Genomic DNA, 112,433 nt, shown 5'->3' with positions numbered 1-112,433 from the left:
AAAAAAAACCTCATACTACTCCATCATATGTAAAAATACACAAAATGCCTTTAAGAATAAGGGGGGGGGGATAAAATTTTCATAATATCTCTTAGGGGGTTGTCCACTACTAGGACGACCCCTTCTTGAACTAAATGTTTGACCCCGATAAAATAAAAAACCTATACTCCCCGCCCATGCCGGTGCCGTTACAGCGGTGTCTGCGCTCGTGGTCCCGAGGCTTTCCTGCGGTGCTGACACGTGACCCCAGAGCCCAATCAGTGCTGACATCACTCTCTCCACCTTCCAACATATTGAACATGAAGAGGAAGTCAGGGATCGGCTGCAGCCAGGACTTCTTCAGGTTCAATCCGTATGAAGACGGGGACAGTGTCGCCAGTGCTGACTGGGCACTGGGTTTGTGTGTCTTTAATGAATGGAATTGTGCTGTTCAGCGCCGCTCATTACTTACATGCGACTGTCAATGGAGCTAATAACAGTTGGTCAATGGGAGTGCCAATGTTGGATCCTCACCACTTTGATAAAGAATAGCAATACCCGTTAGATTCACATCGGCCGAACCGGCCATTTTCAGTGCGATCACTCAACTGTCCAGGTGTTAAATGGATTATCTAGGAGTCGGACTATTTCATTTTTTTTCCTAAGCAGATGTCTGCCATCCAGAGTGGTCACAGATCGCTACTGCAGGTGATTTAGCAGCTTGCGTTGACATGATGTCGACAGGGCAGCGGCTTCTCTTCCGCGCTGCTCTGTCGGTGGGATCTGGCTGCTGATGTCTTGCTGATTGATAGTTGAACTGCTGGCAGGAGCAGTCGGAGACAGTTCTGAGCCGTCTCTTGGTAGAACAGGTAGTTAGTTGCCTCTGTTAGCAACTACCTGCCTGTTAATTTTTAGGCCCCTTGTAAATAAAAAAATATCAATAGACCTAGACAAACCCTTTAAGTGAAATAGAACTCAGATAGATGGATCACAAGGTTGCCCAGTCATTGTGTTTTCATGGCACGTAAATTCCTGCCAAAGTTGTCTTGCAGTGACTTACTCCCTTTAATCCAAGGAAAAGAAGTTTATGCTCAACTGAGTGTGCATGTATATGAGGAAGCTGGAAAGATCGAAAGTATGAGCATCAGACCCCTCTTACTGTCTGCCAGAACAAAGCACCTTGCATGTTGGATTTCATCATCTGCCATTGTGGGATTGTTAGGAGCTTCTCTAAGGGCAGTTTCACATTGGCGGTTGTGTCCGCAGCGTTTTGTCCGCATCCATCCGCATGCGTCATGTGTACCTATCTTTAACATGGTGTACGCATGGACATGCGTTTGCATGCATTCGTCTGCAGATGCATACGCATGCATCGTTTCCAGGGGTGCGACATGGCGCGGAAAACGCAACATGTTGCAATTTTGGGGGCGTCAAATATCCACGGCCATACACATGCGGACGCTTGCAGACTGAGTGCATCAAAACAACTCTTTACAGTCTATGGGAACGCAGGTGTACGCAAGCACATGCGTAAGCTTTGCATTTGCATACACAAGAATTTGTATAGGCACGCCCATTGGGCGTGGCTTGTGTACATTCAAAAATTCACCTGGAAAATAGCACTTGCCAATCGTCCGCATGCGTTTGCGGACGAAACGCTGCGGATTCAACCGCAAATGTGAAACTAGCCTTACACATTCGATCATTTGCCAGTCTTGATGAAACATGGGTGTGCTGACTACTTTCATGTAATGTTTGGCCATCTTTAGAGCAGATATGGACAGTGATGAGGAAGAGAATTTGGATTTCTCCTGCACATCCCCCTTACTCTGGAACTCTCTACCCCCCAACATATCAGACTCTCACCTACCATGGGAACCTTCAAAAGGAACCTGAAGACCTACCTCTTCCGACAAGCCTACAACCTGCAGTAACCACCGATCCACCAAACTGCTGCACGACCAGCTCTACCCTCACCTACTGTATTCTCCCCCATCCCTTGTAGATTGTGAGCCCTCGTGGGCAGGGTCCTTTCTACTCCTGTACCAGTCGGTCATTTGTAGTGTTTGAGTATTGTGCTTGTTTTTTATTATATATACTTCTCGCATGTAAAGCGCCACATAATAAATTGCTCCATAACAATAAATAATAATCCTTCCAATATTCCTATGGAAAGACTGAACTGTTACAATACAGATAGGTAGTATTGTCAATTCCAGCTTAGAAGCTCCAGTCTTTCGACTTGTAGCATCAATTATGACCCTACACATATGAATATGGTGATTAAAGTGTGCCTTATTATAGTGACATGTTAGAAGGTTTGATCGGAGGAGATCAGGACACTGAGATCCCATCTGATCACTGAGCCGAAGAGGCAGAAGTGCTCCACAGAGTGCTCTGGCTCTTGGCACAGTCGAGAGCTATGTACGTGCACCGCTCTCCGAGAGCTGGAGAAGCACCATTCACAGTTAACCACTTCTGTCTCTTTGCTTCAACGATTGATGGGGTTGTTAGCACCCGGGCCCACGTAGCACAACGTTTTACATGTCATAAGTGTTTTTGATTTGTACACTTTATTGTGTAGTACTGAAACGTTTCTAAAATACTTTTCTTAGTCTTGGGTTGTTGATCAGTCATTGAGCGTTTGGTGTTGGGTAGACTTTGATGACCCTTCAACAGTCTTATCACCACTTCAAGGGTCTTTTTGCATAAAGTCTGTGGATTTACACTTGTAAAGTGCCAGGAATTTTTGTGTAGAACGTGACGATTAACCATCTCTACTATTATACCTCAAGGAGATTGCTGAAACTTGTCCTGTCATTAAGTCATTGTGTCATTGTCCCAACTTGCATCTATTTACATGATGTCATCAAACAAGCAGCCATTGATCGCTCTAATTCCTGGTATTCTACGTCTTGATCACATAAGGCCGTCACTAATTCAAACAGGATTCCACCACTTGAAACTAACGTAGATGACCTGAAATTATAGGTGGTTCCTCATAAAAGGACTGACTGCACCTGCTGACCTTTATGTGGGATTCCTCTCATCAAACAGGTGATGGCTGACATTAATGGGCTGAGATGACAGTAGGTGACTGGGACCTTAAAGCACAGAAACAACTTTGAACATTTATTGTTTTGACTTGAAATTATTATCTTTTTTCGCCATATGATGATCTGCGGTAATCCTGTAATCCAGAATAATTAATTATCCAAAATCCACAACTGCTTCTTCCACCCCACCACCCGTCTAACTAGCAGAAACTGGCCGAGTTATACACATCATCAATATTGATACTGACTGTTATATCATGTACATAATTGGGTGTTGTCCATCTTTTTTAAGCGATTTTCCCCTTGGAGACTCTTTGTGTTTACTAGTTTATGAATTATTTCATGACAACCATTGAGATCAACTTTGTAGGTGGCTACCAAGGATCCATAAGTGCACGAGCCCACTTTTCTCTGCAACTTTCTGCTCTGGTTAATACATAGTGGGTCCTCATCCCGAATGTGTGATTGGACGTACTGTGGTCCCATCTGATGACCGAGCATCTCGACATCTCGCACAATAAACCTTCTGGAAGTCTCGATATAACGCACAATAAACCTTCTGGAAGTCTCGTTATCACGCACAATAAATCTTCTGGAATTCTCGATATCACACAAACTTTCTGGAAGTCTCGATATCACCCACATTAAACCTTCTGGAAGTCTTAATATCACACACAATAAACCTGGAAGTCTCAATATCACGCACAATAAACCTGTAAGTCTTGATATCACGCACAATAAACCTTCTGGAAGTCTCGTTATCACGCACAATAAACCTTCGAGAAGTCTCGATATCACGCACAATACACCTTCTGGAAATCTTGATATCACACAATAAACCTGGAATTCTCGATATCACGCACAATAAACCTTCTGGAATTCTCAATATCACACACAATAAACCTTCTGGAAGTCTTGATAACACGCACATTAAACCTTCTGGAATTCTCGATATCACACAATAAACTTTCTGGAAGTCTCGATATCACGCACATTAAACCTTCTGGAAGTCTTAATATCACACACAATAAACCTGGAAGTCTCAATATCACGCACAATAACCCAGTAAGTCTTGATATCACACACAATAAACCTTCTGGAAGTCTCGATATCACGCGCAATAAACCTGGCAGTCTCGATATCATGCACAATAAACCTGAAAGTCTCAATATCACACACAAACCTTCTGGAAGTCTCGATATCACGCACAATAAACCTTCTGGAAGTTTTAATATCGCACAATAAACCTGTAAGTCTCGATATCACACACAATAAACCTGGAAGTCTCTATATCACGCACAATAAACCTTCTGGAAGTCTCAATATCACACACAATAAACATTCTGGAAGTCTCGATAACATGCACATTAAACCTTCTGGAAGTCTCAATATCACGCACATTAAACCTGGAATTCTCGATATCACACAAACTTTTTGGAAGTCTCGATATAACGCACATTAAACCTTCTGGAAGTCTCAATATCACGCACAATAAACCTGTAAGTCTCGATATCACACACAATAAACCTTCTGGAAGTCTCGATATCACGCACAATAAACCTGGAAGACTTGATATCACGCGCAATAAACCTGGAAGTCTCGATATCATGCACAATAAACCTGAAAGTCTCAATATCACACACAAACCTTCTGGAAGTCTCGATATCACGCACAATAAACCTTCTGGAAGTCTCAATATCGCACAATAAACCTGTAAGTCTTGATATCACACACAATAAACCTGGAAGTCTCTATATCACGCACAATAAACCTTCTGGAAGTCTCAATATCATACACAATAAACCTTCTGGAAGTCTCGATAACATGCACATTAAACCTTCTGGAAGTCTCAATATCACGCACATTAAACCTGGAATTCTCGATATCACACAATAAACTTTCTGGAAGTCTCGATATAACGCACATTAAACCTTCTGGAAGTCTTATTATCACACACAATAAACCTGGAAGTCTCAATATCATGCACAATAAACCTGTAAGTCTCGATATCACACACAATAAACCTTCTGGAAGTCTCGATATCACGCACAATAAACCTGTAAGACTTGATATCATGCACAACAAACCTGGAAGTGTCGATATCACGCACAATAAACCTGGAAGTGTCGATATCACACACAAACCTTCTGGAAGTCTCGATATCATGCACAATAAACCTGGAAGTCTCGATATCACGCACAATAAACCTTCTGGAAGTCTCAATATCACGCACAATAAACCTGTAAGTTTCGATATCACGCACAATAAACCTTCTGGAAATCTTGATATCACACAATAAACCTGGAATTCTCGATATCACGCACAATAAACCTTCTGGAAGTCTCGATATCACATACATTAAACCTTCTGGAATTCTCGATATCACGCACAATAAACCTTCTGGAAATCTCAATATCACACAATAAACCTGTAAGTCTCGATATCACACACGATAAACCTGGAGGTCTCTATATCGCACACAATAAAACCTTCTGGAAGTCTCGATATCACACAATAAACCTGGAATTCTCGATATCACGCACAATAAACCTTCTGGAATTCTTGATATCACACAATAAACCTGGAATTCTCGATATCACGCACAATAAACCTTCTGGAAGTCTCGATATCACGCACAATAAGCCTGTAAGTCTCGAAATCACACACAATAAACCTTCTGGAAGTCTCGATATCACGCACAATAAACCTGGAAGTCTCGATATCACGCACAAACCTTATGGAAGTCTCGATATCGCACACAATAAACCTGGAAGTCTCGATATCACGCACAATAAACCTGGAAGTCTCGATATCACGCACAATAAACCTTCTGGAATTCTCGATACCACGCAAAATAAACCTGGAAGTCTTGATATCACGCACAATAAACCTTCTGGAAGTCTCAATATCACGCACAATAGACCTGTAAGTTTCGATATCACGCACAATAAACCTTCTGGAAGTCTCAATATCACGCACAGTAAACCTGAAAGTCTTGATATCACGCACAATAAACCTGGAAGTCTCAATATCACACAATAACCCTTCTGGAATTCTCTATATCATGTACAATAAACCTTCTGGAAATCTCAATATCACATACAATAAAAAACCTGAATGTCTCGATATCATGCACAATAAACCTTTTGGAAGTCTCGATATCACACAATAAACCTTCTGGAATTCTCTATATCATGCACAATAAACCTTCTGGAAGTTTCAATATCACGTACAATAAACCTTCTGGAAGTCTCTATATCACACACAATAGACTTTCTGGAAGTCTCAATATCATGCACAATAAACCTGGAAGTCTCTATATCGCGCAAAATAAAACCTTCTGGAAGTCTCGATATCACACAATAAACCTGGAATTCTCAATATCATGCACAATAAACCTTCTGGAAATCTTGATATCACACAATAAACCTGGAATTCTCGATATCACGCACAATAAACCTTCTGGAAGTCTCGATATCACGCACAATAAGCCTGTAAGTCTCGAAATCACACACAATAAACCTTCTGGAAGTCTCGATATCACGCACAATAAACCTGGAAGTCTCGATATCACGCACAAACCTTCTGGAAGTCTCGATATCACACACAATAAACCTGGAAGTCTCGATATCGCGCACAATAAACCTGGAAGTCTCGATATCACGCACAATAAACCTTCTGGAATTCTCGATACCACGCAAAATAAATCTGGAAGTCTTGATATCACACACAATAAACCTTCTGGAAGTCTCAATATCACGCACAATAGACCTGTAAGTTTCGATATCACGCACAATAAACCTTCTGGAAGTCTCAATATCACACACAGTAAACCTGAAAGTCTTGATATCACGCACAATAAACCTGGAAGTCTCCATATCACACAATAAACCTTCTGGAATTCTCTATATCATGTACAATAAACCTTCTGGAAATCTCAATATCACATACAATAAAGAACCTGAAAGTCTCGATATCATGCACAATAAACCTTCTGGAAGTCTCGATTTCACACAATAAACCTTCTGGAATTCTCTATATCATGCACAACAAACCTTCTGGAAGTTTCAATATCACGTACAATAAACCTTCTGGAAGTCTCGATATCACACACAATAGACTTTCTGGAAGTCTCAATATCATGCACAATAAACCTGGAAGTCTCGATATCGCACACAATAAACCTTCTGGAAGTCTCAATATCACGCACAATAAACCTGTAAGTTTTGATATTACGCACAATAAACCTTCTGGAAGTCTCGATATCACACAATAAACCTTCTGGAATTCTCTATGTCATGTACAATAAACCTTCTGGAAGTCTCAATATCGTATACATTAAACCTTCTGGAAGTCTCGATATCACGCACAATAAACCTTCTGGAAGTCTCAATATCACACAATAAACCTGTAAGTCTCGATATCACACACAATAGACCTGGAGGTCTCTATATCACGCACAATAAAACCTTCTGGAAGTCTCGATATCACGCACAATAAACCTTCTGGAAATCTTGATATCACACAATAAACCTGGAATTCTCGATATCACGCACAATAAACCTTCTGGAAGTCTCGATATCACGCATAATAAGCCTGTAAGTCTCGATATCACACACAATAAACCTTCTGGAAGTCTCGATATCACGCACAATAAACCTGGAAGTCTCCATATCACACACAAACCTTCTGGAAGTCTCGATATCACACACAATAAACCTGGAAGTCTCGATAACACGCAAAATAAACCTGGAAGTCTCTATATCACGCACAATAAACCTTCTGGAAGTCTCAATATCACGCACAATAGACCTGAAAGTCTGAATATCACACAATAAACCTTCTGGAATTCTCTATATCATGTACAATAAACCTTCTGGAAATCTCAATATCACATACAATAAAAAACCTGAAAGTCTCGATATCATGCACAATAAACCTTCTGGAAGTCTCGATATCACACAATAAACCTTCTGGAATTCTCTATATCATGCACAATAAACCTTCTGGAAGTTTCAATATCACATACAATAAACCTTCTGGAAGTCTCAATATCACACACAATAGACTTTCTGGAAGTCTCAATATCATGCACAATAAACCTGGAAGTCTCGATATTGCACACAATAAACCTTCTGGAAGTCTCGATATCATGCACAATAAACCTTCTGGAAGTCTCGTTATCACACACAATAAACCTGAAAGTCTCGATATCACACAATAAACCTTCTGGGAGTCTCGATATCACGTACAATAAACCTTCTGGAAGTCTTGATATCACACACAATAGACTTTCTGGAAGTCTCAATATCATGCACAATAAACCTGGAAGTCTCGATATCACACAATAAACCTTCTGGAAGTCTCGATATCACACACGATAAACCTTCCGGAAGTCTCGTTGTCACGCACAATAAACCTGGAAGTACTTGTTTTGCCGCTGCTGGGGAAATTTGCCATCTTTCAGGAGGTCTTCCCTTTTTTCCAGAATTCCCTAAATCATGGCTATTATTAGCCTCATACATTATTAATTATCTCTACCATTATGTTCATGTCCATTAGTTCTATGACATCACTGCTTTCTTTATAGATGTTCTGTGACATCACTGTGTGTACCTTTGTTTTAATCAGAATATCATTGAGATAATTCAAATGATCCAGGTCCTGTGATACTAAATTACTGAGACTTCCCCGATTCTTGTGTTCTTCGTTGGTCTGGACACACTTATCAAGCTCGATCACATGAATCCCGATGAACCAAACCAGATTAGAAAAATACGGCACAGCGGTTTTATCTCTAATGTAAACGTATACACAAAAATGTTTTTGCTAAGTTGTAAAACAGCTGTTTGCATGAGACCTCATGTCTTTGTACCAGGTGCATGATCCTTTAGGACAAGATTATATATTTTCATTAAAAGAAGAACGGTATTTATAAAAAAATTAGATTTTAATGTTTTTAAAAATACAGCTATATACACAAAAACATACAATATAACAATATAATACATTTATGGAGGGAATAGAAGTGCCCATTACCCTCAATGGCAGCATACACAATATACATAACTTGCCGTATCACTGTTGTAATATTTGTATACTCCCTGGTGACAGCAGTATATGTCTTAGTCATGAGATTCACTGATTTCCAAAAATTGTTTCTTTTTGCTAAAAAAAAACTTTAAGGTGTGGTCACCTTCAAAGGGCTCACAACCAATTTCCCTGCCAGAGGTAATAATACTGTGTGCCGTGAGGCTTTTTAGTGTCACCAGGACTTAAATGTTTCATGCTCAGCATGTTATAGGAATATTTGAGTTCTGTGCAATCTTATTTGAAGATATTACCCTCTTCCATAGATCCTTTATTCCACAAACTGAATGAAGCATTACATAAGGTCAAGATGCTTAAACATATTCTTTCTGATGATGGCACAGATGAGAACCCCATGGCGGTTCCCAATTTATTTCTGCAGAATGCCTAAATCATCTAGTCTTACGGTAGCAATCTTGTGTATGGCCTCTTTTCTTTGTTTTTCTCTAGGTCTTCTCTTGACCTTCTCCAACTCCATTTTCTTATAACCAATGACTGGTCAGTTTTAAAACATAACTTCTTCACAGCTACCATAGTCACTTTCTGCCAGATCTGGAGCCCGGAAAGTTGAATTGGTCATTGGTGGGACACTACAGTCAGCATAAGAGGGCTGTGCCACGCTCAGTCGTACGTTAAGACGTTGGACTCCATTCTCGGTAGGGTAAGTTAAGCCTTTAGGCTGCATGAGTTGTGAGGGATAATAGCTGATGGCAGTGTATTGGTCATTACAAGTAGATGGTTGTGGAAGAAAGTCATCCAGGTTGCGGTTGCTATAACAGGGAGAAATTGGGGCTCTCCTGTTGCTTGTTTCCAAAGGAAATGGGAACCCACCAAATAAGGGCTCCTGCTCTGGTTGTCTTGGAAGAGGTGGGATAGGAGGTGCGGTTGAGGGTTTTGATTGTGGATATCTCTGTATTTCCACAGGGTTATAGCCGGACTGCCAAAATGATGATTCTCCTGCATACACTGGAACATAAGAAGAAAAACAGTATAAGAAGGGGGATAATGTCCAAGTTGTTTTCTTATATCAACTGAGTAAAAATTATATTTAGTCACTTCTTAGATATATTGTGCAAAAACGAAGTGAAAACCAATATGATCGGAATTATGGTTTTAACGGGTTTTGTCACCCAGCTTTAGAAATGGCAGATTTGCCCAGTTGTGCAGTTTTACATCCTCCATTAACATATCGGGCATATCTGGAAAAGATCGTATGCTATATCAAATAACAGACCTAGTTCTTCTTACTGAATGGGGAAAAAAAAATCGCATTCATTAGACTACTTGTCACAAAGGGTAAAGCTAGAACGTGTGATAATGTCATAGCCTTCCACTCCCAGAGCCGACAAACAAAGGTAGCGAAATTACTCCGGCATTCCTGGAGCTTACAGAGTGTAAGGGCTGTCAATCAAAAACATGTAGGTACACTGCAGGGAATTCCAGGCCTCTGACTGAAGCGAGTGACAGCAAGTAGCATCTTTGCTGCTGTCACTCACACCGGCCACAAGGGGTCAGTAACATCACAAGTCTCCGACTCGCAGTACTGCCTTCTAGCAGAATGGCATTTCTTTAAAGGGACTCTTTATGAAAGTTTAGAAAAAGTGTAATGTCTGGGGAAAACCAGCTTCTATCCAGAGATAAAGGGGTTTTCTAGGATGTAAAAAATGGATTACTAATTTTTAGGATAGTTCATCAATATTAAATTGGTGGGGGTCTGACTTCTGGCACCCCTAAGGATCAGCAGCTTCAATAATGTGTGGTGCTCCTCCAGAGTGTCCATTTATAGCTCCATACTGTTACTAGTGGCTGTGTCTGGTATTACAGCACAGCACTATTCACTGTAATACAAAGTACAGACACAGCTTTGCCTGCTAATCAAGTATAGATAGTCGATTACTGATGGACTCGCACTGATTCAGTATTGTTAAGCCTTTAATATTGTAGTCCATGAAATCCCCTTGATGAGCTAAGTTTGATTCTTTAAAGGGAACCTGTCATCAAATTTTCCTTATAAAAGCCATTGGCACCATGTTTTTCAGCCTTTGAAAATGAATCTGACACTAGGATTTTGCTATCCCATCTAAGAACAGCATGATGAAGGAGCAGAGACCTTGATTCCAGTGATGTGTCACTCATATGGCTGCATACAGTTTTGATTAAAATCACTGTTACAGATCTAGCAGTTCTCAGAATGCTGAGCTCTGTATAACTCCGCCCACACCACTGATTGGCTGCTTTCTGTGTACACTGTACATAGGTGGGGGTGGGTTGTACAGCTCTCATGAATATGGAAGACTACATGGCAGCAGGTTTGCTAATCCTCTGGTGATAATCTCCTGCTGATGACAGTGGTTATATCAAAACTACAGCAAGCAGCCCAGTAAGTGACACATAATTGGAATCAGGGTATCTGTCACTACATTATGATGCTCTCAGAATGTGGCACAAATCTGGTGACAGTGTCCCTTTAACACATCTCTAAAATGCCCACTATATCCCCCAGGTAGCGTCATTTCCCTTTGAAAGTGCTGTATCCTAATGTACACCAAGCGTTCTGACGGGAATTTCAGGACCATGCTTGGTGCCCACTCTTGTAACACTGCTCCTCCATCTATGATTGATGGCTTTGCCGGCTTTGTGGGTGAAGTAGAAGACATCCTCCACGTTATTCATGGGTGGAAGGGTGGCATTAAAAGGCAGAGAAGGCACTGAGCATGGTCAGAAGAGGCCCATTGGACCTCTCGGTGCTCGCTGGACATTTCCAAACTTTTTTTTAAGGTATACGCCGCTGTCTTTGGGTATACTGAGCTTATTAGGAATATATTAAGAGGCTGAAAAACGTGGTGGCAACGGCTTTAATAGGTACAGTATATTCTTGACTAACTTGCATGTCTACGATCTGGGTCTTTGCCCCAAGAAAGCCAATCTACAGCTCTGTCTCATGTATTGGTTCCTTCTAGCTGCAACATTAGACAACATGGATATTATAGACTGGGGTTCCCAATTTAGGACCCCCTTTTTACCCCTTTTTATCCATTCATTATACAGATTACACATTGATGTTCTCGGTGACCCTATCTTTAGGTCAGTGTGAATGGACCTTAGCTTGAGCTACTGCCTACTCTTTTTTCTACTATCTGGTGGAGCTTGGCGTCTGAGAAGATAGAAGAAACACTTACTGCTCTCTTCACAATCCCAGTTGTTCTTGGCAATGGACTCATTGTCGGAACTGGACGGAGGTGCTGGAGGTAGATTAGGTGCCACACTGCAGATGGCCGGACCCCGGGTCCCCGGCGGTTTACAGAAGATAAGTAGCTCTGGAACATTGTTTCTCCTTGACTGACCTTCAGCATCCAACTGATTCCGAGGTACAGAATTGAGAAGGTTAAGCTCCATGGGTGCCCCTTGGGTGCCCACTCCGATGTCTCTGGATATATATTGCTTCATGTCTGGATCTTCTTGTGGAGCAGCTTTATGGCTACTGGCTCGTCTGCAAATACGTTTTCTGAAAATGACGAAAAGCCCAACTAGGAACAGGACTGCAAGGACCCCTCCTAGGATCTCAACGATCTCCTGAGCTCCAGAGATAAGAGATCTTTTATCTTTTCCGGGCATATCCTCCTCGGCACACAGCTGCCCACCATTAACGTCACTGCAGTTGCACATGCTGCTGGGTGTGCAGAGGTCAGCCGGTCCACAGGAACCATCTTGACAGCTTCTCACCGCAACGTGACATCTGCAAGAAGAAAGGATAATTATAATTGCTGAATTCAAAATGGCTAGCAAAGGGAACCACTTCTGGGATTGGTTCCATCACAACCTTAACCACCTAAGACCAGAGTACTTGACATAACGCTTGTTAGCCCTCTACTTTCAAGAATTCTTGAGTTGACATCCACACCCAAAGTGAAAAATCTGGATGAAGCCACCTTTGATAGCCAAACCTTAGTCCCAATTCTCCAGGGCATCACCCTACTGATAAAAGCTACCTAATCTAGTATAAAATAGTGCTGGATACTCACCTCTCACCCTCATATCCCGGAGGACACCTGCAGGTGAAGCCATTGGACATGGGTGTGCACGTTCTACCTTGCATGCAGGTAGATGTGGAACATGGGTCTACATCCACATCGCATTTTGGACCCATAAATGGAGAATGACAAAGGCATGAATATCCTGGAGGAATAAGGGGCATATAAGTATATATATTTGCATACCAAGCCACTGATCAGGCAAGTTTTCGTAGCCGTTCAGTTAAGGACTTACCACCATTGACCAAGTCTACGCACATCCTGCCACTGGCACACGGCTCTTGGCTACAGGCATGGGCTTGTTCACAGCAGGGCATTATGCCTTTCTGATGAAGAGTTGGTCCCAGGCTTGCCGTTGTTTGCCCATTAATGATTATGTCGTCCATACAGCCCTGAAATCCCTGAGAGACGCGGTCTTCTAGAATGAGGCCACCAACGATCAGGTGAGATGTCTGCCCAGTGCATGGTGGTAGCGGTTGCTCCATGTCCACACCATCCACATGCAGTTTGACTTTGGCACTTGTTACCTCTAGCATAATGGTATGAAAAGCCCCATCATTTACTTGTGACTTCAGTGGCAGATTGCGGGTGATAGTTCCTTGGCAGAGATGCTTATAATGTAGATAACCATTATCAAGCTGTGAAAGGGTAAAAGAAAAAAAAAATAGAACCGATTACATAGCAATAGGTCATATACTCATATGTGACAAGACGATACTGCCCAACTGTATTTTCATTATTTAAGACCGAAAAATCCTTCTTTAATGTGAAACACAACCCAATGAAACCATTTTATTGTTTTAGTCTAAATGGATCTAGTTGTACTAATGAGCGTTAAAGGGGCAGTATCATCAGAGATGGGAATGCAGGACACAGCCCCTGGGGTGATCAGCTGATCGCCAGGGGGAGGGTTGCTCTCTTGACATCCCTGGCAAACAGCTCTCCGATCTGACTCAAGGAAGGGCCTCCTAACGGGGGGGACCTTATTATGACTCCCATGTGATCTACTATAGCACTTGGACAGGTGTTTTTTTCATGAGACAACCCCTTTAAAGAGGACCGGCCATTTGCCATACACATGCTATTTTTATACCTGGTGTAAATGCCGCTGTTCTTCTGAATCCGGCGTTGTCTTTCTTTTGCTCCTGCTCCTCTCCATTCCTGAGATACGGCCCTTTCATCATTGTGTATAAATCTGGTCTTGTTAGCCAAGTGGGCTGATCCTCGATTCTTTTCTGGGGGGGAGTCTTCTTGAGGACCACACCCCATTGGCTTAAATTACTAGATTTATACACAGGCTTGAAGGGCCATATCTCAGGAACGGAGAGGCGCAGGAACAAAAGAAAGACATCGTCGGATTCAGGAGAACAGCGGCGTTTACACCAGGTAAAGAAATAACATATTTATGGCAAGTGATAGATCTTCAGTAATTGACAATATTTTGGTTTTCTTGCAGCCACCACTAGGAGGAGCTTACGAGCCTAATGCATACGGCTTCTACAATGAACTCAGCAATAAAACAAGGCGGACATTCACTTTAAAGGGGTATTCTGATTAGGTGGTGGCATATTGCTGGGATCAGTAATGGTCTGAACTCTATCTGGTCTGAACTCGATCCTTATCGACCGTAAGAGTAAAGCGGCAGCAGGATTAATTTTTGCAGTTCGTTTTTTCTGACTATTGACTCTCTTGGCTTTGTTGGGAACTGCAGCGGCTTCATTTTACTTGCATGGGGCTGCGCTGCCCGTACCCTGCACACCAGGTGAAAGACAGTACAGGTCTAAGAAGTCTCATCTCCACCAATCATAAGGTGATGAGATATCCCAGTAATGTGCCATCACATAATGAATCACAGATAATCTTAGGGCAAATGCAGCTCGGAAATAGTAAAAAGAAAAAAAAATCTTGCCAAGACAAAAAACGTGTCTGGCTTTCAGGTCTGAACGCAATGGCAGTGCCGGCGGCATTGGCACCCTGTCATACAGTAAAACAATCTCTTAATTATATTAATTGAAGCTAAGTGTCTACTCATAGCAAATGCCGCTATTTAATTAACGAGCAGTACCCAGAGTGACCAGCAGGGGGCAGTCATAAACCCTTTGCGCCACTTCCAGCGTGGCGATTGGCTTTGATAACTGAAGTGATTGTGTAACTGAATAATGACTTCTTCAAGGACACGCACAGATTCTGGGAGTAAGTGAGCCGTCTTAATTACTACTCAGACCAGGTGCCAAATCTTCAAGCACTTAGCAAGCAGAGACCAGAACAGCGAGTCCGGCGGCGGCGCACACGTTTACGGACAAATTTTGAAACTAATTTTATTTTATCAGTTACAAAATGTCAAAAACACCCAGAACTTGTTTTCTCTTGTAGCGATCAGAGACGATGCCAGCCCCCGCTGCTGCCGCCTGAGGTGCATGAACTCGGGAGTCTCCTACTCGTTGGTTTGGCAGCAGATCAGGGACTGGTTGCAGATGTAATAATGATTGACAGTTCTGATATGGCCGCCACCATCGTACGAGATTCTGCAGGGATAAGTCTCGTCTCCTGCAAAATCATGAAGTCTTCACTTTCCCATGTTTCAAAAAAAAGGACAAGAATTCTAGCTAAGAAGACATCTGGGCAAGTGGAGACGCGTCGGGATCAGGATGCCTCTGGGCAAAGCTGCCTGCTCATCCATACATCCTTCCTGGTCACATTATGTCTTGTGTCGTAACTATAAAAACGTCAACAGCGGGCAGGATGAATTGTAATGCTTGTACCTAAGCCGTAGTATGGTGGATATGTATATTAAATAGGAAAAAAACTAAGAAGGACTTGTGTGTTCTGGTTCCAAGAAAGCTCAGCAGCAGCGCTCAATGTCAAGCAGCAGCGCTCAATGTCAAGCAGCAGCGCTCAATGTCAAGCAGCAGCTGCAAAAGCAAAAAAACATTTTAGGGTATGTAAAAAAAGTTAAATGTATTCTCAATGTAATATGACCCGTTTATAAATCCCTTTCAGGAGCATATCTCGAATATGGAGTCCAATGTTGAGATCTACCTAGTAAAAAAACAGCGTTTGAGAGGGTTCAAAGGCGAGCAACAGGAATGGGGTAGAAGCTATCTCTTAGAGTACGTGAATACAAATAGCCACTTTTCCAAGATGAAGACAGTTCACGAAAATGCTGGGCATTATGTTCATTGTTTCAACATTTTTTTTAGCGCTTTTTTTTAGATGGAATCCACCTGAAAAAGAGGTTGTGTGCACATACCCTTAGTACGTGTTCAGACGGAGGCTTCTTTTTCAGGAGTTTTTGGAGCAGAAACTGTGCGGAAACTCTCCAAATCCTCCTGAGAAACTTGGAAGGTTTCCACTCAGTTTCTGCTCCGAAAACTCAGTAAAAAAGTCTTAGGTGTGCACGTAGCCTTAAGTTTTCTCATGGAAACTCGTTTAAGAAAACCTCCTTTGTGGGGGAGTTTTTGGAGGAGTTTTTTTTATTTGCTGATGCAGTTTTGAAGATTTTTTTAAAGCATTTTGGAAAGACTCAGACATGTTTTTCAAGCACGCCGAAGACACCCGATCAGCATCCGAGCATACTCAGATAACACCTTATCCGAGCCCGTTCACTCATCACTAACTGCAATACCAGACACAACCTGTTAACAAGTGTGGCACTGTTTCTAGAAAAAAAAACACTTTTTTTTTCTATTCCTGGAAAAAACCCCTTTAAAGAAGGTGTAAAAGATTAGTGGGGTTCTGTTTTGGAGAAGCTTCTCTGCAGCTGCACAATGGACGCTGAAAGATTGGTATTGAAAACTTGGCATCCTGTTATAGCAGGAATTTGGCACGTGTAACGTCGGCTACTATAACAGCGGAGGAGGACTGGGCATGAGATTACAGGGGCCTGAAAAACCCCAACTATCCTCTGCCACCTGCGCAAGAGATTAATGACCTGGCCCCGACAGGGCTCACATGTCTATGAATGCCCTAACTGGAGTAAATAAAAGATCTAATAATCTTCCATCATGAAGCTGATGTCTGCTAAGGCTCTGTTCACACATTATTTCCCTTTTTTGGATCCGTTTTGATCATAAAAACAGAAATAAAACCATCCAGTACAGGACACATTTATCTGAAGGGGGACAAAAAAAGTCATATTATTTTTTATATTTGCTTCCTTTCTAGCCGCTATAAAAAAAATCATTATCAGCGCAACTTTTTTTGTTTCTCTGTCCGGTCACAAAAATGGATAGGAACTGGGAAACGGATCATATCCGATGTTCATCCATTGTGTCATCTGTTAACGGATCTGTAGGAAAACCGGATCTGTTAAAAACAGATCGAAAACAGATTTTAAACTTATACATTTTTTTTCAGGGTGCTTACATCCACTTTTTGGGACAATTTTTACTTTTACTTAAAGGCATGTTTTTTGGGCTCAATATAATTTTTTGCAATTGGGTTTCATTGCAAATTTTGCACCATTTGCCTTTTATGGTCTCTGCGTTACACTGTCTATTGCCGGCTGCAGAAAGAGTTTACCCGGGATCCCATCAGTGAGCCTGCTTATGATGGTCTGATGGAGAAATAGTTATCGTTTTATGTGCTGATTTATCACCACATTAATGCTGAATGTGCAGGGGAAACAAAAAACACGTAAAAACCTATTAGCGAATTTTTTTTTTTTTAAGAAACTCAATTTATTATTTATATTATTATTATTATCATTATTATTATTGCCTAAAAGATTTTTAGCCCCAAATACATACGTTTAAGTAAAAAAAAAAAAGCACACCAAAAGATGGACAACCCTAAGGACATACCCATCCAAAAATTTAAACTTTGGTTTCCATTTTGCATTCGTTTTTGCTTCTTTAATAAGGCATCCTTTTTTTAAATATTACAGACAGATGATGACTGGATGTGTGAACGGAGCCTTAACCTGTATATACTACATAATCTTATAGATAGTGATACTAAATGGTTTCACAAATGTCGGTAAAAATGTTATTATATTACATATTAATAGGAGTAAGATAAATACGGTACATACAAGAAAAATACCACCAAAAAACCTCCTATCAACTGGATTTGTATGAACTGGGGATAGAGCATGCCCACTACTTCTCTGTACAACTCTATGGGAGTCATGAAAGAACTTGGATGACAGCTCTTGGTGGACAGGAGGTGAAGAGCATGGTCTACTAGCACTTGTCTCTTGGCTGGTTCCTTAACTATCATGGAGCTGCATGGAGCGGTGATGGGCATGCTTGAGCGCCAATATTTAAGTTACTAAGGAATGGAAAGGTTCCCAGGGGTTAGGTTCTGAAATGTTCTACCATTTCTTTCCTTTCTAGACTTAAACTCAGTTGGATGAAGTCGGGTGGCCTCACTCTAGAGGTCTCCGACATGTCTGATTTCCCATGGACCTGTTGTAAACGTCGAAGATAGAGATAAGTGCTCCATAACTAGTTAACCTTACGATAAAAAAAAGTTTATTTCGTAATACTTTTCGACATACATCCATGAATCTTTTCCACTTTTGTAGCTTACCTCCAGCAGAGAAGAGGCAGAACCATTAATATGCAACACAACAAATTGGGGTTGATGGGTCTTAAGCCGTAGCTTGATCTTCCATTCTCTGGAGATGTCTTGACGATAATGGAAAAAGCTTTGCCCATCAAATCTTGAGGCTGTACCTAATGATAAAAGATTTGGATGATTAGATGTTTAGAACTTTAGATGTTATCAGATAGTCGAACATGTAGGCTGAAGACTTTGACATTTTTCTAGTCCTTCTTGACAAAGAGAAACCAAAATAATTTCATAGGAATGAAGAAAGCCCTCTCACGTAAAGACACACCTACAATAAGGGACTTACTGTTGCACGTGCAGACTTGTTGTAGACTGTGCTGTGGTGTAATAACGCTGAGACGGGCAGTGCTGTAAGAAGATAATACTGACTGGTCCAGTTTTATCACTTCATGGCAGGTACGACTTTTGCATTGAGCTCCATGACAGGGCAGGTAAAATATGTTGTCCATGTGCAGCCCCACAGTCTGGTCCAGCTCACGCCTGGCAGCATTGATTTTCTCAGAAAGAATTTGAGGACTTCTAATTGAGCTGGAACCCGTCCCAGTCACCAATACAAGGTCCAAAGAAGAAGACTCCTCGTTCTTCTGTAGACTGGCCATCTGAATCTGTTGGCGGTCCATAGTTAGAAGGTTCCCAAGAAATCTTTGGAAACTTCTCCAGTGGTCACCTATGAAGTCCTCCGGGGATAGTTTTCTGAAACGTAGAACCAATGCTTGCTGGAGAGCTTCGTCACTAAAGCACCATACGTAGATATGTACCGAAGCTGTGGTTGAAAATGTCCCATCGCTGACTGTGACGTTGAAGAAGTAATGTCCTTGTTGAAGACTTTCAAGCGCTATCACTTTGCCATCTGTTATTCCTACAGAGAAGAGGCCTTTTCTCATTTCCTCTTCGGCCAACCTGTACATCAATGTGTCATGAGGATCCTGGTCTGTGGCATGAAGCTTGCCCAAAACACTGCCATGGAAAGACACCTCACTACTGGTGATGAAGATCTCTAATGGCAGCACCGTTGGCGAGTGTCGGCTCTGGTCAATGACTTGAATACTGATAAATGTGGATGAGGAGAGGTGCGGAGTGCCACTGTCCGTAACCTACAAAATAATAATTAGAAATAAGTGGGGGCTAGCGCTATTTTAGAGAACCCAAGCCGTCGATACATTTTTATTTCCAAGTTGACAGGTAGCAAGATCACATGATTTTATATACCTTTATACCCCTATTGGCATTTCATAGTCAATATAGACCATGAGGGATGGACACATTACTTGTTTTCTATTAGAATGAGATTCAAGAAAAAGAAGTCTTGGGATTTGATTCAGTTGATCCTGGTCACCTACTAAGCCTTAGTTTGGACTCCTAAACCTAAAGTGAATCTTTTACTACAAAATATATTTCAATCTTCTCAGCTCATTTTGCTCTAAAACATGGTGTCTCCAGGTCCTTTTAAGCAATTGGGCACTATGTTTGGATTCCAGGCTTGTATATTTTATTATTGTCTGATACTTCTAGTTTTTCCACTTGAAGGACATTGTGGTTAATCATATTTTCTAATATGAAGCACCCATTCTTACCTGGATCTTTAGCACATACTTTTCCCTCACACTTTTGGTGAGAATAGACGTTGTAGACAGGAGCCCATCTTGGCTAATATGAAATACATTGTCCTCATTTCCTTTAAGGATTCGGAAATTGAAGGGTGGTCCATGCTTAGGAGAATCCTTATCGATGACTATAAGTGTCATAACACTAGTACCGGCTGGAGATCCATTCTGAGGAAATGACGTGAAAAGTCGATTAAGAGAAATATTGAAGCGTTGATGAAGAAGCTCACACATAGAGATGAGCAAATTTGTTCAGATTCGGTTCCAAATACGATCGGAATCGAATATTTTGCAATATTCGTCGAACACAGTCGAACGTCATTAGAGTCAATGGGAGTAGAAATTACCAAATATATTCAGAACCGATCATAAGACATACATTCAGCACGAATAGTGTTCGAATATGGCTTGAATATGTCAAAATCAGATTCGGGGCCAAAATCCAAACAAATTCGCTCATCTCTACTCACACATACTCAATCGTGACCCGTACCTGAAGCACCAGACTATAGTTGGACTGTAAAAACATGGGAGGGTTGTCATTCACATCCAGTACGTGGACATGGACGAGTCCTTCACTGAAGAGAGATGGGACACCGTTGTCTGTGGCTCGCACCGCAAGGGAATATTTGGATTTCTGGTAAAGATGAGGAACATAGAAACATGTGTCATGGAAAGGAACAGATTTACATATTCAGTGGTCTCCCGGAGAAGAAGACATTTAGAGATCATCAAATCTTTCGAGCTTGGTAGTCTTAGTCATTTTTTTTCCTAAAACTAATTACTCCAATTGCCCTGAGAAGACATTTGAACACTTTGAAGACTCCAAATACTGTGTTCAACTCATTTTACTCTCACAAACACAGGGTTAATAATGGCAAAGTGACCCCAAACGTTATGGCTTTGGCTAAAAATGGTAATGGTTTTTCTTTCTTGACTTGTCACTCACAATATCTGTACAGTTTATTTAGAGATTTTTTATTTTTTTCACCCTATCTCTATTGCTAGATGTGCTGTCACTAAAAAGATTCACCCCAAAATTGTTGCAGCGCTTCATTCCCTGCTTTGGTTTTTATATAGAATATGATAGGCTGTGCTATACTATGTAATGGGATAGCTGCCTGGCATTAAAGGGCACCCGATCGCGCCCACGGTCATGTGAGCCTTCTATGGCTAATGCAATCTTGTTAATTGTAGTAGTCAGAATATTTGGCGATTCGCGCAAAATATCAGATTGTTCGAATTTGCCAGGTCTAATTTCCAATAATTCAATATGATGTATGGAAGAGCCATCTCTCAAAAATGAAGCGCAAGGTGCCTTATACTGACACAGATTAGTACGTGGAACAAGATGCTTCAATGTGATAAGACGTACATTATACAGGCAGCATAGCATGTGAAGAGTAAATTAACCAGAACAGGACACACATCAAAGTTAAAACCTCACATAACATTTTGAATCAAACCCTAAAAATAGCCGGAAGAACAGAATCAGACATGTCCTGAATGTTTCGGTGCATTTTACTCAAGATGTGGGACTTTCAAAGTCTGCGAGACAAGCTCAACCACCTTGTACAGAAGATCTCACCTTCTCTCTATCTAGTCGACTTAAAACCCTTAGGTCTCCTCGCTCGGGGTGTATTGAAAAGTGGCCCATAGGGTCCCCTCTCACAATTTGGAAGGTGACCTTATTGTTGCTTGGTCCATCCAAATCGGCAGCCGATACCTATAGGAGGTAAGAAAATTTAACCAATGGGAAAAAAACACATACATAGCATTACTCTTACTGACATGAAAAGAACATGTCAGGTCACTGTCTCCTGCAATATCAACATACCCATCTCGTGCTGTAATCATTCTAGCGATAAGGCCACCACACACAATAGATAAAGGTGGACCAATGAATGACCTCATGTTGGTTAATTGTCAGTGGTGAAAAAAGCATTTCAGGCCTCCTCAACCTTGTTAGATGATGCAGCCAGCTCTGATCTTCAGATGAAAAAAGTCCAACATGCTCGACTAGTTTTTTGAACAATAATGATCACTTGTTGGACAACCATAATCATAAGGTCTCCATGCACATTAGATAAAGGTGGACCGATGATGACGTTTCATCGGTCAGAAGAACGGTTGTTCAATGGTGGTAATAAAAAGTCTCTCAGACCTCGTCAACGGTGTCAGATTTTTTTCAGTCAATGACTCAGTCAGTGCTGATCATCGGCCAAAAAGTGATGTAACCGTAGACATAAGGTCTCCATACACATTAGATAAAGGTGGACCAATGAATTACATTTCATCAGTCAGAAGAATGGTTGTTCGTTGGTGGTAATAAAAAGTCTCTAAGACCTCGTCAACAGTATAAGATCACCGCGTCCTGCCCGATGTTCTCAACCACTGATCACCAATGCCTCATATGGGCCTGTTATATAGGCACACAGACCAAACGCAACAGGGAGCTGGACAGCATACTTTCTAATCCCAGTAAAACAGGAGCCTACATAACGCTCTACTCTTTACCCTTCCACCATAATTTCTAGCAGTAGGACTGATGAAGGCCTTGTTAGGCCGCAACATTTTTGCAGACTGCATAAATAAAACTTCATTTGTTTAAGAACGTTATAAGTTGAGTGGGAAGTTATTTTTATTATACCACAAAATTGTAAGTCCTTGTAAAGAACCATAGCTGAGAACCCAAGAGGAATAACATCTTGACGGCCCGCAGCTATTTAATAGTGCATAGTAAAATTGAAGAATGATCTTATTCACCATCACAATTAGATCGCCCACAACAGCATCCTCTCGGATTTCGGTCTCATACTCCTCCAGGCTGAAGATGGGCTTGTTGTCATTTACATCGGTGATGTTGACCACAAGGACCGTGACGTCACTCAGGGGTGGAGAACTCGCCCTTGTGCCTTCGACTGACAGGTAGAACTGATGCTGAGATTCATAATCCAACTTTTTGTTCAGATATAACTTGCCTGCGATCAAAATCAAAAGTTTTTGAAACCCAACAATAAGTTACACGTATCTGAATGAAACCTGAAGCAAATGGAAAAAGTAAATAATGTCTCCACAAATTGGGATCCAGGATGGATCATCTAGGTCAAGAAGAATTGGGAACGCTAGGTTAGATATTATTAATTTAGCAGTAAAAAAAAGTTTATGAAATCAGATTAAAATCACTGCTTTCTTTTAGAAACTGCGCCACTATTGTAAGTGGGTGGTGTGTGATATTACACCTTACCTCCAGTCCAGTGATTACACTTATAGCTGCATGCACACAGCTCATGAAAACACGTGGTGGTAATAATGGGAAAAAAACAGCCACTAGCCCCTTTAAAGGGAATCTGTCACCAAGTTATATTATGTAATCTTGGCGCAGCACGAAGTAGGGACAGAGACCATGATTAAAGTGATGTATCACTTGCTGGGCTGCTTGCTGCAGTTTTGATAAAATCACTGCTTTCTCTACTACAGATCTAGTTCTCTGAATGCTGAGCTCTATATAACCCCGCCAGCACCACTGATTGCCAGCTTTCTGTCTATGCACAATCAGTGATGGGGGCGGGGTTACATAGCGCAGGAGGACTACATGGCATGACACATCTAGTTCCCTAGTGATAAACTCCTGCTCAAATAGTGATTTTATCGAAACAACAACAAGCAACCCCCAGTAAGTGATACATTGCTGGAATCAGGGTATTGTCCCCTTCATCGTGCTGCTCTCAGATTACATAGCAAAAACCTAAGACAGATTCCCTTTAAGTACAAGTATGTTTTGTCTTCCCTTAGGTTATTATGCACAGAATTGTTTTCTAAGTAGACAAAGAATTCAAAGCTTTTCATGACTGATTGTTCCTAGTTTTACCAGAAATAAGACGAGACTAAAGCATAAACTACTGGTTTTCCTAGTTTGCAACAAGGAAATTATGCCTGTAGGGATTGAAGAATTTTCCAACGTTGGTGCCCGGGGTGCCAAAGCAACTTGTCTTCCCACTAATTTGACCTAATTTTCTGTAGTCATGTAAATCTAAACTTCTAAAAATAGAGACCAGTACCTGTATCATGCAGAAGGAATATCCCATTTTCATTCCCACTCAAGATTTCATAAGTGATCTTTGATTTGCCATCCAAGTCTTGAGTCAACTCTGACAGATTCAAGAGCTCTGATCCTATAACCTCGTTTTCCGGCACCAATATAATTTTTTCAGGGTTTCCGAAAACCGACCGGTAATAACTCAAAGACACTACAGATACTGAAATGGGTTGACATGTTGAAAGTGGACGGGGCAAACCACGGTCTGTGGCACAGATGATCAACTCAATCACTTGGTCTTCCATGTTTTCTAGAGGCTTTTCAAGATGGATCACTCCGGTGTTTTCGTCTACTGCGAATAGTCCATTGGCAGAGTTTTTGAGGGAATATTGAACTTCAGAATTGAAACCTAAAGTACAAAACCAACAGAACAATTTTATTCTCGCTATGAAGAATGCCCAAAGGATGCCCTTCCCATGATGATGCCCTCACACAAAGACAAAGAAAAATTATTCAATCAAATTCCTTTTGGTAAGTCAACCAGTTTTAATTGAATCCCATTTTACTATTCGTCCATCGACATTTTTATTTTGACTGTCAAGTAGAGTGTCATAATTATCTTCTATTACCTTCATCAGGATCTTTTGCAAAAACCACTGCAACAGGAGTCTTCAAAGTAGTGTTATCAAAGACAGTGACGGAGTAGTGGTCCATGGAGAACGCGGGGCTATTATCGTTAACGTCTTCTAAATATAAGACTACGTCTGCTTGACACGATAGTCCTCCCCCATCTGTGGCCTTTGCAATCATGTGGTAAGAAGGTTTCTTCTCTCTGTCCAGTGGAGCCAACGTTGTAAGCTCACCTGGTGGATGTGATGAAACATTAAATGGTTATACCAGTCTAAAAAATGTAAAACAGATATTAAATAGACTATTCCAATAATAGCAAGTGATAACATATTTCTAGGATTTGCGGATCATGGGGTTCGTCTGCGGAGACCCTAACTAATTGTTAGGTAGGACAACAATTGCAAGGACCACGGTTCTCTGGTATGTTTCCAGATAAGCACCACCGCCTTTTCGACACTGAACTGAATGGGATCATCATTGTGAAGACCATCTTCAGTCTCTAAATTTGTAGGGGTATATGCAATGAGACCCAAACATTGAATAGTTTTTGACCATGTCTGCATGTTTTTTGTGTTTCTTTAAATAGGGAGAAAGGAATAACCATGTCCAGACATTGTCCCAACTCCATCAACAACTGTGTATTCGGCTTACTTTTTTTTTAAGTAAATGGCTAGCTCAAAGGTCGACATACACCTTAGATATCTGTTGGCCAAAGCTATCTCCCGCAAACCTTTCAAAACTTGCCTACTGGTTCAGAGTTTTGGTGGTGACTTATCGCTCACGAGACTAAAAGGATTAAACTTGCCGAAATCCAATATGTCTGATCCTTCTTTCTTCCAACATCAGGACTTTAGATGCATAGACAATGGATGCATGCTTCCCAACATTTCTATTGGGGAAATAGGGACAAACCTTGTCCAGTAATGCCCCCTACTTATCCAAGAACGCCCTTATAGATTATAGATGTTCCAAATTTGTGTCTGAAAATTTTGGACATGTAGATAGTTGTCCCGCCAAAACAAAGAATTGGCCATGTTGAAGTCTATCATGGCTGGTCCCTTTTTCCACAACTTCTGTTGTTGGGAAGACTTGGAACACCATATACACATTTAGATTCAACAATCATCTAATATACAGTCATGGCTGAAATTGTTCCAAAAAAATGAATTATTTCTCCCAGAAAATTATTGCAATTACACATGCTATGTTATACATATATTCATTTCCAAAAAAAAAACAGAAAGAAAGGTAAACTGGACATAATTTCACACAACCCCCAAATGCCCAGACAAAATTGGTGTCCGCTTTTGAAAATTGTGGGTAAACAACTTTGGTTCAAGCATGTGATGCTTGTTCAAACTCACCTGTGGCAAGTAACAGGTGTAGGCAATATCACACCTGAAACCAGATAAAAAGGGGAGGAGCTGGCTAAATCTTTGCACTGTGTGTCTGTGTGTGCCATACTAAGCATGGAGAACAGAAAGAGGAGAAGAGAACTGTCTAAGAACTTGAGAACTAAAATTGTTGAAAAATATCAACAATCTCAAGGTTACAAGTGCATCTCCAGAAATCTTGATATTCCTTTGTCACTGTGGCACAACTTAATAGAGAAGTTTACAACCCATGGAACTGCAGCTAATCTGATTGGGCGTGAAAGCAGAGAAAAATTGATGAAAGGTTGCAACGCAGGATAGTCCAGGTGGTTGATATGCAGCCCTAATCAAGTTCCAAAGAAATTCAAGCTGTCCTGCAGGCTCAAGGTACATCAGTATCAGCGTAAACTATCTCTCGACATTTAAATGAAATGAAATGCTAATTCAGGAGACCCCCAGGAGGACTGCTGACTCAGAGACATAAAAAAAAGCTAGTTTGCCAAAATGCACGTGAGTTCGACAAAATCTTTCTGGGAAAGTGTCCTGTAGATATATGAGACAAAGATAGAGCTTTTTGGTAAAGCACATCATTCTACTGTTTATCAAAAGTGGAATGAGGCCTACAAAGCAAAGAACACAGTGGCTACAGTCAAATATGGTGGTGGTTCAAATATGTTTTGGGGTTGTTTTACTGTGTGTCTTAATTGTGTGCAAGGCATCATGAAATCTGAAGATTACCAAAGGATTTTGGGTAGCAATGTAGTGCCCAGTGTCAGAAAGCTGGGTTTGTGTCCTAAGTCATTGGTCTCCCAGTAAGACAATGACTCAAGACATACTTCTAAAAGCACCCAGAAATGCATGGAAACAAAGTGCTGTAGAGTTCTGAAGTGACCAGCAATGAGTCTGGATCTAAATCCCATTGATCACCTGTGGAGAGATCTTAAAATTGCTGTTAGGAGAAGAAGCCTTCACATATGACAGACCTGGAGCAGTTTGCAAAAGAAGAGTGGTCCAAAATTCCAGGTAAGAGGTGTAAGAAGCTTGTGGATGGTTATAGAAAGCGATTGATTGCATTTATTTATTCCAAAGGGTGTGCAACCAAATATTAAGTTGTGGGTGCCAACAATTTTGCACAACCCATTTTTGTGCTTTTTTTGTGAAATTATGTCCAATTTGCCTTTTTTCCTCTGTTTTTTTGTGTTGTTCTAATACCCACACAGGAAATAAAAATGTGTATAGCAAAACGTGTGTAATAGCAATAATTTTCTGTGAGAAATATTTGATTTTCTGGAACAATTTCAAGGGTGCCAATACTTTCGGCCATGACTGTATATATAGCTGCCTTATGTTATGTAAAAGTGCTTAAACTGCAAATAAGAGATTCCATAAATGTGGGAATGTGGGTGCCTATACAGTAAAATCACAGAGCAATGGTTTTCGGTAAAAACCTACCAGTATATTGGTCCAGTCGGAACTGATCATCTCCAAGTCCATAGAGTCCGTATGTGATCATGGCGTTGTTACCTATGTCAGAATCTCTGGCTGATATCTTGAGGATAAATACACCAGGAGGGGCATCTTCAGCTACTTTTGCTGTATAAAGCATCTGATAAAAAGAGAATTATCTTAGCTTTTTTTTTTTTCTTGATTCTCCATGGAAGCAATTCAACCGTTTCAGGAATGTGAAATCCTAAACAAAGCTGAATAAGAGCGTCTGTTCTGTAATGTGCTGTTATTTCTAGCTGAGCAGGGACTAGGTATCTCCTACTTACAGAGGGGAAAAAGAACGATTCAGCCAGGTTCTCCGTGCAATCCAACAAGACATGGATCAAGATGCAGCGGCCTATTATCAGGGTGAACGAGCAACTCACGTTGACAGCCCCTTTCATCTGCAATTTTTGGAATCCGCCAAAACAAAAATGTGCTGGTTCTTCTTATCTTAAGAGTTATGAAAAATGTTGCATCACAGAGACGTGGCAGACTGCTATCTTTCAGAAACCTTCCTCATTTGAATCATGTACACTTCTACGTATAGGCCATAGTCCACTGCACAACTGTCCCCAAAGTCCAGGAACAGATGTGTGAAAAATACATTTTTGGGCCAACACTACATTATGGTGTCATCCATACTGTTGAGGCTTATAGAACTGTAAGAGCAAAATTGATGCACCATATTATGCCAACAGTGTCATGGATTTTCTTTTTAGTGTTCTTCGAATTTTTGTGCGGTGCTATACTAAGGCTCCATCACTACTTGTCAGCTAGTGGGTGGAGAGTAGTTGGTATGATCTTTCCTATATATAGTACAAAGAGACACACGGGGTTCCTGCTCCCCCATTTCTCATTTCTCTATACTATCTTCAGACATGGAATAAAAGACATTATTCAGAAGAGCTAAGCAATGTAGCTGTGAATCCAGCACTGTGCAGAGATACAAAAATTAATAGAAGCAGCAGTGTCTCTGTGTGTATCACTGTCTCTTTCGAACTCTTTTCTTATTCTTCTCTATCCCTTTTCCATAAAATTAAATTGTCTGCATCTCTACTCTCGTCCCTAAGTAAAGGGTTAAATCAGCTTCATTGAACTGATCATCACAAATGGCAAGGAGAGGAGAAGAGGAGTCTGATAAGTGGAGAAAGAGTCATGTCTCTGAAATAAAATAGATTTAAAGCTTCTTTCATTTACTATTGATTTATGGGGAAAAAAATAAACACCAGTCACCCTTTATAGAGAACCTATCGCTTCCCACAAATATATATATTTTTTACCTGGTGTAAATGCCGCTGTTCTCCTGAATCCGGCGTGGGTTTTCTTTTTTTCCTGCTCCTCTCCGTTCCTGAGATATGATCCCTCTCCCCTATATATAAATCTATTATTTTTATCCAACTGGGCGTGGTCTTCAGGAACACATGAATAGAGAAGACTTGAGGACTACGCCCACTTGATTAAAAAAAGGCTAGATATATAAAGAGAAGAAGGGGCCATATCTTAGGAATGGAGAGGAGCAGGAACAAAAGAGAAACAACTCCGGATTCAGGAGAACAGAGGCATTTACACTGGGTAAAGTAAAAAAATTTTTTATAGCAAATGACATGTCCTTATTAATGTAACGTATGGTAAATACAATTTATTTAGCAGTTTTTTTTGTGGCTAATCAATTGCCAAATTGTGGAAAAGGCCTTCTTCACAAAATATCAGCATTATGTTATTCCTGCCTTTAGGCTTCACTCTTCTTTTTGTCTCAAAAAAGCAAAAGTTTATATAAAAATTATAAAACTGAAAGTAAATAAAAAAGAAAAGTCTTATTCAAAATTTACCAAAATTATAGAAATATACAAGTTTTGTATTGCTTTATTAACTTTCACAACACATATTTATTGACCACTTACCTGCTGACAATCCGGAATATTATCATTGAGGTCCAACACAGTGATTTCCACATCAGTAGTCGCCTGGAATTTCCCATCAGAAGCCGTCACTCTCAAAAAATGTCTCTCTGTCTCTTCCCTGTCCAAGGAGCTTTTAGATAAAATCACCCACTGGTTCCCAACTTCATTGATGCTGAAGAGGCCATAGGGGTCTCCATCTGTCAACAGAACATTATATTTTCCATTGATGACTTCTATCTCCACTGATGTCATGTAAAGAAGCTGCATGAGGCTATGAAGCCCACGGATTACAGTCATAATCTTTAGAAGGTCTACACGTTTTTTTTCACTTTTCCTCTTGGCTTAATAGACTCAACATGAGTGACGCGAGATGACCAGATTAAATTACTTTGTTGGCCATTACAGGTGATGTTTCGCTCCACTTGGGCATCTAGAGCCAAGAGGAAAGGTAAGGGAAGACATACCTGTATATTATGGAAATCTAACTTACCTGTAATGTAACATGTGACTTTCCTGTTGCTTTCGGTTATATCAATGTCCCCTGTCTTGATAGTTGAGATGACCTGTCCTGGTTGGCTATTTTCAGCTACAGATCCCCTGTAGACTTGAGAGGTGAACCTTGGAGGGTTATCATTATCATCAGTGACGGTGACCTCTACGAGTGCTTCTGAAGAAAGACGTATTTTTTTGCCTAGATCTGATGCCACCACGTAAAAACGGTAGACCTCTTGATTCTCGCAGTCAAGCTCCTTAAGGGTTGTGATCCAACCATTGTTAGTATCGATGGTAAAGAATGTATGGATCACGCTATTATCTCCTTTCAGACTGTAAACCACTATTCCATCATAGCCAGTGTCCTGGTCATTGGCAGTAACTTGTATTACAGTGGTTCCTGCAGGCAAATTTTCCATTAATGAAGCTCGGTAGACATCTGCTTCAAAAACAGGTTGATTGTCATTAATGTCCTTCACTTGAATGCTGACTGAGACTAAACTCACCAAGTCTTTCCCCAAGTGAGGGCAGTTGGCCTGAACATCTATATGGTACCATTTGGTTGTCTCATGGTCTACACCTTTCTTCATGATCACTGCTCCCGTGTGCTTATCTAAACTAAACACCCCATCTTTGTTACTTTCTGGAGTCGTTCCTTCAACCAGGCTATAGACGATTGGTTCTGCAGCCATTGCTTTCACCAAACCTAATTCAGTACCTGTAGGCAGATCTTCCGATGCTGAAAAACTATACAGTGGTTCTGTAAATTTGGGTAAATTGACCTCTGTTGGCACAACGTGAAGATGAACAGGTACCAATGTACTCCAGTTGGGTGGTGCCCCATCCTTTGCTATAACTGTAAAGCTAATATCTTTATTTTCCAATCCAAAAAGACTTCTCTTGGCTATGATAGTACCATTGTAGGGATTAATCTGAACCAGATCTTCATCATATTTATCTATAGAGTATGTGACATCAGCATTTTGTCCTTCATCAGCGTCATAAGCCACCACCTGAATAATGGGCATTCCATTACTTAGATTAGATTGGACAGATAATACATATTCATTTGCTATGAACACCGGAGCATTGTCATTCTCGTCAGTGAGAATTATTTTTACTGTACAGAATGAAGCCCTTCCACCTCCATCCGTGGCCATGACTTTAATAGCTATGAATCTTTCCGTTGCGTTCTCTCTATCCAATTTTCTTAAAGTTGCAATATGTCCTGTATTATCTATTGAAAACATTTCCAAAGCCAGCTTATTTATTATAGTATAATTCACAGTCCCGTAAAGTCCTTCATCAGAATCGTTTGCTATGACTTCAACCACAGTTGTCCCAATTTCTGCATTTTCGGCAAGTTCTACCTCGTACGAATCTTGTTGGAAGACCGGCGTATGCTTATTTGCATGGGTGATATTGACATATACTGGTACAATATCCCTGTAGACACCATCTGAGGCTGAGACTTGTAAATGGTAAGAGACATTTAAACTGCTCCGACATAGGTTCGAGAGGGATATAACTCCTGATGCCTTGTTTATGGTGAAATGTCGATGGTGATTACCAGAAAGGATCAGATATTCCAGCTTTCCAGCATCAATATTATCCATGTCAAGAGCTTGGACTTTAACAACAATATGTCCACAGTTGGCCATTTCGCTTACTTTGGCCTCATATTTCTCTTGCCTGAATTTTGGAGGGTTGTCGTTCACATCAGTAACATTTATGATAACCAGAGCATCTGAGTACAGAGGAGGAACACCATTATCTGTAGCCCTCACTTTGAGTTGAAACTGACGGGTGGTTTCATAATCCAGCTCTTGGGCGGTAGAGATTTCACCCGTTTTGTGGTTTATGTGGAAGAATTCATGAGATCCATCTGTGTCATTTCCTATAATGTGATATGAGACCTCTTGGTTTTTTCCTGAGTCTTGATCTGAAGCTAGAAGTTGAATTACGGCTTTGTAAGGAGGTAGTTTTTCCATGACATGGCCGGTGTAAACTGACTGTGAGAAGATGGGTGAGTGGTCGTTTATGTCCTCCACATTAACTGAGACCTTTGCTTCTGAAAAGTGACCCAAGGCTGAGTCTGTAGCTCTTACAGTTATCAGATGACTGGCTTTCGTCTCGAAGTCCAACTGCCCAGAAACGCTTAGTGACCCTGTCTTAAAGTCTATGCTAAATAGACTAAGGGCCTCATTCTCAACAATATTGTAAATTACACGAAAGCCTTCGGGACTCCGAGCCTGGATGTGCAGTATGGGAGTGTAAGTTGGTACATTTTCTGGCACGGTAACCCTGTAGTACAGACTTTGAAAAATTGGGTTAGATTTGTTTCTGACAATGATGACTACCTCTTCTTCGGCTTGCAACACAGTTTTACCGTGATCTCTGACAATCACTTTCAGAACATACTGATTTAATGCTTCATAGTCAAAGGGTTGTTTCAGAATGATATCTCCAATCGAAGGATCAATCCGAAAATATTTGAAATCTTCTTTCAACTGGTATGACAGTTCACTATTTCTTCCATAATCTTTATCTTTAGCGGACACTTGGAAAATAACATCTCCAGGTTCTAGGTCATCCTCCACAGCTACGTAATATGGAGTGTTCATGAATACTGGAGCATTGTCATTGATGTCTTCTATATACACCTCAATCTTACTTTGAGATAATCGAGGTGGATTTCTACTGTCTTTTACTTCCACCATCACATCATATTTGTCCTGATACTCTCTGTCAAACCCCAAGCCTTTGGTTTGGAGAAGTCCAGAAGATGCACCTATCTGGAACTGTTCTGTGCAAGTAAGAATGGAGAAATAAACCGGCTCATTTATTTGGCTTCCGACCACATCTACCACCATTAAATCCAAGATGCGAGGATCATTTTCAGTAACATTTACTGTATATAACGGCTTATCAAATTTTAGGTTGGTTGTTTGCATCTCAGTCACGTTAATCTTTACTATTGCGGTATTTTGGAACATCCCATCCCAAGCTTTTACTGAGAGTTCATGGTAAGAGTTCAAGTGGGAAGAATCATTTACAACAAGGAGACCAGTGTTGGGATCAATGGAGAAGGTTTTGTCTGTGTTGCCTTTTAAGATACTGTACTCCACCTTGGAATCTTTATCTTCGGCAGACAAATTCAGGAGCTGCATATGGGTATAAACTGGTGAGCATACATTGAGTTCATACACGTCTTGTTGGAACTGAGGTGGGAAATCGTTGACGTCAGTGACTTGGATGGTAATATTGGTTGGCTGAGAGGCGTACAAAGTTGGATTTCCTGAATCATATACATGTACATAGAAAGTAAACTGTGTAGTCTGTTCGTAATCAAGTTCTGCCGCTGTAAATATCGTTCCCATACTTGGATTGACCCTAAAGTATTTCTGCATTTCAGGGTCTAGGATTTGGTAACTCAACAAAGCATTCAACTCTGTGTCATTATCAGTAGCATGAATGATTAGAGGAGTAAGGTCCAAATGGGTCACCATGGTTCCAACTGGAGCATCTTCACTGACTTGAGCCAAGTAAGAGGTTCGTGAGAAGATCGGGGCGTTGTCATTCTCATCGATGACATATATAAAGACTGTTGTGTCGCTGGAAAATCCAAGGGAGCTATAACTGCGTATCTTGAGCTGGTAAGATGAGGTTGTTTCAAAATCCAATTTTTTTTGAGTAGTGATAATTCCCGAATAGCAATTGATGTAGAACACTTCTTCCTTGTTCCCGTCTTTGATGTCGTAATTGATGGAGGAGCAGCTGGTTGCAGACACCATAGTGACAAAAGATCCAACAGGCACTGATTCACTTATCTCCACCACGTGTTCTGTAGAGATAAATTTGGGTGGTGATGCATCAGAAGCTTTGACTTTTAGGATGACCGAGGCTACGTCCTGAAGTTGTGGTGTGCCCTGATCTACTGCTAGAGTGCTCAAGGAAATTTGGCTTTTTGTAGATTGCTGCAGTGGTTTTGCGAGGGTGATCAGACCTGAAGATTCATCAATATGAAAATATCCTTCATTGTTACCTGTCAAACCAAAACAAAAAAATGTCAAATTTCTACAGTTGGTATGACAAAAAAAAGTTCTTTTTTGATTTCTAGAAACAGCACCACCCTTTTCCATGGCTGTTGAATGTCACCTCCATTCAATTATGGTTCATACATATGGACCTCACAAAAACATATCACACAATCCACAACCTTATTCCTCTCTGCCGCTGCTCTGTTCTTTGTTGACAAGATGCAGTGGTGATATAATTACACCAAATGAGACCACTGCAGCCAATCACTCGGCTATAGTCATGACATCATCACTACAGCTTGTCAATAAAAAAACAATGACAGCTGCAGACAGGCTACAGTAGCACAGCAATCTGTGAAAATAGCAGCTTTTGATATTTTCAACCTTCCCAAGTCAATAGAATAAAATTATTTAACAACGGAAAATCCCTTTAAGTTTTTTGCAATACCAGGCAGAGTGACATCCATATGTTCAGCTTTGGGCTTTTGCAAAAATGAAAACTATCATCTATTATATTGCTTCATTGTTTGGCTTTCCCCCTCCTTCAATCGTTAAAGTGGGGGCCTGTGTCTTACATTTGAATGGAATGGTGATCACATATCAGCATTGCTGCTCCATTCATTGTTTATGGCACTGATGGGGATACAAGAGAATTTCACTCTATTTGATAGCCAGTTTAAGTATGCAGTCCCAGACAAAACCACACTTGTGAATGGTACTGTGCCAGTGTGTTGTGCTGTGCCTGTGTATGGTACTGTTCCCGTGTATAGTGCTATGCCTGTGTATGGTGCTGTGCCCGTGTATGGTTCTGTTCCCGTGCATGATGTTTATCCAGTGTATGGTGCTGTTTCCGTGTATGGTGCTGTTCCCATGAATGGTGCTGTGCCTGTGTATGGTACTATGCCCATGTACGGTGCTGTTCCCATGAATGGTGCTGTGCCTGTGTATGGTACTATGCCCATGTACGGTGCTGTTCCCATGAATGGTGCTGTGCCTGTGTATGGTACTATGCCCATGTACGGTGCTGTATTTATATATTGTGCTATGCCTGTGTATGGTGCTGTGCCTGTATATGGTGCTGTGTCTATGTAAACAATGATGGAGGGCTATGGATATCACTAGTAATACTCTGATCAGCCTCACAGACATGAATGACTGCTGCTTCATTCAAGCAGAGGACACAGCACCCAATTATGGTGATCTGTGGGGTCCTCGTGTAAACAAAAGAGGACCATGACCATTTTATTCTGCTGATGCTAGAGTTCACACAGAACTACATATGTAGCGAGGAATGGCGCAGTTATGGCACAACTGAATACAACTCAGCTGATTACAGGACAGGAATGTCGAGTCAGCAGTCTGCACACCTATCTCCTAAACTGCTCACAGCACATTCTTCTGATAATAAAATCCTTTGTCTCAATCGTGGAAGGCTGTTGTTTATCCGGTTTGACAAACTATTGTTTCGAACCATTCAGTACATTTGCGGAAGGATTCAGATGATATATCTAAGAAGAAGAGTTATTTAGCATTATTATATTGACCCATATTCTAGTCTAAAATTGTAGACTGGATTTGTGTAAAAACAAAGTGCTACATAAATTTTAGCCGAAAAATCACAGCAAATATTTTAATGGAATAATCACCTGACTGTATGGAGTACTGGATTTCCGCATTAAGTCCTTGGTCCTTATCTGTAGCACGGACTTGGAGAACCTCAGCTCCAGCACTCCATGAGTCTGAAACGCTTCCTTCATACGCAGATCTAATGAAGTGAGGTGAATGGTCATTAATGTCTTCTACCTGAATGGTGACTCTTACAAAATCTCGCTTTGTTTGAGCTCCCTGATCTCGCACCTAGAAGAGAAAGAAATGAGCAAATTAGTCCACTTGGAACACATCTGTCGTGGTCAATGATTCTATGGTAAAGTATGTTGGAGATCCGAGCCTCATTCATGGGTTTTACAATTGTCCTTAGTGCTCCACAGCCATATTTGGATTGAGTTATACAATGATCATCATGAGTTTTGAAAATAACCAGTCTATACCCTTCCCTTCTTTGATGGTCTAATAATGTGCCCCATTATCTACTGTCTTTCACTACTTTTTTTATGCTTATCACGTCCAAAGCCACTTTTATAATGGGCCTCGTCAGATTCTGGTCCACTTAGAAGCTTCTACCCTGGTTGTCGTACCCATAGCCTATTTTCCAATGTGTACCAAACTTTTTACACTCATGAAATAATATTTGTGCAATGTTTCGTGGAGGAGAACACACAATCTACAATAAATGACCCAAAGGTCTAGCAGCAGAAGATAACCCTATTTGGAACCAATCACTTGCCAATAGAGTCTACTTTTTGTAGGTTAACATACGAAGAATCGATCAGATCTGTCTTATGATATGTCCTGTGTGTGCAATGCATCTTCTGTATCGATGGAGAATGGGCCCTCAGAATCATCTGGTGGGCAGAGGAACCCCAGTCCAATGCCATTTTTGTAATTCAATCTAGCTGGTTGGTTTATGAACAACTGTAGAACCTACCATAACGGTGAGAATGTGAATTGGCATTGACTCAAAGTCCATTGTCTCTGTGATGTATAAGGCACCGGTTTTGGAGTCCATCCTGAACATTTTGGAACTTCTTGGGTCGGCACTGCCTTGTATAGTGTAAACCAGGCTGGTCCTATGGTCTTCATCGGTTGCGTTTACTCTCAATACTTTGGTTCCCAACTGCACATCCTCCGGAACATGAACTGTGTAGTGATCCTGTACAAACTTTGGACGGTGGTGATTAACCGGGAGAACATTGATGTGAACCTATAAAGGAGGTATAGATAATAAACCAGGGTTCTCCAATCTTATATACAGGAAATCAATAATCCACCTGTCAACTAATGCATTCCCGACTAGTCGTAATATAAATGAGTATGTAATCAATTGCTGATTCACTAACCATAACTGAAGTGATCTGAAGAGTAATAATTATATTAATTACAAGGATAATGACATACTTCATCCATTATTCAATTGTTTAGAAGAAGTCGCCAAGTGCTCATGTAGGGCTTGGCCAAGACCATGCATCAGTGAAGGTGAGAGTATAATGAGAGCATACACCATACAATGCAAAATTGTGAATGATGACTATTGACGAATAGCTTTGGAATTTGCATTGGTCCACTACATTTCCAACTGGGGCTATTATTACAGTCACATCTGCTACAGATATCCAAATGTGTGCCCTCCAATACATGATAATTGCTATGAATGAGTGAATAGACTTCATCCAAGGCAGTAAAGACCGGTCCACAACCATTATTATATGGCTGCTGGTTTTAGGGATTTACACCAGTTCTATAGGGTGTATGGTCCTCAAAAAAGTTGTGCCCTCCAATACATGATAATTGCTATGAATGAGCGAATAGACTTCATCCAAGGCAGTAAAGACCGGTCCACTACCATTATTATATGGCTGCTGGTTTTAGGGATTTACATCAGTTCTATAGGGTGTATGGTCCTCAAAAAAGTTCTGCAACCTCATTGTCAGGCATGCATGAAATTGTGGTTGGAAGATGATCTTAGGTTGGTAGCTGCATATTAAAATGAAATGTGGCAACATAAACCATCTCGACTTTGAAATGTTCAGTAGATGTTAATCCACAGACTGTATCCAAGTAAATAAAAATTACATCTTGAAAAATTACCTGGGTGCTTATTGAATGGGAGCCATCTGTGACCTGTACAGTGAGGTTATAGAATGATTTTCTGCTTGACTGCAAAGGTCGAGCAATGACCAAACCACTTGTGGTCTTGTCGATGTCAAAGTCTAGGTCATCGTTACCACCTTGGGACAAAAATTGGAAATAACGCTGAGTTCCATGTAATCTCAAAAATGTTAGTTGGCTTCATTGCTTCTCGATATATATATTATACAACTACTGTATATAGTAAGGGTAAACTTTACCTGTAATATTAAACCAACACTGACTGTACATTGGCTCTGTACTGATCAGCCCCAACATGTGGTTCACAGGATCGCTCTCCATGACTGTGAAGGCAAATTGCAGGTCATCGAATGCTAGAGATTCATCTGAAGGGCCAGGATTTTTGATCCACTGGATGTGAAGTCTCACAGTGGAAGATCGAGAGGGATTGCCACCATCTGTAGCTTTGACCTAGACAATTGACCAGAAATATTGAAATTTGAAGCTTTGAATCTCTATATTCTAATTCCGGGGAAAATAAAGAGCTCAAATCTAGGAAGTTGGAAAATTATTTAAAATAGAACACGATCTCCATGGTTTCCTAATTCTGGACAACCCTTTTCGCAAAATAGTAAATGCATCAACAGCGGAAAAGTGTTATATCCAGCATTCCCTTTAGGATAGCCATTATAGGATGGCTGTATTTTGGCAAAAATGATACCAAAAATTTATGGTTGACCACCTACTGATGAAAATTCCCTAACTTACCGTTAGTATGTTATACTCTCCAGATGGAAATGAAGCAGTGGAGGAAATGACACCAGTGTTGGGGTCCATAATAAATTTTTCATCGTTTTGTTCCATGATACTATATGTCACTTGGCCATTGTTCCCTTTGTCCCGGTCCATAGCTATAAGTCGGTAGATGGGAGAAGGTCCAGTTGCGGCAACATGTTCTGGAAGTTGAACCGTGAACAGTTTCTGGGAGAATGTAGGAGTATTGTCATTCACGTCTAAGATTTGTATGACAACCCGAGAGACAGACTGAAGAAGAGGCGTCCCGTTATCTGACACTGTGACCTATGGGAAAGGCAACATATAAATTAGAATCCGAGCCTAAAAGATGCCAAAGTCTAAGCAAATCATACTTGAGGTTCTACCTCGAGAATGTGTTCTTCACGATTTTCTCGGTCCAGCTGTTTCTCAGTTGTAGAAATCAAACCTAAAGAGGGAGGGAAACATTGTAAATTTATACTAAACTTTATGCAGTACTTGAAATTGGGTGAAATACTTAAAATATAAAATGCTGTTAATAAAGTCTCGATAAGAGAGTAGCGTTCAACTTGTGTCTCTCCAGTTGTTGTGAAACTACAATTCCACATATTTTTGTACTTTCATTGGAAGAGTGCCATAGGTTGAACATCACAGCACTAAGATATGACACATCCAATTTAAATTTTGCTGGATCTTTAGAAACAGACGACAAGCTGCCACGTTGTAGTCTGTTGCCAAGGAGACAAAGAATTGTGCAAGATTAAAGGGTTTGTCGGGAACTTTAACATTGATGGCTTATCCTTAGGATAATTCATGAATGTCTGATTTAGTGGGTGCAGCAACCGGCACTCCCGCTGTTCAGCAGTTCCCGATGTCGTGGGAGGGTAGAACAGCACAGCTCTGTCAACTGTGTAGTGATCACGGTCGGGTACAACACAACCGCATGCTATTCAAATCAATAATGTGTGAATGTGTGGTACCTACCCGCCACTACTATTCCGTCGACGGAGCAGCACTTCTGGCTGCTGCTGACACCAGGAACAGCTGATTGACAAGGCTGCCAAGAAGCACACCCCCACCAATCAGACATTGATGACCTAGCCTAAGAACAGGCCATCGATGTAAAAGTCCAGGACAACCTCTTTAATAAAAAATCACTGCTATCGTCAAGAAACAGAGCAACATCTGTATATGAGGTGTGCCTGCTATTGATATTTACCTTAATTTAATTGAAGAAGGCCAAGCTGCAATATCAAAAACAACCTGTGGAGAAGTGTGGTGCTGTTTTTGGAAAACAGAGACAGGTTTTTCTAATCATGGACAACTGCTTTACGGAGACTGAAGTTGAAATGGCATGTGGCACTATGAAAAGACTAATATTATCTGAAAATACTCTTTTCAATAATGCCGATCTACTATTTCACAGCCTACACTGTCAGCTGTAATAGGACAAATCAAAAAATACTGCTGCTTTACCTTATCACAAATCAGTTTTCCCTCCCTAAATTCTCTCTGCTACAATTTATCAAAAGCTGCATTTACACTAATGCCTCCACGCTGTGTCAGTCATTACACTGGTTGCCCTTTCACTAGAAAATTGAATTTAAACTTCACACTAAAGCTGACCGACTACTGTAGATGTTTCCTTATAATGGGGTAGAATAAGGAGGCTGCAAATCACCCGATAAGTGAGCAAAACACTTGACCGTTGGGTGAAATGATTTTTAAGCATAATGTGTGCTGCTGAGAACAATGGCAGTTTAGGTGTACGGAATGATCTAATACTGATCTTTCTGTGCGTATGGGAAATGTGGTCCGTTCTAAATAGTCTATTAAATAAGTACCAATTAAAAAACAAGTAGCTGATCAGCGTCAATTAATACTCAGTTCGGTTGTTGAAAGCTCTCCATCCTAACATACACTTATATTTACAACTGTTTCCAGACTCTATGTTCCATCCACAATTTAAGATCCTCCATAATCTGAACATAAGCACTCATCTATAAAAGCACTACTACACTTGGAGTCACCCCATTATTCTCTTGTAATATCTTGCATGCAGGAGTCTCACATCTCTTACATTTTTAAAGGGAATTTGCCATCAATTTTTTGCTACGCCACCTGAAAGCAGCATGACTTAGAGGCAGAGGTCCTGACTCCAACAATGTATCACTAACTGGGCTGCTTGCTTCAATTTTGATAAAATCACAGTTTTATCTGCTTCAGATCTAGCTGAATGCTGAGTTCTGCATAACCCTGCCCACACCACCAATTGGCAACTTTTTGTTTACACTCTGCATAGGCAGAAAGCTGCCAATCAATGGTGAGAATGGAGTGACACAAAGTTTATAAATATGGAGGACTCCCTGACAAAAGATGTACTAGTCCTCTAGTGATAATCTCTTGTCGGTAAAACAGTGATTTTTTAAAAACTACAGCAAGCAGCCAAGTAAGTTATACATTACTGAAATCAAGGTTTCTGTCTCTACATTATGTTGCTTGCAGATTAGGTGGAAAAAAACTGGTGACAGATTCCCTTTAAAGCATACTTGAAAGCTCTTTCAAATTTTTGGCTACAGAAAGGATGAAATTGAATGCCATGCCAAAAACTGGGCGTTCCTGGGTGAGTAAGGGTGTTCCAAGGAGAATCAGGGATGTTCCCAGGTGAGCTGGTGGTGGGACATAAATGATCCTTTACCCCCTCACTAAAATTATTAAATATTCTCCGTCAAAGCCCCAAAAATTAACCATACATGGCACATGGTGCCCTTCTTATGAAGCAACCCCTGCCGACATGACTCTGTTCTTTCTCTAGCTTAGACCTGTACCGATGATGACATTGTTGCTCGCCCATCCAAGGGAGAAGGAAGAGGTAGGGGCACATGTTAGATTTTTTCTAAAGCTCGTCATAGTGGTGTTTGAATACACAATAGCCAATTTTGGAAGTGTTGGTCTGGGAGCAAAAATAGAGGTAGGGTGGCAAGATCATAGAATCATAGAATGTTAAGAGTTGGAAGAGACCTCCAGGGTCATTGTGCCCCACCCCCTGCTCAATGCAGGATCCACTAAACCATCTCAGACAGATGTCTGTCCATCTTCTTTATGAAGACTTCCATTGAAGGAGAACTCGCCACCTCTCGTGGCAGCCTGTTCCACTCATTGATCACCCTCACTGTCAAAAAGTGTTTTCTAATATCTAATCTGTATCTTCTCCCTTCCAGTCTTATTCCATTGTGTCTCCATGTGCAAATGAAACTAAGGATGATCCCTCTATACTGTAGAGATGCCTCAAAAGGAGCCATGTGCCGTGATTAGTGAGACTTTACGTGTAGACTATAGGGTCAATTTCTAAAAAGTTGATGTTGGTTGTGCACCTCAATGTTACGGCTCCTCGATTGGGAAGTACCGGTCGTCTTTAAGTCTTTGCACGCCGTTCTTCGCACATTGCTTAGTCTTGAAAGGACCTAGCTGTGTGGGAGGGAAGCATTGTGCCTACAGCCATAGTGTATAGCTGCTCGGCATTGTTAGCGCGAAGCTCGTGTTGGGACAGGCAGGAGGAGGATCAGCTGGGGTATTGTTATTTGTTAAGCAGAACCTTTCACCAGAGGTTGTTGGGTTGTTTATCTGTGTGAATGAAAGCCAGGAATTTTAGGGTTTAACCTACTTCAGACAGGAGAGGCAACCAATGCCAACGTGAAAAAAAAGTTCCCTATGGTATATTGTTTACTCTTACAAATAAAGAATCTGTATGTGCAGACAAGCAGAAAATAACTTTGCCTAACCCCAAATTTTCTCCTTTACAAAGGAACCATCAAAAATGTTGGCACCGATCCGCCGTAGGTTGTACACTTTATATATTGTGTGAAGCCATTTACTCGGCGCAGCTGGGTATGCTAAGCATGCAACCTCTTGTCTACTTCGGCATCCTTTTAAGAGTCCTGCATTGAGTTGGGTTACAGTAAACATCTGCGTTTAGGATATTGGGATAGTCATGGGTGTAAAGGCATTTATCAGTACATAGCATCTGTTACCCAAGGTTCCCACTAAAAACTATGGAGACCCTAGTGTGGACATTATCTCTCGTCTTCGGATTCATTTTTTTACTGTAATATTGTATTTTTGTTTTTGTACTGTGACATCAAAAATTTGCATTAAACCAGCATAGTAACATTCTTATTTGATTGGGGTCTAGGGGGTAATGTTTCTCCTTATGGCCTATAAGTCTCTTTACACTGGCACATCACTCTCCATAATGAGAAACATTACCCTTTAGAGCCCAGTCAGAAGTCTCTCATCCAGTCGAATCAGATCTCTTGCTTTGCACTGAGGAGGGGCAACACCCTGAAACACGTTTTTACAAATTGAGATTTCGGTTTGGCTTTGATCCAAGGCTCATTAAAATGTCTCCATTTCTAACAGCTTGTAAAGGCATGAGATGGTTGTCAGTTCAAGCAGTGGAACAAGCACATATTGGACATTTATGGCATGTCTTGTTGACTTACACCTTTGTGTAAACTTATGATGTTCTGGACTTGATGTTGAATGTGCTTTCTCACCTCAAACTTGCTTGTGCATGAGAATGTGTCATTGTAAAATTATCTATTGCTTAAATGTAGTTTTTTTAAATTTAAATTTAAAAAATCAATATTTATGCTAAAAGAAAAAGTCTTCCAATTCTCACACTGACCACTAGACCTAATATTAGACCCCTACTCCTGTTGGGCACATGGATTTTAGAAGCAATATGACTGACTCAGACCCCACTGATCTGTAATGAAGTATTTTGTCCCACATTATCTACTGTCTATCGAGGTGATACCTCTCTTTGAAATCCTGTCAGTGATGATAATGAAGCTTCTGAAAAGTCTTTTGTCCAGAACAGAAAGTTTAGTATAAGGCTTAGTGATCAGTGTGAAAATTGCAAGATTTCTGATTTACAGATGGACAATAGAAAAAAAAACACTTGGGGCCTCATTCATGAAAGTGCTTATGCCAGAATTTTGGGTGTAAACACCTTGAAATATTGTAAACTTTTTGCAGATGTGCAAAACTTTATCAACTTTTTCGTCTGTTTTGCCAAAGTGGGCGGAGGTGAGGCAGGACGGGGCGGGGTGAATCCTGCCGGCAAATTCATCAAAACTTACAGTATGTCATAAAAGTATACCAGTTCTTGACTTGTGCAATATTTTTAGCAGAGATGCCAGTTGTAAGATGCGACTAATTCATTAAGTCTTAAGCGCATCTCCCTCCAGCACTCTCTGCATTAGGACTGGTGTGAAAAACGCCCACATTGGTATCATGCAAGGCTCCATATTGACCCAATTTTCAACATAATAGGTGAATATCTGATGAGCTTTGCCACGTGTCACGCTCAGTTCAGCACTCTCAAATAGGGGTTAGCTGCAATACCATACACAGCCAATAGGCAAGAGAGGCGCTGCTGAGCAAAAGGAAGTATATAATCTACATTCTGCACAGCAGGTGCTTATTTATTAGTCTCTCTGTCACTTTTAACTGTGACCTTCCCAATCATCTAAGCTTGTGACTGTCAAGGAGATCTTTACGTTACGCAATGATATGACAACATTATCACTAATAAAGGGACAGATCTTCAGATGGAAGCTTAGCAGGTCACCGATTTAATCCCACGGCAGCTCTGAGGTGTCAATATATAAAGTTCAGCTTTGCAAATGTGATGACGGTGTCATAAGTTTAAACAAATGCAATTTGGCAACACACCGGCCAAAGTCCCCAAAAGGGAATCTTTTGCAGCAATGCACCCTAATTTAGTGACTGCAAGGGTCTTTCCTTAGTCATGAAAGGATGGCTATGATTTGCTATCGCTTTATGATCGATTGAGGTCCGGCCTGTGGGACCCCCACATTATGTAGTCAGTCACATACATGAGCCATTAAATGAGATTTATATCCCATAAAGTGATGGCACATCACCAGATTGCAGTATTTCATCACTTTATGATCGACCGGGATCTAAAATTTGGAACCCCAGATTTTTCTAATTTTCCTTGCCCGGAGCAAGTGGAGCTGACTTCATTTACTTGTACAGGAGGTAGGATCAAAAGTTTGTCATTAGATCCCTGCCTACCTTAAAGTGTTGGCACATGCTAGTAATATGGCATCACTTAATGAGACAAGGAGACCCCTTTTATGGCTCCATACCATTTCGGAGTGGTGGTGAGCCACAATATGATGGTAATGTTACCCTATCTGGGTTTTTTGACCCCCTTGTGATGCTCTACGTATGTTCTGAGATGCTTTTATATGGGCTCCTATGTCATAAAATGGAACGAAATGTGCCATTTTTCATCGGAGTAGCAATATTCTTCTATCGAAGTCAATGTAGAGCGAAAAAAGTATCTATGTATAGGACTCCATGAGAAAATCATTCTGAAACTTTCATACACATTACACTAAAGTCTACCCAACCCACCAATACCGGCAGGATCAGCCCACAGTCTTATGTGTATGGTGGCCTAGGGCCTGATGATGATGTCGGGAGAGAGAAGGATCTACTTGTTGGATTTCCAATGGCTGATCCTTTTGTTCTTACAGACTTAAGCCACCACAGCTGGAGTCTAATGTGGCGCCCGCAGGAGTATGGTCGCCACAATGGCATTGCCTTCCTCCTGAGAGGGTGATGTCATGCTTGGAAGCAATGAAGGGTCTCTCTCGCAGTTAACCTATACATGCAACACAGTTCCACTCCAGGCCAGCACGGGGGACTCTGAACCGGAATTGAGGGGAGGAGTGCTCTCTGAGGGCCAAAAGGACGGAGTGAGGAGTTAGCGTGAGGAGGGTGAAGTGTGCAGACGTGGGGAAGAAGCGCGGGGATCGATCAACGAGGGAAGGCTCATCTCCATTGAGAGCGCATGATCTGGAGCCTGGTCTCCATGGTTGTATGGATACTAATGGTCCAGCAACAGACACCAGAGGAGTAGGAGGCTATAAATGCACTACTCCCATCTAAGACTTGAGGGCACAACAGCAACCTTGATAGCGAGCCGGGACTTAGGAGCAAGGAGTCCCCGACACAGGCTACAGCTGTCTGCCGTACGAGTATAGTTCTTGGGAACATCTGACAGGAGGAACTCCAGTGTAACTTGGTACTGGAGATCCCTCAAGAAAGCGCTAGGAAGAAGACTGCACAGCCCATTTGCTGAGAGAGAATCCCCGAGTTGCTTCCAGGCTAACCTGCTCCGGTACCATCTGTAACCAGGACCCTGGACTGCATTTATCAAGTAAAGGTACAGAAATTGCATACCGCTGTGTCTTGTCTGCTTCCTACCCTGCCGGCACCGCTACATCCCCCGTGCCAACCACCACTACACTGCCCTGGGACTACAGCTCCACCTGTGGGGAGCTTTAACATCTTTGCTGCCCCACACCACCAGTCCCAGAGGATCTGCATGCAGCGTCGGCTTAACATCTCAATTGCCGAACACCACAGGTAGCGTCACGAACTATTCATCTAGATCTATTGTATTTCCACCATTCAATCTCCCCTATTAATTGGGCGCCCAGGGCCATGGACCAGGTCACTGCTGCCATGACACATCCCGCTGATACCGGCCCGGTACCGAGTACCCAACAGCCCTGGGAGGGCGACCCAAGACTTGGCGTCACAAACAGGATTTACGGAGCCCGGTATCCCTGGGTCCTGTGTGTCACAGACTGTGTTTGTGCCTTAGACTGTGTTGGCGCCATTGCCGCCATTGCCGCGCTGCTTGGCGCGTGCGGGAAAACAAAAGAGGTGGGCCTTCGTGGGCAGAGACCCAAAGAGAGCGCGAAGCATTGAGGTCCCGCGTGGGAAGAGGAAATGCGCGCGAGAAGTGGGAGGAGCTGAGGCCTACAGCCCGGAGTCTCCGGCCTGCGAGCGACTGCCGGTAAGCCTGCTCAACCCCCGACCCTGGCTAACATTAACTGGGGGGGGAGAGGATGTCAGAGTCCCGCGCCAATGCAGAGACTGCCGCCAACCGCTCAGAGCAGCAAGATGATGGATCCAATGTGGCTGCGGCTCAGATAGTACCCCCCGCAGCGGTCCCCATAATGCCGCTGTCAACGATCGCTATGACCCGGACGGACGTCCCATCTGTCGCAACTGCCGCAGGACAGGCCACATCGCCAGGTTCTGTCATTTAAGCGAGCAACCCCGGGGGCAGAGGGCCAACCCCCAGGAATAGGATCCCCAGGCCCAAAGAACTTGAGAGCCAAGTATGTTGAAGGGAGACCAATCCTTCCAGTGGTGATTGATGGCATCCCCATGAATGCTTTGCTGGACACTGGCTCCCAGGTGACCACCATGCCGTACATTCTTTACAAAAGGTACTGGGCTGACTCTGAACTTACCCATGGCCCAACTGATGAACTGACAGTAGTTGCCAGTAATGGTCAGTCTTTACCCCAAGTAGGATGTAAAGAAATTACTGTTAAAGTGGGTAGAGTAGAGTTAAAATCTCAAGGTCTGATAGTTGTGGATATTGATCGACGTGAATGTAATCCCATGATGACTCTTGGTACCAATGTAATTGAAAACTGTCTTTCCGAGGTTATTGTCTTGTTGCAACAGGTGGCTGAGACTGCTGGTTCCAGTGAACAACAAGTCCTGCAGAAGGAGATCAAGGCCCTGATGCAAAGACAACAGGTAGAACTCTCTGGTGGAGAAATTGGCAGTGTCAGAGTGAGTGATCCTTTCCCCATTGCAATACCTCCCAGATGTGAAATGCTGATTTGGTGTCGGGCAGCCATGGGCCTCAGAGGTAAAGATTACCAGGCATTGGTAGAGCCAGTATATTCTGACAGCCGGCCCACTGTCCTGATAGCCCGGGGGTAGTTGATGTACGTAAAGGGAGAGTGCCTGTACGCCTTTTGAATTATGGGGAGGAGGAGGCCATCATACCTCGGTATGCCACAGTTGCTAAGCTGCTCACCGTTAATAACAATTTATTGCAGGCAGCAGAACCCTTGGTCTCATCTGACCAGGCGGAGGACAATGGCTCTGTAAAGCAGCTGGAGGAGTGGTGTCAGCAACTGCAGGTAGGAACCGATTCAACCCCTACCTACCAAAAAAATGGAGTTTACAGGGTGACTCAGGAGTATGAGCGGGTATTCAGTAAGCACCCCCTAGATTTTGGGAACGCAAAAGGTGTTCAACATCATATCCCCACTGGAGATCACCCACCCATAAAAGAATGGTACAGACCTATACCCCCGACACAATACCAATGTGCTAAGAGTATGTTGAGAGAGATGAAGGTGGCAGGGGTCATCAGAGACAGTTGTAGCCCCTGGGCAGCTCCAATAGTGTTTGTAAAGAAAAAGGATGGTACCATGAGAATGTGTGTTGATTACAGAAAAATTAACAGCATTACACATAAATATGCCTACCCATTACCCAGAATTGAGGAATCATTAGCTGCACTTAAAACTGCTAACTACTTTTCCACATTGGATCTCACTAGTGGGTATTGGCAGGTTCCCGTGGCAGAGGCAGACAAGGAAAAGACAGCCTTTACCACTCCGATGGGTCTCTGTGAGTTCAACTACATGCCATTCGGGCTCTGCACCGCCCCAGGAACATTTCAACGGCTAATGGAGTGCTGCCTGGGACACATGAACTTTGAGACAGTCCTGTTGTACCTTGATGATGTCATTGTTTTCTCCAAGACATATGAGGACCATCTGGAGCACCTGACTGAGGTGTTTGAGGCTTTGTACAATTTTGGCCTGAAAGTGAAGCCTTCCAAATGCCACCTCCTGAAGCCCAAGGTACAGTACCTCGGTCATGTGGTGAGTGCAGAAGGTGTGGCACTAGATCCGGACAAAGTCACAGTCATCCAGGACTGGCCGAAGCCCAGTAACCTTCATGAAGTCCGCCAGTTCCTTGGACTGGTAGGCTACTACCGAAGATTCATCAAAGGCTTTACTGAAATAGCTACCCCGATGCAAAATCTTCTGGTGGGACAGTCCAAGAAAGCCAAACAGAAAAATTCCACCTTTGAATGGACTGAGGAATTGGAGAGATCCTTCACTTGTCTGAAGATGGCTCTCACAGGTGATGAAGTTCTGGCCTAACCAGATTATGACAAACCCTTTGTGTTATATACGGATGCCAGCAACGTGGGACTAGGAGCAGTACTGTCGCATGGAAAAGAAAGAGTGATCTCCTACGCCAGCAGGAAGCTGCGTCCCACTGAAAGGAACCCTGACAACTAGAAGTTCCTTCAAGCTGGAGTTCCTTGCCATAGTCTGGGCTGTCACTGAAAGATTCAAGCATTACCTAGTGTCAGCCAAGTTTACTATCTTCACAGACAACAACCCGTTGACTCATTTGGAAACTGCCAAGCTACAGTGGGGCAAAAAAGTATTTAGTCAGTCAGCAATAGTGCAAGTTCCACCACTTAAAAAGATGAGAGGCGTCTGTAATTTACATCATAGGTAGACCTCAACTATGGGAGACAAACTGAGAAAAAAAAATCCAGAAAATCACATTGTCTGGTTTTTTTTTCATTTTATTTGCATATTATGGTGGAAAATAAGTATTTGGTCAGAAACAAAATTTCATCTCAATACTTTGTGATATATCCTTTGTTGGCAATGACAGAGGTCAAACGTTTTCTGTAAGTCTTCACAAGGTTGCCACACACTGTTCTTGGTATGTTGGCCCATTCCTCCATGCAGATCTCCTCTAGAGCAGTGATGTTTTTGGCTTTTCGCTTGGCAACACGGACTTTCAACTCCCTCCAAAGGTTTTCTATAGGGTTGAGATCTGGAGACTGGCTAGGCCACTCCAGGACCTTGAAATGCTTCTTACGAAGCCACTCCTTCGTTGCCCTGGCGGTGTGCTTTGGATCATTGTCATGTTGAAAGACCCAGCCACGTTTCATATTCAATGCCCTTGCTGATGGAAGGAGGTTTGCACTCAAAATCTCACGATACATGGCCCCATTCATTCTTTCATGTACCCGGATCAGTCGTCCTGGCCCCTTTGCAGAGAAACAGCCCCAAAGCATGATGTTTCCACCACCATGCTTTACAGTAGGTATGGTGTTTGATGGATGCAACTCAGTATTCTTTTTCCTCCAAACACGACAAGTTGTGTTTCTACCAAACAGTTCCAGTTTGGTTTCATCAGACCATAGGACATTCTCCCAAAACTCCTCTGGATCATCCAAATGCTCTCTAGAAAACTTCAGACAGGTCCGGACATGTACAGGCTTAAGCAGTGGGACACGTCTGGCACTGCAGGATCTGAGTCCATGGTGGCGTAGTGTGTTACTTATGGTAGGCCTTGTTACATTGGTCCCAGCTCTCTGCAGTTCATTCACTAGGTCCCCCCATGTGGTTCTGGGATTTTTGCTCACCGTTCTTGTGATCATTCTGACCCCACGGGGTTGGATTTTGCGTGGAGCACCAGATCGAGGGAGATTATCAGTGGTCTTGTATGTCTTCCATTTTCTAATTATTGCTCCCACAGTTGATTTCTTCACTCCAAGCTGGTTGGCTATTGCAGATTCAGTCTTCCCAGCCTGGTGCAGGGCTACAATTTTGTTTCTGGTGTCCTTTGACAGCTCTTTGGTCTTCACCATAGTGGAGTTTGGAGTCAGACTGTTTGAGGGTGTGCACAGGTGTCTTTTTATACTGATAACAAGTTTAAACAGGTGCCATTACTACAGGTAATGAGTGGAGGAAAGAGGAGACTCTTAAAGAAGAAGTTACAGGTCTGTGAGAGCCAGAAATCTTGATTGCTTGTTTCTGACCAAATACTTATTTTCCACCATAATATGCAAATAAAATGAAAAAAAACAGACAATGTGATTTTCTGGATTTTTTTTTCTCAGTTTGTCTCCCATAGTTGAGGTCTACCTATGATGTAAATTACAGACGCCTCTCATCTTTTTAAGTGGTGGAACTTGCACTATTGCTGACTGACTAAATACTTTTTTGCCCCACTGTAGGTGCACTGGAGCAGCGATGGATGGCTCTGCTGTCTAACTATGAATTTACCATCAAGTACCGAGCAGGGCACAAGAATGCCAATGCTGATGCGCTGTCCAGAATGCCTAATCTGCCAGATGCAGGAGAAGACCCTGAGGCTCTTGAAGAAAGAGAGTTACCTCCCTTCCACCGGCCACTTGCGGCCCAACATGCTCAAGAAGTGAGAAACAGAAGGTCTGGCTTGAAGGAAGTCATCCTAAATCCATTGCCCCATCATGACTGGGCAGAAACGCAGGATAGCGACCCCGTAGTCTGCCTGGTGAAGGAACTACTGTCACAAGCTGATTCAGGCCCAGAGTCGGATGCTCCTGAAGAAACCCAGCAGTTGGGGAAAGAAAGAGGTCGGCTGTTCATCTATGAAGGAAAGCTGTGTCGGAGGAGTATCAATGCCAGCACTCATGAGCTGGTCTGGCAGGTGATAGTCCCAAAGAGAGAGGCATCAATGGTCTTGGAGGCATACCACAATGGAGCGGGATACTTCGGATGGAAGAAGTTGGAAGCATTGCTCCGGGAGAGATTCTACTGGGCTGGTATGAGGAAAGCCATTGAGAAGTGGTGCCGAGAGTGTGGACAATGTAACCTGTGCAGAAAGGATCGAAACAGCCAGAGAGCTCCTCTACAGCCAATAATAACCAAGCAGCCACTCGAGTTGGTCGCCCTGGACCATGTGAAGCTGGTCCCAAGCCGGTCAGGCTACATCTATGCTCTTACCATCGTGGACCACTACTCAAGATTCCTGGTAGTTGTGCCTGTCAAAGATCAAACAGCCAGGACAGCAGCCAGAGCATTCCAACAGCACTTCTGTAGACCACATGGATATCCTGAGCGAGTGCTTACAGATCAAGGTTCCGCCTTTGAGGCAGAAGTGTTCCAGGAATTCTGTAACTTGTATGGTTGTAAGAAGATCCGGACAACACCATACCATCCACAGACCAATGGCATGTGTGAGAAGATGAACCAGGTAGTGATTGATCTCCTGAAGACCTTGCCTTTGGAAGAAAGGAATCTGTGGCCAGAAAAGTTACCAGATCTGGTAGACCTTTACAATCACATTCCTGTGAATTCCACCAACTGTACCCCAGCCTACCTAATGAGAGCAAGACCTGGTAAACTGCCTATTGATTTGGACATGGGAGTCCTGACACCTGAAGTAACGTCACCAGATGCTGACTGGGATACAGAGAGGCAACAACAGTACAGAAGAATACAAGAGTGTGTGGAGAAGAGTCTAGCTCAGGCAAGACAAAAGCAAGAAAGGCACTACAATCAGCATGCACCTGCAGTTCCCTTGTCACCAGGAGAACAAGTCCTCAAGAGGAAAAGAAGGCTGCATAAATTGGATGACCAATGGGAAGCTGAACCCTACACCATTCTACCCTCAAATTTTGACAATACCAAGGTGTGCCTTATTAGTAAAGATGGAGGAGAAACCTCAGCAGCCGTATCAAGGGATTATTTGAAATTATGCCCTGACCAGTTAAAAAAAAGAATGGAAGAACAGAACAACATCCAACCTCTAGAAGAAGAAAAGGTCAGCACCATACTTGGAGAATTCCCTGCAAATTGGACTAAAATAAATGATGCCATAGTGGTGCCAGTGTTGACATTTCCCCAACTGGTAGTACAAGAAGAAGTGAGTCCAGAGAACTCTGAAAATCAGGAAGTTCGAGCAGCAGATGCTACACCAGCAGTGGAGTCAGAGAACCCTCGCCCTGCCAGTAGTGAATCTGTCATGCCCACAGTGACTCTAAGAGCTAGTAGACACATACTACCCAGTTTACACGCAACACCAGTAGCTAGAACGAGACAAACAGTTCAGTCGCAGATCTACCCATACCACACAAGGTATACCACCCATTAGATTCCGCATATAAAGAAATATGACTGTTAAAATGTATGTAAATAAGTAACTGTTTAAGTTTTGTGCCTACAGGTAATCTGTAAGAGTTTCCTTTGAATTTTCCAGTTTTTTTACCTTGTTTCATGGACACTGAACCACAGGACTGTGTGTGGTCAAAAACTTTCCTTGTAAATAGTTCACCATTTGCCCAGGAATGGACCATGGACATTGATGCTGGACTTATCATTACAGAACTATTTGTGGAGCTCTTGGTTTTTGTTAATTTTTCCTTTTACAAATCTTGTACAATTATAATTGTTCATATTGTTTACAAGTTTTATATGCTTTTCCTCAGCCCAGGAGTGCTGACTTGCACTAGGGGGGAATGTGGCGCCCCAGGAGTATGGTCGCCACAATGGCATTGTCTTCCTCCTGGGAGGGTGATGTCATGCTTGGAAGCAATGAAGGGTCTCTCTCGCAGTTAACCTACACATGCAACACAGTTCCACTCCAGGCCAGCAGGGGGGACTCTGAACTGGAATTGAGGGGAGAAGTGCTCTCTGAGGGCCAAGAGGAAGGAGTGAGGAGTTAGCATGAGGAGGATGAAGTGTGCAGACGTGAGGAAGAAGCGTGGAGATCGAGCAACGAGGGAAGGCTCATCTCCATCGAGAGCGCATGATCTGGAGCCTGGTCTCCATGGTTGTATGGATACTAATGGTCCAGCTACAGACACCAGAGGAGTAGGAGGCTGTAAATGCACTACTCCCATCTAAGACTTGAGGGCACAACAGCAACCTTGATAGCGAGCCGGGACTTAGGAGCAAGGAGTCCCCGACGCAGGCTACAGCTGTCTGCCATACGAGTATAGTTCTTGGGAACATCTGACAGGAGGAACTCCAGTGTAACTTGGTACTGGAGATCCCTCAGGTAAGCGCTAGGAAGGAGACTGCACAGCCCATCTGCTGAGAGAGAATCCCCGAGTTGCTTCCAGGCTAACCTGCTCCGGTACCATCTGTAACCAGGACCCTGGACTGCATTTATCAAGTGAAGGTACAGAAATAGCTTACCGCTGTGTCTTGTCTGCTTCCTACCCTGCCGGCACCGCTGCATCCCCCGTGCCAACCACCACTACACTGCCCTGGGACTACAGCTCCACCTGTGGGGAGCTTTAACATCTTTGCTGCACCACACCACCAGTCCCAGAGGATCTGCATGCAGCTTAACATCTCAATTGCCGAACACCACAGGTGGCGTCACGAACTATTCATATAGATCTATTGTATTTCCACCATTCAATCTCCCCTATTAATTGGGCGCCCAGGGCCACGGACCGGGTCACTGCTGCCGTGACACATCCCGCTGATACCGGCCCGGTACCGAGTACCCCGCAGCCCTGGGAGGGCGACCCAAGACTATCAGCATCTCTCATAGAGTACACAGGATCACTTGGCCGAGCTAAATGTTCCTATGGCTGCCTAAGACCCAACCTCCATCTCTACAGAACATGCACCCGACCAGATCCAACTGCTCGTAATCTTTGCAATCATCACTGTCCCCAAAGGATATATCATTGATAAGATGTAGTAGGTCAATGGTGAACCATCCCATAAGAAATAGGTCCTGGTGTCAAGTGATTGGCTTCAAAGTCATCTCCAAATGGGTGTCTTCTACTGGACTTTTGGGTTACCTTGTTGAGCGAAGGCCTAGGACCGATGGAGGAGCCATTGAGGTTCTGGTGGGACAGTCAAACACTTCAGGCACAATATATCTTCTCTCCTTGTAAGGCTCAGTACACGGTGCAGCCTGTGTAGGGCTCCAGAGATTCAGTCTAACCCTTGTACCAAACAAGACCCGACCTGCCGTTAGTCTCTGCATCTTGTACAAAGCCTTCAGGCTTTTGTTTCTAAAACACACATTCTACCTGCCGCCTCCCTCAATTATGTACAAATCCAGAAGTGAGAAGTGAACACAGCAACGTTTGTCATTTTCACTCAAGAGTTTTTTTTTCTCTCCCCAAAATTGAGGTTATCTGTTGTAAAGCCGAGAAGTCAAACAATAGAGCATAGAACATCGCGGCTCATCCCTTACAATAGTCTTTGTGTCTTTCGAGCACAGACATAGATAGAGCCTGATACTTGCTGAGGGATCAGTTATGATTATGACAGAAAAGGTGCAATTAGCACTGCCCTCCGTCCTGCCACTATCATCATTGTGTCACGTTCCTAACAGTAAACTATCACTCTCGAATCTTAGCCGCTGCTCACTTGACAGATTGCAAAGAGATTTTTGAAGCTGTAGCTGAACATGAAGTAAGAGATCACTCACGCATTCCAAATCCTACAAAACTAGTTAATATTTGGAGGCTTAGACAGGTTGGGATTGTATAAACACTATTTCCCAAAATCATGTAATAAGGAAGGACACTGTAATCTTGTTTTTAAAAAAAACTTGGCTAAATTCTGTAATTTTGGCAGAATCTGCCTAATTTTATTTGACCCAAGACTGTCCCCTAAAGGAAGATGTCCGAGGGAAGAAGAATTGGTCATATTGGATTTCAGCATGGCCAATAATTTGTTTCTATGGCAGATAAGCTGCTGTTAGGCGTGTTTGGAATGTGAAAGCCCATCCTAATGTTCTCTTCTTAACCTGCATATTCCCTTCCTGCACCGCCATTCGGTTATGGTCTTCTCCCTGTCTTAGCTCCACTAGCAATAACTTTTCAGCCATCTAAAACCCAAGGATACTTTGCTTTCTGCTGCTGTTAAGGGAATCTTTCAGCGCAAAATGACTCTTCATACCAAGCACAGATGCTCAGTGCACCCTTGGTGTGGCCCGATAGATCAGTTCACCTTCGCACCTACTGGTTTTCCATCTATCTCTACCCTACTCTTCCTTGATTGACAGCTCTGGTTTAAAATGAGCCATGGGAGGGCAGAGATAGATGGGAAATAAGTAGGTAGCAAGGTGCAAGGAACTATTTGAACATGCCAAGGGGGCATCCAGTGCCTATGCTTGGTTTGAACAGTCATGTTGTGCTGAACGAGTCCCTTTAAACAATCATATCTCCCATTTCCATACCCTGCTTCCTCTTCAGTTGTTGACTTTCTGTATGGGTGACCACACTGTCCACAGACGTCAGAGGCAGCAGATGTGGGAGGAACGGCCCCCGTCAAGTGGCCGGGCCGGAACCAGAGGAGCCGTCATCTGGGTTCCGGGGGGGGGGAACTGTTCCCGGGGGACAGGATTCGAGGACGGACCGTTGTGACTGACAGGTGGGCTGGGGGAGGGACCGGTATAAAGGAGGCGGGGAATTCCCCAGACGATGAGTCAGCAGACCGGGACAGAGACAGCAGGAGAGCGTGGGAGTGACTGCCAGCCAGAGCGACTCACCAACGCCAGGGAGCATGCCGACTGAGGACTCCAGAGGGACGGTATCCAGGGAGCCGTCCAAGACTTGTTGCCCCTCTCCTGACCGCGGCCACTGGGCCCCAGCATAGCTGGCGGCCGCTGTCGCCTCCCCTCTGCCCGCGGCTGCGGCCTACCTGCGGTCGCCCGCGGCTGCCTCCCCTGAGCTTGTGACTGCAGCCTGTTCCCTGCCACCTGCGGCTGCCCTGCTTTCACCAGTGGCCGGGGCCAGCACCGCGCCGTCGGCAGCCACGACTGTCCCGCCCCGGTCCGCAGCAGGAGTCGGGCCTCTCTTGATGGCGGACTCCCCGTCGCAGTCGTTAGCTGCGCAGGTAGCCTGTCATTCGCCACTATACATCGCTGCCACCTGCCCAGGTCCGGGCGCTGCGGCCCATCCATCCAAGGACTCCGCCAGGGCCTGTGGGGCTCCAGTGTCCTCAGCGCGCCGGAGAGCGTGAAGACTGCGTCAACACCTCAGCAACTGGGCCCAGCAACTATTTCGCCGAAAGACCACCAGCCCGAAAGGCGAGGGACATCTTGCCGGCTAAGTAGACTCTAGACTTAAGGACCCGTAGTCGGCCAAACCGCGGCCCTATAGTGACCGGCCGTTGCCGGGAGTTGTCGTGTGCTGCGTTACTGTGTTTGCTTGTTTAGAGCCCCTGCGTGGGCAACCTGTGTTACCCCTGTTTCGGTGATCAGGCCGTGACTGAGAAAGTCCCCTCAAGTCCCATAAACGTATTCTTAAAAAGCACCGTAGTTGTCTCGTGACTCGACACTGCATCCTGCGTACCTGCGGGTACTACACAGACACAATACCTGTGGTCATCAGCACATTTTTACCAACATTTGAAAGGCTACTCTAAATGAAGTGGAAATGTTAATTTTTGGATGGGATTTACATGAACCCCATATCTTCTGACAAACGACATGCCCAAATTTTCTATGATTGTTTCCAAATATTTCAGATCATTCTAGAGAAAATGGGACTGTAGGCATTTATGGTTACAGGTGAAATATTACTTGTATGAACTACTTGGCAGATCATGACAGCGCTGCTCCATTAAATCTCCCATACAGTTTGGATTTTTCTTTGATTGAAAGCTGTCCCCAAAACCATTGTGGCCTGGATAATGCCTTTCAATTTTTGGGGTATTCATGACATGGGACGGTTCCTCAGTGAGTTTCAACTAATGGTCTCCAAACACATTAGGCCTGTTCACACTTCCTTTTTTGTCATCAGTCAAAATCCGCCAATTTTATAAAAAAATGGATCCGCCAAAAAAGTGGCGGATCCGGTTTTTTCCTCCCATAGACTTACATTAGTGGCGGATCTTGACTGACGGTCGTCCGTCCCACCCGTTTTTTGACGAATCCGCCAAGATTTTAGCGGCTCCCAGGCGGATGAGACGGACACTGCAACGTTATTTTTCCTTGACGGTCCGCTAATTTTAAGTGCGCATGCCCGGAAGCTTTACTCCGGGAAGCATTTTAACCATGAAATGCCGTGGCGGGACCGCAGAAAAATCTCTCTCTCTCTCGACCGCGGTCGCTTTAAATCTTTCATCTTCGGCGGATCCGTCCATATTAGCGTCCGCTGACATCCGTATGTCACAACGGAGGCGGATCCGTTAATTTTCGTTTTTGGCGGATGCCAACTGTCCGCCAACAACGGAAGTGTGAAACAGGCCTTAGATAAAAGTCATCTGCACCCACCAAATTTGTCAGGATCTGACGACCATCTAATGTACATACGTACATGGAGGCCTCCTGACTCTCCCCTGATGATGTCAGGGAGTAGAAGGATCAGGTGATAAATTTCAATGGATGATCCTTTAGTTCTCTGGGGAGATAAGCTTCTACAAGGGGAACAGAGAAGCCTGGCTCTCTCATAGAGAACACAGGAACACTCGGCTTGGCTGAGCATGGAAGAGTTGAAAAATATAGCTGTTGGCTTCAAGGGTTTGTCCTCTTTTAGAAGTCCACTGGTCCAAGACTGAGTCTCTTCTGCTGCTCTCAGTGTCTGTTTTTGGTTGCAGAGCTGATGTCATATCGAAAGCACTGCAGATCTGCCCACTGAGAAGGAGCGTGTCACAGCTCACTGATTGTCTGCAGCAGTCATGACACACTGACAGCGCGGCTGCCAATTATGGACACCAGAAGCAGCACCAGAGACTCAGTGTTTGACCCAGCGAGGTCAAACAAGTTTGCATTTTTTTATATAATAACCAGATTTTTTGAAAGGGACAACCTCTTAAGTCTTCTGGAGCTTACTCAATGGACAGTGCAGTGACCGTTCGTGTGTCCTTCTGTAGACCACTGGACATGATTAAAGCTGGCCATGGTGGTACCAAATGTTGTACCCACACTGATCTGGCATTGATGTCTTATCCTAAATTGATCGCAACAGCATAATTTGCCGATGATATGACACTGATTGGTCTCATCAGGGGAAATGCTGAAGTCTTGTATCGGAGTGAGGTGGAAAGAATATGTGACTGGTGTAAAACCAATAATCTTGTACTCAACACTAAAAAAACTGCTGAGATGGTTGTGGATTTTAGGAAAGATCAACATGAGATACTTCCAATCTACATCCATGACGCAGTGGTTCTTAGGTTCTTAGGGTCACAGAGACAAAATTCCTTGGTGTGATCATCTCTCATGATCTTAAATGGGGGAAAAATGTGGATGCTGCTATAAGAAAAGCACAACAGAGGATGTTCTTCCTGCGTCAGCTGAAAAGATATGGTTTGTCTAAGAATCTGCTGATCTTATTCTTTAATGCTGTCATCAGATCTGTGATTTGTTCCTCTCTGATAGTCTGGTATGGGGGAGCCACTGCGCATGACAAACTCTGCTTACAAAGGACTTTCAGAACAGCAGAGAGAATTATAGGTTCCCCCCTGCCAAAAATCCAGGATCTTTATGATAAGAGTATTCGATCCCACGCATTGAAAATTTCATCCGATCCCTCTCACCCGGGACACTCCTCATTCCAACTACTCCCTTCAGGACGTCGCTTCAGAGTCCCCAAATGCAGCACCAACCGCCATATGAACAGCTTCTATCCACTCTCTGTTCAACAATTAAATCGTCATGTGTAGACTATATACTGTATCTGTCTTGTTAGATGTTACTTGTTGTATCTGTTGTTACAGTCATATGCAAAAGTTTGGGCACCCCTATTAATGTTAACCTTTTTTCTTTATAACAATTTTGGTTTTTGCAACAGCTATTTCAGTTTCATATATCTAATAACTGATGGACTCAGCTATATTTCTGGATTCAAATGAGGTTTATTGTACTAACAGAAAATGTGCAATCTGCATTTAAACAAAATTTGACCAGTGCAAAAGTATGGGCACCCTTATCATTTTCTTGATTTGAACACTCCTAACTACTTTTTACTGACTTCCTGAAGCACTAAATTGGTTTTGTAACCTCATTGAGCTCTGAACTTCATAGCCAGGTGTATCAAATCATGAGAAAAGGTATTTAAGGTGGCCACTTGCAAGTAGTTCTCCTATTTGATTCTCCTATGAAGAGTGGCATCATGGGCTCCTCAAAACAACTCTCAAATGATCTGAAAACAAAGATTATTCAACATAGCTTTTCAGGGGAAGGATACAAAAAGTGTCTCAGAGTTTTAACCTGTCAGTTTCCACTGTGAGGAACATAGTAAGGAAATGGAAGAACACAGGTACAGTTCTTGTTAAGCCCTGAAGTGGCAGGCCAAGAAAAATATCAGAAAGGCAGAGAAGAAGAATGGTGAGAACAGTCAAGGACAATCCACAGACCACCTCCAAAGACCTGCAGCATCATCTTGTTGCAGATGGTGTCACTGTGCATCAGTCAACAATACAGCGCACTTTGCACAAGGAGAAGCTGTATGGGAGAGTGATGCGAAAGAAGCCGTTTCTGCAAGCACACCACAAATAGAGTCGCCTGAGGTATGCAAAAGCACATTTGGACAAGCCAGTTACATTTTGGAAGAAGGTCCTGTGGACTGATGAAACAAAGATTGAGTTGTTTGGTCATACAAAAAGGCGTTATGCATGGAGGCTAAAAAACACAGCATTCCAAGAAAAACACTTGCTACCCACAGTAAAATTTGGTGGAGGTTCCATCATGCTTTGGGGCTGTGTGGCCAATGCCGGCACTGGGAATCTTGTTAAAGTTGAGGGTCGCATGGATTCAACTCAGTATCAGCAGATTCTTGACAATAATGTGCAAGAATCAGTGACTAAGTTGAAGTTACGCAGGGGATGGATATTTCAGCAAGACAATGATCCAAAACACCGCTCCAAATCTACTCAGGCATTCATGCAGAGGAACAATTACAATGTTCTGGAATGGCCATCCCAGTCCCCAGACCTGAATATCATTGAACATCTGTGGGATGATTTGAAGCGGGCTGTCCATGCTCGGCGACCATCAAACTTAACTGAACTGGAATTGTTTTGTAAACAGGAATGGTCACAAATACCTTCATCCAGGATCCAGGAACTCATTAATAGCTACAGGAAGCGACTAGAGGCTGTTATTTTTGCAAAAGGAGGATCTACGAAATATTAATGTCACTTCTATGTTGAGGTGCCCATACTTTTGCACCGGTCAAATTTTGTTTAAATGCAGATTGCACATTTTCCGTTAAACCTCATTTGAATCCAGAAATATAACTGAGTCCATCAGTTATTAGATATATGAAACTGAAAAAGCTGTTGCAAAAACCAAAATTGTTATAAAGAAAAAAGGTTAACATTAATAGGGGTGCCCAAACTTTAACATATGACTGTATATATTATGTTGCCTCTTTGCCACAAAGAATTACTTGTATATATGTAATATGTACTTGGCGATAATAAATTTGATTTGATTTGATTTGATTTTGATTTTGAAATCTCATAGCAATCATCAATGTCTGAATGCATCAAATCAATTCTTCTCTGGTAACCATCTGTTGTATGTTCATCTTTGAGATCTTTTGACAACAAGCTGGACAACAGCTTTCAATGACTACCACCAGAGTTCTCAATGCATTGTCTAAAAATAGGCTGCAATACTGAGGCGAAACTGGAAGCTTGAGTGCACCAATGAAAAATCTGTAAAGGGCTATAGGTAGTATTTGTGTTCTCCATCAGGCTCATTAAGCATCAGGATTCAGGAACCTAGAAGTGAATGCAACCTATGCAGACCCTCAGAGGTTGACACAGACTCAATGTGGCGCCTCTTTGCAGACCCTCAGGGGTGGACACAGACTAAATCTGGCACCTCTTGAAGACCCTCAGGGGTGGACACAGACTAAATCAGGCGCCTCTTTGAAGATCCTCAGGGGTGGACACAGAATAAATTTGGTGCCTCTTTGAAGACCCTCAAGGGTTAACACAGACTAAGTGTGGCACCTCTTTGAAGACCCTCAGGGGTGGACACAGACTAAATATAGTGCCTCTTTGAAGACTCTCGGGGTGGACACAGACTAAATCTGGCGCTTCTTTGAAGACCCTCAGGGGCGTACACAGAATAAATCTAGCGCCTCTTTGAAGACCCTCAGGGACGGACACAGATTAAACCTAGCGCCTCTTTGAAGATTCTCAGGGGTGGACACAGACTAAATGTGGCTCCTCTTTGAAGACCCTCAGGGGTGAACACAGACAAAATGCAGTGCCTCTTTGAAGACCCTCAGGGGTGGACACAGACTAAATGTAGTGCCTCTTTGAAGACCCACAGGGGCCGACACAGAATAAATCTAGCGCCTCTTTGAAGACCCTCAGGGGTAGACACAGACTAAATCTGGTGCCTCTTTGAAGACCCTCAGGGGTGGACACAGACTAAATGTGGCTCCTCTTTGAAGACCCTCAGGGGTGGACAGACTAAATGTAGTGCCTCTTTGAAGACCCTCAGGAGTGGACAGACTAAATGTAGTGCCTCTTTGAAGACCCTCAGGGGTGGACAGACTAAATGTAGTGCCTCTTTGAAGACCCTCAGGAGTGGACACAGACTAAATGTAGTGCCTCTTTGCAGACCCACAGGGGTGGACACAGATTAAAGTTTGCACCACTTTGAGAACAGGTCTTTTTCAGTCCAGTGACAGAAGCCACTTACTGCTTTGGAGGCAGAGGTGGTCCTCTTACCTCTTGGTCTTCTGTCTGAGTGCGCTAATCGTAAGTCAGCCCATGCACCCCCAATAGCTAAGCTCTTGCTGAAATATGTGTTATATAACCTAAATGCCAGACAAAGCTTACTATGCAGCCCTCTCCTGTTCTCACACGCCTTACAGTAATGCTTCCTAGAAAGAGATAGTTGTAATATGGGAACGTCAAGGCCTGAAATGCATTTTTAAAGAAATCTTTTGTTCTACATTAATGCACTCATGAAAAAAGAGATGGTTTGCAAATGATCAAGCTGTAATTTACAGTGAAAGTGTAAGCATGCAAGACAGACATTTTCAGCAACGTCACTCTTCTAATCTGTTTCATAGTACACAGTGGATCAGAGTGGGGATCAGTGTGCAGTTTCGGGAGTGGCTATGTGGAGGATTGTAAGATTAGCAAGGAGAAGTCAAGGGTGCAGGACAGGTTTGTACCATAATGAGTCTGGTAGTATCCTAATATTTGCCTTTATTAGCCTGAATAAATTGCTGTCCAAAGGGAAATATCTTAAAGGGAATCTGTCACCAGGTTTTAGCTTCCTAATCTGACAGCAGCATAATGTAGGTGCAGTGACCTGGATTCCAGCGACATGTCACTTACTGGTCTGCTTAGTGTAGTTTTTATAAAGTCATTGTTTTATCAGCAGGAGAATATCGCCAGAGGAATAGTAAGCTTGCTGCCAGGTAGTCAAACCACACCCCCACCACTGATTGGTAGCTTTATGCCTATGCAAAATGTACACAGAAAGCCACCAATCGGGGTGGGGGTGGGGTTATATAGAGCTCAGCATTAGAGAACTGCAGCAAATAAAACAGTTTTTAATTAAAACTGCAAGACCCGGTAAAGTAAGTGATGCATCTCTTGAATCAGGGTCTTTGCCCCTACTCTACCATTCTCTCAGATTGAGATTCTTTACAATAATCTATTTATTTTTTGGTGTATTGTATATTTAGGGTGCACTAGGGTCATTGAGGGCAAGCCGACGATGAGTTGGGGTGCCATATTGCAATATTAGGGCGCCAACCTCCGCGGCAAGGTAGGGTAAGTTATAGGCCTGAATAGGGCTAGATTACCTACCTCACCCTCAACATATCCCTAATGTGAGATGCCCCACAGCCATTTTTAATGAAACTGTTGTATATGGTTGTAGTCTTTTTTTTAAACAGTCTTTTCTGTAGCCAAGAAGTCCCCAAGCTCAGATTCTTGGCTCAGGAACTTACGATTTTAGTAGTTTTGGGCTTACAGCTATAATACTGAAACCTTCTAAGTCTAAATTGAGCCAGCTGGCACCTTGGTGACTTCTCCACACATTCCCAACCATTGGTAGGTACACCACAGGGGTCTACATGCCATGACTGTTGGGTGTGCTCACACGGTGCAGCATACTGTATAGGTGGCATTAGCTTTCGAAAGCTGACTTGTGAATGCCCCCCATGCTTATACATGAATGCTCAGTTCAGCTCAATGTTGATGAGTTGTCAACAAGGAGACAGGTCAATTGGCTTATCTACTTTGAAATCAAAGGATTGGGCATGTTGAAAATCAACATGTCCATTCTTTTTCTTCTCATCATCTGTCAAATGAACATTGGTCTAACAGCAAATTGTCAGGTTCAGGTTGAGTCAATTTTAGCCCAATGTATAGGCCACCATACAATGACCATAGTCTTGGAAGTAAGGCTATGTGAAACCCATTTCGGACACATTTGAACACATAACAAAATCTCATAATGGCCAGGTAAAAAATAACAATTCGAAATTCTGAAAAAGGGAAACACTGAACCAAGTAAAACTTACCAGTGCTTGGGTTCAGTGTGAAAAACCCTTGATTATTTCCACTGGAGAAATGGAAGGAAAGTTTGCCAGCTGAAACCAGATCTGCATCGGTAGCATTTAGTTGAAGGATGGAGACATTCGGAGCAGAGTTTTCCAGTACGGAAGCATAGTATACAGCCTTGGATAGCTGAGGAATGTTATCGTTGACATCTGCAACTTCGATGTAGACTTCAGCCACAGCAGACAGAGGAGAGGAACCCAAGTCTGTAGCACAGATGGTCAACCAGTAGCGTGATGCAGACTCCCGGTCTAGAGGAACCACTGACCGAATTAACCCTGAAAGATGCATCAAAGGTTACTGGTTAGTTCACTCATTACAGAAGACAGAATTACAAAGAGATTGACATCAAAGAACTTTAAATAGGGTTTTCTATCCATTAGATGGCAGCTGGGGCTGTAACTATTCTGCCACACCTGAAAATTTTTTTAATTACCTTACTCATATTTATTCTAAAACAGCTGATCTCACTGCAAAGCTGTGCCTAATTAAAACTAACACAATAAAGCAGTGCTGAGCTTTGTCTCATTACAAACACATCTGCAGCTTCAGCACTCTTCTTATAGTGCTGACAGTTGAGCTGTTGTCCCCTCCCTCCACAATGGCTACCTGTGAGAGAAGCTGAAGAAGTGTTACTTGTAATCAGGCACAGCTCTGCAGCGGCGCAAAACAGCACTGGAAAAGGAGAGCTACAAATGCAGATGTGTTTTTAATGAATGAGGCAAAGCTTAGCTCTGCTGTACCTCCCCCCCAAAAGTGGCTGCTTGTGAGATGGAAGCTGAAGAAGTGTTAGTTATAATAACACGCAGGTTTGCAACTATATTGAGAAACAAAGAGACCTTGCCAAGAAAAGTTTACTGCATGGTATGTATTTTTCTACTTTATTTTTCCAATGGTCGATACATGCCACAATGAAATACAATGAAATTACACTTTCATTATAACTCACCTGTCTCTTCATCTATGATGAAAACTGAAAGGTCTGTTCCATCCTTTATGGAATAATGTATGTCACCGTCCTTTCCTTTATCTTCATCCTGAGCCGTGATTGAAAGGACTTGTGTCCCAGGTGGTGAGTTTTCCAACACTGACCCAGTAAAGACGAAAGTTTTAAATACAGGTGGTTGTAGATTTTCATTTACATCCAGCACTTCCACCTCCACATGACATACAGAAGAATGTGAGAATGGGTGTCCGTCATCGGTAGCTCTAACAGTCAAATTGTAGAAGGTTTTAGTCTCAAAGTCAAGTTCTTTCTCTAATATCAAAGCTCCCGTTAACTTTTCCACGTTAAATATCCCTTGCTCATCGTTAATAAGGGAATACAATACATCTCCATTAGGTCCAGAGTCAGAGTCCTGAGCATCGACAAAGTACAAAACAGTTCCTACAGGAATGTCCTCTGCAATTTTCACGTTGGCCGTTAATGGACGGCAATATGGGGCATTGTCATTGACGTCTTCCAATGTTATAATCACGTCAGTGACCGAAAAAAGTTGCCTGTCTTTCTTCGATTGATCTCTCGCCTCCACTTTGAGTCTATATTTTGGAACTATCTCCCTGTCCAACATGCTCTTAACTGTTATGCCACCTGTGACAGTGTCAATGGTGAACTTATCAGTTGGTGTTAGAAGTGAATACCTTACACGGCCATTGTCCTCTTTGTCAACATCATCTGCCTTTACTTTAACAACAACACTACCAATCTTAGAATCCTCTCTTACCATTACGCAGTATCCTGATGAAGGAAACTTTGGTTCATTATCATTTACATCCAACACGTTAATAGCTAGAATTTTCCAAGAAGATTTTTGAGGCGTTCCAAGGTCATAAACTGTAATATTAAGAATATATGAACTTGTGGATTCATGGTCCAAAGGTGATGAGACATAAAGATCTCCAGTCTCCATATTGATGTCAAAGCACCCATCATCACTTCCATCAGATATGGCATAGACTAGTTTGCCATTAAAACCAGTATCCAGGTCAATAGCAGTCAATGAAGCAATGGAAAAATTGACAACTGTATCCTCAGCCACGTCGATAGATCCTGGAAAATTGTCATCAAATTGAGGTACATGATTATTTATCAGATGATTGTTAAAAGATGTATCCTCCTCGAAATCCAGTTTTTCAGATTGAAAGCCGAAGGAATTTTTCATATTTTCCATTATTTTGTCAACCACACCAGTTTCTTCACAATGGACATATTTGGGGGACCCTTCATTTAATATTGTGATATTGATAAATGTGGGCACAGCTTCATTTTCTCCATCGCTAGCAGTGACAACTAAGGAGAGATGATGGTCTGATGATGACAGGTCATACAAGTCCCCCCTGATAGTGATTTCTCCAGATGTGGGGTCTAATCGGAACTTTTTTAGCTCATTGCCAGATAAAATCTGATATTGTACGGTCTGAAGTTCATCTACATCCACCGCCGAGAGTTCTACCACCTTCTCCCCAATAGACATGTCTCTTGTGATGCTTATGTTGCAGTTGACCTTCTCAAAAATTGGGGCATTGTCATTCAGGTTGTTCATGTTAACAGAAACGTAAACTTCAGTTTGTCTACGATAAGGTGAGCCTAAATCGGATGCCCAGACTTTCAGATTATATAGCCTTTGATTCATCTCATAGTCAAGTACCCTACTATTAGAAATGACTCCTGATATTGGGTCAATTACAAAAGGAGAAGATTTTGGACTAAGTAGCTTGTAGTTTATCTTGCCATTGTTCCCCTTGTCTACATCAGTTGCAGAAACTTTTAATATCTTTGTTCCAATGGGAGAATTTTCATTGAAAGTTCCCTCATATTTAGACTGAGTAAATATAGGGGCGTGATTATTACAGTCTATAAGGTCAACAATAACCGTAGTGGAGACTTGGCCGTCAAGTGCCGTAACTTCTAATCGGAACTGGGATTGTTCTTTAATATCCATACGTTTACTGGTAAATATCAAACCACTTTTGCTTATAAGTCGGAAACTATCTGTCGACGTTTTCATATAATATCCACCCAACGGAGCTGCAGGGTTAATTTTAACGGTAGCCACGTGACTACCAGGTGGGGAGCATTCATCAATCTGGACTTTATAGATATCCTGTTCAAATCTTGCAATGGCATATCTCCATGGAGGGATGTAAATTGTTTTGAGGGGGGAATAAACTGGTGGTTTGCTCTTGTCTTTGGCTTTAAGACTTAAATTAAAGCCTTGCGAGTGCTCCAGCCAGTTGATCTGTGCAGTGGACACCACAGTAAATTCATTTTTCCCAACGTAGGACCTTAAAACTTTGAAGTAACCAAAGGAATCTCCATCTACAATCTCAACAGAATCAATACTACACCCTGGATCTAAGTAGTCCATGACCACAGTGGCATAAAGGAGCCTCTCAGATGAATCAGCCAAGGCCGTTGTAACCGATGAGATGAAAGGAGGTTTCCTCAGAGCTGGTTGCACTGATACTTCCAATGAAGCTACATTCCCAAATCCATTACCCTCTGAAATTTTTCTCATACGGTCAACAGCTAAAATTTCCAGTTTGTGATGACTTATTTTGGTTGCATTCAAGTGTCCAATTAGCATGACTATACCACTTGTTGGATGGATACTGAAGAATGTGGACTTGGCGTTGAAAGTATAGTAAAACATAGCATTCTGACCCAAATCGGCATCTGTAGCACTTATCTTACCAAGGATAGTTTTAAGAGGAGCATCTTCATTAATCGTAAATTTGTACAATGTTGTTGAGAAGAGAGGTTTTAGATCATTCATATCTAAAATTTGGATGGTAACTTTAGTCCGAGCTTCATAATTTAAGGATTTCTCAGAGGCGTGAATGATGAGCTGATAATTGTCTTTAACTTCCCTATTTAATAGGGCTGTATTGCCACTCCTTATCCTAATACGTAAAAAGCAGAAATCCCCAACCACTATTTCCTCCGTTTTAAAAAGTCCAGCTGGGTCTTCCGATACAATCCTATACTTTACTGTCCATTGAGGATCCTTCAAGTAAACGCCCATCTTTACATGACTAAGTACATAGGTCTTAGGAGCAGAATTTTCATGGATGGTTGTGTGATACCAACTTTGAGTGAAACTCAAAGAAGAATCTTCATTGCTGGGTCTCTGTTCGCTAGTTGTGTAATGAAGCAGCAATATTACAATAACCAGGACTTCTTGGGTGGTGGCAGTAAAACCAAACATTGTGTGATGTCTCCCTAGAAAAACAACAAAGACAATTTATAAGTCAAAATGTAGTCTCAATATGTTATCAAACGTCAAATATAATATTGCATTGATGAATATAACTCGTCGGTTTCTTTTCTGAGAAGAGGATCAGTCTCGCTTGGCAACCAAGACCGCAAGCTATATTAATTTTGTCTATCCACCTGATGAGAACCATACCAAATCAACCAAGTGGTAAATGTCGGATGCCTAAAATGAATGTATGCACATGGATTCCTCATAATTTCAGTACATACTGTAGTAATCTACTCACAGTTCTTTGTCCAGTTGCAACCTAGATTGCACATGTTGTACATGATAAAACAAAAATAACAGGGTAAGTATCCACAAAGAGTTAAAATATGTAAAATTTTTAATGCCAAAAGCTAAAAATAAAAGAAGAAACAAAACAACGAGAAGGCTCACGTACAGAAAACCTGTGGACTTTTTCAGAATTGGGAAATCAGCCAAGAAACACCCTAATTGTGGTTTTACTTCCACAATGTAAATAGGAGAATGTTTAATAAATCTGTTTTCCTTATAATCCGGCTTCTAGATGTTCCAAACTGTAATTTTAGAAACTATTAAGAAATTTTGTTTTAAACTTTGGGCAAAGATTATAGATGGTGGAATTGATTATGAAGAACAGGTCCAGCAGCTAGGTCAGAAGTTTGTGGCCCCCGGACGGGAGCTCTTTTAACCTCTCGTTCTTTTATATCCATAGGTTTACTGGTAAATAACAACCACTTTTGCGTATAAGTCAAAAATTATCTGTCAAAGTTTTCATATAATATCCACCCAATGGAGATGCAGGGTTAATTGTAACGATAGCCACCTGATGAAAACCTTACCATCTCAGGGATTTTGGCCCACCCCTCCATAAGAAGAATTTCAAGGTCCTGGAGAGGCCTAGCCAGTCTCCAGACCTGAACCCAACAGAAAATCTTTGGAGGGAGCTGAAGCTCAATGTTGCCCAGCGACAGCCCCGAAACCTGAAACATCTGGAGAAGATCTGGATGGAGGAAGGGGCCAATATCCCTGCTGCAGTGTGTGCAAACTTGGTCAAGAACTATCAGAACTATCGAAAATGTCTGACCTCTGTAATTGCAAGCAAAAGGTTTCTGTGCCAAGTATTAAGTTCTGTATTACATTGTATAAAATACTTATTTCATGCACAAAAAATGTAATTTAGTTATGTAAAAATCATACAATGGGATTTTCTGGATTTTATTTTTATATTCTGGCTCTCACAGTTGAAGTGTACCTAAAAAATTACAGACTTCTCTATTCTTTGTAGGTGGGAAAAGTTGCAAATTCGACAGTGTATCAAATACTTATTTTACCCACTGTATATATATATATATATATATATACACAGTTGTGGCCAAAAGTATTGACACCCCTGCAATTTTGTCAGATAATACTCAGTTTCTTCCTGAAAATGAATGCAATCACAAATTCTTTGGTATTATTATCTTCATTTAATTTGTCTTAAATGAAAAAACACAAAGGAGAATGAAGCAAAAAGCAAAACATTGATCATTTCACACAAAACTCCAAAAATGGGCCAGATAAAAGTATTGGCACCCTCAGCCTAATACTTGGTTGCACAACCTTTAGCCAAAATAACTGCGACCAACCGCTTCCGGTAACCATCAATGAGTTTCTTACAATGCTCTGCTGGAATTTTAGACCATTCTTCTTTGGCAAACTGCTCCAGGTCCCTGATATTTGAAGGGTGCCTTCTCCAAACTGCCATTTTTAGATCTCACCACAGGTGTTCTATGGGATTCAGATCTGGACTCATTGCTGGCCACCTTAGAAGTCTCCAGTGCTTTCTCTCAAACCATTTCCTAGTGCTTTTTGAAGTGTGTTTTGGGTCATTGTCCTGCTGGAAGACCCATGACCTCTGAGGGAGACCCAGCTTTCTCACACTGGGCCCTACATTATGCTGCAAAATTTGTTGGTAGTCTTCAGACTCCATAATGCCATGCACACGGTCAAGCAGTCCAGTGCCAGAGGCAGCAAAGCAACCCCAAAACATCAGGGAACCTCCGCCATGTTTGACTGTAGGGACATGTTTTTTTCTTTGAATGCCTCTTTTTTTCTCCTGTAAACTCTATGTTGATGCCTTTGCCCAAAAAGCTCTACTTTTGTCTCATCTGACCAGAGAACATTCTTCCAAAACGTTTTAGGCTTTTTCAGGTAAGTTTTGGCAAACTCCAGCCTGGCTTTTTTATGTCTCGGGGTAAGAAGTGGAGTCTTCCTGGGTCTCCTACCATACAGTCCTTTTTCATTCAGACGCCGACGGATAGTACGGGTTGACACTGTTGCACCCTCGGACTGCAGGGCAGCTTGAACTTGTTTGGATGTTAGTCGAGGTTCTTTATCCAACATCCGCACAATCTTGCGTTGAAATCTCTTGTCAATTTTTCTTTTCCGTCCACATCTAGGGAGGTTAGCCACAGTGCCATGGGCTTTAAACTTCTTGATGACACTGCGCACGGTAGACACAGGAACATTCAGGTCTTTGGAGATGGACTTGTAGCCTTGAGATTGTTCATGCTTCCTCACAATTTGGTTTCTCAAGTCCTCAGACAGTTCTTTGGTCTTCTTTCTTTTCTCCATGCTCAATGTGGTACACACAAGGACACAGGACAGAGGTTGAGTCAACTTTAATCCATGTCAACTGGCTGCAAGTGTGATTTAGTTATTGCCAACACCTGTTAGGTGTCACAGGTAAGTTACAGGTGCTGTTAATTACACAAATTAGAGAAGCATCACATGATTTTTCGAACAGTGCCAATACTTTTGTCCACCCTCTTTTTTATGTTTGGTGTGGAATTATATGAAAATTTGGCTTTAGGACAATTCCTTTTGTGTTTTTTTCATTTAAGGCAAATTAAATGAAGATAATAATAACAAAGAATTTGTGTTTGCAATAATTTTCAGGAATAAACTGAGTATTATCTGACAAAATTGCAGGGGTGTCAATACTTTTGGCCACAAGTGTATATATATATATATATACACACAAACATCTGGATGCATGTTGCACACGTGTATCCAAGACGCAGGTTTGCTGTTATGTTTTTACTTCTCTTATATTTTATTATGCTTCTTTACAGAGAGCCAACATATTCCGTAGCGCTTTTCAGACATTACCTGAAACCAAGTGAGCTTTGCGAAGTATGAAAAGCCTGAATAGTTAAACAATATGTCTATAGGAAGCAAATAGCGGATGTATGCTTTCATCTACTTCATGTGACTAAAACGCATCAAAGCAAAAAATATGACTTCCCTTTCTTAAGCAAACATTCAGCTATTTGCTTTTCCCTGTCCTGCCTATAAGACACCTGTGTATCAGATTTGTGTTAGAATATTCGTGTCAGTAGATACTGTGATGCCACATGGTACATAAAATGAGGCAGAGAAATTGTACACCATTCGTTTAAAAAAATCCAGCTAAAAAAATTTAGTTACAGGAAAATACCTTGTAAAAATCACTGAACTGCCCTAATTCTGCCACTGTTTTCCATTTTGCTTTGCGTCACTTCATTGCATAGATATTAAAATTAGTTTCTTCTGGAGCTCAATATGTGAAATCTCTGCTGGGAGTTCAACTGGGGGTTTCTTCACAGTCTTCTTTGGAGGCTTGCCCTTTTAACTTCACCCATCCAGATGCTGCCAACTAATGCTTGGCAACTGATCTAGCGGTCTATCAGTCTCAGACATTGCTGAGCTGTAATTGGCAGCATTGGGGTGGGGGAGTTAAAAGTACATGCCCCCAGAGAAGACTCTGTGGAAATGCCCAGTTGGAGTGCTGAGCAGAAATTTCACATACTTTGCTCTTAAAGAAACAAATGTGAATAATATATGCAATGGAGGGAAGCAGCTCTGTTGTGAGTTCATTTTCTGGTCCACCAGTTGTGAGTTCTCCTTCCAGGCTCCCTCTGGTGGTAACAGGAGGTAGTGAGGCTGATTTAATCAGTAGAGATCTGCCACCTGATAATGAGGATGACGATTGGACCTCAGGAATCTCAGATTGGATTTAAGACAGCCTACGCCCTACTCTGGTGCTGGTGATTCCTTCTGCTTGTCAGGTCTTGGTTCTCAGCTCTGTTCCAGTCAGCTCAAGCTAAGTTTCTCTGCTAATTTTCACACTTAATTTGTTGTTCTATTCAGTTTTTTGTGTGGTCAGCCAGCCCCGGCTGGGACTGTGCTGAATTTCCACTCTTATTTATCTGTATTTGCCAATTTGCTTTTTGTCCCTTATTAGATTGGCCTCTTTTTGCTCTGTCTGAGAACATTTCAGAGTGCTGATATAGTGGGAGAAGTCTAGTGACTTCAGGGGTTAATTTTGTTTTCAGAAGTGTTGGACATTATTTTGAAGGGTTTTGGACAGATTGCAGACAGTGTCTTTCCTTTCCTCTCCTTTCTAGTTAGTTTGGGCCCCATCATTTGCTCAGCCTATTTTCCTGCCTGTGTTTGTGTTTTCATCTTGTTTCACCATCAATACATGTGTGGGGGCTGTCTATTCCTTTGGGGTGTGCTCTGGGGCAGTTAGTTTTCCCCTTTTCTTGCTTTAGACTTATTTAGTCCTCCGGCCGTGACGAGGCGTCTAGGTTCATCATAGGTACGCTCCACGGCTGCTGCTAGTTGTGTGGTTAGGATCAGGGATCTGCAATCTGCATAGTTACCAACCTCTCTGGTTTTTCTGGGCTTAGCATGTTTAGGTTTTTTCCTCCTCGGTGACCCATTCATAACACAGCTCAATGCGAAAAACAGCAGCAGAGTTAGGGTAGCTCAGGGATTTGTACAAGGTAAACATTTTCGACCAAGTGACAGGTCATCTTTTCTGTCTAAAAGGATAGCAAAATATGTGGTAAGGTTCCATTCTGGGTCACATTTAATGTGGCATTTGGCAGAAACCGTGGACAAGGTATTTATCTGGCACATTACATGAAGGTGGGCGTCCTGGCTGGGTGTGTGGATTTATGATATGAGGGCACTACGTCCCTTGCAGGCCGTATGTTACCAATTACTTGGCTGGATGGCCAGTACCAGATGTTAAACAGTTCAATGAGGGAGACCACCAGTCAAAAATAAACTTTTTTACTGAACGATGACTTGGTTTGGGTTATATACAGTAGGTAGCGGGTACACAACTTTCTGAACGTTTCCTTCACATTATGGAGCATTTTTTAACATGCAGTTCCCATTCCTTCCTCTTTACTCGCTTGTTATCTATCTTCACTGTTCCTCTCTACTTCACCACAGCCCAGTTCAGTACTACCATGAAGTTAACAAGAATCCTATTCCCAACCCACAGTTCTGCATCTTCTTTCCCATCAAGGGAACTTTGCTGTCAATATGACTGGTATTTAACTTCTCTACTGAAGTTATAGAACTCCCACAATTTGGCACTCTCTCTTTTCATCTCGATTCTTCGGTCCCATCATGGGACAGAACGGTAAACTCTGGCTGCAATACTAGGCATCCTTTCTTCGGACCCATCTCCGATTAACCACTCTGTTCTTCCTTCGGTTCTTCTTTTTGCTTCGGTTCATGCTAAACACCATATGGGTCTCCCCTCACTTCAGGATACCCATGTCATGCGGCACTGCTACTGGCTAGACATTAGGTCTACTTCAGATGCACATTAGGCCCTATCTGATGCCTTGACAGGAAACTGTCTCTGTCCCTTCAACTTATTCCTCCCCACTCTGGGCTAGTCCCAAACATTAACTCTAACTCTCCAGAAAACAACACCATTAACACATGTCACAATTCACATTTCACAATACAATGATACACTTGTTCTTCAAGGGGGAACGTGGGCAGTATGTCCATCTCCTTACACACGAGTGCTAGAGAGGTGCCACAATGGGTCGGTTTTTGGCTTTGTTCTTTGGCTGAAAATATGTTGTATTTTAAGAGATTTTAGCGATTTCAGATCCACTCAAGGATCTTGCACCTGGATACAGCAAAACTTTATTGCATGAGCCACCCTTACGAGTATACCGTCATGACATACTAACCCAATGTACTGACATTTTCTGGTTCCCTTTCTGTGTTCTGCTTCCATGCTGATTATTGTAAAATGCTAGGTCTAACCAAAAACTTTTCATTTCTTCTTCCATATAAGCTCATGCCCCTCAAATACGAATCAGTAATAAATACTTGTAATATTGGGATTTGGTTGATATTAATTCTCACGGCTTTGGACGTCACTCATGGATGTCTCAGAATCACCAAAGCAGTCATGAAATTAATTGACTTGTTCAGTCTGTCACTGCCCGTCATTTACAATGACACATGTCAGCTCGTTGTTCACTGGAGTGTGGTGCGTGTTTGTCTTTCCCACTGCCCACAGCATAGACATCCCACGTCGGATCATTATGTGATTGCTACCAGCAGCCGGAGGAATGAAGTTTCCCCAAAACATCCTGTTTGCCATTGAGAGAAGAGCCTGGCTGTGGGTGGCTTGTGCACACAACTGGTGGGATAGAAAGGATAAAGAGCCAGGAAGATGAACAAGACCTTCATTGTGTGAACTGGATTATTAATAGAAACCTACCCTTGGTGGCTGTGGTGAACCCTTGATAACTTTGTCAAACGTTTCTTCATTATAGCACCTTAGATACAAAAAATACACAACAGCCACACCAAGACTGTCTTGTAACAAGTTTTACGCAATTAATCTAGGATTTACTAAGGATAGATTATACATGAATGATCACTGAGGGTGTTACTACTGCAACCTCGCAAATCAATAAAATGGGTGTCCCAAGTACCTAATTGCACAATTCGTCAGTACCGTAGATCTTACATGCAGTATCCATGTTCCACTCAAAACTTTTTCTCACTGTAATCTTGTGGTGAAGCAAAATGTGGACTTAAGATCACTACGCTAATTATTGGTGAAGGTCAAGGGAGTGGGATCCCCAGAAATCATAGATATTTGGTGGGAGTGACTTTACTGATTTTAGTGATGAACTTGATGAAAGTTATATATAATTGTTAGCAGTTGCATAACTTGATAATCAGGTCTTCTTTTATCTTATCATTGTTCGCAGCCCACCTTTGCGCAGGACCCATGCCCAGTTCTGGCAAGTCCAGTTTCCTTCACTAGCACTTCCTGGTCTGGCCTACAAGTTACCTCAGCCTCAAACTTTTTCTTTGCTGTCTCTGTGTTCCCACAAATCCACAATTCACCTTTCTGGGCTCCTGGTCGTATCCATTGCAGCGAGCCCTCTTCTCTAATTGCTCCACTTCCCAGGGTATCAATAATCCAAAAATGACACTTTAGTCCTGTTACAGACTTGCTACTCCTTCCTTTCAGATGTCCAATATGCGATCTTTGCTTCTGCTTCTCAGTCTCATTGCAAAACCAACAAACTACCAACCATCTCTCCTGCCACTGTAGAATTGGCTAATTGCTAACCATTCCCTGCCCAGGTGAATTGCACTAACAAATGTCCTACTATAAAACTGCCTAACAGTCAGTTACATATTGTCATACAATTTAGCACAAGACTGGCAATAACAGGGGAATGTCAGCAATCTTCCACTCCTTTGCAGGTCAAAGAAGGATCAGGCTGTTGGATTTCAACATGCTTGATACTTTTGCTTTGATAATGATGATTAGCCTGTGTCTGGCAGTGGCCTACTCCCCTCTCCTAATTTGTAATACAAACATGTAAGGCTCACCTAATTATGGAATGTCAATGTGACGCTAGTCACTACTCATGGACAGACCGTGAGGTAGAAAACTCATACGTTTCGGGGTCAGTACCAAGAGAGTATGCAGATAACCAAGGGAAAAAGTCAAAGGCGTAAGTTAGGTCATGTCGAAGGGTCAAAATACCAGAAGATAGCGGATCAAGCAAAAGAAAAAGACAAAGGGATAGTCAAAACACAGTCCAAAGGATCAGGCAGTAGAAGACCAAAACTCAGAACAGCAGAATCAGGCAAACACCAGGAAGCACAAACTACGTCTGGCAGGGATCAGGGACAGACAGATCAGTGAAGTAACTTGGACAAGCTCCAGGACACAGAACACCTGGAGAAAGTCCAGCACCTCCCAATCACAGATTGGACAACCAAGCTCAGCACATCCATTGCAAGATTGGACAGCCAAGCTGTCAATCAAAACACTGACAATTCAGCATGACCCAGTTTCCATAGGACAGCAAAACAATCACTCACTGAGCGGAGGCATCGTGACACTCAGGAGCAACAGATGATACTTGGTATGGATAGAGTAATGTTCCCGTCATGGTGAGTGCTAACGATGCTTGTTTCAAAGATTAAGTCATGGAGAAGGTGCAGTGAGACTGTGAATCCCACATTAAATGCCACCAACGTATTTCTTTTTAGGATTCTTTCCAAAGTTTCAATATTCATGATAGAAAAAAGGCTTATGTACACTAATTTGATGGAAGCCTTCGATATTATTCTCTAATTTTACTCCTTATTTCTTTTCGGTCCTCACATATTTACTTTAAACCCTCCATAGCTGTCTGGTACAAGGTTACACTAAGCCAAAAGGTTAGAAAAATGCAGATGGCCTCTGATATACAAGAGATAGAAGCTTATCTTTCCTGAGATCAGATCAGGTGTTGAAATTTAGCATGCCGATCCTTCTCCGCCCCACACTCGTATCATCACATGTCAGGGGAAGGTACAGAGACCCCACAGACACTTTGAAATCAGTGGGTTTGCCATGTGTTTGTGCATATTATCCCATGGTTTCATTATGATTAGTCACCCTTTGCTAAGCCACCTTGCAATTTTAAGGCCACCATCCACATTGGATAGAATCTGCCCATTTTGGAATGATGCACTGACCATTTAATGTATATAAAGACCTCTCAACTCCACCATACACAAGAACATTCAGCATCTTACAGCAGCTTATCTGCCGGCAAAACAAAAGGATCCGGTAAATACATTCAAACCACAAGATCCTTTCTCCCCAAAAACTCCTGTCCGATCTTGTGATTTGAGATTATCCTCTTGTTCTTCAGGCAGATAAGTCGCTGGGAGATGCCAAGTGTTCATGCCTGCGGGAAGAAATGGCTGTCAGTTGAACGAATGATTGGCCAGCAGTTATCTATTTATATGGGCACGTATATTCAGGTGTAGCTAAGGAAGCATGGTTCTTGTGACATAGCTAGGCTGACCGCCATGAAGGGAAGATGGGTACCAACAAGCCACTTTACCTTTGCCAAAATATTTAGATACATATCAGCAAACTGAATCTTTGCCTTAGGGGAAAGCCTACCTATGTTCATCATATTTCACTGAAAGATGAAGTGAAAGTAGAAGTAAGGAACATTTAGCATTTCTAAGAGTGCAACCCACTGGGAATTCGTCATACATTTTAAGTGGCCAATACACATTAGATTAATGTTGGCCGAACCTACTGATTTTGGCTAAACCGGCCAAACATCTAATCTGTATTCAGGCCTCCTGAATTTTGTCTACGGCAGAGGTCGGGGAGAAAAGGGCCCAACTTTCAGATTTCAAAATGTCCGATCCTTTTGTTCTTATTGAAGAAAGGACGCCAATTAGAGGTGTCTAGCAGTGGCTTACTTCTTTGTCACATTGATCCTATATGTATATGGGGGTGTTGGGTGGAATAGCTGTTGGCCGAATGAGAATGAGTTACATGTTGCCTCCATACACTTAAGATAATTGTTGGCTTCAACGATGGTTTGGCCAATTGTTCCGTAGCAGCTACATTGCCGTCTCTCCCATACAAAGAAAGGAGCACTCGTTCTGCCGGCGGCTTAACTGTTAGAGAATTAAAGGATCAGCAGTCCAATAATGGACATGCCAGAACCTTATCATTCTCGAAATAATCTATCAGGGACCCCCGTGCACATTAAATTGTTGGCCAAAGCCGTAAATATTAGCAACGTTAATCTAGTGATTGGGGCCTTAAAGCTTATGATCAGCCTTATGGTGGTCACTTATATGACCTTAGTACGATCTGAGCATCTATGATTCCCAGCTAAATTGTAGGAACCTGCCTAAAACATCGTGATTGGTTACTGTCTTTTTTTACTGTTGTTGCTAAAATGGTATCGTTCTTTACAATCTTGGCCAATATTGTTGTTTGTTTAGGGAAGATTAGTGGCTCAAGGTCTACAGAAGTGTAAGAAGTGTATGAAAAAAAATGGGCACCATTATTTTTTGCTAATTTCATCCATCTATGTGTGTTCAAGACAGAACAAAAAAAAGATAAAAAAAAAGTTTTTAATGCTAAAAAATTTTATATATTTTATTGTATATTTCAAATGTAAAAAGTAGCCATAAGGCAAAAGATATACCAGATGACATAACCAGATCATAAGTGACAATAATAAGGAACACTTAATAGTAGATACAACAATAGTAATCTCTATAGCGTGTACGTTTCACGTGTTCACACTTGCTTCCTCAGGGAATGCAGTAAAGCCAACGACACCACAGTCCCATATAGATCTTCTCCAGATCTTTCAGGTTTCAGGGCTGTTGTTTGGCAACATTGAGTTTCATCTCCCTCCAAAGATTATTTATTGGGTCAGGTCTGGAGACTGGCTAGGCCACTCTAGGACCTTGCTTCTTAAGGAGCCACTCCTTAGTTGCTCTGTATAGTGATCCTGCCATGTGACCCAAGATCAATCAGTGTGGTCTGTTCATAGCGTCGCATGTGCATCCAGCCGTGCACGCCAGTTACCAGACCGAAAGCCATCAAGTCACACCGTGCATCTCTGGAAATAGGGAGACGTCATCACCAGAAGGTTTACGGACATGCGCAGTCAACACCAAGCTGCCGGGTGCTGGAAATGGGCAGGTAGAGGCAGGGACCAATTAAGGCAACAGATTAGGACATAAAAGTAATAAAATGCATTTTTGTGCCTAATGCAAAATATATAAAGTTCATACCAATAATAACAAGCTACATGTACATGACGTAAATATCTAGAAATCTGATGAGATACGGTTGACCCACTGGCAAAATGATTATTTATGTTGATCGTGTTGAGAAACGATTGAGATTCAGAACATGCACAGAGCAGGTAGTTTTCGGCTCTTCATTACGACTAAAACAGCCGGCATTGTGTAATACCAGTTCCGTGCAGATTTCACAGGTTTCTGAATAGCTTGTATGTCCCTGCGTTGTAACTTGCATGAAATTTGTTTTATGTGTCCCATATGCTTGGGAAACGAGGTTCCTCTGAGTTCTCCACTCTACTGTCAGATATTTCTGATCATAGAAGTACATTACTGCATCACTCTTTGTAAAATTCCATGATCTATGATTCAAAGAAACCTCTGGAATTTTTGTATGTTATGGACGATGACATAAAATTCCCTTAGGTACCACAACGCAGAGTCTCGAATTGACATGGGTCAAAAATGGATGTGTCTTCTCCCCAAAAAATGTGTTATCACTTTCCATTTAACGTATAAGCCCTTTCAATGAGATATAAATCCAGGGAAACCGATAGCGAAAAGGACGAGGCCATTGAGATGCCATTAGACCAATACCAATTTTGCCGGGAGGAAATAAGCAATTTAATGAAATATTTTAATTGCCTGTACGATAGAGACTGACAAGCTCCGAGGTCTTAATTGATGCAGTCATGTCATACTAAAGTAAAGTGCCCTGTTCTGTTTCATGACTTGACTGGCGTGATTAGGCTTTCTGCAGGCCGGGGCATGTAGCAGCCATTCACCGTCTTGCTTCATCTTTGACTCTATGACCTCTGCAGAGAAGACTGATGCATAACACGTACGACTGGAAAAGAAGAATGCCGAGACCACTTGAGTCCACAAGCTATTCATGGCAAACATAAAGCTCGATGATAGACACCTGCTATGTTAGCAATGGTGGCTGACCATCGAACCCCCAGAAGGTTTAAATCTGAGGCTAGAGATCAAGTTGCCAAAAAATGTTAAAGTTCAGCTCAGGATTTGGGATTTCTCCTGTTACAATATCTCTTAAGAATACAGGTGCAGAGATTGTGTCATTGGGACAACCTTTCTCCAAATGTCTTATGAGTGTATATGGGAGTCATAGAAGGGTTCCTTTGCTTGGAAATGACTGTTCTTTGCCAAAATGTACAGTTTCCGCAAAAAATATTACCCACTTTGGAGTACTTGGTGCTATTCACTGTAAAGCCATGTTCTCCATGACATATGTTGCGTATATTTGTCCTGAAGAACTCAAGGAAACAGTAGTTGTGTCTGGTTAACAGTCACCCTCTCTCAGTAACATACCAACGCAAGATGTCTAGAGAGGTTTTTATGGTCTTCAACATGGATAGGCTATCCTTCAAATAAGGCCCAACTTCCAACTCGATCAACTGGTTAGAAGTGGCATGGCTCCGCACATTGCATAGTGGCTGTGAACGGTACTGCAAGCTTTCTCCCATTCCTGACATTCATGACGCATGGTGCCTTTAATGAGCTGATTGGTGAAAGTGGCGAGAGTTAAACTCCTACCGATTTAATATTGATGTCCTATCTAATTCCAGAAATACTCTTTGAATTCCATAACTAGGAGCTTGTTTATTCCGACAGTTAGCGTCTATTAAACGACCCATGATCGGCTAGAAGGAAACTGATCGGCAATCGTATAATAGCCTTTTGTGCAGAAAACGATAGGTAATAGATTGTCCTGTGCACATAGACTGTCATTGTTCTCGGCAACATATGTCCTGTTTATACAGGACGGTGTGCTGACGAGAACAATTCTTTGTAAGCAAGCTTAAAAAATCATGTCACCCGATTGAATGAGCGCTTTTCTCATTTGTCCGTTGGATGGAATGCTTGGTCATGATAATTGGCCAATGTAAATGCACCCTAAGTTACTGTGAAACCAGGAAGTGAGAACTGGCTTGCTTCAGTTTATAACTTTGGGGATGGAGCCCTCTCTAAAGACAGCTTTAGATTGGGTTGTCTTCTACTGGACCACAAAGTCCATGTCATTGTTGGGTCTAAATACATGGTCAGAATGTCTCCCGACTCCCCCAAACACATGAGTGTTTGACTGGCAAAAACATTAACCCTTCTCCCTCGGTGGTAGACCATCCTCTTTCTTTTTTTTTAAATGGGATTGGTTCTAGTGGACCTTTACAAACCATTTAGTGACCCTATTAAACTGACTGAACTTGGACTACCACAGATTATACTGATGGGCCAACCCAATCCCAAAGAGGCTATTAGTAGAGTTGAGCGAAACGGTTCGGTCATATTCAAAAGTCGTCGACTTTCGCTGAAGTCGGGTTTCATGAAACGAAACCCGACCATAGCGTGAGGTCGGCCACGAGGTCGGCGACCAGAGCGCCAAAGTCGCGTTTCAAAAGATGCTTCGAGTGCCCTTTTTCAGCCAATGATGGAGGACGCACACTGTGGGCAATGCGATGACATAGGCACATACCTTGCCTGGCTCACACCTTGAATCTGGTGGTGCAATGCTTCCTCGATAATTATCCAGAGTTAATACTCCTGCTCCATAAGGTGCGAAGATTGTGCTCGCACATCCGCTGGTCGCCCGTGCACTCCAGTCGTATGCAGAAGCTGCAGCGATTGCTCCACCTTCCCAAGCCCCGCCTAATTATCGACATTGCAACGAGGTGGAACTCCACCCTGCACATGGTTCAGAGGCTGTGCGAACAGAGGCAAGCTGTAATTCATTTGTGGGAGGATACACGGGCAGGCAGTTTGCAGGCAGACATGGAGTTGTCTGGTGTACAGTGGTCGAAGCTGAAAGACCTCTGTAAAGTCCTTCAGTGTTTTGAGGAATGCACACGGCTGTTAAGCGCAGACGACGCCATCATAAGCATGAGCATCCCACTTATGCGTCTGCTCATGCAAACTTTGACGCACATTAAGGAGCAGGCGTCTGCAGCCGAGGAGGAAGAGGAGGAGGGAAGCCTTGATGACAGTCAGTCATTGTCTGCTCAGGGAAGTCTCGTGGACGAGGTGGAGGAAGAAGAGGAAGAGGAGGAGGAGGAGGATGATGGGGATGATTATTTTGGGGAGGAGGATGCTTCTCAGGGGGCAAGAAAAAATGTTGGCGTGACAAGGTCAGGTACAGGGTTTGTGCGTGACTGGAGGGATGTGGATTTGCCAGAAAGTGCTCCTCCACCCAGCACTCGCAGTGCATCATTGACACCTGGAACATTGGCCCACATGTCTGATTATGCCTTGCAGATCCTAAAAACGGACCCCCGCATTGCCAAAATGATGAACGATGATGACTACTGGTTGGCCAGCATCCTGGATCCACGCTATAAAGGCAAATTCCAAAACATCATGCCACAGGAGAACCTAGAGCTAATATTGGCTAAGAAGCAAGCAACTCTGGTAAACCGTTTGTTTGAGGCATTCCCAACACACAGCGGCGGTGATGTTTTTCCAACGAACCGTAGGGGGCAACATGGAAGAGGTGTTCCTGGTGCACACAGCCGAAGTGGCGTTGGACACAGGGGTTTCATGACCATGTTGTGGACTGATCTTTCAAGTACCGCTCACACGACTGGTAATACTGCATCGATCGAAAGTGACAGGAGACAGCAGTTGTCAACTATGGTAACAAACTACTTCTCCCATATCGATGTTCTTCCTCACCGGTCATTCCACTTTGGGCCAGTAAACTTGACACCTGGCCAGAATTGGCACAATATGCCTTACAGGAGCTCGCTTGCCCTGCTGCTAGTGTGTTATCTGAACGAGTCTTCAGTGCTGCTGGATCAATCCTGACAGAAAAAAGGACCCGTTTGTCGACCCAAAATGTTGATGATCTAACCTTCATTAAAATGAACCATGCATGGGTTTCAAAGGATTTTGCCCCACCTTCCCCTGCTGACACGTAGGCTGCCAGAAAAATGGCTTGCTTTTGTCCTCCTCTTCCGCGGACTTCTCCAATTACTCCATTTGCAGCTGCTGAATGTCCAACATCAACATATGCCAATTTTTCCACTTCCCTAACTGGGCTGCCTCCCCCCACAGGGCCGGGGTCACCACCTGGCGCACGCACCCATGCGAGTGCCGTTGCCCTGGACAGGTGGGTGGGCACACTCTTTGGCAACGGCACTGGCACAAGGTCCCTCATAGTAGAATCAAGTGTCTGTGACAGTGTAGGTGCACACCCTCCGTCAGACACACCGGCGTACAATGAGGGGCCCTGTGTCAGTGCCGTCGCCAACGAGTGGGCCCCCCCTGCTTGCTCAGGATCACAGCACTTGCAAAGTTGAAATACTTACCTCTCCCTGCTCCACCGCCGTGAAGTCTTCCGCGCTTCCTGACAGTGACATTCTGGTCAGAGAGCGCGATGACATCACGTCTGTACGCCCTCTGCCTAAACAGTCCAAGTGCAGTGAGATGGAAGATGGGGACGACGAGGAGTCCAGACTAGTACAGGGATTCCCTAGCGAGGAGACTTATTTAATTGGTTTCAATGTTGGGACAACTATTTTTGGGGAGCACTATACTCTGGAGAATGATATATGGGGCCCACCTTACACTGGAACATTCCAAAGGTGGACATCAGACACTGGAGCAGCATTTACAGGGCCCATTATACACTGGAGCATTAGAAATGGGGCCCATTATATATGGAGCATTATTTGGGCCCAAAACACAGTGGAGCTTCATCCATGGGGACCAACATATACTGTAGCATTATGTGGAGCTCATGATATACTGTTTCAAACATTATATGGGACCAATGATTCTGTATGGAGAAATATATGGGCCTCATTGCTCTGTATAGCGCACTATGCGGTGGCCATAATACTGTATGGAGGAATATACTGTCCGTTTTTGAAGCTATTGGAGAATTTAAAATGGATATCAGTCATGAGATGTAAGAAGTGAAGTATTTTTTATTGTACTATACCTCTATTTCTCTGCCATATCAGAGGATCATGAATTGTGGCATGTGTTAAAGGAGCCCAGTGACACTCTTTGGCCCTGGGCCCACGAAAATCTGGAGCCAGCACTACCCCCCCCACAACTTTTGCCAAATAACCCCCAGTTTTCAATGCCTAACTATTATTATAAAGTAAGTTAAGGTTGACAAGCTTCAGTAATAAGAATTGATGTTTTTGGCATTAAAATGGGCACTGTAGGTGTGTTTCCTGTCCTCCACTCCCTGCCGACCTTGGTTCCCCATTGACTTGCATTGGGTTTCGTGTTTCAGTCGGCCTTCGACTTTTCACGATAATCGGCCGATTTCGTTCAACCCGACTTTTGAGAAAGTCGGGTTTCATGAGACCCGACTTGACCCGAAAAAAGGCAAAGTGGCTCATCTCTAGCTATTAGTATAGATCAGTTTTTCCCAAACTCCAGTCCTCAAGACCCATCAACAGGTCATGTTTTCAGGAATTCCTTAGTATTGTGCAGGTGGAAGTATCATCAAGGCATCAGCAATCCTCTCACCTGGGAATTAATATGGAAATCCTGGAAGGCCGTGAGGACTGAAATTTGGGAAAGACTGGTATAGATGATGCATTTCGATTGCATCTCCTGGATATATAAACCACAGGGAAAAGCAATCATTCTAGTTTTCAAAATTAGATTCACAATGGTTTATTAGAGGAAGAGATAACGACGTGGTTGTTACAGAACCCAACAGATTAATCTCTGGGTGTCTCAAATTCCAGGAGGAGCTAAGTGAGCGTCTAATAGAAATGTAAGGCCGATAAGGAGGTCAGAGAGATAGCATCATGTACTAAGTGAAAGGTGTGTACAAACAAGTACATCAATCTACTCATCACTGGGCGCCTAGCCTTGTTTATAAAGTGGCCACTTTTCGAAAATTCAGACAGTCCTGAGATAATCCCTGCTTTTTTTCTGTTAGTCTCGTTAAAGGAAATATGTTCTTCGGCCTGGGAGGAATATTGCTTGCATAAAATATTGTGGTACATAAGATCATTTTTTAAAATAGTTTTGTAGGACCTGGGGGATTTTGGTAATCAAAGCTTCCTGCCAATTTATAGAATTCTAACCACACCTCCATTTGTAAGCCACACCCCCAATTCTCTGCCCACCTTACATCTGGATTTTGAGCTTTGGAGTCACGGCAATAAATAAGGGTTGATGGAGGTCTGTTTCCAGAGAGAGGCTTCTGCCAAATCATCCCAGAGTCTGGGATGGTCGTCCCTTTTCCGGAAAGCCTGGAAGTTCTAAAAAGTTGGAAAGTAGTCCTGGGGATTGCATCTCATAAAGCTTATTGACAATTAGTAATAGCATAACCATGCCCCCTTTCTGATGAGCCACACCCACCTGACTCCAGGACTTTGAGGTTTGGAGTCATGCCAATAAAAAAAATAGTTGGGGGGAGCTCAGCTTTCAGGGAGGATTCTGCCAATTTTTCAAGGCGTCCCTTCTTGTGGAAGCCTTCCAGAAATTTTATGAGTTGGCAAATATGAACTAAAGTGGGAGTTCCAAAATCAGTAAAACTTGGAAACACAAAATATCTGCCAAATCCCAAACCATGATTTGCAGGACCGGATTATAGAGATGGCACAAAAAACATTTGTATTACTCTTTTTTTATCAGTCTCATTTGGCAGGCATCTATTTCTCGCCTCCTGACCCTCCATATTCATGAATGCTAAGCTCGAGGAGAAGGAAATTAGTGATTGCCTGTTGGGAAGAGGGAAATAAATCATTGCATATTGGGGAGAGGGGAATAAGCTATGGCCTCCTGAGGGAAGCGGACGCTCTCGCTCATCATACAGGTCTTGTTTGGGCACTAAAGTCAAGATCAGCCTGTTTGGGTATATTGGTTTCCTTAACAAGTCCATCCCAAAGAATATTCTCAATGTGTCTGGACACGAGAAGACTGATGTCATGTAGCTCCATAAGGTCAGGACAGAACAAGTGATTCGTGTATTTCATGTACATATCTTGGATAGTAATTATACAGAATTTCCTGTAACGACAGTTGAAGAAAATGAAGGAAATGTTGAGTGATTAGTCACCTGGTTATATATTAAGGTTCGGAGTCACATCTGGGATTAGGGCTATAAACCTATTATACATACTTCATAATATTAAGCAAACACTACAGACTGAATTGGACGTGTATTTTTCCCTCATGATTGCCAGGTGTGTTCCTTCAATGAAACGCCCTCTCCAAAGTGATCTGACCGTGAATTGCTGACACATCTATCTTGCTGACATGCTGTGGAAGTCGTAATTCACACCGAGCATTTATCTTTCCAGCTTTATGACCGTTTATAAAGACAAAAAATATTTTACAAATATCTAATATCTAACACATATCTATCTATTATCTCTCTATCTCTCTATCTATCTATTATCTATCTCTCTATCTATCTATGTATCTATCTATCATCTATCTATTATCTATCTATGTATCTATCTATCATCTATCTATTATCTATCTATGTATCTATCATCTATCTATTATCTATCTATCTGTCTATTATCTTTCTATTATCTATCTCTCTATCTATGTATCTATCGATCTATCATCTATCTGTTATCTATCTATCTATTTATCTGTCTATTATCTATCTATAATCTATCTATCTATTATCTGTCTATTATCTATCTATCATCTACTGTATCTCTCTATCTATCTATGTATCTATCTAACATCTGTTTTTTGCACTAGTTTTCTAGGTGGATGGTTTGGAATTAATATTCTGTGTGATCCTCTCTTTGTGGTCTTTTGAAAAGGTCTAACTCTCGGATAGATTGATAGTTTTGGCATTTTCTAATAATATAAGGGTATTGGTGGGATACTAGAGATGCTCCGGACTCTCCGGTCGTCACAATGACATCACAGTCTCGCTTACAGCGATACTTTCCCATCGTACTAAACAAGCTGCAGAATGAAATATTAGGCCCGAGGTGCTGAAGAATCTGCAATTCTGCAACACGTGGCGTTTTGTGGGAACATAGATTCGATCAAAGCTGACATAAATCATGCTATTATTTATTTCTTCAGGGCTTAGGTGTTTAAGGGAAATTTCTTGCTTAAAGGGTATGTCACCAAGTTTAACCTCAGTAATATCTGTCTTCAATGAAAACAGATATTACTGATTTTACCCCAAAATTGCGAGAGAATGACCAGTCCAGGAGGAGAAAAAAGCACATTTCTGTGATAAGATATATTATAAAGTTGCTTATTTTCACATGTACTATTGATTTATGGAATACAAATTAAAAGGACGGTTACTCTTTAGCATTCAGGGAGTGCTTTATGGCAGGATAAATGATGTATGCACTACAGAAGGTGAGGCATTCTCGAACATGAGGACAGCTTGACCTTGTCTCCTTGCTCCTTTACCCAGCACTATGAAGGTGTCACTCATCCCAAACCACAAGCTTCCCAAAGCTCTCCCGGTAAGACCTGTGAGCACACGCCTTTCGCTTTCAGAGACATGCTGGTAGCGAATTCTCTGGTTACACGGCTTTTTTTTATTGCAGTTATTCTGCCTAGGGTCATGGAGGAATAGGAGGCACAGCCAAATCTTTATTATAAGACATGAGAAGCGGGTTGGGGAGGAGAACTTACGGAAAAACTGCTAACTTTGATGTTCTGGACAGAATGAGCAGGTTCAGTGATGGCACGTGTTGGAATGAGTTACTTCTAGATGTTCGTTGATCATGATTCATGACCCCCTCTAACTATATGGTGTGCTGTAAGGGATAGAGGAGGGTGTCGAACCTGTGTCCTGGGGGCCGCATGCAGCCAAAGATGAGGCTCAGTGTGGCCCCCAGCCATCTCTGCCACCTTTGGGACTCTTGTCTGTGATGGTTGGGCATGGGAGTGCCGAAGACCAGCAGAACACAACGCTTGGCTATCTCTGGTGGTCACATTAAGAAAGCAATGGAGCGGCAGTGATCATGATTCACCATGTCCCCATTCACACAGTGCTCTTCAGAACCTTGGTTCTCAGGATTGCTGAGGGTACCAGCAATCGAACCCCCAAAGATTGGGAAGTTTTTCCCCTTCAATGAGCTACAGTCTTAAAAAGGTTGTTGAGGATTACAAATATAATGGCTAATTTCTTCCAGAAACAGCTCCAATCCTGTCCACAGGATGTGTCTGCTAATGCAAGCGAAGGGAACTGAGTTACAATACCACACTTAAACCTGTTGACAGGAGTGGCGCCCTTTCTGGAAGAAAAGTAGACATGTATTGGCTCCACCAAAGGAGAATCTCTAAATTTTGTTGAGCAGCTAAATATTTTGGAGGGTCCCAAGATGGCGACTCCTGACTCTCTACAATCAATATGCTCTTATAAATCATATGGACGGGGGGTCATGTCATTAGATAACCCCTTAAGGAGTTTCTTGACCATGGCAGGCTCTATAATGTCCGAATGTTGAGTCTGCCCTTGGATCCTGGATCTCTAACGTGTCCATGGATGAGCACGTTCCTTTCCATCATTATTGACTTCACTATGGTCAATGTCTAGGAACTAAGCAACTATCAGAAAGTTATAGCATCTCACTCAGCCTTATTTATTAAAAAACATAATTCCCCTTTAAGAATCACTTTTATAAAGGTGTTTTAGAGGGGCACTAAAGCTGAGAACATCCGGACAAAATATCTCCATGTTTCTTTTAGGTACAGGGATTTATGAGTAAGGTCAACGTGCGTTCAGTCAACTTTTCCGGAGGTTCAACTTTCTATAGATGTTTAGGTTGTCTCTTACACTTCTTTCATGGGAAGGGGATAGAAATGTTTGGAATGGACTAGGACCTATCCAATCACTCTTCATGTGCTCTTGATATGACACATAGATATTCAACATCTGTCAAAGGGCTGAAGGCAATCCTTATCCTTCAAAGGTATGACAAGATGGAATCTGGAAGGGTACTCTATTCCAGCTATAGGCCAGATGGGGGTCTGCAGATAATTTATTGTATTCCTAACAATTCTTAATTGATCTGTTTTCTGTGAATGTTCCTAATGGTTACCTATTCCCCATCTTACATTTAAAAGGGGTGTTCGGGATTAGTAAAAAGAGCAAAAACAGAGCCAATCTTGTCCATTGTCTGTGAAGATGACCTGCAATACAATATATGTAGAATATGTAACACCAGGGTCTTTTCACCTGGTCTGGGGTTCTCCCCTCCTTGCATTCGGTAAGCTTTGCCCCTATTTTTGTGATTATTATAGCTACCCCAAATCGTCTTATTATTATCTTTATGGTGTTACATATTCTGGGGTGCTTATCCTTGTCCATAATATTATTGCACTAGCACTTTGTATATGTATGGAATATGTGCATGTGAGGGGCCCATAACCCTGGTTCTTCTGTTCTATCCTGCTGCTATGTCACGTTACTATCTTTACTACTGAGTTATTGATGAAATTATTCTTATACTATACTAATAAAATTGCATGTTTTACTTATATCCACCGGAGTGCTCTATTTCCTCCTTTTATACACAAAGTCGTCAGGTGTGGTTTTCTTAGAAACCAATCTGTCTCTGACTATGACTCCTCAAGACCTAATGGTATCAGTCTGAGGGTAAAGCTGGCTAAATAAGAGGTAAGGTGCAAGACAAACGCGTTTGCTCAACGGCTACTTTTCCATTCTATTATTCATGACATTTGCCACTGGACAACACACATGAAGTCCCCATATATATGTATATGGATGTTCTGATATACAGTATATATATGTTGCACCTCAGTTGCGTTACATGCCCAGTAGCTAATATGTTGTGTCCTTCCTTTACTGAATATTTTTGGCAGGTGATCATTAACACGCACAGACCTGATTTCAACACAAATTCCGAAAGTTGGAATCTCTTAAAGGGGATCGTTCACTTATTTTTCTTATTTAACCTGAATACCTCCACCAATTGGTGCTACTCCGCTGATTCGGGAACAGTTTTTCTTTTTTTTCTGTGCCAATCGGATCTAAAGTTATTCCCCCCGGTACTAAAGATACAAATATACCCTTCCGTCAACTGGGTGTACGGCACAGAACTTCTCAGTTGGAGTTTATGTTTTCTCTTCCGATGCTGACCTATCAAATCATGGCCACGCCCACTGAGAAATTCTGTGGTACACGCCCAGTTGATTGAAGGGAAAACTTGCATCATTACTTTCGGGGTCATAACTTTGAAACAGAAGAAAAAGGAAAACTGTTCTAGAATCAGTGTTACAGTACCAATTGGAGGAGGATATCAGTTTTTTAAAAAATTCAGTGGACAATCAACCTTGTTTCCATAGAAACTCGAAATCCAAAGATACATTTTTTTATTACAAGGATAGATGACGGGTGTAAGACTGACCAGTGCCAGTGTAGACACGTCAAGCAGGATGCCGACTGGATGATTGACAGATTTTCTTGTATGAGTGCTCATACAGTTAATATTATTATTATTAGTTACTGAGTAGGACCGCCTACTGGACTCCTCAGATTTGAAAGTGCAGGGATTTCAATGAAAAAAATAGAGGAAACATTGAATCTTCTCCCACAAAACCTCTATAACAGACTGCCTTTATATCGTCCAATGTGACAGGTTCCCTTTAATTTTTCCAAAAATGACAATGGAAAATTATATCAAAGACAGTTGACACATAAGTTTCCAGGCTTTCACAGGCAATAATACACTGAATATATCACAACATAACTAGTTTGATTTGCCATTCCAGGACCTGACAACAGTAGGTGACAACCTGTATAAGGTGGACTAAGAAATGGATGAATAGAGCTGTAGAGAAAAAAGATAGAAGAGAACAACTCAAGAGCCTGTGTTCATTGGCCATTCTTTGGATTCTGGTGGAAATACCCTTCACCTTAAGGACAAGTGATGGCAACAAAAACAGTACAGAAATGTGACGCAAGAGAAGAAAAAAATAATAGGAATAGCGGAATAAGAATCGGCAGTAAAGAATCAGATAAATGTATACTGTCATATATGCATTGAGAAGGCTTAAAAAAGAGCTGTGACTTGCCATAAATATGTAATTTTTTTTAACCTGATCCAGATGTCACTTTTCACCTGAATCCGGCGCTGTTTTTCATTTGTTCCAACTCCTCTCCGTTCCTGAGATATAGCCTCTTCTTCCCTGTACATAAATCTAATCTTTTTCGGCAACTGGGTGGGATCTTCAAGAGACCGCCCATGAAGAAAAATGACTACACCCACTTGACTAATAAGACAAGATTTCTATAAAGGGAAGAGGAGGCGATATCTCTGGAACAGAAAGGGTCAGAAACAAACGAAAGACAACGCCGGATTCAGGAGAACAACGACATTTACACCAGGGGGAAAAATTACATGTTTATGGCAAGTGATTGATTTTTTTTAAGACTACGTCAACAGGTTCTGGTCACAATCTGTTTGGCCTAGCTTGGAGGAAAGGTCTTGCTCCCTCTCCCCTATCAATAGTTTATTAGGTAGTTTTGTTTTCTCAGCAGGATATGGTATCTATCAGTAGTAGTTTTATGCCATTTTCCTCAAGAGCAATAACAGTGTGTGCGTAGATATTGATTGTATTATCCGCTGTTGCATTGCAATCTTTCTTCATGATCAAGCAAAGGTCATTAAACAAACTCTGCCGGACCTGGATTTGTTAAATAAGCTCAACCCAGATTCACCTTATCTCCTCCTAGAGGATTTGGTGTTCCCTTCTTGCTTTGATCTCCCACCCTTTGATAATGTTTTCCTAATTTGGGTAGTGTAATTATGACCAGGAGGGGTAGATATGGCTCCAAGCACATGAGCAGTCATCACCTTTATGGCATGCAGAATTAGCTTTGTTTTGAGGGTGGGCATAAAAAGTTCTAATAGGAGATTGGAAACAAGAAGAACTGCCTCATATACCTCAGATAACGATCCCCTATACACATACGCAAGGGAAAAAGCCATTGCTTACACCCCTGTGATAGGCCTGCACATATATTTGCCTTGTGATACAACTTGATATGGGGGATTATAGGGTATTTATATTCATGGATTCACTGTGAATTTTGTCAATCCAGTGAAGAATATGGCAGCTTGAAGAGGTGTCATTTGCAGTGGCGTACAGGCTACCGCCAATGGCAGCAGACAACGCAGCCGTTATGGGGCCCGTGAGTCAGGGGAGCCAGTTGCCAGCATCCTGGATGCCGATAAAGTTGAAAACCATGATAACAGAGGGAGCCATCAGCTTACACTCCCTCTCCCATCATTTCCCCTCTGTGTCTGAGCTCTGACATCTGAGCGCAGAGGGTGCTATTATGTCACTACAGCGCACCCTCTGTGCTCAGCAGTGCAGAGGGTCAGAAGACTGGAGCAGCTGGGGAAAGGGGAGAGGAATATTTGCTTATTAAATTTTTATGTATGGAACACTATATGGGGTCCATTAAAATATATCAAGCACTATATGGGGCCCATTATACTATACAGAGTAATATGTGGGGACCATTATACTATATGGAGTACTATGTGGGGCCCATTATACTGTATGGAGCACTGTATGAGGCCCATTATACTGTATGGAGCACTATGTGGGTCCATTATACTGTTTGGAGCACTATATGGGGCCCATTATACTGTGTGGAGCACTATGTGGGGTCCATTATACTGTATGGAGCACTATGTGGGGCCCATTGTACTGTATGGAGCACTATGTGGGGCCACTATACTGTATGGAGCACTATGTGGGGCCATTATACTGTATAGAGCACTATATGGAGCTCATTTTAATATATCAAGCACTATATGGGGCCTATTATACTATGCATTGCTCCTACTAGCCAGTTTCCTACTCCACACTGATGAGGGGCAATACCCCAAAACAGCTGTCTGTGGATGGATACCATGTTTTGGCATAGGTGGTTTCCTTCATTGGAGACTGCCCTTCCCGTGGTTGTTCCTTCCCGGTGAAAGACCTGGCTAGTCATTGCTTGCGTTGAGAAACATGTGATGGTGTCTCCGCGGCTGTTGATTTACATGCTTTTGCATATTTCCCATAAGGGATGGGGGCATTGCTCTAGAATCACTGCGTTAAGAAACATGTGATGGTGTCTCCGCAGTGTTGGATGTTGATCTCCATGAGGTCACTCATCCTCATTTTCGCAGTCTTTTACTAGGCATTGCTCCTACTAGCCAGTTTCCTACTCCACACTGATGAGGGGCAATACCCCGAAACAGCTGTCTGTGGATGGATACCATGTTTTGGCATAGGTGGTTTCCTTCATTGGAGACTGCCCTTCCCGTGGTTGTTCCTTCCCGGTGAAAGACCTGGCTAGTCATTGCTTGCGTTGAGAAACATGTGATGGTGTCTCCGCGGCTGTTGATTTACATGTTTTTGCATATTTCCCATAAGGGATGGGGGCATTGCTCTAGAATCACTGCGTTGAGAAACATGTGATGGTGTCTCCGCAGTGTTGGATATTGATCTCCATGAGGTCACTCATCCTCATTTTGGCGTTATACTATATGAAGTAATATGTTGGGCCCATTATACTATATGGAGTACTATGTGGGGCCATTATCCTGTATGGAGCACTATATGGGGCACATTATACTGTACGGAGCACTATGTGGGACCCATTATACTGTATGGAGCACTATGTGGGACCCATTATACTGTATGGAGCACTATGTGGGACCCATTATACTGTATGGAGCACTATGTGGGGCCATTATACTGTATGGAGCACTATATGGAGCCCATTATACTGTATGGACCGCTATATGGGGCCCATTATACTGTATGGAACACTATGTGGGACCCATTATACTGTATGGAGCACTATATGGGGCCCATTATACTGTATGAAGCACTATGTGGGACCCATTATACTGCATGGAGCTCTATGTGGGGCCACTATACTGCATGGAGCTCTATGTGGGGCCACTATACTGTATGTAGCACTATATGGAGCCCATTATACTGTGTGGAGCACTATGTGGGGCCATTATACTGTATGGATCACTATATGGGGCCCATTATACTGTATGGAGCACTTTGTGGGCCCATTATACTGTATGTAGCACTATATGGAGCCCATTATACTGTGTGGAGCACTATGTGGGGCCATTATACTGTACTTTATGGAGCACTATATGGGGCCCATTATACATTTTATCCCAGTTTGCGCAGAGCCCCAGTGGACATGCTTCACCACAGTTCCTCTCATTCCCAATGGGGCTCCAGACTTTTGTACTTGACAATTTTCAGTAGCCACATAAATAATGAATGGAGTGACCGTGGGGCTTCTAATTGCCGCTCCTTTTTGTAATGGGGATAGAATTGCCCTATCGGGATAAAAAAATTCTGTTTTGTCAGAGCGGGACCTAGGACTAGGACCAATCAGTAAGTCATCACCAATCATGTGGGGTTTTTTTCTATGTCTCGGACATAGGGGCATCTCTAGAATTTGTGGATCCCACCATCCACATCTCAGCCTCTTGCATCGGTGTTATCTCGATAGTATTTATGCTTTTACGTCTGTACGTAGTCGTTGACCTACAGTAAAGACTGTGGCGTCAGATATTCCCCATTGATGTGGTATATCTGACGACTGCTCTAATTACAAGTAAATCCAAGCATTTTGTCATATTAGATGACAGGACCAGCGAAAAGATACAGATCACAGACTATAAAAACAAATTATACTGTCATTTTAAAGGTGCAGTGATCATGACTCATGGGTCACCTCACATGTAGGAGAATAATTTCGAGAAGAATCAACCTCATGTCAGCTTTGAAATTTTTGAAAGTCATAATATAATCAGACTCGGTTTTCCTTAAGATCAAGCGCTTTACACTTTATGATCACAGCGGGATTGTGCTAATGATCTGTTTACATAGGGAAGGTATTTAGGGCCTATTAGGACCTGATATAAAAATGATGAAGGTTATATTACTGTACAGGTGCAGGAAGATCACTCCGATGCCTGGAAATGTACAATGCTTTCTTTGGGTGGATACCTGCCAATCTGATGATAACACTAAAGTTAGGGTTTGGATGCCAACTCCAATCTTCTGAGCCCAATCTGACTGTATGGAATTGTCAGGACACACTAATGCTGAATTAGATGGGTCCTTAATTGGGGAATGCTCCTAGGAATTCTCATTCCCATCAAGCCATGAAAACACTCATTCGTTGGGTGAGATGATCTCTAACTCGGCTTAAAATACATCACCCAATAAACGGCTTAGTGGGGTTGATCCTACAGACAGATTCCCTTTTAAATAGTTTTTCATGGTTATGCATTGGTTGCATATAATCTAACAAGTATGCCCCTATACTAATAACCAATGCAAAAAATAACCAACAAAAAGTCACTTAGGTTATGTTCACATGTCCAGTAGTGATCCGTTAGAACAAATCCAGCAGTAATCCGTTGGCAAAAAAAAGTTGTGCGGACCCAACTTTTTTAGTCTGTTTTTAAATAACTGATCTCTGCTGGATCAGTTTGTTTTTTTTTAAACTGAAGTCTATGGAAAACAGATCAGTTTTTTTGCTCACTGGATCCAGTAAGCAAAAATGGATCAAAGAAAAATGGATGGCTAGCAGATCAGTTTTCCATAGACTTCAATGTCAAAAGCACGGATCCAGCAGGGATCAGTTATTGAAAAACGGACAAAAAAGTTGGTTCTGCACAACTTTTTTGCCAACGAATTACTGAAGGATCCTTTCTAATGGATCACTACTGGACATGTCAACGTAGCCTAGGTCCTCCTCCATCAGGTATAGAGAAATGTCTTATCTTAAATTAGTTTCTTAAGGTGTCAATTCACCTTAGAAAGAAGTCGGGCATCAGTATTCTCTCCTGACTCCCCCATACATAGGTAGGCTCAGTCTACCAAGCTTACATGTATTTTCAATGGAGAGAGGGGAGTTAGTCACTGTCAGACACCTACGGAGTTGGTTTATCTCCCTGAGAACAAAAGACGTTAAGAAGAAATAGCATGTTAGAGAGTCGGGAGGCCTCCATACAAATTGGTTGAGGAGTTTGTTCTACCAAACTCAGCTGCCAATCTAATGGACAAAGGGGATGTCCACTATTGGGACAACCCCTTCTGGTTCAAAATGTTTGGCCTCCCATAAAATAATAAAAGTGTGACTTTTTAATGGGGGTAATTACTGTGAGCCTTTTTGTTACCTGCAGAGACAGTGTTTTTATGAAGAGCACAGCAGGGGGTTATGTCTTGTCAGTTTACTGCAGTGTTACAAGGACACGCACCATTTCGGCATAGGGGCAGGGTTTTCTTGTTAGGACCCATTCACCTGACCCAACATATGACAAAGATAAACATTTTTAAGATGTCGTTAATCACTGACAGCTCGGAGTTGTTGTAGCAAACTCATCTGTGTAGATGTCACAAGAACTACAGAAATTAGACTTGCAACATATTTTGGCAACCCTCTGAAACTTTTCAACTCTTGACCCCACAGACTGAACTTAAAGGGGTCTTCCAAGGATTGGAAGTGTTGCCCTATCCATAAGGAAAAAATATATTGGCTTACTCCAGCAGTCCTGTAGACAATGAATGGAGTAAAGGTGTGCATGCTAGACGCCCTCTCCATTCAGATGAGGCTTTGCACTGCTCCACTCTCATGATTGATGGGCATCAAACTCTTAGTTATGACTTTCAGTCTTAGGAAAAATATTAATTTTCCTTAAATATAAAATAATTTTTGGGCAGTCATGTTCCAGAAGACTCACTATTGATACACTTCATTGGGTTAGGCTCATTAGATAGCTGCCAGCCAAGAGCTCCTTCAGTGACAGCTAACTCAACCAACCCAGACTTGGAAAAGAGAAAGCTTGGAAGAAGCTTATCTCCAAAAGTAAAAAAGATCAAGAAGTTGAAATCCAAGGACACAATCTGGATCTCCCATTCTCCCATGTCATTTGCCATCGGGGTTTGGTTGGGATGCCCTCATTCATAATACACAGTCCCACCAAAATCCATGAGTATGCCAAAATAAACCTTATGTGTATGGGCACCTTTCTTAAGCTCTGGAAAGACCCCCATACACATTAGTCAAAAGTCTTCAGAACCGACCTATATCGACAGGTTCGGCTGAGCATCAAATTGCATGGAGACCTCCTGACTCTTCCCCGACTAATGATGTTGGGCAAGAAAAGGTTTGCAACGTTGAGTCCTTTTTTTCTCCCTGTTAGTGGGTCAAACACAGAACCCACGTGGCGGTGCATGAGGGACTCGGAATAGATAGTTGTTGACAGAACAATCATTCAGCCGACAACAACCAAATGTGTACAAGGCCTTAAATTAGTTAGCCATTGTTTTATAATTTAGAACATTTCTGAATTGGGATTCATTGGGTCCACCCTTCATCTATTCAAAACATGTGCAGACTTTTATTCATCTGGGGCAAATGCTCATTTTGATGTCTTAGCCCAGTAACTAAATATCCTGGTTGACCGCCCTCTTTAGCTATGCCCCAATTAGTTGTTATCATTGAACACACAGGACATAATATTAATATTAATAAGATTTAATAGGTTATTTGTAAATGATCCCATAAGAAATAGACCTTTGTATGGTCATCTGGACCCTATTATTGTGTCAGGGCTTGGGTGTTCAATTGATGCCAGATCCTCCATAGATTCAACATTGGTAGTCAAGCTCCCAAATCTGTCTGTAATTATCCCTTATCCCCAATCCTGCCCTGAAATAATGATTTATAGGTGGGGGTTGTGTGAACCCTACCCCTTTTCAGCTCTACCCTGTCAAGACTGTTGGTACATTCCCTGCAAATTCAGGACAGTTGTTCTGTATGTAGCTATTGTCCCCCGTTGGTGGTTGTCAATACCCGGCAGACCCCATCGATGCTGACTTGTTGGCCGATCTCATTGAAATCAAGGAAATCTGCCAATAGAAATCAAACGTCTAGACCTCCACTACCACTTCTCTTTTGTGAAAAGTTCTACATATCCACCAGTGTGAAATATTTCCTTACATCTACTCAGAGATATCGAGATTACCTGGGAACACCGAATCATAAAGGGAAATGCAATGTGACACCTCTTATTAGCTGGGCTAATGGAAGAATACACAAGTGAGTACAACACCATGAGCCTCAAGCATCCGGGGAGGAATAACAAAAGGCGTTCATGCTGCCTGTATTTCCATGCTCTTTTGTAGTATTTATTGATGAGAAAGCAATAGCTTGCACCAGCAGCGTGTTCTCGGACTTGTCCCCATGAGATAAGTGCCATGTTCACCAATGAACTGGGAGACAAAACAATTCATAATGAGGAGATTATCTGTAGGGTCGTATTGACACAAGTCAGGGGTAGGAGTTCAGTCCTATCCCAGCACACACATGTGGCGGCCTAGCATTGAGTCCTATACACAACCTTCCCCCAACAAGCTCCACGGCTCAAGGGTTTTTTTCATTCCTTCTTCCCTTACCATTGACCACTTTCACACCCCCAACTACTTATTATCAACATCCTTTTGTGACGGCGGGGGAAGGTTAGCATGTGCAGTAAAATAATGGTATTTTAATGAAATCGCTTAGTAACAGCTAATTGAGGTGAGAGGTTGTCTGGTGCACCTTATACAGTGCTGTTACCCATGCCAATGACCACATCCATGCAGAAGAGCCAATTTTTGTGCTAGAGTTTTCTTTGCCTTTCACAACGGTTAAATCTGGTGACCTAGTTCTGGATCTAAATACCCTGGACAAGGCAACATGACTGTTGACATCCAATCTCCTGGACACATGTTCTACCAGCCCTTGGAACCAAGGGCGTAACTATAGTAGGTGTATACCTTACAATCGCAACCGGTCCCTGAAACCTAAGGGGATCGAAATATCTCTTTGGCCCATATGAAAAAACTATTACCATTAACAACCTGGGATAATTGGAGATTTTGCATTGGGGCCCATGAGTTTCAAGTAGCCCCGCTGCCTGGAACTATATAAAATATTATGGTTCACAGTTACTAATGAGGATGGGCTGGAAATCTGGTGTCGGTGGCACAAATCAATTTCGACAAATGTATTACAAAGAATTTTTGTACCTCAATAGAAAATTTTTCAAAGTGTCTAAAATAAGGGGCAAAGGATTTAGAGAAAGGAACAAGAACCAAAATGTATTATTGGTGTGCGATAGTTTACAGGAACAAAATTTTGGCTGAAAGTAAGCCAACTAAGGCATATTCACATAGCTTACATATCCGGCCGGCTTCCATGACCCAAATATGGACCACGATCTCGAAAGTGGCCTCAGATCTGTTACCCTGAACTTAACAGTATGTTAAGAAGCTGTTGAATTCGGGTCAATAGACCTGCGGTCGGTCAAGATTGTAGATGAGCGAATTTGTTCGGATTTTGTCCCTGAATCTGATTTTGACATATTCGAGCCATATTCGTGCCGAATGTATGTCTTCTGATCAGTGCCGAACATATTTGGTAATTTCTACTCCCACTGACTCTAATGACGTTCGGCTATTGCAAAAACAATATTCGATTCCGATCGTATTTGGAACAGAATCCGAACAAATTCGCTCATCTCTAGTCAAGATATCGCGGTCTGTTGTTGGGAAAATAAAGTCGGATGTGCGAAACTGGTCTAAGAGACAGCGTGCGCCACTGGGATACAATTAGTAAATGTGGGTCACTGTGATACCATCTGTGAAATCAGGTGTGCCAAATTTCGAAATCAGCACAGCTACCTCTGGATTCTCATAGACGGAATGGAAATTTCAGGGATCACAATTTAGTATTTTATACCTTTTTACTAATATGAAATACAATAGATATGTGAATATTTTTGCCATTATAACCAACCATTTTTTAAATTTCGTACATCGCTCGTGATGGACGATGGCAGACTACTTTCTGGCAAAAATGCGCCACCTACTGAAGATCAGGCCCTGGTATAACATTGGTGCAACTTGTGCAGCACACAGGGGTCCATGAGATAACGGGGGACATTTGAAGCAGCAAAGCAGGTGGAGTTGTGTATTTTTATGAGCTACATAGGGCCCCGATACTGATCTTGCACAGGGGCCTCGTCTCTCTGTGTCCACCTGTGCTGAAGATACCAGTGTGTGGCAGGAACGTCCAAAAGCAGATAACCATTCCCCAATGTACAAATCTACTCTGTTGTTGAGCCACCTCTGTGATTCGCTACTTCAGTCTGGATTGATTAATCGATATTTGATTGACGCATTTTGACTGAAACCTATCTTAAAGAGTAACCATTGTTTTAATTTTTATTTCATAAATCAATAGTGCACAGAAAAAAAGAATAAGCTTGTAATGTATCTTATTAGGGAAATCTGCTTCTTTCACCTCCTGGACTGATCATTCACTTTCAATTAATGGGTAAAATCAGGGAAGACAGATTTCCCCATTACGGAGACAGAAGATGAAAGCTGGTGCTTTATGGAGGAGGGAGGAGCTAGAAGAATACACACACATTCTGCTGTAAGTTCTCCTGAAACATTGATTACATTTCTCCATAGAACTTCATGAGCACCAACTGTCATCTCCTATCTCAGTCATTGAAAAGTCTGTATTCACTGACGATGCATTTTACATGTGCACTGAGAATTTTGAGAATGAAAGATCATCCAGGAGGAGAAAGAATAAGATTTGTTTAATAAGATATATTATAAAGTTTCTTATTTTCACGTGTACTATTGATTTATGTAGAAAAAAAATGATGGTTACTCTTCATGGCCAGCTTTGCATCTAGTAGAAATCTTTACAGGTCGTTACACAGACATAGCGTAATATGTATAGAAGATACAGATACATAACAAAGTACACATAGAGAACATTAGACTTAAAGTACAACACATAGAAAGACATCTTCCTTATGCATTAAATAGAAAGCACAGATACCGTGTCCAAAAAAATCCACTCACATCAGTCCCTGCCAGCAGTGAAGCTCACAATACACTTTTCCTATCACTCACTACATATAAATTATATATATAGCACTATAGTCAAAAAGACCTTTATTACCACCGACATGCAAGCATGGCAAGCTATAGACATAGAGCACTCGCTGATTGACACGTCCATTAAAATAGGTCATTGTAAACATCGCCTGCATTCAAAACTGACCCCTCTGTGCATTAACTTTTGCAGACTGACAAAGCGAGAGGACAAAACCTCACATATCAATCAGGAGAAGTATTACTGTGCAAAAATATAGCATGAGAATAGGTAGAACATCACGTGTCATCTTACATATAATGGAAAGTTGCTGATGTCCTATGATATGTTTTATCCCTGCAAATTGGGTCATTATGACCTCGAGAGAAGAGGGTTATACTGTGCATTTCTTCATCTTGTATCTTTACAGCAAATTTATAGTTTGTTTATGAGACACAAGGGCTTTGGTCGCTGATGGAGTCCCAAAGGGTTCATATCATAGACCCGTAGACCCTCCATGTGCCCAAGAGAACAGGTCATCTACAGGATAAGGTACCTAATAGACCATGCCAAAACTTCTGTGTACCTCCAGATAACATAGGAGGTGAAGTACTTGCCCATTGCAGTTGATGAGCATCACCAAATTATGGATGAGTTCATCGCTATAATACGTCCATGTTCATATGCCCTTATGGTGAAGGACAAGAGGCTGGGTTTCAAGATGGCTCATACATATGCTATGTAAACTGAGAAACATATAACGCTCAACAAACTCCCATCTTAGTGTCATAACCAACACAGATTATCTAAAGTCCTAAAGTGTCTACTTCTTCCCTGTTGACCCTAAGATAACAATTTAACAACCTTTGCTCTAAACCAGAAGACTCATACCCTACAACAGTCCTAATAATCCTAAACATTTTGATAACACTCGGCTACTGGACATTTCAACATGTTCTTAGTCCATGTTTTTAAGTGTGGTCAACTAGGGTTAGAAATGAGGAACTATTCTTGAAAGCCTAAGGAACATTTTTATTAGAATTTTCTGTTATCCCGAATTTTGAGATTTAAAGGTTATAAAATAATGAAAAAAAATCTAATTGAGTTACACCTCATCCATGTGTGCTCTACCAATGACGTATAACTAAGACCAACCATATCCATTCATCTGGCAAACGATCATTCTGCCATTATACACATTTTAGTTAAAATTGCTTTGATTATAAGACGAGCAATCTTATCAGCCAAAGAAATCAAACACGACCAACTTCATTCTAGATGAAGGTGTCCCAACGAAAGGCAAAAATGATCATTACTAAATCCCACCCGACAAGAAATGGTTGAAATCGTCCATTTTCATCAACTTACTCAAATGTGTATAGACACCTTATGATTCTAGCCAACAACATTTTTTCCACATACCACAGCCACATCTCATAATTAATTATTATCCAAATTACCCATGGCATTCTTAGACATTCCTACCTTGTTCATCAGCTTCCAGACTTGTACCTCAGCACTAGACACAGTTATCCTACACAGATCCAAAATGCCTCTAGCCGGTTTAGTGAGTTTCTATCTTCCAAATTAATATTTTTTAAGCTTCATAGAAAAACCAACTTTGTTCAAGTGGAAAATTGGAAGTGAGGATTAGTCATGTTTCGCAGCCAGATGATCTTCAATGTGCATCTGTCAAAAGTTACTCCATGCTATCCATGCTAGCCACACCAAACTAAGACCTCAAGCTTCTTCAAAAATCAAACGAGCTACCCCAAACTGGAAGACGTCAAGCTTCTAGCTCAAACTTCTTGCAAAATCCAAGGAGCCACACCAAACTAGTAGAAGACCTCAAGCTTCTAGCTCAAACTTCTTCCAAAATCCAAGGAGCCACACCAAACTAGAAGAAGACCTCAAGCTTCTAGCTCAAACTTCTTCCAAAATCCAAGGAGCCACACCAAACTAGAAGAAGACCTCAAGCTTCTAGCTCAAAACTCTTCCGAAATTCAAGGAGCCACAGCAAACTAGAAGACCTCAATCTTCTAGCAGTAACTTTTTCCAAAATCCAAGGAGGTCTATCGTTGTAGGATGCTCACTGCTTAAGCCTGGAGCTAAGACTTTCCACAAACCTTAAGAATGCCAGTGTTATGTGTATTGAAATCATTAAAGTCTTTACTTAAGTTCCTTTTCAGTGTCTTTGCATTTCAAATACGGGCATCCTTCACCGCCATAGGACTCCCACCGGCACTGATAATGACCAATTTATTTCTCCTTTTTTTCCTGGTCGTCTCTCGCTTATGCCTTCTGGCATCGTTCCATTGTTTGACCTTCTCTTTTGTTATCTCTTTGTTCTGCAATACTCTTTTTACTTTTTGACCTACTGTAAGTTCCTGTTTGAATGCTTTTTTTTCCACGTGCACTACAGCTAACTCTTTCCTATCCCAACGTCAGTAACTTTCTGCAAATATAAAAAAAATCACTTACCGTGAGGGGTTTGACTTTTGTTTTTTTAGGGTTAATTAGGCCTCGGCAGTCATAGACAGGGGGTGTCTGACTCCCCTAAGATGCAGGAAAGTCCACTGCTCCATGTCTTTACTGAATGTAGATACACCTGGTGTAGTGGTAAGAGTGTCCTACAGTGGAAGCTGAACAGGTAGAAGCACAGGGCTAGCAAGCAGGAGAGGTGTGTCCTGAGAGCCCAGCTCCTGTCAGACAGGCTAGGGTAGAGGAGGAGGAGGAGGGAGTGATTCTCTCCCCAAGGTGAGGGATTGTGACAGAGCCAAATCCTAGATCTGTATGCAGATAGTTATATTCACTGCAGCAATTACAGTGGGGGAAGCGTGAGCCATTGTTACAAACCATGCAAAAAAATAAATACTTTTCTAATGAAAATCACATTAATCGATGTAATATACACCATGCACTGGAAGTATTGCAACCTGACGCAACTCACCTGCATAAAGCTGGTTGACATGCTGTATGACTGTGCAGATCTCAATTTGCAGCTCTAATGATTTCTGGTTATACTGCTGGTGGAGTCATTAGGGCCTTCTATTTCTTTGAAGCAGGCCATAGATACACATCATAAATGTCGCCTGATTTTGACCATTTTAGATTTTTGGAAGTTATACCTGAACAGTCGGTTGTGATGCCAAAGTTAGGAATTGTTTAGTCTGGAATAAGATGGTCAATTTGTACATAAAAACGACCTAAAGGATGATTATACCTCCCAACTTTGATAGTCAGGAACATACGGCGACATCCGTTTACTTTACGCTAAGCCGTTTCCAGAACTTCATCCAGTCCTATATATGCAACCACACAGAAATATTACTCCTAGTGAAACTCATTACAGATCCCACACAGTACGATACCCCTTTCATGACCTCCACATTGCCCACCACACACTGTACGATGCCCCTTGAGTCCTTAAGGGACCAACATACAGAATGAAGACTCTAAAGTAAAAGACACAGTATGGTGCTTCTACATTGCCCCCACGCACAGTATCATGTCCCCATAGTGCCCACCAAACATAGCATGATTCCCTCACAGTATGAGGCCCCTACATTGTCCCAACACACAGAATGATGACATCACATTGCCCCGCCACACAATATAATGCACCCCCACACAGTACGATACACCTTTCATGACCTCCACATTGCCCACCACACACTGTACGATGCCCCTTGAGTCCTTAAGGGACCAACATACAGAATGATGACTGAAAGACACACAGTATGGTGCTTCTACATTGCCCCCACGCACAGTATCATGTCCCCATAGTGCCCACCAAACATAGCATGATTCCCTCACAGTATGAGGCCCCTACATTGCTCCAACACACAGTATGATGACATCACATTGCCCCGCCACACAATATAATGCACCCCCACACAGTACGATACACCTTTCATGACCTCCACATTGCCCACCACACACTGTACGATGCCCCTTGAGTCCTTAAGGGACCAACATACAGAATGATGACTGAAAGACACACAGTATGGTGCTTCTACATTGCCCCCACGCACAGTATCATGTCCCCATAGTGCCCACCAAACATAGCATGATTCCCTCACAGTATGAGGCCCCTACATTGTCCCAACACACAGAATGATGACATCACATTGCCCCGCCACACAATATAATGCACCCCCACACAGTATGATGCCTCCACATTGACCCCACTCACAAGTATGATGTTTCCATAGTGCCCACCAAGTGTAGCATGATGCACTCACAGTATGATGCCCCTACATTGCTCCGAACACACAGTATGATGACACCACATTGCCCCGCCACACAATATGATGCCCTCACAGTCCTGCCACACAATATAACGCACCCCCACACAGTATGATGCCTCCACATTGCCCCCACGCACAGTATCATGTCCCCACAGTGCCCACCAAACATAGTATGATGCCCACAGTCGCCTCACATTATGATGCCCCTACATTACCCCAACACACGGTATAATGACACCACATTGCCTCACCACACAATATGGTGCCCCCACAGTTCTGCCACACAATATAATGCACCCCACACAGTATAATGTCCCCACAGTTTCCCCACACACACAGTATGATGCCTCCAGTTATCCCCACAAAGTAGAATGCTCTCACAGTATGAATTTCCCACAGTAGTCCCCACACAAGTGTCCCATTTGCCTGTGTGTCCTGATTTTCTGCTGAGCAGCACTCTGTCTGCCACTCACATGATCTGAAGGTCCTTTCAGGTTCTTCAGTCTCTACCGAGATGGAATGGTAGGGTGGTGATTTGATGGCTCCCTGATGTTTTTGAACTGTCTGTGCCATGCCACAGATACAGTATAGTTGAAGTCAGGACATACCGCCAACCTCCTGAGACAATGGGACAGATACTTAAATTAGGTATGATTGACTGACTATTTCCTAGAAGATCCAGGACTTAGGTGTTATTCAAACAGGGCAGTACCAACCCAAAATGGCCCTTAAGTTTTCAGGTATCTTGGAGCTCCTCTGGAATATCAATCAACATGCAATTAAATAAAGCCTGCTGTCCTCTCTCTATGCAGTCTTTCCTCCTTTTCTTTTGAAATCCTAACTTGTTCATGGGTGTAACGCTATTGCCTGTGCCCCTGCATGGTTCCGCTTCCCCCTCCTAGCAGGGACGCCCGCATACTCACCGCCATGGCCTCGCGGCGTGGTCCTAGGCATGCTCTCTGCTTCCTGGTTTTTGTGCGTGCTGCACCCTGCGCATGCTCCCCTGCTCTTAAAGAGGCAGTGCGCGCATATAGTAAAATGCCCTGAGCCTGTAGTTTGTTTGTGCACCTGCATTATGTCTCCCGGCCAATAGCTGAGAGGCATCTTGTATAAAAGACTCCTGCCTCTTTAAGGAATCAACACGTTTAGTCGTTAGGTCGTGTGGTGTTCTACCAGTGCAGTTATGAGGTGCCCTGTCCTGCTGTGGTCAGTGTCCTGAACCCGAATATCGGTGTTAGTGCGGCCGGTCCTGAACCTGAAGTCCCTGGTCCCAGTGTGGCCAAGGTCCTGAACCCGAATCCCTGGTCCTTGCTGGACAGCTAACATTGGAAAAAATTCAAAGATACACACATGAAAGGTAGACTCACCAAACCCTGACTAATGCACTAGCAGGATGCAACAGACCTCCATTGATAAAGGCTTAGGGCAGCACAGGTGCAACCCACTGATGAAGACAACCAGTAACCCAAGAGGGTCTGGCTGCCTAGTGGGAAAAATGCCCACAAATAGGGCTTGCATAGGACATCAGTCACACAGATCAGTGTGGTGCAAAGTGTCTGAACAGCCTATTGATCACCCCCATAGTATTAGCAGGCGGGCCATACAGCACTATATACATGTGTGGCGCCCCTGAGGATTCAGTCGTCACAGAGGTACTGCACCTCCTCCTGAGGTGTAGTATCCCACTCCTCAGGTAAGATGGGGACACCTGACCAGACTCCAGCACCTGCACCTAGCATGGAAACCTTAGAACAGCAGGGCACCCTCTATGACCCCTGCTTGGTTCATGAAGGGTGCTGGGAGATGGGTGGAGCTTCGTTTGCACTAGAGAGGGGGAAAGCTGACAGGAAGTTAGAGCAGATCCCCAGAGAGGGATGGAGAGAGAGGACGTTTATGCAGCAGCCTCCTATGAGCTGGAGCTGTTGGCAAGGCAAGCGAGAAAGAGAAAGATCAGTTCTTCAGAAGAAAGATAGAAAAGGATGCAATGTGAGGAGGAGAAAGCTGGGGACTAGGGCTAGAGCAGAGCCCTTCCCTAAGTTTAATGCGCCAAAGGCCGGGCGCCGGTATCCGAGGCTGTGTGTGATATTAATGATCCTACAGCAGAAGCCGGAGGAATAGAAGTTGAGACCGCTTTATTCCCACCTAAGACTCGACGACACTGCAGCAACGTGTGTGAGGCGGGACATGATTGTAAGGAGTCCCCAAAGCTGGCTACAGCTGCCTGCCCTGCAAGTGGAATTCTAGGTAACAGTAAGAAAAAGGAACTTGAGTGTAATTCATAACTACAAGTACAAAAGATTAGCGCTAGTAAGGAGACGTTCAGACAAGGCACACGAAAGGGAATGCTGGAAGGGTGTATTCCATCTGCCAGGGAGTTGACTGGGCCCCTCACCTGGAGGACACAGCACTGAAGCAGGCACCTGTGCATGCTAGAAACATGAGTAAAGCATTGGAATTGCATTCAGCTGTGTCATTGCCTTCTTCCTGCATCAACCTACTCAGCACTGCTACATCTCTGTGCCTAACACTACACCATCTACCTCAACATCTATTACCACTGCCCTGGGACTACAGCTCTGCTGCATCCCACCATCTGTCCCAGAGGATCTGAACTGCAGCGCTGGTCCCCTTCTGACCAGATACCACAGGTGGCATCACAAACTTATCCATACATAAACTTTATTCATTTCCACTTATTTTACATTGACACCCAGGGCCACGGACCAGATCACTGCCACCGCGACACATCCCCTTTAAGGCACCAGGCCCGGTACCGTGTAAATGAACCCCACCTGCCCTGGGGGTGCTCCACATGCATCACACAGAAAAAAACAAGCCAACATAAAGAGGCCTGGCTGCATCCTGCAAAAATGATAAAAAGTGCAGAAAGATAACAAGATATGGGGTATTAGTTACTATTTTGGCCAAAGCACATAAGCTCGCAACCCAAAAGTCAAGGGTCCCCAGATTTTGCAAGTCCCTAACACTAAATCTGAACAGCTAACATAGGAAAAATTTTTAAAAAAACACACATAAAAGGTAGACTCACCAAACCCTGACTAATGCACTAGCAGGATGCAGCAGACCTCCAATGATAAATGTTGGGGCAGCACAGGTGCAACCCACTGATGAAAACAGCCAGTAACCCAAGAGGGTCTGGCTGCCTAGTGGAAAAATGCCCACAAATAGGGCTTGCATAGGACATCAGTCACACAGATAAGTGTGGTGCAAAGTATCTGAACAGCCTATTAATGACACCCATAGTATTAGCAGGCGGGCGTTCAGCACTATATACATGCATCACACAGAAAAAAACAAGCCAACAGTATAGTTGTTGCATGAGCATTATCCCTGTACTGTGACATCACTGTGTTTATTATCTCTGTACTGTGACATCACTGTTTTTAACCCTCTACCATGACTACAAAGTGTTTGGAATCCTTGTACAGTAAGTTCACATTTTGATATAATCCCTGTATTGTGACATTGCTATATTTATTATCCCTGTACTGGGACATCACTGTATTTTTAATCCTTGTATTGTGTCTGTATTGTGACATCACTGTGTTGATAATCTCTGTGCTGTGACTTCACTTTATGTATTATACCAGGACTGTCACATCACTGTGCTTATTATCCCTATGCTGTGATATGTTTATTTCCCCTGTAATTTGTGCACATTGAATCTTTTCACTTTAGGTCCCCTCACACATTAGAGAAAAATTGTCCAAGGCTGATGTTTCCAGCAGGTCTAGAGCAGTGTTCCCGAACTCCAGTCCTCCAGGCCCCTCAACAGATCATGTTTTCAGGATTTCCTTAGTGTTGCTCAGGTGATAATTCCATCATCTGTGCAATACAAAGGAAATCCTGAAAACATGATCTGCTGGTGGGCCTTGAGGACTGGAGTTGGGGAACCCTGATCTAGATGATCATCTAATGCAATCTTTCCCAAACTCCAGTCCTCATGGTCCCCAACAGATCGTGTTTTCAGGATTTCCCTTAGTACAGGTGAGAGAACCTGGGGCAATTCCTAATGTCTTGGTAATATTTCCAACACCTGTGCAATCCTAAAGAAATCTTGAAAACGTGATCTGTTGGGGGCCCTGAGGACTGGAGTTTGCGAAACACTAGTCTAGCGTACATGAGGTCCTCTAGACTCTTGAGCAACCTACTTTCCTCCCCCATCAAAAACATGCACATTCAGTCGACATGAGCATGCATCTATACGGAGGTCCTTTAGCTGGGGACCAAATGAGCATTCAGCATCTCCATTCATATGTTGCCTTTGGTCAGGTTCAAACCAAGGACCCGAATGCTTCAGTTAAACAGTACGCCTTCCGAAACCTTGAGGGATTCCAAGGGTTCTCCCATATTAAGGGTGTTTTTAATCTCGACACAAGCGCAAAGGTCATCCTCTTCCTCCCAAAACCTCCTTTTAGTAACTTTATTTCCTATCCATTATCTGCCTACACAAATGACCAACTCAAGTTGTCTGCAAACATGTTTGTGTGCAAAACATCACACACCATGGTATTATTATCATGGAGGTTTAAGGTACCACACCTAACTTCTTAATTTTATGCCAGTGGCAAATAAAACCAAGTAGACAGCAGATGGATGGAAAACTCAAGATTCCTTAATGCCACCAATTGTTTGGCAGCTTCAGATATTAGTGTCCAATTATGGCACCAGGGTTATCATACCATAAGTGAAACGTGGCTCCAGGTTGAGGCCCATATCACTGCCACCAGTGGTGTACTAGAGTCCTATGGGTCCCAAGACAAAGTCTGGGACTTGGCCCCCTGTGTCCCCCACCTGAATGTTGCTTATACTGTATGCATGGGCCCCAGTAGCGTGGATAGAGTCTGTGTTAGATGCCTATTAGTGATGAGTGAACGTGCTTGAATAATGTTATCCGAGCATGCTCTTATATTATGTTCGAGTCCCTGCTGCTGCATGATTTGCGGCTTGTCTCCTCCACAGGCCCGGTCATGGTTGCACCCCCTTTAACTGCGATTATTATGACCCTGACTGCCACTCTGTCCTTGCCTTAGGTTCAGTGATCTGACCAAGCTTCGGAGCACTGCTTGAAATCTCCATAGCAAAGAGTTTGTAAGTGCTGTGCTCCTTGTCAGGGAGACTGGTCTCTTATAACAGATAGGAAATGGTGGCCGGTAACCTTGGCAATGAGGAGTGCACTAGAAAATTAGTAGTAAATTCCTTCTTTGACCGTCTAACAAACACGAGGACTGAATGTTAGTGGAAAAATGTAATGTGATGTATGACGACCTAATAACGAGTGCCTCAAAAATGATGCAGAGCAGATGACAAACTGAAGCACGGTAGATTAAAAATGGAAACTAAGGAAGAAAAATAAACGAAACGGATGTGTGAATGTGCCCTAGGTGTCAATTTGTCTCCATGTTGAGCGTTTGGTGAGTTTTGTACCTCAGTATTTGTAAGCCAAAATCAGGAGTGGTGACGTGTTTCTATGATACTTTTCCTCTGTTTGTTCCACTCCTCGTTTTCGCTAGCAAACACTGATGTGAAATACTGGCCAAATACTGAACGTGTGAACGTGGCCTAAGACTTCTGGAATCAGCTCGCCGTCTCCAACAACGAGGACACTACCCAACTAGACCGACACCAGGTCACTCATCAAACCAACCAGCACACCAGCCATACCGCTTACTGCCAATCTCTTTTTTTGTCATATCCTTGGTCAGGGAATCTGTAACCAGGTCTTTTCTACTGCATCTAAGAGCCCCATGATGTCAGGACAGAGACACTGATTTCAATGATGTGTCACTTATTGGGTTGCTTGCTGCAATTTTCAAAAAAGCACTCTTCTCTGCTGCAAATCTAGCAGTTCTTTGAATGCTGAGCACAGTATAATCCCGCCCACATGACTGATCGACTGCTTTCTGTGTACACTGCACATAGGCAGAAATTAGTGGTTCATATAGTGCTCTTGAGCAGGTACGGACTGTGGCTGAAATTCAGCGCTGGCATTTGGAATCACACAGGCCCATGTTGTCCCCATCCCCAAGCACCGGATGGGATATATTACTAATATTACCCTGGATGGAGGAAAGGAAGATTTACTACAAGACCCATATTTCTCATGATACCTGTGACCTGCTGTGGTAAGTGATGGAGTCAGTAACTTTGTGCTCTGTCACAACTCTTAACAGAACACCAATTCTGTTAACAACGTAGCAGAGAAGGCAGTCCATGACCAGACAGGCCCTTCTGACATTTGCCAGAATTGCCAGATGGCCAGTCCGGCCCTGCTCTTGAGTATGGCGTACCACATAGCAACATGTATACTAGTCCTGTAGTGGTAATGTCCTGCTGATGGAACAGTGATTTTATCAAAACTACAGCAAGCAGCTCAGTAAGTGATACATCGCTGGAATCAGGTTCTGAATCTCTAAATTATCCTGATCTCATATTATGTGGTAGTTCCCTTTAAAGGGCCAGACAATGACTTATAGAGTGGTTATACCAATATATGACTCTAAACAGACCCATTTCTTTCACCTAGTGGGGAGCTAATTAGCATACCCTTTCCCCAGAAACCTTTGCCTGGCCTATAAGACTTCACCAGCTAGTGGTCTCCACAAGTTAAAGCTGTCTTCCACCTCCTAGATCAATTTGCATCTCGACGATTCCCCAACAGGACACGATTTGAGGCTATCCCACTGAAAGAACATCTGCGGCAATTTCTATAGACCATAGCTTTACAAAGCTAAGGCAATTCTTAAAATATAACCTGTTAGACAGGTTTCACATGTGCGACACTCAACGTCCGAGTATGGACCGCGAAGCACGGACTGGCCGCAGGTCTCCTGACCTGAACTCAGCAGTTTCATATATGCCTCTGAGGCTGCTGAGTTCAGATCAGGAGAACCAAAGTCGGTCAGGATGAGAACTTGGATTGTGAATGTTGGATGTGTGAAATCAACAATTAGGAGGATTTAGGGCGGATGCAGATGGCCGTATATTCTCTCATCCGAGCGAATCGGACTGATTATGCTAATCACACTCTGATCAGACTATGAT

The 112,433-nt window shown here is 42.6% G+C and overlaps 1 protein-coding gene across 1 annotated transcript; it reads right to left on the bottom strand.

Annotated features, from left to right (window-relative positions):
• Positions 1-8,966: 8,966 nt before the first annotated feature.
• FAT2 (FAT atypical cadherin 2) lies at positions 8,967-103,741 on the bottom strand. Its single transcript, XM_073567931.1, has 24 exons — positions 103,600-103,741; positions 64,967-68,239; positions 63,981-64,295; positions 39,163-39,224; positions 38,771-39,082; positions 38,263-38,473; positions 38,003-38,142; positions 36,843-37,118; positions 35,944-36,154; positions 30,256-34,302; positions 29,766-29,962; positions 27,829-27,982; positions 25,003-25,236; positions 24,396-24,782; positions 23,101-23,315; positions 21,923-22,060; positions 20,828-20,971; positions 20,305-20,502; positions 19,017-19,824; positions 18,689-18,834; positions 13,392-13,794; positions 13,148-13,301; positions 12,305-12,861; positions 8,967-10,091 (listed from the first exon to the last, which is right to left on the bottom strand). The coding sequence occupies exons 2-24, from the start codon at positions 68,223-68,225 to the stop codon at positions 9,631-9,633; spliced, it is 13,029 nt and encodes a 4,342-aa protein (XP_073424032.1). The 5' UTR covers positions 68,226-68,239; positions 103,600-103,741; the 3' UTR covers positions 8,967-9,630.
• Between the last annotated feature and the right edge of the window lie 8,692 nt (positions 103,742-112,433).

Source organism: Dendrobates tinctorius, unplaced genomic scaffold (assembly GCF_039654945.1).
Source record: "Dendrobates tinctorius isolate UK_male_01 unplaced genomic scaffold, ASM3965494v1 ptg000020l, whole genome shotgun sequence".
Classification (NCBI taxonomy): Eukaryota; Metazoa; Chordata; class Amphibia; order Anura; family Dendrobatidae; genus Dendrobates; species Dendrobates tinctorius.
This window is presented reverse-complemented; position numbering and strand designations above follow the sequence as displayed.

What these genes read in the sequence shown, in the direction of transcription:
- FAT2 (XM_073567931.1), bottom strand. Translation starts at nt 68,225, where the DNA reads ATGTTTGGTTTTACTGCCACCACCCAAGAAGTCCTGGTTATTGTAATA. An exon ending in TTCACATTCTCACCGTTATG is followed by an intron (nt 36,155 to 36,842) that starts GTAGGTTCTACA and finishes TTTCTCTTCTAG; the next exon opens with GTGCGAGATCAGGGAGCTCA. An exon ending in ATTCCTTCTGCATGATACAG is followed by an intron (nt 23,316 to 24,395) that starts GTACTGGTCTCT and finishes TTTTGATCGCAG; the next exon opens with GCAAGTTATATCTGAACAAA.